Source organism: Gorilla gorilla, chromosome 13 (genome assembly GCF_029281585.2).
Source record: "Gorilla gorilla gorilla isolate KB3781 chromosome 13, NHGRI_mGorGor1-v2.1_pri, whole genome shotgun sequence".
NCBI lineage: Eukaryota > Metazoa > Chordata > Mammalia > Primates > Hominidae > Gorilla > Gorilla gorilla.
In genome coordinates this window covers 50,428,118-50,572,296 of record NC_073237.2, presented here as the reverse complement: position 1 = coordinate 50,572,296, position 144,179 = coordinate 50,428,118, and the positions used below count along the sequence as shown (strand labels likewise).

Here is a 144,179-nt window from a genome sequence, read left to right as displayed (position 1 = left end):
ATACAGGTTTGGTTCTGGCCCACTGCAATAAATGAAATGTCACAATAAAACGAGTCACATTAGATGTTTAGTTTCTCAGTACATATAAAAGTTATGTTGATCCTATCTTGTAGTCTATTAAGTGTGCGATAGCATTTTTTTAATGAAAAAACGCTACAAAATGCCAACAATCACCCGACCCATCAGTAAGTCATAATCAATTTGCTGGTCAACGTGTCTTGCCTCATTGTTGATAGCTATTGACTGATCAGGGTGGTGATTGCTGAAGATTGGGGTTGTTGTGGCAATTTATGAAAATAAGATACAAATTAAGTATGCTGCCTCAATTCACTCTTCTTTTCACAAAAGATTTCTCTTTAGCATGTGATGCTGTTTGATAACATTTTACCCATAGAACTGCCTTTAAAATTAAGATTGATCCTCTCAAATCCTGCCTCTGCTCTATCAGCTACGTTTATGTACTATTCTAAATTTGCTGTTGTCATTTCAACAGTGTTTACAGCATCTTCACCCATAGTAGATTCCATCTCAATAAACCATCATTTTGCTCATCCACAAGAAGTAACTTCTCATCCATTCAAGTCGTATCATATTGCAACAATTCAGTCACATCCTCATGCTCTACTTCTACTTCTCTTGCTATTTCTATAACATCTGTAACATCAAAGTTACATCAAAGATCACTAATCACATACTACCATAACAGATAAAATAATAGAAGTTTGAAATATTGTGAGAATTACCAAAATATAGACAAGACACACAAAGTGAGCACATGCTGTTGGAAAAATGTTATCAATAGACTTGTTCAATGCAGAGTTGCCATAAACTTTCAATTTGTAAAAAATGCATCATCTGTGAAGTACAATAAAATGAAGTATGCTTATACTTTTGTGTGATTTCATGATGGTAACTATCATCCTTTCACTTCCAGATGTAGAACTCCCTTAAGCATTCCTTGTAGGGCCAGTCTAATGGTGATGAATTTTCTCTGTTTTTGCCAGTCTGGAAAAGACTTTAGCTCTCCTTAATTTCTAAATGATAGTTTTCCTCGGTATAATATTCTTGGCTGACAGGCTTTTTGTTTGTTTGTGGTTTGTTTTTGAGACATGGTCTGGTCTGACTCTGTCACCCAGGCTGGAATGCAGTGGCACAATCTCAGCTCACTTCAACCTCCACCTCCTGGGCTCAAGTGATGCTCCCAGCTCAGCCCCCTGAGTAGCTAGAACTAAAGCACACACCACCATGCCCAACTAATTTTTGTGTTTTTTGTAGAGACGGGGTTTTGCCATGTTGCCCAGACTGGTCTCAACTCCTGAGCTCAAACAATCTGCCCGCCTCAGCCTCCCAAACTACTGGGATTGCAGGCATGAGCCACCATGCCCAGTCTTTTTCTTTCTTTCTTTCTTTCAGAACTGTGAATATATTATTCCAGTCTGTCCTATCCTATAAGGTTTCCACTCAGAAATCTTCTGTTAGTTTGATGTGAGTTCCCTCATATGAGATGATGTTTTTCTCTTGCTGTTTTTAGAAATTGCTCTGTCTTTGACTTTTAACAGGTTGACTATAATGTGCCCCAGAGAAGATTTGGGTTAAATTTATTTGGGGATATTTGAGCTTTCGGTATCTGGATATCTGTGTCTCTTCCCAAACTTGGGAAATTTTTAGTTATTTCACTAAATAGGTTTGCTATGTCTTCTTTGACCTTTGCTTCTGAAACTCCTGAAATACAAGTATTTGTTCACTTAATGGTATTCAGGATCCCAGGTACACATGGTCACCAGTGATGGCACATCTGGGGAGACCAGTCTTTGGGCCTCCAGGCAGCTTGTTTAGATGTTGGCACAGGTAGCAGTGAGCAAGGTAAACAGGCAGGTTTTCAGGGACCTAGGCATCATGCATGGCATCAGTGGGGGAAGTTGTAGCAGTGAGCCAATCCTTGGGCCGCTGGGTGATTTTTTTGGCTATAATCCGTGTTAGTAATATCTGCAAGTTTCTCAGTGACCTAGGCTATGGTTGTTTGTGGAGGCCACCAGTGGGCCATCGGTGTGTTAGGGGGGGCAGAGTCACTGTGGGTGACAATGGCCCCAAGCAGCCAGACTGGGAAATGTACATTTCAGCTCCTTATAACTGGGGACAGCTTTCCTGATGTGCTTGACTGCCTGTTACCCAGGGTGTAGGGCACTCCATGGGTTCAAGTGCCAGGGATGTAGCAGCACCACTGGGTCCAGCTGGTCTCATGACACTGCAGCCTTCTGGGTAGATGTGAGAGGATGCTGGCAGAACCCTGGGTATGTGGAAATGCAGTGGCTATGGGTCCCAGGGCATGGTGTAGTCTGGTTGTTCCTCTGATCTCAAAATAGCGCTGTGCTACAACAGCCTCTGACCTGGGCAGGTTAGATGGGCCCCACGACAAATTTCCTCTCTGGAATAATGCAATTGTGTAGACTCAAGGCACCTTCCTATCCCACTGCACATGTCTGGTAGAAATATAGACTTCTGTGGATCTCCTGCTTACCTTTCCCCCATAGTAGGGAGTCCTGCCTTGACTTGGAACCAATCCTGGCCAGCTGCTTCACTTCCCTTTATATGCTGCTCTCAAGTTTCTGTGCCTCAGAGGGTCTTTGTCATTTCTTTCCTGTATTCTAGTATTCTCTCTTAGATGCTCTAGGCATGTGGTTATTTATGTTTTGCTCCTTCTCTGTGAAGGAGGTAAGCACTGGGCACCTCTAGTCAGCCTCTTGATCTCCAATTTTTTAACAGCAACTTAACTGATAGGATATTCTCCTCATATTGTCTAGGACACTGAAAGTGATACAAAAATTATATTTGAGGCTGGGTGCAGTGGCTCATGCCTTTAATCCCAGCACTTTGGGAGGCTCAGGTGGGCAGATCATCTGAGGTCAGGAGTTTGAGACCAGGCTGGCCAACAAGGTGAAACCCTGCCTCTACTAAAAATACAAAAATTAACTGGGCGTGAAGCTGCATGCCTGTAATTCCAGCTACTTGGGAGGCTGAGGCAGGGGAATCCCTTGAACTGGGAGGCAGAGGTTGTAGTGAGCTGAGATTGTGCCACTGCACTCTAGCCAGGACAACACACAGAGAGACTCCATTTCAAAAATGTATGTATATTTGAGTCTTAAAATAACAAAGAAGAATGAGAAATTATAAGGCAAGGTCTCAAGACATTGCGTAGTTGAAAGAAAATATATTTGTCCATATACAAATTGGTTAAGTATAGCCCACCTCAGTGGAAGGTGGTATGTCTAGAATTACCAGAAAAAGTGTTTATTAGTAATTTACAGGAAGAAAAACAGCCTTTGTGTCTCTCAACATTAGGAAGAAAGAGTTCATCTTCAAACCTGTCCACCCCAAATCAGGACATCACTCTTCCCAAGAAAAAGAACCAAGTACAGAAGTACACATCCCTTTTCATTGCTGTAACATGGGACAGGACTCTCTTTTGGCCAGAACAAAAAGGCTGAACACAGAGGACTTGCATTAGAGGCAGAGAGATAATGTCAGGCTGTGCAGATAGTAAAAGAAGCCAGACATTCTGCAGAGTAATACAGCTGAATAACAACAGTGATATTAAAATAGAGAGCCTTCTATGGCCATGAACAGTACTAAGTGCTTGAAAGATAATAATCCATTAAATCCTTTTAACAACCCCAGGTATTAACGATCCTTTCTGTCCCCATTTTATAGATTAAGAAACTGAGATATGGGAAAGTTAAGTAAATTGCCTAAAATCAGAGAGCCAGGATTTGGTCTAGATAGTCTGTGCTCATAACCACAGCATTACGCTAAACAAAGAACAGAGATTTCTCCAGGAAAGAACAAAGCTATTATTTTACCTTGTATAAGGTTATTTTCTATTTAATCCAAATTCATGGGATGAGGCATAAAGAAGATGGAGGGGGAGATTAGAAATAAATATCAGGACCTTAGAGAACCATATCTGTAATGCATTCTGTAGGGTTACTTTTACGTACACAGTATTTTGTGTGATCCATGATATGGACCCTTCTCTCTGGCTGTGTTCTGTATTTCAGAAAGTGATTCAGAAAGACCTCTATGTCATAATGATTCCAAGCTTAATTCAAGGCAACCATCCAGTATGGTTTGCTTTTAAGTTCAGATGGGCAAACTGTTTTAAGATGATGGGGAGGAGAGGAGGGAAATTATTTTATTCATTGTCGTGATAGATATAATTAAGTTGTAAATAATTCAGAAGTACCAAGGGAGAACTGTTGCAATCATAAATAATGATTAAACCGAGCCTAAAAGAGACCAAAAAGAATCAGGCTTTCTGAACAGAACAGAAGGCTACACAGAAACTGTCTTTAAATGTGAGAGCAAACATATACATAAACTTGTGACATTCAACTTCAGGATGAATTCCTTACTCCAGATTTTGTAAAGCACGGAAATGCAGTGACTTCGTATTTTTAATTTTTTAAAGAAAAGAATACATAGCCCTGGAGTGATTTTAATGCATTCTTTCTCTGAGACTGGGACTTGATTAGATGGCAATTCAAGGTCCTGCAAATGCTGATCATGATGGAACCTAACTCCTCTACATATAGCCACAGCAAATGTTGGCAGGCACTCTGATGGTAGGCACTGCTGTTCCATTGCTCCACAGGCCATTATTACAACCCCAACAGTGCCAAGAGCAGATGTGTTTTTTTGTTGTTTTTTTTTTTCTGTTGTTGTCGGTGGCATGGAGTCCTATATCCCATAAACGTAAACTAGGTTTAATTTGGACTTTTAGTTAGAAAAGAAAAAGTTGGTTCTTAAGGGGAAAGATTTCTAAGGACCTCCCTTCAATACTGTATAGCAAAAACACAGAACATGCCATATGAACCTCACTTGGGAAATTTAAATAAGGAGCTTTAGAAACATAACGTGATTTGGCAAGAACGTAATTTGAATGTGGTTGTGAGGTCCCACTAGCAACATATGCTTTTACTAAGCTGTACTATTCCTTTCTTTCACAGTCTGAGCTTTTAAAATGTTACTTTATATTTTCTATGATTATCATTCAGAACCAAAACCAAAGTAGTTAACTCTGAAAAAAACTATCCTATTATAAAATTAGAGCTCATCCTGAGGAAGAGAGGTGGGGGGAATGTTTAAATGTGACCCCTTTCTCTTCTCTCCACCCCTTCCAAATACACTCATAAAAACTAAAACCGTGATGGGGGGGAATGGAGGAAAAGTCTGTTTATGATTATGAATTGAACTTTGAACCATTCCTATTGTTCCTGCCAAGGATTTTTGAATGCTAATGTAAAAAGATATATATAAAGTAAGATCTGCTAAGGTATTTTAAGAGTCTACAGTAATGCACCAAGCTTTTTTCCTTGCTTCATTGTTAAAGATAATATGCCTTTCTAACAAAAATGCTTTCAAGATGTAACCATATTTTGAAATGAATATCATAATACATCCTTTGCAAGCCTGGAATTTGGAAACAAAGAACTTGCTTTAATCTGTTTTTCTTCTTACCTGATAAGCAGGATGACAGTGCTGCTGGAGAAGGGTTAGACCTGTCCCCAGTCTCATTTGCTTTTCTTCCTCTTTCTTCATCGTGTGGGCCCTGACAACCTTTCTTTCTGAAGCTACATAAATTAAACAAGGCTAAGACTATCCATTTTTGTACCAGCTCCAAAACAAGCCAAGACAAGAAAGAATCCTCCAGTTGATCGACAGACTTCCAGTATTTCTGCTAAACTGGTAGAGCGGTGAAGTCTCCATGCTTTCCTCTCCACTGAAATAACATCAGAGGTTGGATCCTTGGCTGTCTTTAATTTTTTCCCTTTTACGTAGCTAAAAAGATATTTCAAGTGATGTAGAAAGAAAAAATAAGCCAAGTTTATATTCTCCTTTATTGTTCATTCCTTCTATTTCACAAATGCTTCTAGTCTTGGGGTATCAGCTCCCCTGAAAGTCAGATCTAAGAACCTCAGCACACAAGCCCTGAAGTGGCCTGAAGTTCACAGCAAACCAGTGAACTGTGCTGCTTGAAACAGTCTTCAAACACTGATGAGTTGATTTTTCCTTTATGAGGTCTGGATCAACAAAATAACTTGTGATTTTTCAGATAGGTACATAAAGGATGGTTTATAACAGGTAATCAAAGGAAAAGGGTGGTATGCTTCAATTTGCAAAGTAAATGATACATCAGTAGAGCCATCTGATTAGAAGATATAATTAGTGAAGGCAATAACATGAAGGATCTACTAGCTCCTAAGAAAAGACTCAGCAGATAGAAGGGTCCCAATATATTTTAGTTGAAACTGGATCTTAGATCTGACTTTAAAATCTAGTTTTCTGTGTGGACCTTAAGAAAAACTTCTATCAGCTTTCCTAAGAGAGGTTTTGGTAAAGATTTCCAGCCTTTAGAGGAAGGCTTAAGGATCCAATTTTTTCATGAAGAATATTAACCACCATAAAAAACTTTCTATTGTCAACACCCTTCAGCCTTCTAGAAAGAAGAACACTGCTATGAATTGTAAAGCCTACCAATCTTCTCCAACAGTGTACAACATCGCATTAGAGGAAATTTGATCTCAACAGAATAAATCTCTATTATTTCCAACAGACATAAGAATTTACATATGGTAAATTTCTAAGATTATGTGGGGGTTTTGGCATCTTTCTCCTACATTCTGCCTAATTAATGGTGGTATCTGGGTTCCAACGAAGACCTCCTCCATGGGAAGCCTATGGGCCCCTCTTCTTATTCCACTCAGAATCAAAACATTCGCAATATTATTTCAAGATTGTGGAATTTCACAAAACCACTGCATTACCAGACAGTCATGCATGCAATATTGTCTAATTGGCTAACTCCAGAAACAATAGATGGACAACTGTTATAGTTATATTCTGATGAATTCAGGCTAAATGTGGCTTGAATCAAGGAATATGGTGACCCTAAAATTACAATGTTAGAAACAAATATGCAAAACTAGTAGTTTTGTATCTTGTTCTTTCCTCTCATATCTGTGGACATTAAAAAAAAGACAAAGCCTATGCAGCTTTTCACTAGTCTGAAATGGTATAGGTTGGAGACGATTTTAGACATTTTGGACTTAATAGACAAAAACAATACAGTTAAAATGTATTAAGCAATTTACATATATTACCAAAACATTATCAAAACTACTCTATGAAATAAGTGCAAATGGTATCCCCCTTTATGAATGAGAACACCGAGGCTTTGAAAAGTTGAGTGAACCAATCACTTACAGCTAGTAAATGACAGAACTGTCTCTGAATCAAGGTTATTTTTATATGTGTTTAGACTCCTGAAAACAGTGACTTGGAAAGTGTGTTTGTACGAATGAATGTGTGTATGTGCACATGCTCGTCAAAGAGAGAGGGAGAGATTGAGAGACTCACTCTTGCCCCTCTTTGCTTTCTTATTAGTACCATCTATAAAATACCAAGTCTTTCGACCCAGCAATCCCATTACTGGGCATCTACCCAAAGGATTATAAATCATTCTACGATAAAGTCACATACACACATGTTTACTGCAGCACTACTCACAATAGCAAAGACTTGGAACCAACCCAAATGTCCATCAATGATAGACTGGGTTAAGAAAATGTGGCACATATACAGCATGGAATACTATGCAGCCATAAAAAAGGATGCATTCATGTCCTTTGTAGGGACATGGATGAAGCTGGAAACCATCATTCTGAGCAAACTATCACAAGGACAGAAAACCAAACACCACATGTTCTCACTCATAGGTGGGAATTGAACAATGAGAACACTTGGACACAGGAAGGGGAACATCATACACTGGGGCCTGTTGGGCTGCAGGGGGCTAGGAGAAGTATAACATTAACAGAAATACCTAATGTAGGTGACGGCTTGATGGGTGCAGCAAACCACCATGGCATGTGTTTACCTATGTAACAAAACTGCACGTTCTGCACATGTAACCCAGAACTTAAAGTATAATAAAAATAAATAAATAAAATAAAATAAAATACCAAGTCTTTGGCGAACTGGAACCCTGGGCTTATAAACTATGCCCAACATTGCTTAATTAATCCCTATTCCCCATGGGGTATTGTGTTATGACTTATGATAGCACTGTCCATAGCAGCTTCATGGCAGAATGAAACCCAAAGGAAGAAAAACCTCTAAGAGAATTTAAAGCAAACAAACAAACAACAACAAACACCACCACGGGCAAACAGCATAATCAAGAAAATGCTTCCTTGACGTTCCCTCCTTAGCATTCCTTAAGTACCCACTGTCCTCTGTGAATTTCACATTTCTCAGTGTGGGCAAGAACTGAGTATTCTGTCCTTCTACCACTTATTCCAGAGAAATCAGTATTTAGTAGATACATATTCACCATTCTTGCCAACCGTAATGAGAAATATGTCATAGCCAGTTGACTATGACAAAATAAAAATAGAATGTGTCAAAATTGAAGAAAGAGTCTGCTGTGACTTACATTTTTATCTTCACAGAACATGACGTGTTCAAAGTACATTGGAGTATCATGTTGAATGTCCAACAGGAATCATTTTTTGTACATCACTACACCTGAAAATGACAAGAGAAGCAGAAAGAAAAGGGTTAAGAAGAATTAAGATAGAAAATGAGATGAAACAATGATAAGGCATCACTCTCATAGGCAAGACACAGGGTAGTATAGAAGATAATAAGTGAATTTTGGAGCAAGAAGAACTAGGTGCAAATCCCCCCGTTAATACCTATTAGTTGTGTCTCATTGAACATATTAGTTCACTTCTCAATATCACTTCTAACCTCAAAAATAGGAAATGACAATACCTAATTTGAAGGATTGTTAGAATTGAACAAAATTTCCCTTATCCTCTGTGGGGAAAGTTGGAATTTTTCACCAACATTCATTATCCTTTTCTTCCATAGCAACTGAGTTGTAATTGGAGTGTAGCTATCCAGCTAAAAACTACATGTTCAATCCTCCTAACTCTTATAGTGTAGTGTGGCCATGTCATTGAGTTCTTGACAGTGGAACGTGAATGAAAATGGTATGCGCTTCTTCCCAGCTTGATCTATTGAATCTTGAACACACATTCTCTATATCATTTCATTCTTTCTGCTGGCTGGAATGGCCATCCCAAAAGCAACCCTGAGGATAATAAAACTGCATTAGCATATGCCCCAGGAAAATGGCATAGTGATGACAGCTGCTGCTGAACTGTAACATCTTCCCAAGGCCAAAAAAGCCTATGTTCTTTAAGGTATTAAATTACCATTGAGTTTGTTTTTACAGTAGTTTAGACTACCTTAACTAATATACCTGGGCAATTTAAGTATTGCAAGTAGTACCATATAAAGCATAACTTCTACCTTTAGGAGCTTGCAATCTAGTTGAAGATTTAAGGTGAACACACAGGAAATTGTACCCCAAGACAGTATGTGGACAAGGGTGAGCTAATGGCATTGGAAAAGATCATTATATGTGTTGAACAAATAATTTCATTTTCCTGTTGGTCACCAAAGAATTCTACACTTCCTATTTCTCTTTGTATCTGCATGGGACAGTATGTCTAATGATGGCCAATAGGATGTGGAAGAAAGTTGTATATGTCAGTTCTAAGCCTGGCTCTTCAAATGCCCAGTGAAATCCTCACATTGTCACTCCTTGTTCTACTGACTGCAGAATCTCCATCAGAGGCCTCTGAGTGGGCCTATGGGATGCCATGGTGGAAGGATCCAAGCTCATCATTGAGGAGGGCAGCCAACAGAGCCACCTGCCTTAGGTTTATACCTTAGACCCAAGAATATTTGTTCTGAAGCTTGCCTAAAAAAGAAGTCATCTTTATAATGCGATAAGCCACTGAGACTTGGGGTTGTTTGATATAGCCATCAGCCTAGCCCGTCTGATGTAATGATGGAGATAAGTGATCAGAAAAAGAAGCAAAGAAAATTCTTGTGTGTGGGAATGATTGGAGGTGGTTTCTCCAGGGGTTAGTATTTGAGCTCATTTAGTTAGTAGAAATGATGGAGGAGGACAGATGGTGAATGTCGTTAGTAGTTTCAGATTTTATTGTGGTCATTTTCCCATCTTCTCCAGACCAAACATTTACTCAATAAAGCATTTTCCATTTAACTTCTCAGATGTTATTAAGCCAAGAACCCCTTCTTTTCAAATGGAATCTCATATAAAATCCTGATATTTAAACAGATACTAGTTTAGATACTCTTACTGAAATAAAAACAGGGCTAGTTCTGACTTGTTGGCCACTTTCTTACTAATTACATGCCCCTAGATCACTCCCATGGAACCCTCAAATGCTGGAACAGAATTTGAGCACCAGTGTATCAGAATACACTCAGATGTAATATAATAGGTTTGCTCTAGCTCTTCATGGGGGAACCGCAGTGTGCAATGGATTACAGAGGATGCATCAGCAAACTGTGGAGTTGAGCAGAAAGCCAGTCTAATTACCCAGGAGAGACCACCCTTAAACAGCCTCATCAACAGAAGTAACATACCCAATCTGTCTGTTTCTCTACTACATACATTCACTTTTTAAAACTAAAGTTCCGCATGATTCTTTCCTATGAGAATGATAATTTAAAACTGAAGCTAACATCCTCTCAAAAGTAGCCCGTCTGGAGAGGATTCTGGGAAGAAGGAGCAGGAAACACCAGGAATCTGTCTCCCCACATAGACAACAATTACACTGGCAGAATCTGTCTAATGTAATTATTTTGGAACTCTGGAGTCTTGCAGCTTTTACGGGAAGACTTTGATAATAAGTTGCTTAGTGACAGATCAATTCAGCTTTTAGCACAGCACCTCCCCACTCTCACCACCAGCCCTGTAACAGGCAACTGTGCATGTGATCCTGGAGCAACTTGTATACACCTTAAGGAACCCAGGGTGGGCAAAAAACTCTGTCTTCCAACTAGTAAGGATTTGTGCTGTCATTGCGGCTACTGCTTTCGATCACAGAAGTGTAGATAAAGGGGAGGGAGGTCATTGTTGTTTCACCTCCCCACAATCCCTTATTGCAAGCCCCACTCTTTTTGGGGGAAGTGACTCCAAATAATTTAAAGGGCAAGTGCCCCGCTTTTGTTTCCCTGCTTCATTTTTCTTTTTCTCATTTGAAAGCCAGACACTGAATCCTAGGATATTCAAAAGCAACTGCATATACGGGGAAAATTAAGAAGTGATCATGCATGACTAGGGAAACGCACAGGGTCAGAAAAGAGCTGAGAAAACCTTAGGTTTATACCTTAGACTAATCTTTGGCACAGAGGCAGACTACGACAATAAAAATAAAACCAAAAAAAAAAATCATACTCTGGGTAAGGAGAATCTGATTTGCAGAATTACTTCATTATTAGATTCAAATATCCAGTTTTCAACAAAAACAATTAGAAGCACACAAGTAGACAAGTATAACCCATTCAAAGGGACAAAAACTAAAACAGAAACTGTCCATAAGAAAGACCTGCAGAAATTCTGCTAGATTAAAGATGCTCAAAGAACTATAGGAAAACATGGAGGATGTTAAGAAAATGATGTGTCAACAAAATGGAAATAGCAATAAAGATAAAACCTAAAAAGAAACCAAAAAGAAGTTCTGGAGCTGAAAAGCACCATAACTGAAATGAAAAACTTATTAGATGAATTCAAGGGCAGATTAGAGTAAGCAGAAGAAAGAATAAACAAATCAACAAGACAAGACAATTGAAATTATCAGGTGTGAGGAACAGAAAGAAAAAGATTGAAGTGACCAGAGCCTTAAGAGCTGTGGGACACAATGAAGTAGACTAACATATGCATTGTGGGAGTCCCACAAGAAAATGAGAGAGAGAAAGGAGAAGAGAGAATATTTGTAGAAATGATGACTGAAAATGTCTCAAATTTGATAAAAGACATCAATATAAACATCCAAGAAGCTCAACAATCTCCAAGTAAGATGAACTCAAAGATACTCACATTGAGACACAATATAATTAAACTTTCAAAATCCAAAGGCAAAGGGAGCATCTTGAAAGTGACAAGAAAGAAACAACTCTCCACGTACAAGGGATACTCAGTAAGATTATCATCAAATTTCTCATCTGAAATTTTGGAGACCAGAAGGCAGTGAGCCAATATATTTAAAGTCCTAAAGGCAAAACAAAACAAAACAAAATAAACTACAAAAATCAACCAAAAATTCTATACCAGCAAAACTCTTATTAAAAGTGAGGGGAAAATTAAGACATTCCTAGATAATCAAAGCTAAGAGAGTCCATTACCATTAAACCTGCACTGCAAGAAATACTCAAGGGAGTTCTGTAGGGTAAAATGAAAAGGATCAAGACAGTGATTCAAAGCCATATGAAGAAATAAGGTATCAGTAAAGGGAAATACATGGACAATTATAAAAGCTAGTATTATCTTAATGACTTATAATTTCACTTTTTTATATGATTTAAGAGGCTGATGAGCTAGTATTATTATAACCTTGGATTCTAACTGCAAATTTTGTTTTACACATGGTTGAAGAGAATAGTACATTTAAAAGCATTATTAGCTTATATTTTGGGGCACACAATGTATGCACATATAATTTTGTACATACATGTGTGCACATATAATTTTGTGCACACAACTGAAATGGATAAATGGAGCTATTAAAGGATCATCATATGTTATTGAGGTTAAGCTGGTATAGAATCAAATTAGAGTGCTGTAACTTTAGGATGTTAAATGTAATCTCCATGGTAACCACAAAGACAATACCAATAAAATATATACAAAAGGAATAAAAAAGGAATTTAAACATTTCACTATAAAAAAATAAATAAACATAAAAGAAGACATTAATGTGGGAAGTGATGGACAAAAAGGCTATAAGGCATCTAGAAAGCAAACAACAAAATGGCAGAGGTCCGTTTATACCAGATATTAACTGAAGTGTAAATGGATTAAACTATCCAATCAAAAGACAGATTGGAAGAATAAATAAAAGCATATTACCCAACTATACGCTACCTACAGGAAAATCACTTAGGATCCAAAGGCATACATAGATTAAAAGTGAAAGGGTGGAAAAATATATTGCATGGAGAAAGTAACCAAGAGATAGCAGTAGTGGCTATGCTCTCCTATCAGACAAAATAGACTCTAAATCAAAAAAGTTTATAAGAGACAAAAAAGATATTATATATTAACAAAAGTTTCAATACAGCACAAAGATACCATCAACATTTACACTTCTAGTAGCAGACCATCAAAATATATGAAGCAAAAACTGACAGAACTACAGGGAAAAATAGATGCTTCTACTATAATACTTGAAAATTTCAATATCCTTCTCTCAATAAGGGATAAACAATCAGAAGATAAGGAATAGAGGATTTAAAGAACACAATAAATCAGCTAGATCTAAAATTATGTGCAGAACACTCTACTCAACAACATTCTTCTCAAGTGCACATAGTATGTTTTCTTGTATAAATCACATCTTAGGCCAGAACTTGTCTCAATAAATTTAAAAAGATAAATATACAAAATATGTTCTCTGACCCCAACAGTATAAAGTTGGAAATCGATAATAGAAAGAAAATTGGAAATTTCAAAAACTTGTGGAAATTAAATGACACAGTCTTAAAGAACCAATGAATCAAATAAGAAATCATAAGGAAAGTTACAAAATGCTTAGAGATAAATGAAACTGAAAGCACACATACCAAAACTCATGAGATGCAATGAAGTTTACACTAAGGAGGAAATGTGTAGCTACAAATGCTTACATTAAAAAAACCAAGATTTCAAATCAATAGCATAATTTTATAACTTATGGAAGTAGAAAAAGAAAACACTAAACCTAAAGCTAGCAGAAGGAGATAGTAAGGATCACAGCAGAGATCAGTGAAATAGATAATAGAAAAATAATGTATAAAAGAATCAATAAAATCAAACGTTGGTTCTTTAAAAAGATCAACAAAATTGATAAACCTTTAGCTAGATAGACTAAGAAAAAAAGAGAAAAGGCTGTAACTACTAAGATCAGAGGCAAAGTGAAGACATTACTAGTGATTCTGTAGCAATAAAAAGGACCATTAAGACAGTATTATGAACAACTGTGTGCCTATAAATTGGATGACCCAGACAAAATGGACAATTTCCTAGAAACACAAAACCTACCAAGACTAAATCACAAAAAATAAAAAATCTGAATAGTCTTATAACTATAACTAGGAAGGAGATAGAATTAGTAACCAATAGTCTCCAATAAGTAAAGCCCTGGATCTAATGGCTTTACTGATGAATTCTACCAAATATTTAAAGAAGAACAAACACAAATTATTCTCACAATGTTCCCAAAAAAATGAAGAGAATGGAACACTTCTTGACTCATTCTACCCTGACCAAAGCAAAAAACACTACAAAAAAGAAAACTACTGATGAATATCCTTTATGAACATTGATGAAAAAATCTTTACCAAAAGACTGGTAAACCAAATTCAGCAGCATATTAAAAAGATTATACACCATGTCCAAGTGGGATTTATGCCTGAAATAAAAATGGTTCCATATATGAAAATAAATGTAACCTACTACATTAACAGAATTAGAGAGAAAAAACATATGATCATCTGAATAGATGCAGAAAAAGTATTTGACAAAGTTCAACCCCATTTCATGATTTAAAAAAAAAAACCACTCAAGCTAGAAATAGAAAGAACTACTTCAACATAATAAAAGCCATATATGGAGAATTCACAGGGAACATCATACTCAATGGTAAAAGACTAAGCACTTTTTCTCTAAGATCAGGAACAAGACAAAGATACCCACATTTGCCTTTTCTATTCAACATAGTACTGGAAATTTTAGCCACAGCAATTAGATAAGAAATAAAAAGCAAAAGAAATAGATGATATTCAAATTGGAAAGAAATGAGTAAACCTACCTCTATTTGCAGACGATATGATCTTATATAGAAACCCTCAACATTTCACACACAAAAGAACTGTCAGAACTATTAAATGAATTCAGCAAAGTAGCAGGATACAAAGTCAATACTCACAAATTAGTTGCTTTTCTATACATCAACAATGAACAATTTGAAAAGGAAATTTTTTTAAAATTCCATTTACAATAGCATCAAAAAATACTCAGGAAATTACTTAGCCAAGAAAATGAAAGACTTCTACAATGAAAACTACAAGATACTGTTGAAAGAAATTAAAGAACATATAAATAAATGGAAATATAGCCTATGTCTGTGAATTAGAAGACACAATAGGTTAAGATGTCCATACTACACAAAGCAATGTACAGATTCAATGCAATCCCCATTAAAATCCCAGTGATGAAATTTTTACAATCTACCCGTCTGACAAAGGGCTAATATCCAGAATCTATAAAGAACTTAAACGAATTTACAAGAAAAAAATCAAACAACCCCATGAAAAAGTGGGCAAAGGATATGAGCAGACACTTCTCAAAAGAAGACATTTATGCAGCCAACAGATACTGAAAAAATGCTCACCATCACTGGCCACCAAAGAAATGCAAATCAAAACCATGATGAGATACCATCTCACACCAGTTAGAATGGCAATCATTAAAAAGTCAGGAAACAACAGGTGCTGGAGAGGATGTGGAGAAATAGGAACACTTTTACACTGTTGGTGGGACTGTAAACTAGTTCAACTATTGTGGAAGACAGTGTAGCGATTCCTCAAGGATCTAGAACTAGAAATACCATTTGACCCAGCCATCCCATTACTGGGTATATACCCAAGGGATTATAAATCATGCTGCTATAAAGACACATGCACACATATGTTCATTGTGGCACTATTCACAATAGCAAAGACTTGGAACCAACCCAAATGTCCATCAATGATAGACTGGATTAAGACAATGTGGCACATATACACCATGGAATACTATGCAGCCATAAAAAAGGATGCATTCATGTCCTTTGTAGGGACATGGATGAAGCTGGAAACCAACATTCTGAGCAAACTGTCACAAGGACAGAAAACCAAACACCACATATTCTCACTCACAGATGGGAAGTGAACAATGAGAACACTTGGACACAGGGTGGGGAACATCACACATCGGGGACTGTTGTGGGGTAGGGGGCTAGGGGAGGGATAGCATTAGGAGATATACCTAATGTAAATGACGAGTTAACGGGCACAGCACACCAACATGGCACATGTATACATATGTAACAAACCTGCACATTGTGCCCATGTACCCTAGAACTTATAGTATAAAAAAAATTCCAATGATGTATTTTGCAGAAATAGAAAACCCCATCCTAAAATTCATATGGAATCTCAAAAAACCCCAAATAGTCATAATAATCTTGAAAAAACAGAACAAAGCTAGAAGACACGCACTTCCTGATTTCAAAACTTATTATAAAACTACAGTAATCAAAACAACGTGGCATTGGCATAAAGACAGACATATAAACCATTGAACTAGAATATATGGTCAAATGATTTTGACAAGAGTGTTAAGACCATTAAATGGAGAAAGGACAGTCTTTTCAACAAACAGTACTGGGAAAACTGGATATCCACGTGCAAAAGAATGAAGTTGGACCCTTACCTAACAGCATAAAAAAAATTAACTCAAAAAGGATTAAAAACCTAAATATAAGATATAAAACTATAAAACTTTTAGAAGGAAATATAGAGTCAAACCTTCACAACATTAGATTTGGCAATAATTTATTGGATATGACACCAACAGCACAGAAAACCAAAGAAAAAAATAGACAACTTGAACTTTATAAAAATTTTTAAAATTTATACATCAAAAAGCAACATCAAGAGTAAAAAGACAACCTGCAGAATCAGATAAAATATTTGGAAATGATATATCTCATAAAAGGAATTAATATTCAGAGTATATATAGAACTCCTAAAACAACACAGAAACAACTTGATTCAAAATAGACAAAGGATCTAAATAGATATTTCTCTAAAGAATAAATACAAATGGAAATAGCACATAAAATGATGCTTAACATCACTAATCATTAGGGAAATGAAAAAACAAAATTATACTGAGGCTGGGTGCAGTGGTTCATGCCTATAATTCCAGCACTCTGGGAGGCTGAGGCAGGAGAATTGCTTAAGCCCAGGAGTTTGAGACCAGCCTGGGCAACATGGCAAGACCTGTTTCTACAAAAAAATAAATAATAAATAATCAAATTTTTAAAAAACGACAATGAGATCCTACCTCACCTCTATTAGGCAGCTAAAAATTAAAAATTTAGCATTTCAAGAGGAAAGCTTCTATTCCTCAAAATTCACCTATATGAATCACTTTATTACCTAACATCATATAAATGAATTATATCAATTTTGTATTATTAATAATGGTTACCATTTATTAGTTGTCTACTATTCATGAAGTCAGGCATTAACCTCTAAGCCTTTCAGCAACCCCAGAATTAAACATTAATATCCCTAATTTACAGGTGGAGCAATTGAGGCTCAGTCAGAATTCCTCCTTACCAGCCTCACCCAGCTTCTAAGCAATAAAGTTGATATTCAAACCAAGCTTTCTCATTTCAAAGGTTATCCACCTTCTATTGAACCAGAGTTGCCATCTTTCTTTCCACTCAGGGAGAAATATATTTTGTAGGTGCTCACAAAGCTCATTTTCAAAACACATAGTAATATTTTCTGTAAGACAAGCCTGACATAGACCTGTGCTGTATCTGTGAAAATTGTCCGAATGAAGTACAAGTTCTGTCATTTGTCAATGTCAGAGTGATGACCACAGGCCCAAATATGAAAGCTGAAAAATATAAAGGTTATTTCCATTGTCATTTGCTGATGTGCTATTGCCCTAAGTCTCCCCACCCCATCCTAACAGCTTTTAATACCCTAAAGTTTCTTATTAGTGTATTACATTTTTAAAGGAAGAGTTCTTGGCTGTGTCTCCAGAAGAGACTGCACAGAGTCACTGACCCACAAATGTCCTTCTTAAATTAATACTGATTGTTTGTCTTATCAATCCATAAGACACGTTTGGTTTGTTCTAGTTCCAACATTTCCTTCTCACCAAAATTTAGTTTCCTTTCCCTAGAGACTTTAGTTGAAACTCTACCCCATGTTACATCTAATTCATAACAAACCCTCTCAGTGCAATCTGGGATTTAACAATTAGCTAAGATCCATATTTCAAAAATATATAAGTTGATGGAATAATTCAGTAGCCTCCCAGACTTGAAATTTAAATCTGAGCAGTTGAACTAGACTATCATTGACTGGGGTCTTTCAATGTCAATGGAATTAGGGGCCTCTATTTGTACATGCCCTCAAATGAGTGGTTTGGGGTTGGTTTGCTCTTGGTTCTCTAGTTCTTTATTTATGATGTTAGGTTGTTAATTTGAGATCTTTCTAACTTTTTATTATGGGTATTTACTGCTATAAGTTTTCCTCTTAACACTACCTCAGCTGTGTAGAGATTTTGTTATGTTGTATCTTTGTTCTCATTAGTTTCAAAGAATTTCTTGATTTCTGCCTTAATTTCATTATTTACCTAAAAGTCATTCAGGAGCAGGCTCTCTAATTTCTATTTAATTGTACGGTTTTGAGTGATTTTCTTAGTCTTGAGTTCTATTTTTATTGTGCTGTGGTGTCCAAGAGAGTGGTTGGTATGATTTCAGTTATTTTCCATTTTCTGAGGATTTCTTAATATCTGATTGTGTGGTTGATCTTAGTGTATGTGCCATGTACAGATGAAAAGAATGCACACTCTGTTGTTTTCAGGCGGAGAGTTATGTAGATATTTATTAGGTTCATTTGGTACAGTGTTGATTTCAGGTCCTGAATATCTTTGTTAATTTTCTGCCTCTCTTATCTGTCCAATACTGTCAGTTGAGTGTTGAAGCCTCCCACTATTATTGTGTGAGTTTACATCTCTTTGAAGGTCTCTAAGAACTTGCTTTATGAATCTGGAGATTTATAAATTCAAAGGTGACATTTTAAAGGTTGTTGGGTCCCTTAAGAATATGATAAAAACTGGCTGGGCACAGTGGCTCATGCCTGTAATCCTAGCACTTTGTGAGGCCAAGGTGGGCAGATCACCTGAGGTCAGGAGTTTGAGACAAGCCTGGCCAACATGGCGAAACCCCGTCTCTACTAAAAATACACAAATTAGCCCAGTGTGGTGGCACACGCCTGTAATCCCAGCTACTCAGGAGGCTGAGGTAAGAGAATCGCTTGAAACCAAGAGAGACAGGTTGCAACAAGACAAGATCGTGCCACTGCACTCCAGCCTGGGAGACACAGCAAGACTCCATCTCAAAAAAAAAAAAAAAAAGAAAAGAAAAAAAGAAAAAAAGGAATACGATAAAAACTATGATTTATTTCCCCAGAAAATTTGCATATGCACCCAAATTTTTGGCAATAATTTCATGGAACTCATAGAGCCACTGAAGTTTCTAATCCCAGGTTAAGATCCCTTGCTTTAAAAGAGAAACTCAGACAAAATAATTTGTTCGCATTCTTTTTCTTATGATGACATGGAGTCAGGAGATTCCAATTTTTAGTGACATATAAAATGAGAATTATATGAGAATGACTCTGCTATTAGCTGTCACAACAACCACGTTGAGGACCTGGGTATGTACTCTTCTACATTGGAAGCCTTACAGACCAATTCAGAGCACAATGGTCTCCACCCAGCAAGAAGTTACCTAGCACATTTGGTGGAATATTCATTCACTCATTCATTTCACAGATCAACTGATACTTACTGAGCACCTTAAGCACCATGTCTGTAACAATATATTGAGGATTCAAAAATGAATAAGACAACCCCTGAATAAACTCTGTTGTCAGCCCTTCCTCTCCTCCACATTTTTGCCCAGTCTTATTGCCCTCTCCTACCAATTTCAAAACAAGAAATTTGTCAAATTTATGTCAGATGAAACAAGGAAAATATTGAAGGTTAAAAAAAAATCTCAGGTGTGCATAAAGGCAAGGCAAAGTTCTTATTCATTTTCATATAGCCCCCTTGCATTTAGCAAAGTACTATGAAGAGAGCTGAAAAATTTGATTGAGCTGGACTTATGGAGTGAGAAGTGTATAAGGAACTCAGGAAGGATAATAGCTCCCATAAGCCTTGATGTCTCAATGTGCAAGAGGCAAATAATCTGACTTGTCACACCTTCATGAAGATCTGATTATATGAGGGTAGCTTATTCTTCTTCAATAACAGTGGAAACCAACTGTTCTATGTTTTATGGGACACTATTTGGATGACACTGTGCTAAGTAAATGCTTTATATGAATTATCTAATTCATTGTTTATAATGCTAAGGATTAGACATGACTTTTTTAAATTTTTTTCTGAAATTCCAGAAAACAAACTGAGGCTCAGAGAATTTAAACTGGTTTTGTCAAAGTAGTAGAGATATAGATATTAGAATAGGGGTCAAAGTAGGGAAATCCAAAGCATTCTAATCCAAAGTGAATGCTTTTAACTTCACCACTCCAATAGTTTCCTACCCTCAGTAGAGCCCAGAGAGAATACATCAAACATATAAATTTTTAAATTAGGAATTAAGCATGGAGGAAGAAAGTCTAGACATATAAGAGTTACCTATACAGTGCATGCATATATACGTTTGTCTGTGTGTGTACACACTGGCACGTGTGTAAGCAGGAAGGAGGGGAAGCTTATAGTGATCTGAAAACAAGTACTACCAACATCTAGTAACATCTGAAGTGAGTAGAGCCAGAAAGAAGTGAGAACAAAGAGCACAGTAATACTACGTACACAAACACACACTTCATCATTTTCACAATTGTGCTGAATGCTACCCCTTCAGGAGAATAAAAGCTGTAGCCAGACTAACATCCATGCGAAACATCATTTTGAGACTCTCCTGGAGCAAAAATAAACGATACCATTAGAAAGTAGACAAGGAGCATGAACAGACACTTTTCAAAAGAAGACATACATGCAGCCAACAGGCATATGAAAAAATGCTCAACATCAGTAATCACTAGAGAAATGCAAATCAAAACCACAATGAGATACCATCTCACACCAGTCAGAATAGCTATTATTAAAAAGTAAAAATAACAGATGCTGGTGAGGTTGTGGAGAAAAGGGAACACTTATACACTGCCAGTGGGACTGTAAATTAGATCACCCATTGCGGAAAGCGGTGTAATGATTCCTAAAAGAAATTATAATGAAATTACCATTTGACTCGGCAATCCCATTATTGCGTATATACCCAAAACAATGTAAATCATTCTACCATAAAGACACATGCATGCATATGTTTACGGCAGCACTATTCACAATAGTATAAATAAATGCCCATCAATGGTAGAGTGAATAAAGAAAACATGGTGCATATACACCATGTAATACTATGCAGCTATAAAAAAGAATGAGAGCATGTCCTTTATAGCAATATGGTTGGAGCTGGAGGTCATTATCCTAAGCCAGGTAACACAGAAACAGAAAACCAAATACTGCATGTTCTCACTTATAAGTAGGAGCTAAGTAACGAGAATACATGGACACGAAGAGGGGAACAACAGAACCCGGGGGCTACTTGAGGGTGGAGGGTGGGAGGAAGAGGGAATCAGAAAAAAATACCTATTGGGGACTATGCTTATTACCTGGATGATGAAATAATCTGTACACCAAACCCCCATGACACAGTTTACCTATATAACAAACCTGCACATTTACCCCTGAACCGAAAATAAAAGTTATAATAGTATTTAAAAAAACCTGTCTTCCGCATATTCTATCCTTCCTTGCTCCAATTCCCATCTCTCAGATCCCCTAAGCCCCTGGGAAAGGGCTTAATTCTATCCACACTATTCTAACTTCATAACATATTCCTTATTTCCATAGTCTAAAACTGAGGTCATAAATTACTGATTGTGCCTCTTTAAGCCTCACCCTCTTCTCAGTACCACGGAGCATATCACATTACTATGGAAACTAAGGAACCACAGAGAAGTTGGGGGAAAATATCCATTTTAATGCCAGAATCAAAACAAAGCTACTAATTCCCGTTAAACCCCCTTGGGGAGACAATGGTAATGAAATTGTTTCTTAGAGAATTCCTTAGGAAAGAGCAAGTCACAAAAATTCAAATGGTAGTCTTCAGTTCTCTCTGTGGAAACTGAGTGGCCACTGTTCAGTATGTAAGGATCCTCATTTGTCACAAAGTTGGCAGAAGGTGCCAATCGAAGACCTTGGTTTTTTCTTTCCATTTTCTAAAATAAAATACAATCGGTAACACTTAATTAACATTCTTTGTCAATGTCTTTCCTCAATCCTAAGGGTAAAGCTATAAGCTTCTCAACTCCCCTAAGCACTGTTAAGGCAACGTGTACCAAGTTGGAAAGTAACTCTTTGTTTGGATGTAATAAATTGCACATTAAATAATGATCAAAATGCTTATTAAAGTCTACATAAGAAATAACAAGTAATATCAATTGCATAGCTCTTAACCTCCAGTAATTATGTCATTTGTAATCAATTGCCTTCTTCATTAGTCATATTATATTCTGTAGCTGGTTTCTATTACCTTATTGTTTATCTTCAATAAATATGTTTTAATAAGCGGTTGTATTTATACTCCATGAAATAACAGTCTTAATTAATCTATGTTGAATACTCATTTGGGAACTTAAATTCAAAGACCTGCCAAACATTCTAAAAGCATGATTCATATCAAGATGAATAACAAAAGTTATACAATGTGCTAAAAAATACATATTTCAGTGACTCCATTTTACAGGAAGGCTGTGTAGAAGCTATTTTTTTTCTAATCTTGTGATATTTTAGAGAAGAAAGGTACATTTCCTAAGACTTTATGACAACATCCCTGAAGGTTTCCTATATGCTACTTACCAGGGCTGTATCACTAAAACAAGAGCCCTTTTGTTTATTATTTTTGGTTTTTCTACAACCAAATTAGACAAAGATACTTTACAATAGCACAAAAAGAAGATGGCTTTTACCATATGATAGTTTTGGACAGCAGCATTGTAATATAGTTAGAGGTAAAATATCAAATTTCATTTAACAGAGAAATATTAACCAACGGCAAAAGTACATGGTTCATTTTTCATTTCTCAAAACTATTGGACTGAATTGTCTGACTAGCAAAATAGATTAATCAGAAAACAGGTTTCTTAGTAACTGGACTGACTTTTCTCAGACCATCCTTAGATATTGAAAACTAACTCTAAAAGACTAAGAAACTTAAAAGGAACCAAAAATACGTATCTAGTCTTCATTTTTTTCATCAGATAATCAAATCTTTTTTGCTTCACTCTGAAGAAGCTGAGGACATTATAAGATTAGAAATGTTCTAGAATTACTGAACCAAAAAATAAATGTCAGCGATATTCCCATGGGGAACATACTTTAAGTTCATTTAATCATATCATACGTACATTGACCTAGACAAATTACATGCAGTTGATGACAAAATTAGCCTATAGAAGACCTTGAAAAAGTGGATGTAAATAACCAAGGAGCTTGACATGACTAGAGAAAAGCGTGTCCAGGTGTGAAAACAGGCTATGTCCTAAGTACACTAAGGTCTGGGCAGAGCAGAAGTCCTTGGGCAGATCTTTCAGCCTTTGGAATCTCATTCTTAAAACATGACATTTCTGAAATCCCTGAGTTCATGGAACCATTGCCTTTCAACACATATTTTTAAAATCTCTAGAACCATCAAATAACTTCCAGTGATTTCTGTGAGGTCATGTTAAGGTTAGCATAGAAAAAGGACCACCCACATAGCCAAACCGGCATGTCTCTTTTCAATTTTCATTGTCAAAAGGACAAAGGAACTGTTTTAATGAAGTGTTTTTCAGTTGTCTTTTGTTTCACATTTTACACAGGAAAAAGGAAAATGTTTCTTCAGTTCAGGGCATCTGAATCATATTTCCAAGGGGACAGGCATTTTCAGGACAGTAAGTACTAAATTATAAATAACTTTCAATAAATTAAACTGTAGTCTGGCTTTTTTTTTCTTCCTTGGAAACATTTAGCCTTCAGAAGACTTAATTGTTCTTCAAGATAAAATGACAGTTGCTTCTAAAGTATATAAGGCAATTGGGCATATGTCAGTTATAAAGCAGTGACGAGATAATGTGGCACAACATACTTCAGCAAGAAACTCCACTGAACCAATGAATGCAAATGTATTCTAGCTTTCTGCCTCGTGTCAACTGATCCAACTTGCAAAACTGGATAAGCTCTCTATTAGTGGTTTGAAGACCATAACAATCTTTGTTATAATTCAATGCCATCTTCTCACATGTACAGTGAAAGGAACAAATAAGGCAGTTATCCTGATGATCAGGGGCCAGAAAATAAACTGTATCTCAATTGTGTAGATATTTTCGGTGAACATGTTTAGGCTTCGTATTCATTAGTTAAATGTTTCTTTTTCTATTTACTTTTCATCACAGATATGGTCCAGAGTTCCACAGAAAGAAGTAAAATGAATGCAACAGTCTGTACTTTCATAGTTATACAGAGTCTAATGAATGGAGTTAGATGATATTTATAAAAAAACAAAACTCTGATTTGCCCATCTTTCTCAATTCTACAGGAAAGTGATTTTAAGAGACAGTTTTCTCAAGAGGTGATGATTTCCCATATAATCCTGCATTCGAAAAAAATAATAGGACCAAAGAGGGCAGTAATTGAGACAAAGAATTAAATCACTTATCTGAAGATTTCTGGAATCAAAGAGGGAAATATTTTTGGACTAGGGCCTTTCTCTTACTCTTAAAATCCTCTCAAATAGCGGCCCCTCCATAAAATTGGTCATGATTAGATACTTCTAGGAGTAGAGAAGAGAGGAGAAAAATGAATTTGTTCTTCCCTTCTACAACACAACCAAAATTTACCTCTGTGTTATTATTTCATAATATGCTCCCAATCAGTTTTTCCCAACTCTGTCATAATTCCCCTTTCATGCTTATAACTCAACTCATTATAATAAGAGAGGAATCTTTATATATATATATATATATACTCAAATTTAAAAATACTTTTAGATATAGGCTTAGCTGCTTACTTACAAAAAAGAGCAGGAAGCATGAAGTAGCAGCATACAAAATCAAAGAGGTGGTCAACTGGGAAACACACACCAAAATAGAAGAAATATAGAAAAGCCAGCCGCTCCAGCATTTCAGCAAGACCCCACTCCCTGTATCCTGGGTTATAACTCTTCCTGAGTATTGCTGGCCTTTCTTATAAGGGTGATTGGAACAAGGAACCTAGCTGTATTCATCTTCTTACCTCTACAGCGGCATTTAAGTTCCAAGACTAGAAACTTAATATTTGATGAATGAATGAACAAAGGAGTGAATAGAATGGCAAATAACATGAAAGAAGATAGCAGGAGAGTTAGAACAGGAGAGGACAAGAAGACGACAAAAGTTTCCACTGTTTCCACCAAGAGCAACACAACTTTGCCTGAGAGCCTGAGCAAGTTTTCTTCACACCTGGCCATCATACAGTGTTTTTACAGACAAAAGATCAGCACTGCTTCCCTCTGTTTTCTTCCCCTGCTTCCCTCCCTTTCTTTTCAAACTAGGGAAGTTTGTATAAGTATGTTACTGCACAGACCACTGGGCAAATGGCCAACTGTCCTCTGGGGAAAAGCCAAACCTGATTCTCATTTTAAAGGGATACTGATTTTTATGGCCCGAGGTTACTGTAATCAGAGAATATACATTGAGCTTGAACTCTCTCAGACATGTCCAAATCTTTACACTATAGAAGGTAGATCTTTCCAGTCTGAAATTTTTAAGTCAATATAATCATATGAACCCTGTTGTCAATATATTAAAAATAAAGAGATGTTCACCACGGGACCTTCATCTGCAAAGTCTTCTCTGACTTCCCTCAACTAGATTATAATCCCTCCTTCTTCTGAAGTCCAGTAACACTTTATCTACATTCTCTTATGGCTTGCCACTTTCTACTTGGTGTTGTTATGCGGATGCATGTCTAATCAACTCAACTAGAGTCATGCTACTTGAGGCAATAGCCCCTGCAAAAGCTTGAGAGGGCTTTATTCTTGTCTATAGAAGGCCCTCATAATTTTTGTTTGTTTATATATAAGTAAATCTATTCTGATTGTAGTTCAGTTAAACCATTGATCAAAAGAACCCCTACCAATATCTTATATCCTAACATGTTTTGAGTTAACCATAATAGTTAACTCTCCTCGAGGGCTCATTTTATGCCCAGTGATATACTAAGTGCTTCTTTATTTCCATTTTTCCATGTTAACCCTCACTGGAACTCTCTTAGGTAGTCTTATCCCCTTTACAATTGAGGCAGCTGAAGTGTAAAGAATGAATTAACTTGCCCAAGCTCACCCTACTAGGGAATTGGCAAAACTGGGATTGAACCCAGGACGTTTGTTTCCAAATTCCACATTCACGGCTATTGTATAATTCTACTTCCTTGTCAGCTGAGTAAGGCCTTCCGGTCCTTATTCCAAAAATCATTTCTTAGAAGAAAACTAGGCTCAACAGGCAGCCAGATGCAGCTGTCAGAAAAAGCAAGATACTTCCTCACAAAAAGAAACACATTCTTCCAGGGCTTTAAATGCTGCCTTGCACCAGAAGTCCCAGTACCCTTGAAGGGAGGGTGACAGTAAGTCAGGCTTAAACCCAGGGTGACCTGGAAGCCCAGATAAACTGCAAGCTCTTGTGATACCCGAAAGGCTATTGTGTTGGCAATTTATCATCTAGGAAGCCGAGTTTTTGTTTTTGCACAGGAAATGCACTTCAAAGCTCCTGCTCTAACTGAAATACATCTTTCATAACTTAATTTACCCAGATTTATTTTTCATGAGCAATGTACTTTTTTTCAGAGAGATTATTTTTTTTAACATTTCCTTATATGTAATTTTCTTAAATATTCAAGGCCTTGAGCTATTGTGTAGAAAAAAATTATGCTTAAGAGAGGTTAGAGTCTACATTTAGGCTCACAGTTAACATCGAAACACAACAGGTATGAATTATTACCCAATCTTTCATGCTCTAACGTGTCTTCTTGCTTAATTGGAGCAATAAGTCCTAGGATTCACTGGGGATTTTTTCCTGATTGACGTCACCCATCATTCTTGAAGCAAGATACTTACAAAGAGATCCTCAAAACAATGGAATATTTATTCATGTGCACTAACATATCCCCAGGTGTTAGGAAATCTGCAGCCCTGGGAATGAATCTTCTTTGTCCCAAAAAATGCCCTGTGGGCTGTGTTACTTTCTTGCTTTTTATTCAAAGCTTTGAATGAATGAAATGTTGGTGAAATTTTGAGGAGGTTCAGATTTGTTTTGGTACAGTGGGATGTGGCTTTTTTTTTTTTCTTTTTGCCTTTGCTCTCTCTTCCAGGGAATACCTGAGACTCTCTGGCCTTATCAGTGTCAAAAATTACTTTCTTAAAAAATCTTTTTTGGACTCAAGCCAGAGTTGCCTTTTAAGCATTTGAGGGGTGAGAGGTTTTGTTCCCTGTTAAAGGCCTTTTGAGCACTGCTGAGCACGTGGAATAAGACTTTGGGGTTTGGGACTCCTTGGTAGAATCTCCAAAAGAACATTACCCAGGAAGCCACACAGTCACCCTGGGTATGAGACAAGAACAGGAACAGCACAGACATCATCAAAAAAAAAAATTTTGCATAATAAATTGAATAATAAGATAATTTTGAATATTTACTATGTGTCAGTCACTGTTCCAGGGCCTTAGTTGTGTTACCATGTTCAATCCCAGTAATAATGCTCTGAGAGGAGGACTCTTCTTACTCTCATTTTACAGATGATTTAAGTAATCACCCAAGGTTACACAAGTAGCAACTGCTGGAGCCAGGATTACAAAACAAAAATAGAGGAGATGCCATGTTACAAGTATTATCTGTTTGATCCCTTTCACTCACTGTTAAATTGACTCACGGAAGGAGGAAGGAAAAACATGAAGTGTAACATGAAGCTTTCTCAGTTACTTATCCACCATTTTTTCTTCTCTTTAAAATTTAAAAATAGACTCTCTTGCCTGCCCCCTCACCAAGCCCCACTTAAGTCTAGAATGTCTGGGATAAGTTTTATTGAGGTGATTTACATTTTGTTTTTAGGAAGACCAGAAATTTTCCAACTGCCAAGACATAATGAGAGGTTGTATTTGCCTAGAATCTTCCTTGATGAGGTGCAAAGGTAATTGTCAGATAGCACTAATTGGCTCTTTGATATCAGTTTAAGAAGTGCAGCACAATGTTGTTGCATTCCTTTTGCTGTGGAGGATGATGAAAAGTTGAGGTCTAGAAGGGTACTTTTTGGAAGATTGGCCAACTACTTGCTCACTTTTTTCAAAAACAAATAATCCATTAGCAAGCACAGTAGTCCCCCTTATCCACAATTTCAACTACCTGTGTTCAACTGCAGTCCAAAAATAGGTGAGTACAGTGCAATATTTTCAGACAGACCATATTCATATAACCTTTGTTAAAGTATATTGTTATATTTATTATTATTGTTGTGAATCTCTTACTGTGCCTAATGTGTAAATTAAACTTCATCATAGGTATGTATATATAGAAAAAACACATAGTATATAGTTAGGTATTATGTACAATTTCAGACATCTACTGGGGGTCTTGGAACATATCCCCTGCTGATAAAGGGGTACTACTGTATACTTGGAATCCTTGTAAGTCCAAAGTCCAGTGCTAGGCTTTAGGAGGGAAAGAGGAAAAAAATCAAAAAAGACAGAAAGGAAGAAAGGAGGGCAGGGTGAGAGAAGGAGAGGAGAGGAGGAGAGAAAGAGAAAGAGAGAAAGAAAGAGTAAGAGAGAGAGAAAGACATGGAGAAAGAGAGAAAGAGGGAGAGAGAGAAAGAGAGAAGAGAGAAAGAGGAAAAAGAGAAAGAGTAAGAGAGAAAGAGAGAGAAGAGAAAAAGAGAAACAAAGTAAGAGAGAAAGACATAGAGAAAGAGAGAAAGGGAGAGAAAGAGAAGAGAGAGAAAAAGGAGAGAGAGAGAGAAAGAGAAAAAGAAAGAGAAATAGAAAGAGAGAGACAGAAAGAAAAGAAGGAAAGGAAAGGAAAGGAAAAAGAAAAAGGAAAAAGGGAAAAGGAAAAGGAAAAGGGCAGAGTGGAGAGAAGGGAGCAGAGAAAAGAAAAACTCTTTAGAAACATCCATAAGAATCTCAAATACCTTTTCAGCTCATTACTGCTCCCCCCTCGTTGAAAGTAATTCTAAAGAAATCCTTCATTAGGCCTAAAAATTCCCTTGTGATTGGATACATTTTGCATATTTGTTTGGCCTGTTATCAATGAATATAGATAGAAAACAGAAGACAACAGACGCAGTCAGCATTTAATCTTTAAAAATCACTTTATGTTCTCCAGAACCTTGTGCATTTGTTAAATAATCCCAGGCTGCCTTGAAAATCCTGTTTAGTAAACTTTTATAAAGTCTTTCAATATGTTTCTTAGTCGTCTTGTTAACATACAATGGCTCTTTCCTTTGGTGGGCATTTTCAGAATTGACCCAAATTGTATCTCAGGGAATTCATCTGAGGAGTAAAGGACAAGTTATCTCCTATACAAGGATAAAGAATGCAATTAGAAAATCAAAAATTATCTTGTGTTCTTTTGCCTTGTGTCAAAAAGTATCTTTAAATTTATATTCCCTTTCTGGAAAATTTTAAAGTTCAGTTTTTAAATAATATTTTTATCTGTCAAAGGAGGTCTAAAAAAATGAGACTAACTGAGAGACTTCCTATAGATCATCCAGTCGCATAAAACTTGGATTTTATCAAGAGGGATTTTACCAATATGTTCATATTTTCCCAAGACAGTCACAGTTTATGTCTATGGTCCTGGCATAATTATTTATGTCACCTCCTTTCGCTCCCTAAAATGTCCCAACTTGGACGATGAATTTCATGGTTACCTAAATTTTATATTGGAATATATGCATACAGCAAACATACTGTAGTAGAAAATATGAGTGCCTTGGACTATGGTACTAGTTAAGTGATCTTACACAAGTTATTACCACTTTTAGCCTCAGTGTCCACATTATAAACTGGGAAATATAATTATCCCTTAAAGGGTTGAATGAGCATCCAAAAAGACAAGGTCTATGAAAGTGCTTTATAGACTGTAAAGCTCTCACAACTGTTGGTAATCTTTATTATTCTAATTCAGTTTTCAATAAATTATGTGGAAGAAAGGACCAGGAAACTACAAAACCTGCACATCTGAGGAAGTAAGACTTTGTAAGAAAGAGCTGAATTTGTCTTCAGACTGGACAAGAAAAAAAACCTTTATGTTCAACTTCTAGGTCACCAATCTGGCCATTCAGAGATTAACAAACATTAATAAATGTATAAAAATTGTGTTGAATGTTGTACAGGCTATCAATTTACTATTTCATTGTTTATCAATAAACAATTTACAATATCTTTATTCTTAAGAGTGCGAAAGTACAGACTAGAAGTGAGTGATGAGTAGTCAAGAGACTTTTCCAAGATTACATCTCTAAAAGAAGTAGAGTTGTACCTTGATCCTCTGCTAAATAAATATCTGAAGTGAGCTCGTTTGTCCAAACCACGTTTCTATAATGTGCTAGCATTTAATTTCCTGACTTTTCCTGTATTTAGAGACCTAAATTACTGGCACATTTTGATTAATCTGAAAGAATAAAGTGAAGGAGATCTCATAACTACCCTTTTAGGTACCTGAACTAGGTCACATTTTGATAACAAATTTAATCAATGGTGCTGTTTGGGGTACTTTACAGAACCATATAATAACACATTTCTATCGCTTCTCAACTGCCTCAAAGATTTAACAGTATGTTATGTTTTTGCTACGGGCCATAAAAGCTGATTTCACTGTAGTTCATGATATAAGCCCATCGATTTAATTTAGCATTAGGAAAACAGTGTGTCAGTGTTTCTTCACCAGTTCAAACAGGTTAACAAATATGTGGCTTGTCAGTTTTCTGAGAAGGTTGCGTATTTTTTTTGCAATCCAGCACCACAGGTCATTGTGATTCTCTTTTTAACCAATCGGTGCTTTTAGAGAACCTCTCAGCAACAAGTAAACCAAAATAATAAGGGTTTAATTTGCATTATTTTGGTCAGCAGGCCAAACTTAAGCCAACTATCAAACTTGTTTTAAAAATAAAAAGCAAACAAAACAAACCAAAAAAAAAATAAGATCATGAAGAGTCTCCTTTCCAAACTTTTAAGATTATTTATTTTGAACCCTAAAGCGTTTTTGTTGTTATTTTATTTTGACTATAAATTCTTTCTGCTCAAGAACAGAGTAGTAAATTTGGCTCACTGTCCCAGAAAAGAGGAGAATTTCTGGCAGTGAATCATTATAACAACACAATTTTTCCAGCTCATGCCTACCCATTCTCTAGATTAGAGTGACATTTGTTTGTAAAGCAAATCTAGGTTCCTTTTAATGAGAGGTGGTAATGCTCCATGATAAATAATCAGCTTAAGGATTAACCCTCTAAGCAAGTGGCTTATGGTGAGTAAACTGCCAGCCTAGAAATAGATGAGAATCTTAAATTTATATTTAGTGATTTCTTCTGTCATTATTGTGTTGACAGGAGTTATAAAGTGGAAAAGACACACAAATATAGATTCTAGAGACCTAAACCATTAGTTCTAGTGGGAATAATCCTAGACTCCCTCTGAAAGGCCAGATCTTTCAAAATCTGACCCCATCCACATGTGAAACTCTACCGAACTCACCTCCACTGACACAAATTTGTCATTCTTCCTTGAGCACAACCTGCTTTTTCACATCTTGGCTCCTTTATACGTTTATTCTTCAATACCTTGAATTATTTGTCTGCCTAGAATATTCCTACAAAAATGGCTAAGTGTAAATATCATCCTCTCTACAAACCCTTCTCTGATTTCTCTACTTCCAGAGGTAATTAATCACTTCATCTGTAATATTAATTTATGGTAGCCCTTATCACTTTGCAAAAAACACAGAATCTATCTATAAGTTTATCTCTTTTTCTAGACTATGGGATTTTTGAATCCAAAGATATCATTTTAATAATCTGCATTTCCATAGCATAGCAAAAATTTTGGTACATAGCCGGAAAACAAATATTTGCCAAATTAGGAAAGTCATGATTTGTATCATGTGGTAGCACAGTACATAAAGCACTGGACATGAGATCAGAAGACTTGGGTTACTTTACTCTTTGCCACTTATAAGTTTTATGAACACAAGAAAACAACTTTATGCCAATAAATTTGACAACTTAGATAAAATTTAATTTTTTTTGTAAGAATTACAATACTCCAGAACTGATGCAAGAAGAAATAGGGGGAAATTACATATTTATATATTCATATATATGAAAAGACATCTCTAGTAAGAAAACTGAATGAGTGAATTTTTTAATCCCACGAAGGAAGTTTCAAGTCATGATTGTTTTGCCAGTGAATTGTATCAAACATTTGGGGAAAAAATACCAATCTTACACAAACTTTTTCAGATAATAAAGTTGTTTAGAACACTTCCTAACTCATTTTATTGCCCATAATATTACCCTGATACTAAAACCTAACTAATACATTATAAGAAGAAAATACTAAAGACCAAGGGGATATACACAAAATTCTTTAACAAAGTATTAGGACACCAAACACAACAATATATAAAAAGGATAACACATTATTCCCAAGTGGAGTTTGTCCCGGGAATGCAAGGTTAGTTTAACACTAAAAAAATCAACTGATATGATGCATGATATTAATAAACCAAAGGGGCAAAACTATATGAGCACTCAATAGATATACAAAAAGCATTAGACAGAATTCAACAGCCATTCGAGATTTTTTTTTAAAAACTCTCAGAAAACTAGAAATAGAAAACAGCTTTCTCAATCTGAAAAGAGCATTTAGAAAAATCTACAGCTAGTATAACTAATGATACAATATTTAAAAATGTTTTTCTAAGATTGAGAAAAAGGCAAAAAAGTCTCCTCTAACTGCTTCCATTCAACTCTGTACTTGGTGTGCTGGCAAGTCTAATGAGGCAAGGAAAAGAATTAAAAGACAAAGCTTGGAAAGAAGTAAAACTTTCTACTCCAGTGTGAGCCTTAGTTTCTACAATTGTAAATTAAGAGGTTGGGGTCTTAAATAATTTACGTTCCAATATACGTTATATTTCAGTAAAATTATAATCAGTTCAGTCGCTGAAATCAGGGAAAAATCAAACATGACATCTTAAAACAATCATTTTTCAGGTAATTTATAGATTCAATGCCATCCCCATCAAGCTACCAATGACTTTCTTCACAAAATTGGAAAAAACTACTTTAAAGTTCATATGGAAGCAAAAAAGAGCCCACATTGCCAAGACAATCCTAAGCCAAAAGAACAAAGCTGGAGGCATCATGCTACCTGACTTCAAACTATACTACAAAGCTACAGCAACTAAAACAGCATGGTACTGGTACCAAAACAGAGATATAGACCAATGGAACAGAACAGAGCCCTCAGAAATAATACCACACCTCTACAACCATCTGATCTTTGACAAACCTGACAAAAACAAGAAATAGGGGAAGGATTCCCTATTTAATAAATGGTGCTGGGAAAACTGGCTAACCATATGTAGAAAGCTGAAACTGGATCCCTTCCTTATACCTTATACAAAAATTAATGCAAGTTGGATTAAAGACTTAAATATTAGACCTAAAACCATAAAAACCCTAGAAGAAAACCTAGGCAATACCATTCAGGACATACGCATGGGCAAGGACTTCATGTCTAAAACACCAAAAGCAATGGCAACAAAAGCCAAAATTGACAAGTGGGATCTAATTAAACTAAAGAGCTTCTGCACAGCAAAAGAAACTACCATCAGAGTGAACAGGCAACCTACAGAATGGGAGAAAATTTTGGCAATCTACTCATCTGACAAAGGGCTAATATCCAGAATCTACAAAGAACTCAAACAAATTTACAAGAAAAAAACAACCCATCAAAAAGCGGGCGAAGGATATGAACAGACACTTCTCAAAAGAAGACATTTATGCAGCCAACAGATACATGAAAAAATGCTCATCATCACTGGCCATCAGAGAAATGCAAATCAAAACCACAATGAGATACTATCTCACACCAGTTAGAATGGTGATCATTAAAAAGTCAGGAAACAACAGGTGCTGGAGAGGATGTGGACAAATAGGAACACTTTTACACTGTTGGTGGGACTGTAAACTAGTTCAACCATTGTGGAAGACAGTGTGGCGACTCCTCAAGGATCTAGAACTAGAAATACCATTTGACCCAGCCATCCCATTACTGGGTATATACCCAAAGGATTATAAATCGTGCTGCTGTAAAGACACATGCACACATATGTTCACTGCGGCACTATTCACAATAGCAAAGACTTGGAACCAACCCAAATGTTCATCAATGATAGACTGGATTAAGAAAATATGGCACATATACACCATGGAATACTATGCAGCCATAAAGAAGGATGAGTTCATGTCCTTTGCAGGGACATGGATGAAGCTGGAAACCATCATTCTCAGCAAACTATGACAAGGACAGAAAACCCAACACCACATGTTCTCACTCATAGGTGGGAATTGAACAATGACAACACTTGGACACAGGAAGGCGAACATCACACACTGGGGCCTGTTGTGGGCTGGGGGCTGGGGAGGGATAGCATTAGGAGATATACCTAATGTAAATGACGAGTTAATGGGTGCAGCACACCAACATGGCACATGTATACATATGTAACAAACCTGCACGTTGTGCACATGTACCCTAAAACTTAAAGTATAATTTAAAAATTAAAATTAAAAATCATTTTTCAACAATCTCTCTGGAAAATTGTCTTCATTGAAAACCTACTACTTATTTCTGTTCTAAGCATTAAACAGGATAAAGAAGAAAATGAAGGACTCTCCTGCTTGAACTTATAGCCTAAGTATTGATGCAAAACTAACAACCAGTTTACAAGTATACGTAACTATATATTTGTGCATTTAAATATCCATGTTTCCATCTGCCTCTAACAATTACATTGGGTCAATAGCATATTGCACATTTCTTTGCATTAATCTAACCACTTTTTTTCATTCATATTTTTGTCTTGGCTCATACTAGGTTATTTTCCTCTCTTCCCTTATGCTTTATAAACATTTAGAATGATACAGAATATATTTTCTAATTGTTAGAATTTAAACGAGCAGGACAATGAGAGCTGGAGTAACTGATTTTTAGAGGAACTAACTAATATGTCTTGAGCAAATACCATGAGTGGGTAAGAAAACTAAAACTTGTTTGAGCTCTTACTATGTGCTGGAAATCTTTTTTTATATATATATATAATATATATATATAATTATATATATTATATATAAGATTATATACTATATAATATATTATATATTATATATAAGATTATATACTATATAATATATTATATATTATATATAAGATTATATACTATATAATATATTATATATTATATATAAGATTATATACTATATAATATATTATATATTATATATAAGATTATATACTATATAATATATTATATATTATATATAAGATTATATACTATATAATATATTATATATTATATATAAGATTATATATATAATTATATATATAATCTTATATATAATATATTATATATATAATATATTATATATAATATATATATAATATTATATTATATATATAATATATATTATATATATAATATATAATATATTATATATAATATATATATTATATATATTATATATATTATATATATAATATATATATATATAATATAATATAATATAATATATATATAATATATTATATATAATATATATATAATATATTATATATAATATATATATAATATTATATTATATATATAATATATATTATATATATATAATATATATAATATATATATTATATATAATATATTATATATAATATATATAATATATATTATATATATATAATATATATTATATATATAATATATATAATATATATAATATATAATATATTATATATATAATATATTATATATTATATTATATATATAATTATATATAATCTTATATATAATATGTAATATATTATATAGTATATAATCTTATATATAATATATAATATATTATATAGTATATAATCTTATATATAATATATAATATATTATATAGTATATAATCATATATATAATATATATAATTATATATATATATTATATATATATATAAAAAAAGATTTCCAGCACATAGTAAGAGCTCAAACAAGTTTTAGTTTTCTTACCCACTCATGGTATTTGCTCAAGACATATTAGTTAGTTCCTCTAAAAATCAGTTACTCCAGCTCTCATTGTCCTGCTCGTTTAAATTCTAACAATATATAATATAATATAATATAATATATATATAATATATTATATATAATATATATATAATATTATATTATATATATAATATATATATAATATATTATATATAATATATATATAATATTATATTATATATATAATATATATTATATATAATATATATAATATATATATATTATATATAATATATTATATATAATATATATAATATATATTATATATATAATATATATAATATATATAATATATAATATATAATATATATAATATATTATATATTATATTATATATATAATTATATATAATCTTATATATAATATGTAATATATTATATAGTATATAATCTTATATATAATATATAATATATTATATAGTATATAATCTTATATATAATATATAATATATTATATAGTATATAATCATATATATAATATATATAATTATATATATATATTATATATATATAATATATAATTATATATTATATATAATATATATTATATTATATATATAATTATATACTATATAATATAATATATAATGTATTATATATTATATATAATATAATTATATATATAATATATCTTATATATTATATATAATATATATAATATAATATATATAATATAATTATATATAATATATATAATCTCATTTATGCCTCATAGCAACAGTACAAGGAATGACTGTATGTCTGTATTATTAACATTATCATCATCAGCATTACCATTTTACAGAAGAGGAAATAAAGATTCAGAAAGATTTCTGAAAACTTCCCCACAGTCACACAGCTATTATAATAAATGACAAAGTCAGAATTTCAATGCAAAATTCTTTTTTAAGAATATAGAGGTGAAATAACATGATGTCTCAGTTTTCTTGTAAATGCTTCAGTGGAAGAGCAAGGGGAAGAGTGGTAGTAAAGACAAACAGATGAATCAATGTCTGAAAAATATTTATAAATGCTAAAGCTGGGTGACCATTGTTGAGACCACTCATTGTTATTCACTCTACTTTTATCTACAAATGAGATTATTCGTAATTGGAAAAAATGGGAAAAATCTACTTTTTTTTAAAGAAGACGAGTTTTCTCTGTTCTGCCCACTACTCTGCATGGCCTTCATAAAGCCTTGAGCTGAGTTTTGAATAATGCGGAAGTTGATTAGACAGAAAGAAAGGGAAGACAGAAAGGCCTAGGAACAGAATAAAAACGAGAACAGATTCTCTGTGAAGTAAAGGGAGATGACTTTTTCAAGAAGAAGATATGAGCTGTGGAAGAGAGGAGAAGATGTAAAGTAAGTTTGGGAATGTTGGCTTAAATTCAATTATTAAGAACCTTGAAAGCCAAGCAAAGAACAATAGAACTTTAAAAAAAATCTTTATTCTAAGCTCCATCTTAATCCATCACTGAAGTATATATTGAGAATATTCAAAGGCCTAAAAAACTTTTAGATCAAATACTATACTAGCAAATATCATTAGAACAAAAAAAAAAAAACCACACATATCTTTTCAAAAAGGGACTTCAGTGTGGCAAAACCAGATTAACACCCCATTTGTTACAAGTCATTCTTAATTCAACAATATTTCATCATAAATTGGCCTTCCCTTGGAGTTTACTGTTGACCTTCTCTTGGAGTTTACTGGGTTTTTTTTGTTGTTGTTTTGTTTTTATTTTTGTGTTTGTGTTTTTGAGATGGAGTCTCACTCTGTCGCCCAGGCTGGAGTGCAGTGGCGCGATCTCGGCTCACTGCAAGCTCCACCTCCCGAGTTCACGCCATTCTCCTGCCTCAGCCTCCTGAGTAGCTGGGACTACAGGCGCCCGCCGCCACGCCCAGCTAATTTTTTGTATTTTTGGTAGAGACGGGGGTTTCACCGTGTTAGCCAGGAGGCGTTTACTGTTTTTGTGACTAGTGAAAGGTCTAATAATGTCAACTCCTCGTAGGTTCTGAATTTACCAGGCTTCAGCGGGAGAAAAAGGTTGGTGTATCTGGAAGAAGTTTTGAGCCAGACAGACTAGAGACTGAATTCCATGACTTCCCTGCCATAAACGTGAACAGTTATTTAATAGCTCTTCATGTGTAAAATGGAAATGATAATGCCTCTCTCACATTTGGTACACTTAAATAAAGAAAAATAGCATATGGAAAGTTAACCTGTACGACTTAGTACAGTGCCTAGCATCTTGAACTGTATCCTTTCGCTTTGACCCAGTGTCAAACATTCTGATCCATTGTCACATTTGAGAATCTGTCCGCTGTGCAGCTGCCTTCTGTAAGGAATATTATCACAGTCTGATCACAAAGCATCCCATCAATCTGCTTTTTCTTCCTCTTTTGAAATGTCCCCACACTGCTCCCTTGCCCCCTTGTAGCCAGCTAAGGAGGGCCAAATACACCTGTAGACAAATTAGAACATCTGCTCCACTTCCCAAATCCCACCCTACTTGAATGCTTGCCAACCAGAGGCTGTCTCAGTATTTCCTCTTTTTAGTCTATAAAATGTACCCTCCTTTCTAAGACCTTTGTATACCTGCTGAAAGGAAAATGACCACACATGAGTTCTGGATGCACGTTTATAAGTAAATAGCTTTCATTAATTTTGCATTGGACTTTGTTTTATCTTTGACACATTGTATGGCAGACCCACTGACCAGGGTCTGAAAATGGACCTATCACACTGAGCACAGTATCATGACATGAGCAGTCCAGGGTATTATCTTTCTACCAAAAGAGGTTCTGAAGTCAAAAAAGTATCCAGTTTGTTTGGCTCTGTACACTAATATGTATCCATACCTTATGGAATTATAGCAATCATGAGTATACTGAAGGCATTTGGTGAAAAATCTTTCGTTTAAGCCAATATATTTCAAATTTATTCCACATCACAGAATGCCCACCCCTCCATAATGCTATAATAAACTAATCACCAACTTCTTCATTCTGAGGTCACCTTCACATGGCTTAGTAGTGCATCCAGATATTACAAAGTAGCTAATTAGAATAACAGGGGTGAAAACAAAGGCAAAATCAAGTTTATAAAGAAGGAGAGAAAGAATTATGAGAGAAAATAAAAGACAGTGGAATGACTCAAACAGCAAGGACATATATGGCATAAGTATATTGGAAGCAATTGCATCAGTCTCTTAATTCAAAATCCTTTTAGGGTTAGGGATACCGTGTTAGAACCACTGAAATGTCAGTTACTTTAGTCAAGCAGAATTTGAGCCCCTTTTCCTAATATTCCTCCTAAAATAGTTTTGGTCATCCTTTAGTCCTATGTGGGGGTAAGTTTCAAATTAGAGCTTTAAATGTTGTCTGGCTTTGAAGAGCACTTAAGCTTATAAAAGAAATAAACTGGTACATTGCAGTGTCAAGCTAAATAGATGATTTACTGACACTTTTTCGGAACTACTCTAGGTTATTTTTTGTGGCATATATCCAAATGGAACAGCACCAAGGTATTTATATAGGCTCCAATTTCTGCACTTCTCCAATATCTGGCATGAAGTGTTTTTATGTTATATAACCTTTTCCCCTGAACTAGCTTTTGCTCGTCCTTTAAGCTGAAAATTGATCAGTGTCTGAGTATTTGGGTAGGCATACTACCACTAAGCAACTTACATGCTGGAGACAAACAGCCTGAAAATTCCTTTGCATTGTACTACTTTGAGCAAATTTAGGAGACTGGAGAGCTGACCTGTATATAGGTGGGTGTAAAACAAGAATCTGGCTGTATTAGAGTTCTCCAGAACTCTATGTAAATAGGACACGTAAAGCTATATAGGGAGGTATTTATTGTAAAGCATTAGCTCACAATTATGGAGGCTGAGAAGTCTCATGACCTGCCGTCAGCAGGCTGGAGGCCCAGGAAAGCTGGTGGTGTAGTTCCAGTCCAAACCTGAAGATCTGAGAATAAGGTATGCTGATGTCCAAGGGTAGGAGAAGATGGATATTCCAGCTCAGGAAGAGAAAACTAATTTTCCCTTCCTCTGCCTTTTTGTTCTATTCAGGCTCTCAACAGATTGAATGTTGCCCACTCGCATTGGTGAGGGTGAACTTTATTCAGTCTACAGATTCAAATGTTAGTCTCTTCTGGAAACACCCTCTCAGACATATCCAGAAATAATGTTTTACTAGCTATCTGAGCATCCCTTAGCCCGTTCAAGTTGACACACAAAGCTAATCATGATACTTGCTTAGCTGTATGTGTGCTCAAGGTCCTTCCCAACAAAAATGCTCTTATCACTCCATCCAGGGATACTGCATCCTCAGTGCAGGTTCTTCCCTGTACAACGGTGCCAGACTAGATGGGAAGAGGACAGTGAAATCTACAGCACCTTCTTCTTGCTAAGACATGTGTCTGAGAGGCTGCATAATCTCAAATAAGGCAATTTCTCCAAATTTTCACAGAGATGTCACAAATGACCTGCAGCCCAGTTTCCATTCATTCATTCACTCAATCAATTAATATTGTCTCGGTACCCATTGGGTAAAAAACATTGTTCTAGCTATTGTAGGAGATTAAAAAAACAAAACAATGCAGCCTAGGGAGATTCAGCATGCACATGAATATAAAGTTTAAAGGGGTAAAAGAAGCAAAAATGAAATACTAGGAGTGGGCTTCAGATTGTGGGTCTCATCTCTCAATTCTTCGTGGTAGGCCCCTTTATTCTCATCGTGTCTTGATCTTGTTTCCTTTCCTGGATTGAACATAATACAAATCACTTCTCCTAACTTTGATCACCATCCCGTCTTCTCTTTCTCATAACTCTTATCAGGGATTAGGAACATGGTCTCCACTTGCCTTTTCTTGTCCCTGACCAGCACAATTACAGCTTATTTATCATACCTTTATCCCACAGTATAGGCTCTCCACTGTCTTGTGACCTAGACCAGTAATCTGCAACTTTTTCTGCAAAGGGCCAGATGGTAAATATCTGGGGCTTTGTGGGCCATACAGTCTCTGTTGCAACTGCTTACCTTTTTAGATATAGGCAGAAGCAAGCAAAAATTTGTATTTCATATAATTTTTAACATGTCATCAAAAATTCTTTTTTAATTTTTTCCAAACATTTTAAAATGTAGAAACCATTCTTTTTAAAAAATAAGAGTACAAGTGCAGTTTTGTTACATAGATATATTACATACAGGTAAAGTCTAGGCTTTTAGTTTAACTATCACTTGAATAGCGTCCATTGTACCCACTAAGTAATTTCTCATCCCTCACCCCCCTTCCACTCTTCCAAGTCTCCAATGTCTATTATTCAACATTCTCTGTGTGTACATGTTATTTAGCTCCCATTTATAGATAAGAACGTGGTATTTGACTCTGTGTCTGAGTTGTTTCACTTAAAAGATAATGGCTCCCAGCTTCATGCATGTTGCTGCAAAAGACATGATTTCATTCTTTTTTATGGCTGAACAGTATTCCATTGCGGGTGTATGATGTGTGTGTGTGTGTGTGTGTGTTTGTGTGCGTGTGTATTAGACACATTTTCCTTATCCAGTCATTCACTGATGGACACTTAGGTTGATTCCATGACATTACTATTGGGAATGATGCTGTCAAACATACAAGTGCAGGTATCTTTTTGATATAGTGATTTCCTTTGGGTAGATACCCAGTAGTGGCATTGCTGGCTTGCATGGTAGTTCTATTTTTTGTTCTTCGAGAAATCGCCATACTGTTTTCCATAGAGATTATACTAATTTACATTCCCTTATCAACAGTGTATAAAATAATGTAGGAACCATTCTTAGCTCCTGGGTCATGCAAAAAGGCCCACAGATTGCTGGCTCCTAGCCTAGAATGTATGTAAAGAGTATGTATGTATAGAGTGGCCCCAAGCCATAAGGATACAGGCAAGATGAGGAGAGGAAGAGAGAAAGGAAGAGCAATGGATAGGAAGGTATAATACTTAAATCTTCTAGGAAGTTAAATCTTATAACAAGTGCTCTGGCCCAGGGTTTGTGAAATTTTCATACAGGCATAACTACTATGGTTAACAGGCAAATGTTCTGTGAACACTGGTAATTGTTTTCATAAAGCCAGTTGTAAATGTGTGTAGAAGAAAGTGTTACCTGTTTACCAAAACTCTGTTTCTTTTTCTCCTGGTCAGGCAAGTAGGCTACTTTTCCCAACCTACCTTGCAGTTAGCTGTGGTCATGTAACTAGCTGTAACAATGAAATGGGAGCCCAAGTGAGATCAATCACTTTTAAGAAGAGGGGAGGCCTCCTCCAGCCTCTCTTTCCACCTTCTACCAACTGGATGTTATGGAAGATGGAGTTCCATTAGATGGTGGAGTCACACAAATGAGGGAGCCTTGGTCCCTCAAGAACCACATATAGAAGAGCTGCTCACTGACCGGGAGTTAACCTTATTTATGCTAAGGTATAAATTACTAAGAAATGTTGATTGTGTGACCATTACTTATAGAATAAAAAATACATATTCATAGTTTTAAAAAGTCATGACTTAATATGAAGAAAAAAACAGAACTTTTCACATCAATTGTGTTCAAAGAGCTATGTTTTGGGACACACAAAATAAATTACTGCCTCCCACCTAAATAGAATAGGAGCAATCACAGGAAGAAGGAAAGACCTATTTGCCTAACATATCCACAGAACTTAATATCAGGTTTTTACTGTTTTTAAGCCCTTAATGGGTCTGAAATTTCTACTCTAATCCTAACTCTTCCATTCTTCATTTTCAGAGACGTGAAATTTTAGATTTTGAAAGGACTTGAATGGCAACATGTCTAACCTCTCTCCTTTAGAGAAAAACATGTTGTCAATATCAATAATATAATCCTCAAATTATACTGAGAATTATATCCCTCAGTCTCCTCTTTACCAGGCTAACTATCCCCAATTCCTATGGGATTTTTTTTTGCAAATGTATTTTAATCCATTAATCTTTCTCATTCTTCCTTCAGTTGTTCACTCTTTCTCAGGTTACAAAGTTCAGAAAGGGACATGAGATTCTAAATAAAGACATAACCAACAAGGGCAGCCAGGCCTATGTATAGACAGAGTTGAAAGCTGCCAGCCTGGTTTGATTTGAGATGCAGAAAAGCTCCTGGTTCTCTTCTTCTCCAGCCCCAATCACCCAGACAAAAATAGTCCCCCTATCTTGCTTGCCAAGGACAATTTTCCCATCATTGGAGGGCCTTTGGGAAAAGGGGCAGAAGAAAGGCAACTATATTTCTTTTAAAAATGTGCTTGTCTGTATGCTAAATACATTATACACATTACTTCACTTAAACTCTACAAATATCTTAAGAAGTTACTAGTGCATATATCATAAAGAAAGCAATTAGTAAGAGATAAGAACATAAGCTCCACAATCAGGCAGACCTAAGTTTGAATTCCAGCTCCAACATTTACTGGCTGTGAGACCTTAGCTAATTTGTTTACCCTCTCAAAGCTTCAAGTTCCTGACCTAGACAGTTGGTTCAACCTACAGCGTAGGATGATGTCATGAACAAGCAAGATAATCTATGTGCCTGGTCCACTGCCTGCCTCCAGACAAATACTCAGTATGTGTAAGGCAGTACTATTATCCCCATTTTACAGATAATCAAGTTGAGTCAGAGAAGTGATTTGCCTCAGGGCACAGAGCTAAGAAGTAGCAGAAACATCTGAACCTAACTCTGCCTCCAAAGCTTGTTTGTTCCACTACCATTTCCAAAAGACTTCTCATGAATTCATATGAATGGCCCAGGAGAAGCAGCACAAAAGTTCCACCACCATAATTTTAGAGTATCCAACTTAGGAACGAAGTATGTAGCCCTGATATGTAAGTAAGTAGGTAAGTATTTAGAGTTGGAAAGAATGAGTCAGAAGACAAGTTTCCAAGAAAATGTGGCTCAATTTGAAGGAGGGAGCAAAAAGGCCTCAAGGGAGCTTTACTGTTCATGGCCACTGGTTATGGACACTGGGAACATTTGAGAATTGTGCACCAAAAGTAGGGTGGGGTAGTGTTGAGAGCCCGCTTCACCTAAGATGCAAGAGCTCTAACAGGAAATTAAAAGTTAACAGAGTTCACACTCTGATCTGAACTTGCTTTGGAAAAAAAAAATCCCAATTTTATAAATTGGTACAAAAGAAATATATCAAAGATAGCAAGTTATATAGTCAAAGAAAAAGAAGACAAAAGGAAGCCTGAAGGTAAGCCTGCTTTGTTCATTTTCATAGTTTCAGCAGTCAAGCTAGAGCCTGTCATATGCTAGATTTGCTATTTCCTTTATGCCTTGGAGTATACATTGTACAGTCACTCAAAATTTAGTGACAAAGTTCTTGTCTCTAAAGCAGGACATGCAGAATCCCAATCACGGTTCCTTCACTTGGTGGCAAGTTACCTCATTCTCTGTGCCTCAGTTTCCTCATCCTTACAAGGAGGATAATAAGAGTACCTACCTCATAGGGTTGAGTAGGGAGTCAGTGAGTTAAAACATATAGCAGAAGGTGCTCAACATATTTTTTTTGTTTGTTTTTGAGATGGAGTTTCACTCCTGTCGCCCAGGCTGGAGCACCGTGGCAAAATCATGGCTCACTGTAACCTCCACCTCCCGGGTTCAAGCGATTCTCCTGCCTCAGCCTCTCGAGTAGCTGGGATTACAGGCATGTGCCACCATTCCCAGCTAATTTTTGTACTTTTAGTAGAGACAGGGTTTCACCATGTTGCCCAGGCTGGTCTCGACCTCCTGACCTCAGGTGATCCACCCGCCTCGGCCTCCCAAAGTGCTGGGATTATAGGCATGAGCCACCATACCTGGCCTGCTCAACAGATATTAACTGTTGTTATTCTCTCATCTAATCCTCACAATCAGTCAAGAAACCGAGACTGAAGTTGCTCAGTGGCTTGCCTGAATCTTCCCCAGATAGCAATCAGAAAGATCAGATCCCAAAGGCAGGATTTATGTCTCCAAGCATCATCTTCCTCCTCCTTGCCATCTACTTCTGTGATGTATATTCTGTGATGTGTAAGAAAAAGCTCAATAACCTATCAAACAGTGCTTTCCAAATAATCTGAAATTTCCTTTATGGCTTTACAGTCATGACTGGGACTTGGAGATTTGTCTTTACTGAATAGCTGAAGGAGTATCCTCATGTGGCCAAATGTCGTTAGTGACAAAAGGTCAATACATCAACCTACTTGCTCATAGTACAGAAAAGAACAATTAAAATAAGCGGGGTGGGCAAATACACAGCACGTGCATTTTCTCCCTAAGATACCCTGGACAAATTACTTGTTGAGCAGCAACTGCTAACAGCAGTTACTCATACTGAATTAAAGAAGCCATCACTATACTCTTTTGTCATCCTCCCCACTAAAAAAAATACTGAAGTGGTAGATGAGCCCTGCCTAAAATAATGAAGGGTCTTCTTTAAATAATCAATTTCAAATCTTTGAATGGGTCATTGTTTAGTAAAGGGAATGGTTATTGAAAGCAGGGAGATGAATAAATGGAACTAGCCCAGCTCTCCATAAAAAGTTAGTTACTAGCTTATTTGTGAAAGAATCTGCCAATCAAATTATAGACAGTTAAAAAATGTTTCTCTTTCTCCCTATTGCCAACTGAATTAACATTTGCCCTCAAAATGTACATGTGTGCATGTTTGTATTTGTGTGTGAGCCTACAGCTGCTGGCTGGACATGAATAAACAAACAAGCAAGAATGTCTGCAAGCTATTTCCACTCATGCTGGTAGAAATACCTTGAAAAGATGCACGCTTGGGGAGACCACATCACCTCAACCCATTGGGAAGACTTGGAGTGCCAATCCTTTGTAAAAAATTGCAAAAAAAAAAAACAAATTTTCATCTCTGTTCTGTGTAAAATCTGGAGCACTAATCTGGACAAACTAGATCAGAGTTCAGGAAGTTTTTAACTATAAACACATAAAATTTCCATCTTCATAGGTCAAAACATGTTGAAGACCAGCCATTTATAGGGTTTTGTTGCATAACATTGCCAGGGTAATGGAGAGAAGTCCTGGGGTAGATCAATCCCGAATAGAAGGGAGGGTTTCTCAAATGATAGATGTTAGTAATTAGAAAAAAAAAAGTTATATTGTAGAGAAACATATACCTGTGCATATAAGATCTAGATTAGCAACTGGGTGTCCTTATGAAAGACCTTCCATGAAAGAGTTTCATAACCAGAAGCTCTCTTAGACCACAGAAAAACTCATGCTCAGTAAAATTTTTAATGTCTTCTGATATGTAGAAATTTTTTTTATTTTCCCCAGAACAATCATCAGCCTTCATATACCTTAAAGTGTATATTTTTTTAGTCAGCGTTGAAGGACGTGAATAGAATCAGTTCAATTTCAATACACGATCCCTGATTCTCCCAAACATTCCAGGGTTATAATTTCTAATGGTGAGAAGAAATGAAGTCAGATGAGTTAAAGCATATCTCTACTGAACAAAATAAATGGTCAAACATTTTCTTTACTTTTCTCTGGAACTTCAGTGTTTTCACAGGATCAGACTATTTATTGAAGATGCCATCCCTCATTCACCTTTATTTGGCACTGGATTTTATTAAAAAGGGAGAACAGATGACCTACTGGGCTTGAGGTATGGTCAGAGTTTTCTTAAGGGGTCTTCTTCACACAATTTAAAAATCAGATCCGACCTGATCATTCTTATCACTCAGCAAAGTAAAGTGAAAACATTTTGTCAAAATTCAACCTCTTAGATGAAGGAGCCAGCAAACCTGGTTTCTGCCTCCATGCAATTAGGTGGCTCAGTTTGGAAAAGCCCCACCATAATGGCTCAGAGGACTCCCCATTTTGGTTGATGCTGCTTTTCTCTGAAACACAAAAGGTTAACCCCACCCATAGGTTGGCACATCTCTAAAGTCTCAGTCACTTCTAGAGGTCTCTCAATGACAAGTTCTTGCTTAGAGTGAAAACCAGCTGTAGGCAGAACAAGGATGGCAGGTGGAGGGGGAAATGATCACCCTAAGTACATGGTGGCAAGAACATGAGAGCTACGGACTTCATGGTGAAGGAATGCAGGCATTTCCAGATACCGTAACAGCCTCTGCAATGGCAGATAATTATGTTTGTGATCATCTGAAACCCTGAAAATAAGGCTAACCAAGTCAGGGTTGCCTAAGGGCCACAGACACAGAACTCCGGCCAGTGTCAACATAAGGCTGGTAACTGTGATCACCACAGGCATGAGCAGGAATAAGAACATCCACTGTGTAACATGCACCCAATACCACAGACCTAATACCCAAACCCCCACATCTGCCTGGCTTTCACTAAGCCCTGAAATAACGGATTTAAAAGATCATAAATCATCTTTCTTAGACTGGAGGTTGCATAGGGAAATTCCTAGATGAACCTATTAGTTGAGAACAATCTGAAACCTTTCACCAAAATATGTAAACTGTAATATGTGACACCAAGAAAAGTTGTGTACCCTATTTTTGGTGCATTGTATTGCACTGTATTTATACATGCTTAACTTTCCCATTTGTCAAAGAGGTTCTTAAGAACAATAACAATGCCTTGTGTATCTTTCTATCACCACACCTGCATAGAGCCTGACACATAGTAGAAACCCAATATATATTTACTGACCGAATGGATGAAGAATAAACTTTATAGTAGTGCTAATAAGATGTTTTATGTTGACATTGAATACACATTACTTTATTTTTCCTTCAAAGATACAGAGAGCTCTGACTCCAAAGTAGGAGACATGATTTGTACTTATTACATTTTAGCCTAAGATCTACTATATGGTACCAAGTATATTGAGAGCTAGGAAAAAAACAAAAAGAAAAAGAATCACTACCTGTCAAGATATACCATCTATGGATAAAGAATATCATCCCATCTCACCACAGTAAACAGTTCAGCCTCTCCTATCTGTGCTCCTAGATGGCTTTCTACTCGCGGAAGAACAAAATAAATGATATGAAGTTAGGCAAGGTCCCTAAAGAATCTAAACTAGCTCTTAGCAATACAAGCCTCAATAAGGTCTTGAGGAGCTTTATAAGAGAGAAACAGTAGATTCTCTCCAAACAACTTTCCAAACAACTCAATTTTACAAAGTCAGTGCTTTCTGAATACAGTGAACACTGATACCAAAGGAAACAAAAAATGTGACAAGAACATTATGGAATAAGGCATAAGGGACACTAAGGTTATGAACCCAAAGAAAATTATACAATAGGAAGATTGTATTTCTTTCAGTTCAGAGCAGGTAAAATAAGTTCAGGGTAAAACAAGAAAACCAACATTAAATCAAAGAATTCAGTAAAATGAATAAGCACTTTGGAGATTCAGATTTTACAGTTAAGAAAGACCAAGAATATTAGCCAAGTAAAGATAAGAGACTGCCAAGGAAAAGTAATATCCAGTAAAAGTACAGAGGAAAAAAAAACAGTATTTTACTTTTCCTTCCCATACTGAAATTTTTATAGAACTTTAAAAAGCATGTTGGAGGAAATGTACTTTTCTTTCCTTAATTATATAATTCTGGAAAGACAAAGTCACTGTCAGCAATATCTGGAAGTATTACATTAGAAAAATCCATACTAGAAATTTTGAAAGAAAGTTTTAAAATGTCTGGAGAGTTTAGCTGTGGATATAGAAAGAAAAGATCATTTTAGCTCTAATGCTAAATTATTTTTCAACCTATCATGATACCAACTGTGTATATAAAAGATAATATGAACCAAACAAGTTAAATGACATGTTCACATTTCTGTGCTCATTGACCTTTCAAGTATTTTGTAAAAAATATTGTAAGGATAATTCTTGATTGCTCTAATCCTCCCACTAATATTTAATATCATCAACCAAATAGTTCATGGTCCTGTCTTCCGATGCATGTAATTGTCTATTTCTATGTGGACACGAATTAGTAGAGACTGATTGTTTTATTGTTCACATCAACAATGTTAACCAAACATGTTTGAAATGCTGGCCCTAAACTAAACACAAATTTCAACACAGCCACACTAATCAAGCCTGACTACATGAATTATGCAAAATATAAAACTGAAACATGCTTTTATATTAAATAACTAAAGTTCACACTCTGTCTATAACCAAAAGTCTCAACAAAGTAAACCTGAAAATAATCATAAATGTTTCATGTAGTTTTAATCTTGGGAGAAGCAAGAGAAGTTTCCACATGGCTATCATAAAATAAATGTCAACAACATATGGGCAAATGAGACCAGACCCAGTATATGTGTAATTCTCTTTATTGGCAAAAATTAACCTAGGTTAGATCTCTTAGGTTAAGTGGTAGTAAGAGCTGGTAAAAGCAGTAACAGAAAACAGGAATAGAAAAGTAGAAGAATAAAAATGGGAACAAATCAAGAAAAGTCCTGCAGAGAGTGTGATTTAGAAGGCTAATATTTTCTCAACAGCAAAATAGATTATAATCTTGACAAATTTTCTGTTGTGTTTTTTAGCATCTTTTATTAGAACATCAAAATTTTTAAAATATTTATTCACTAATATGTTATCTCATAAACAATATTGAATACTGTCATCTCTCTTTCATAATAGAAAAAAACTTACATGTGGAGATTTCTCTGAGCATCTACCCTAGACCTGAGTCTAAATAAAGGAGAACAAAACAAAAAAACAAAACAAAAAAATCTCGGTCTTGAGACAGTTATTTTTTATTAAGTGACCATATAAACACATCTGACTTACCTTTTTTATTGGTAGCATCAAGCAAATTCCCTGTACATCTTTTTCTTCAAAATACTCTTTGATCTAAGAACAAATTTAAATAGTATTGAAACTAGTATTATTACAGATACAAGGCATTCTTCCTTGGTTTCTGTGATTCTTTTTGGTATTGCTGAATAAACATTAGTAATGTCTATGTCTTGAGGAAGCTGAATTTGAATAGAAAATTACTAGCTTTATTATAATCACTTACAGACTTTTAAATTATGCTGTCAATATTTTCAGTAATACATTTCACTCGTTTTAAGTGTTTGGTTAGATAACCACCTCCTTTCTCCTCTTGCTCCAGCTACTCCTAATTCAATATAATCATTGAATAGGGTATCATGCTTCCTCCCAAGCAAGCAAGAATTAAAGTCACAATCCTTAGGCAAAGACTCACTATTAGTGGCTTGTTGGAATTAATCACATTTAAGGCAGCCATTTAACCTGATAACCTTCAACCTAATTGTCTCAATCATTCTATTCTCTTCATACCATAGCTACTTTCCCCAAAACTGCTACAAATCTGAACTGATGACCCAAGTTCTGTCTGTTGGCTGGCATCCACTGCTATTTCTATGCAAAGAAAACACCATGGGGTCATTTCACTACATTTATACTTAGGTGGTTCCAAGAGAAAAGTTTCCCCTCAATACAACTTCACCAGCAAAATATACCTGACATAGTTTAGTACTGATATAATTGTCAAGGAAATTAAATATCTTTACAAGTGTTAGTAAAACTACATTTTTTCCAGTTTGACTTCTCCATTTATACCTTAAAAAAGGAAAGACCCTGGAGTTTCCCTTGAACTGTACATTTTAGGTGTCTTGTATTAGATACTATTAAGGGAAGAATAACTGATATAAGAATTCTTAAGAATTAAACTTACATATTTTGGCAGAAAGGATCTGGACTTAGTGTCTAAAGCCTTAAGGTTGAGCTCTTTTCACTAACAGACCCATGCTGGGCCTCGATTTCTACACTTTTTGAGTAGTTTGAACCAGATGTCTCTGAAATTCCCTCCAACATCCTAAGCTCATTTAAGACTTTTGATGTGATGTAATGATTTATTTTTTTAAAGATAGATGATCATAAACTCCTCCCTTGAGCCCCACTTTTCAGAGAACTTTCTTTATATAGGTAACTCCTATCATTCATTAAGGGAACAAAGAGATACAGTGTGCATAGTACAATTGATATTCCAAAACTTTTTAATCTGATTTTGAAAGGCAATTGGAGACATAACTCTCTTGTAAAGATCCAGGTTGTAAAACAAAGTATCTTATAGTCTTTATAGAGCTCTTATAAACTGTTCTTCCTCTCTCTTGGACTGCACAATTGATGACAATCTGAGATCTAGCAAAGTGCTGGGGCATGTTACTGAAAAACCAGGGTTTCGGTCTAGGTCCTGCTGCTCACCGCACAGAAAGCCAATCACTAAGACGACAAGTATTACCAAGGAAGAAGACTTTAATCGGGTGCTGCAGCCAAGGAGATGGGAGTTTGGTCTCAAATCCATCTCCCTGACTGACTAAAACTAGGGGTTTATATAGCAGGGAAGACATGGTTCAAAAGCAGTCATAGACTCCTCCACATGCAATTCCATGAACTAACACAGATAGCACACACATTAAAGATGCAATAAAAACAGGCACCAGAACCAAGCAAATCCTCACAGTGGAATGGGTGCATTTATTTTTCACAGTTATTGTTAATTCCATATGAGTTTGTGTATTCAGAATACTTGTTAAATTCAAAAAGAAAGAGGCCCTCAGACCAGGATTAGCAGTCAATGGAGTATAATGGCAATGAGATAGTATGGAAGTTGAAATTTGAAATTCTGCTGCAAAATGGTCCTAGAAAGCATTCAAGCAATTATCCAGCTAAACCAAAAAGAAAAAGAATTTCTACCATACAATTAAAAATAAAGGCAATGTTGAGGTAAATGGTCCAGATTGCCTTTCATATTGATTAAATTGCCTTCATGAATATGAAACTCTACTTTGTCCACAGCCAAAGACTAATAAAATCATAGGATGTCAGAAGAGAAGGAAATGTATAGATCAACTTATTCCATCACACCATTCTGTAGACAAGAAACCTGAGAGTAGAGTGTTTAAATGATTTTAAGATGTAGAACAGAACCCAACTAGAACCTAAGTCTTAGAACCTTCTAGCTAGTTCATTCCAATTTACACAACATGAGTTAACTAATAGCTCATAAGGAAGAAAGATTAACATTAAGGGAAGAAAAGTTACGTTGAAAAACAGAAGGAAAATATGGTTGTTTCATTTATATAGTTTGTTATCACTTTGAAACCATTATGTTAAATACACTTAATACAAAGTTTTAGAAAGTTTTATAATGCCACAAAGAAGAAATGTCGTATGCTGAATATGTTCTAAAAATGCTAATCTCTAAATACAGACTTCTTGAGGATTTGTTTTTCTGTGTTGATTGATATTTTATATCCATTCTTTAAAAACCAACTGGCAAGAAACACAAAATCTTTAATGTCTGGAATTCTGATTTTTATATTTTAGTAACATTTATTATAAATATTCAATTAAAATAATTGTCTTTATTTAAAACTATATCTTTAGAACAGCTGTAAATAAGTAGACAAACCAAGACACTTTTTTTTCTTTTTTTTTTTGAGAGGGAGTCTCGCTCTGTCGCCCAGGCTGGAGTGCAGTGGCACAATCTCGGCTCACTGCAAGCTCCCCAGGCTTACGCCATTCTCCTGCCTCAGCCTCCTGAGTGGCTGGGACTACAGGCACCCGCCACCACGCCCGGCTTTTTTTTTTTTTTTTTGTATTTTTAGTAGAGACGGGGTTTCACCGTATTACCCAGAATGGTCTCAATCTCCTGACCTCATGATCTGCCTGCCTCGGCCTCCCAAAGTGCTGGGATTACAGGTGTGAGCCACAGCGTCCAGCCCAAGGCACCTATTTTTAACTCACCCTAATTAAATGTCCCAAACTCCCTAATGCATTTAAAGAGAGTATAGAGAAAGTGAGCAAATGAGTGTGATTGTGTATGTGACCTCTAAACTTTGAATAATGCATCCTCAGATGTTTGATAATGCCTATTATGGTCCTAAATGCACTTAAAAAGGAAAAATAAGACTGTCTGAAGAATAATTGTTATGCCCAAATACTGTTAAAAATTTTAAAGTTGATGTTGCCCAGGAGGATACCAAGGAGAGTCGAGCCCTCCACCCGGCTCACCCCAGTGTAGGTGTTCTTATCATACTTGTCTATGGATCTTCAACGAGGAAAGGAGGGGACATGGGATCTTCCACTACCAAATCTGGAAAGCTCTTCAACATTATAGTCATCACGCTTATTTTACAAGGAAGAGAACATTCACAATTTCGTATCTAATGACCAATAGCTCAATGGCTAAGATCGAAGCCTTCCACCTCCCAGGACACATTCAACCTTTTCTCAATATATCTCATTCTCATATTTTAAAAATATAAAGTCTTATAAGTTGGGCAATACTTTTCTGATAAAGGCAAATATTTAAATTTTTTTATTTCATAGAAAATCTGAGAAAATCAAACACAAAATGTTTTTTGTAAAATATATTTTCATGTCATAAGTTTAACATAAAAATCTAATCTGATTAATGATACCTCGCTACATTTGTCATACTGAGGCTAAAGCCTTGGACTTTACATAGAAAAGTTGTAAATGTGGATATTTAAAGGAAATGTGTCTTCACTCTTTAAAATATCTTATTTTAACTGGAATTCAACCAAGGACTCACTGGAGCAGTTAATGGAATATACTGTACTTTATTTCCATAATCGAAGCTTTTTTCTTACCGAGGTTTCCATCTCTGTTCCTCTCCTTTGGTTCTGTTCCTTAGTTTATTCCCTTCAATAACTCCCTCACTCAGTTATAAGATTTTTTTCTCTATCATCCAACTCCGTATCTTTCTACCTCCTTGTCTTCCCATTTTATTGTTGTAAACAAGCTTACGAAGAACATTTTCATCTTCCAAGGACCCTTCCAACAATCAAATCTTCCTCTTTTGTGGGAATGCTGCCAAACCACTATCAAATCTTAACATGTTGCTCATCCAAGTTCCTGCTTAGTGCCACCTGTGATCCCTTCACAATTTCTTCCCTGAACACAAGCTACTACTTCCCATGCAAACTGCCTTCAGCCTGGACAATCAACGACTGAACCAACAAACCAACCCAAACCTGTGTCTGTTTATAGAGCTACGACATCAGCCATGTCAGGAAATGGAGAGTCAGAAAACAATCTCGGTTATTGACTTACAGTAGGTGCTTGACAGGACTGTTTCTGAGTACCCAAAAGGTATCAAGCACACAGTCCTGACAACAACTCTGTAAATAGAAATTTTCTCCATGTCACAGTTGAGGAAACTGAGGCCCAGAGGTCCTTGGAGTGTAATTTTGGCCAGTCTATTATTTTTATTTATTTATTTATTTATTTGTTTGTTTATTGAGATGGAGTCTTGCTCTGTCACCCATGCTGGAGTGCAGTGGCATGATCTCAGCTCACTACAACCTGTGCCTCCTGGGTTCAAGCGATTCTCCTGCCTCAGCCTCCCAAGTAGCTGGGATTACAGGCACCTGCCACCATGCCCAGCTAATTTTTGTATTTTTAATAGAGATGGGGTTTTGCCATGTTGCCCAGGCTGCTCTCAAACTCCTGAACTCAATTGATCCACCCACCTCAGCCTCCCAAAGTGCTGGGATTACAGGTGTGAGCCACCACACCTGTCCTGGCCAGTCTCTTTTAATGGAGTTAGCCCACCACTGAAAATTATGAAAGAGTTGTATAGCATTTCACTTTAATGTCTCCACAAGCCATGTTAGTCAGGACCACCTCCTGCCATCCACAAGGACACTCTGCCCCTCCTCCTCCTGTCTCCTCTCTGATTCTCCGACCTCCACTCCACATATTCACCAAGGGCTCTCTTGTATATTAACCTTTTCTCACTAGACCACTTGAGACATTCTTTCATAGGAAAGTGATACCATTATTCATGCCCCACCTTTTAAAGATAGATTAGCTGAGACATCATGAAACTGGCCTTCCTGTCAACTAATCAGCATTGAAACTGGAATTAAAACCCATTGGGATGAATGGAACACACAATCTAACACTGCAACTTCGTATTCTTTCAACTACTCCATGCGACAGTTATTTGCATCAGTTCCTTTTTATATCACTACAGAAATTTCTTTTTGAGGTTTTCTTTAAAGAAATTAAGAGCCATAGCAATTACTATATTAAGAATTAGAGTAATAATAAATAGCTATCATTTTATGTAGTAAGTATCAAGCATGAGCTATGTGTCTTACAAATATCTCATTTAATCCTCACAAAAATTATTATGTAGGTACTTCTGATATATGTCACTTAACAATGGGATATGTTCTGAAAAATGTGTCCTTAGGTGTTTCATTGTGTGAACGTCATAGAGTGTATCTTCACAAACTAGATGGTATACCCTCCTACACACCTAGACTATATGGTATAGCCTATTGGTCCTAGGCTACAAACCTATACAGCCTGTTACTGTACTGAGTACTATAGGCAATTGTAACCATAAGTAAGTATGTGTATATCCAAACATAGAAAAAGTACAGAAAAAAATGCCATATTATAATCTTAAGAAACCACTGTCATATATTTGATCTGTCATTGACCAGAATGCCATTAATTGGTGTATGACTGTATTATTTCCATATTATGAATGACTATTTTTTGCCTTTATTTTCTTAAGTATATAAACTTCACTATTAAAGAAGTGTAACTCTGACAAGATCTCTTTGAAGGCAACATGCAGAATCTCAAAAGGCCATATGTAGAATATTCAAAAAGTGTTGAAGTTTCAAAAATCTTCTAACACTTTATATGCCTTATAGACATAAAACAAAAGGTAAGTGGAATTTAAAACATATTCATTCAATTTGGGGACAATTCTTTTGAACAATTATATATAATACTTTGATTTTTTCACTGTCATAAAAAATGACAACTATCTACCATAAATGTGCAGGTAAACTGGCTGAAGGAGAAGTTTGTATTCTGCATTTATTACCAGATGAGTTCAATTTCTGTCCTCCCTAAAATCATGGTTATCAACCTTAAGTTTTAAAAACAGAACAGGGACTTTATGAAAACAAAATATTTGAATGAGCATTAAAAACATTGTTCATATTTATACATCCACAACTCACATTGCCTTAAATATAGACTAGATTATACTAAGGGCTCACCTTACAGCTGTTTCAACACAGGCCTAGTGAAATGTGTTATTGTGAGTAAAGGGGATGGGTAGAGGTTTTAATACTGACAATCAAAATTGAGACTGACATAGTCACCAAGTAAAGAACATAATTTAAAATTAGTCAATGAATAATTTTTTTAATTATTGAAAATACAATGGGCTATGAAGATACATGCTTGATATATTTCCAGTCTAAATGCATAGCATGACGTCTTTGGCTGAACCACTTAAAACTGCCATGTTAAAGATCAAAACGATCACTTCTCCGCCTTTTGGCTAAGATCAAGTGAAGATTGAAACATATTAAATACTATATTTATAAAAATAAATTAATGAACAAATAAACACAGAGTGGAGAAGGAAAAACCTCTTCCTTACAGTACACTGCCAATCAACAAAAGTAAACAGAATGATGGAGTTAGAAAATCCCCAATGAATGGGTGAACGTTTGAGGAGTATTAGGATATTTACACGGTTTCAAAGTAACTCTCCACAAATTCCTTATTACTTATAAAGGATAACTTTATAATAGAATTTTAGAGTGGAGAAACTTGGCAGATACCACCTTAATCAGTGATGAAAGTTACCACCAACACTGGGACAAACTAATATATTTTACCTCCTGTTAGGATTATCTGAGAAGGGCAAAACAGCACCCATCACTTCTGTGATATTTTTTATAAAAAGCATAGCCTGACTCTAATCATAAGGAAACATCAGGCAAACCCAAACTGAGAGTCATTCTGCAAAACAACTGGCCTGAACTCTTGAATAACAAGGTCAAGAGAGACAAAGATAGGCCAAGAAACCGTTCTAAATCAACAGAGACTACAGAGACACAAATATAGAGCATGACCCCAGGTTGGATGCTGGGCCAGGAAAAAATTTTTATAAAGGATGTTGTTGAGACAATTGAGAACATATGAGTTTGGACTATGAATTAAATAAGAGCATTGTATTAATGTCAGATTTTCTTATTTTGTAATGGTTCTGTGGGTAGAAAAGAGAATACCTCTTCTTAGCAAATCTTTTCTAATTTCTTCTTATTGTCTTACGAAATACAAATTATAGCATTTAGAGGTAAGAGGGCACAATGTCCCCAAACTATATCAAATAGTTCATAAAATGTACAAATACATGTAAATACATAAAGAAATGATAAAGTACATGGGGCAAAATGTAAACATTTTATGATTTATCAAAATAAGTACAAAGAAGCTTACCTTAAATATCATATGGCTCAATCTAACATCTACATGTTTATTGACATATATAATCGACTAAAAACCACTTAGGGACTAGAAACACTTACTAATATGATCACAATTAAAAATAACTAAGAACAAGTATGTAAACCTGAATGAAATACAGATCAGTATATAAGTATGCTGAATACAGTTTCATAGTTGACATTCTCGCAGCAAACATTGCATTTTTGAAATTATATTCTTTCAATAGCTTTTTGGCCCAAGACATAACACAGGAAATTATTTGAATGCTTGAGTGGGACATCTCCAAATGACCAATCACATCATCACTGATATTGCATCTCACTTTTTACTTGAGTTTGTTGCATGGAAAAGTAATTCATCTCTTTGAATATGTTTCATAAGAAAAACAGAACTCTTCTAATTCTCTTCCAAGAAACCCTGGGGCAATAGTAAATTCTGCATCCAAAATTTGAAAGGAATTTTTTACAACTTGAAATCCCACTGTCAAAGTGTAGCCTGGAAAATATTTTTATAAAACTAAAGGTAGAACAAATAATGTAAAGAAAAAAAATCCGGATGCATTCGTAGGCTAGCTAAGCAACATCAGATTATTCAGCATTGTACCTATTGATCTTCTTAATAAGCCAGATCCTGACACACTGCACCACATGGCACTAAAGCTTCAGGATGGACACACTGCAACATCATTAAATATTTTCTAAAATGATCATTCATTTTGTGGATGGATTTAATGCTAAATCCATCCGAGCCCCCAAAATGGAATTTTAATCTAATCCTAGTAATAATGCATTTTTCTCTAAAATCTTCAAAAACTAAACAAAATCAAGCCAAAAATGAAAATTGTTTAAAATGAAAGTCACCCATAATCTTGGCATGTAAAGGTAACACCATCACTGTTAAAACTTTGGTATGTTTCATACCAGCATAAACCCATACATGACTCCATCCATCCATTTGTTTTTATATACAAAATAAGTGCTTTGTATACACAGTCTGTACGTTGTTGGTTTTCCAACTCCAAACATTTTCATATGTTTTTATGTATTTCTTTCATAACAATTCAAATGAAGATGCTATGGAAAGTGGGCCAATATCTTCAAGACACAGAAAAGCAGCCAACCAATGGTGGAGGTGTTTAAGGACAGTTCCCAAGGTTTGTTCACCTGTGGGAAAGTCCAAAGTTGAACCTCAGTGTTAAGACTGCATAGGAATGAGAAGGTTCTTCTTCCTTCTCCTTCTCCCAGTAAGACCACATGGTGTACTGATCCTTACTGTTAGAGAATGCACCGTAACTCTGTTTGTATTGGGACATTCACATTATCTGTGTGGTCTGTCTTGGCCCTAATCTCAATTACCTGGTGAGACTAGAATGACAGTTTCTAATTATTTTTTTCAGTGTAAAAAACTTATAGACCTATATGACTATTTCTCCTGTTCCATTAGTCCTATTTCCATTAGCAGTTGCTACTAAATAAACTGCCCATACCACAATCTGGTCTTAGCTCCTTTCCAATAACACCTCCCTCCCGTCTGCATCTCATACACCAGTCACTCTGTTCTAGCCACTGCTGCCTGAACATGCCATTTGTTCTCCCTTCCCTATATATCATTCCTTGCTCCAAAAATATCCTTTGATCACTTCTCTGTATATTGAAATTACACACACACATACACATATATACACACACATATGTATACACACACACGCACTTATGTGTATCATGATCTTCATTACCTTTCCTCATCCACCCAATGTGAACTATATTTCCTTCCTCTGTTCTCAAACATTTGTTGTATCTCAATGCATTTTTTTCTTTCAAGCTTGAGTCAGATTTTGTTTTTGCAATTTTTAATTGTATCATTCCCCATAGAGAAACTTTCCTGAGGGCACGGCTGTGCTTTAGTCTTTCCCATTTCATGCAATTTTAAAATAGTATCATGATCATATTAGAAGTTTATCTAATATATGAACTGAAGAACTAAAACAGGAGAATATCAAGAGGCTTTGGACAAGCTAAACAAAGTAAACTACAGAAAATCTGGTATATTGTGGGTCAGTTAATTATTCAAAGAACCAAAACATGGCTGAGATAATTGTACAACTTTGTGTTTTAAGTGGAAGACTGGCCTCAGCATATATTTGTTTTATTCTAAATTTTAACTACTTCCAGAAACAATATTGGCCCAGAAGACATTAACTTTTTCCAAGTTTGGTATTGGCTTCACCAACCATTAATATGTTTCACTTTCCAGTGCCCCTATACCAGAACGGCTACATAATGTACAAAATGAAAATGTGGGGCCATTTGTTTAAGGTTATTCAGGGCTTCAGGATGTTCACAGCAGAGCATTAAACCAAGTACAGGGCCCTTCTAAGCACAGGACTCTGCGCAACCGCACATGTCATGTGAAGCCAGTGCTGTCTGTATAAAATGTCTGTCTGCAGTTTTCCATTCTTTCAATTGAGGTAAAAACCAAAGATTCTCACACAAAGTGAATACAGATTTCCTAAAACAATCCAACAAGAAATGGAACAGAAAGAAGGGTCCAGAATTTTCAAAATATTCCTAGACCTATTATGCAAGTTTCTTTCTTGACCTGTGCACAGAATTCTCTGGGTTATATTTCCTTTATATATCTACTTTTAAATTATATTTTTGTAGGTTCCCAGTCATGCAACAAAATGCTTGCAAACCTTTTCCAAAAGGAGAGTGGGGGTGCGTTATTACATTCCAGCAACAATATTGGCCCAGAATATTTTACTTTTGATGATGAATATTTTACTTTTTCGGTTAATGACTCCGTTCATCTAAGTTTTAGCTAATTTTTTTTAAATGGGCCTTCTCCGACCATCTCAGTCTTCAACACAGGACAATTTCTTTTGCAAAAAAGTGAAATGTATAGAATTGACTCCAGTCTTTTAAGACCCATTACTTTCAAAAGCATTTTATCTCAGAGTGCAGCCTGCAACATGAGCCTTTCAGTGGGGTGGGGACTAAGGAGGGAAGTGGTGGAGAGGGAGGATGAGGGAGATCAAGGCCAACGGGAGAGCCCACCAGAGGTATGCTGGGTTATAATTAATGGCATGAGGTTACAACCTGCAGCTGACTTTGGTTACAGTAAAAGGTCAACCTTCTGCTGCAATTTGCATTTACTGATTTGGAGTCTGCTACAGTCTTCTCTTTCCCTCACTCCCTCAGGGTTGGCTGTCTAGCTGATCCCTGTTGCATGCCTTTCTTTATTCCAACAAAGATTCTTTTTTCACCCTTTACACAAACACGCACCCACACCCCTACCTCCACCCTCACCCACATTCCCACAGAGGCACACGGATTCAAAGACTGGACACTTCCACGGCTTTTATTGTATATCAGGGGATCCGAGGCTTTTGGATGCTTCTGCCAAAACCAACTGCATTCTTCTGCCAAGTCCTCTCCCTCATCCAGTGACATTTGGAAGGACAAAGGGGGCAAATTCAAATAGGCCTTATTTCCAAGTGGATAGTACATTCTCTGGTGAGCATAAAGCAATTTTGGTATCAAAATCATTTCATCTGAAATACTCAAGGGCTTGAGGAATCTATCTCTGGTGGAACTGAAAATGGGGAAATGATATTGGAATGTAGGAGAGGGTAGGGAAGTAGCCAGCTGGAAAAATCCTGAAGCTATATGCTGCCAGAGCTGGTGCAGACATTCCCCAGGGAGCTGGGTATTTAGGAGACTGGAGATCTCTCTCACCACACCAGGTTCCCTCACCATGCTTCACTCTGAAACCGCTGCTCCTCCACAAGACAGGGACTGCTTGCAGACATCAGCCTCCTGTCAACTCCCTTGCATGCTCTTATGCTGGCAGGTGTAGATATCCCTCTGCTTCTTTTCATTCCCACTCCACACCCTCCAATGAGTGTCCTGCCTTCTATAGCTCCCTGTAGCCTTTATTCAAATCACTGCATCTTCTATTCCAAAGATTCCCAAAGTCCAATCACTTGTGTAGCATCTTTCATGACTTGACATTTTCAGTTATCACTTACTGGTATTGTTATCAATATTCTTATTTTAATGACTCACTTTCCTTAATACACACATTTTTAATGGAAGGTTTTCATCACTGCTAAATGGAAACCGATATCACTTGCAAGCAATAGAATAGAATATTAAATGCTATATTAGAATAATAAAAAGGCATTCATTCAGGGACCTCTAAAAGCCATCTCGCCTATATCTATGGTACCCATACCCCTCTTTGAGAAGCACTGCTCTTACCAAGGCCTGCTTGAGACAACTAGCTAGTCTAATCAATTTATTTGAGGAGAGGTGTATCCATCAGTTGTATTTTTACCTAGTATCCTTCACAGATAAACAGACACATATGCCTGGATGCCTTCATGGTCAATCCAGAAAGAAAAAAAGTCAAAATTCTCAGAATTTAGCTCCTTTGACTGAAAACTCTCCACCTCCCTTCTCTAAGCTTCTCTCAGAAAGACTGAGGAATGAATGAATGAAGACATCTATGTTGCAATACTGACCAGAGCCAGTGGAAAGTACATTTTGGATCTTATAGCTATGCAAGCTACCCATAAATATTGGGCTTTTCATTTAATTTGCAAGTATTTACTGAATTCAAATGAGGACTTAGACCTGGTACCTAAGATCTCATTAGAGATTCAGAGTGAGAATTCACAGCTTAGCAAGAGAATTGGGCTTAGGAAATCCAAACCCCTTTAGTTTTCTCAAATTTGATTACATTCACAGGTGAATAAAAGGAAGACCATTTTAAAGTTCAATTCATGTGCAATCTTCAGATTTAAAATTCAAATCTCAAGTTCATCTCAAGGCTTCCTGCTACAATGGTAGTCAACATAGTGACACCAAGAACAGCCTGATCTTACTCTCAGCATCCAGACCTTTTCAGGGACAGGGATAGCTGGCTGATGGATGGTTTACGGTCGGAAAAGGTGGCTGCACACATAGATGGGATACACAAGGTGGCTTGTAAAACTTATGAGCCATGCTCTGTAGTGTGACCTGGGTGAAGGATGGTTCGGCTTCAGAGGAGGGATAATTAAAAGCAATTAAGTGCTGCTGGAGAGATGGCAGAATTCAGCTCAGACTTCACAGCTGTGCAAACCCAGTCTGGGTGAAGGCCAGAAGCCCAAAACCCTCACCTTATTTACTTAAGGAAAAAAACCAACAGATTATTAAGCCATGAGTGCCATCAATAGGACAACATTTAATAGGGTCTGAAAAATATTTTTGCACCCCCGTGCATCCCAAGGAGCTGCACTGTCTGCCTATCAGAGGCACACCCGGGGGTTCCTTCACTATGTTCTCATACAATGCCAATGCAAAAGAAAAGAGTCATTCACATTTCAATGCATTCTTTTCTCTAATTTCTTGGCCATCACCTTAAAGAGAAGAGCCTCGGGGAATGAGAGGACAGAAGAAAGTGGTCTGGAGAAGAAAGTGGGAAACACAATATTTGAAGACAGAGAGTTCTGTGTAGAAACGCAAGAGGTGGGATTCTGGGGTATAGGATAGGACAGAGTCAGAAGAATCCCGCAAAACCAACGGGTGGGTGCCGCTTTAGGATCAGGGCCAACATAAGCCTAATGGAGTGCCTCGGTTTCCTAGGCAACTGGGAATAATAATACTCAGAAGGTGGTTACAGGCACCTGGTTAAGTGCTAGCCTCTCTAATAGTCATCTATAATTACCATTTTATTACTGTTAATATTATAACCTACTTGATATGTTCTTAATTCCTCTTATAACTGTCTTCTTTTTCTTTGGGCAGAAATAACAATTGTTATCATGTCATCCCCTCCACAATGAAGTAAGGAAGCATAAGTCCTGGATTAAGATTAAATGTGCTCAAATGTATGCAGAAAGCAAAAACACTAGGAATTCTGAGTAACCGGGCTCTTCACTGCCTGTATCCCCCCAGGAAAACAAAAGCAAAGCTTTTACACACAGGATGTTAGTTATTACCCATCTCCACCTGCTTAATGTTGAAAGGGTGGGGGAAGAGGTGAGTTTTTCCCCCACCCTTTCAACATTAAGCACTTGGAGATAGATAATAACTAACATCCTGTTTGTATATCACAACCATGAGAATATATTGTTTGTTGTATTCCTTCTAAGAAAGGCAAAAATAAGATTTTATCTAGTCCTACCTACCCCAGGCACCTCAAAGAACTTCAAAAGCTTTCAAGAAGTGTCAACAGAGAACAGAGTTTATGTCTTATAAGCATAACTGAATTTCTTTCTGAAACGAACAGGAACAGTCTTACATGAGAAGGCTATTTTCAATATCAATTATATATGGATCTATGGGAAGATGTATATGAATATATACATATATGAAGCTAAGGGAAGCCTGTGAGAATAAGTGGGTCTGTATTTACAAATTGAAGGAAAAATAGAGAAATAAAGTCACTTTTGAATGTCTCTTGTTGTCTTCAAGAAATAAAAAGGAAAAGCACAATACAATTCAATCAGGACTCTATCAACCGCAAGTCCTCCTTACTTTACCTACTAAATGTTTCTCCAATTCATCCAGCTCTCTTTATCTTTCACTGTCAACATCCTACAAAATGGTACAATTGATTCTTTCATATTATACTCTAAATGCTTCCTAACTCATGTCTCCACAGTTACTCTGATTTTACTTATAATCAATTTTCCACATGCCTGTTGGAGAGATACATTAAAAATTCAAACCCGCTCATGTCATTCCCTTGATTAAAACCTTTTCTGTACACCTCAAATTTCTTAAAGGCCAAGACTCTCCAGAAAGCACAGCATGACCCAGGCCCTGTCTACCTCATCAGCTTCCCGTACACCCTTTGCTGATCACTTGCTGAGCTCCAGCCCCCTGGACCTGGCTTGCTCTATCTCCCATTCCCTATTCCCCTTCACCTAAAACTCACCTCCTCAGGGAAACCTTCTTGACATCCCATCTCTGGTCAGGTCTTCCTAAAAGCAGCTTATACTTCTCCATCCATAGCACATATTACAATTTAGAGTAATTATAAAATTAATTATTGAATATCTATTATTCCCTGATAAAAGACCTATGAGAGCTAAGATGGTATTTTTTGTATTCCCATTTCCACAAAACCTAGAGTAGTGCCAGGTACCTAGTAATAGTCACTACTTATTGAGTGCTTACTACATGCCAGGCACTGTTTTAAGAACTTACGTGCATTAATTAATATAACCCTCATCACAGGCCTATAGGTTAGGTGCTACTCTTATCTTCATTTTAGACACAGGGAGGAGAAGAAATTTGCCAAAGATCTTGTAGCTTTGCACAGTGGAGCTGGAACTGAAATCCAGACAGACTCATTTTAAGATATCTCTTAATTACAATTCCACATTATCACATAGTTGGCATTTAGTAAGTATTTGTTAAATCAATGTGTTTGTTTGACAAAAGATATTTTCCAAGTAGCCATGGTCAGACACTATACATGATATGGGAGAGCAAGCAGCAAGGAAAGAGAGAGTCCAAACCTCATTAGGTGTGTACTTTAATTCTTAGTTGTGTTAAATGCCCTCCTTTTATTTTTTCATCGTTGTCGATTCTTATTTTTCCAGCACGGTTCAATTGTTAATGCTGTGCAGTATTAACTATTTCACAGATCTGTCCCAGAAATTTTGTCTTTGGAGAGTTTTGTAACTGAATGCCATATTCATAATAGTTCTGAGCTTTTTTGAGCCTCGCACATTAAAAAAAAAGAACGGTGGGGAGGAGACAGGAAATTATAGAGTGCTCATTGACAAAAAGAAGCATAATAGTCCATCGGACACTTCTTTTTTTAGTGCCCTAAAATTGATAAGTGATATTGAACAACACTGTGGACAAACTTGTACACCTGTTTGCAGAAGATGCAAAAACAATTTAGTTTACACTCAGCAGAAGCTCAGAGAATTAAATTCCATTATAATTTTATGATAGCATTTTTATGTCCGGAGTTCTATCCCAGAGCACTACCCAGAGAAGTGCATGGCCACTATAAATAAGAAGACCTTTATTTGTATAGCTTGCAACATTTTTGAAAAGCTGAAAAATTATGAATCCTCTTTACCAAAAACAAGGATCTATGGGTTAAAACACAAACATACATAGCCACACCTCCACACAGATTCAATTTTGCATTTAATTGCAGTGAGTTGATAAACCTGAGGCCAATTTATGCACTCAAAAGACCCCAAATTAAGAATTTCTGATCTAGAAGAATACACGTTTACAACGTTAAAGTTTAATAGGCAAATGAGTCATTAAGTTGACTCAAAAACAGTGGAGTTTTTTAAATGTAGATTCTGATTTAGTAAGTCTGAGTTGGGGCCTGCGATTTGGCATTTCTGAGAAGCTCTCAGATTATGTCACTGCAGACAGTCCATAGATCATATATTGAGTAGCAAGGCCTGAGATAATCTCTCAAATGTCAGTGATCTCAGTTCAGCTTTTGATAAGACTGGGGAGTCAAGGATTTGAAGTTGAGTTTCCTGGTCAGTACCTATAATCCAAATTTTTAGAAGCATTCGTTAAGAAGTAATTCATTTGCTGTAGGCATTAAGCTTGCTAGAAACACTGAAAACATGACATGATTTCTCACTCTGTCCAAATGCCTCAGCACTTGTGCATAGAAGTGGCCTTCAGGAGAATCTGCGTACAAGGCTAACATTGTCTACATGAAGAATTTGGATTTGCTCAAATACTTGAGTACTTGGTAAAGGCACAAGTGTTTTCTGCCATAAGATAGGGTATTCTTTGGCAGCTGTAACCAAAGGTTTTGGTATTAATCCAAAAAAATTAATATATTAAATCATTGATAGACACCAAATCAATAAAGTAAATTGAAAACTAAAATTGCTTTAGTTGTAGGTGGTGGGACGTGGAAAGGGAAAGCCAGAGATTTCTGGAAACTCCCCAGCTATATTTGTACCTTGAGGGTGCCTCTTGAAAATCTTAAGCTCATTGGAAACATGTCTTGAACAACACTGCAGAATGACCTGAAACGAATGGTTTGGATCTATGTTACTAACAGGTCACCTCAAGAGTGTGGGTATCCATTTCTGAAGGTTTGCCCAATATATTCACTTCAGGGATTGAAGAGTTAAAGAAATCTGGATTTGAACCATCCTTTTCACACCCAGATCTGCTACTCTAAAAGTCTATGAGTCCATTCTTTTCTAACTTAATTAGGACATGGAATTTAAGTACAGTGTCAAGCATTTTGATATTTGTCCATCCTTCCATCTCCCAGGGTGAAGAGGCTTTTTTTTCATGGCCAGAAGTCACTGGTAATGAGTTAGATAATTATATTCTATTGTTGAGAACCTAGACCTGCTCATTCTTTTCCTCACTTTCAATTCGTGTGTGTGTGTGTGTGTGTGTGTGCGCACGACAATATTAACTTTTCACTTAACTGCTGGAAATTGCAGGGAGCAGACAACTGCAGCTGAAAGAGGTGAAACAAAGAAAAGAAGGAAAAAAAGAGGAGGGGAAAGCTTTGCTGCAGAGTTTTTTTCTTAAGGGAGGAAGAAAAAGATTTTGTATTTCATAACACAGAGCATTAAAATGATGTAGCCCCACACAATGAAAACCTTGTGTTTTATTAAAGTGAAAAGGCTTGCTCAAGGCCTCCATTACTCATTTCCTGATGGAATGGCAAAACTTCAAGTTTGAAAAGACTCAAGTAGCCACAATCAAACTTTCCCTGGTAGCAGCTGATAACACAGCACTTTCCAGAAATCCATTTTGTAGATTCTGCAGATCAGCTATTTTCAGGACTCTCAGAGGCTGAACTCTGCACAAAAGGGGTAACAGCACAGAAAGCCTGGAGATACTTAGTGCTGGAAGAATGTTTTCCACTACTTTAGGGTGGAAACTGATGGGAAATTCAATGGGTGGGTAAAAAGGTCACTACCATAATGCGAAGACCAATGTTTCAGTATCTCCATCCCACAACTCAAAAGGACCAAGGCAAAAGTACCCAAAACCCTGTTACCCCACTCACCTTCCCCTTCAACCAGAAGGACGGGGTTCAGAGACCCAGGGGTAGACGTCAGGTAGCAAACGGCAAATCTCCCGCCAGTTCCTCATTTATGCTGGAGAACAGGCACCTGGTCTTCATTAACATTGCTGCGGTAGTTAATGCGTTGCAGGTGTGAAAGTGTGTGGCTGAAATCTGACAAAACACCTGTCTTTTGTGGCACCATTAGATCTGCCTAGTGTGGGACACGACCCCCTCGGGTGTGCTTTCTCCTGCCTTGAAAGCCACAGTAAGCATTGTCCTGTAATTACAAAATCAGAGTCATCATTGCTGGGAAGAATTCCTTAACAAATTATACCTAATTAGTCTGAAATTACCTTTAATTCATGGTGAAACCATAGGCTTAACTGTGTTCTATAACACCTTCCTTTTTATCTTTATGCAAATATGATTATACACTATCAAACTGGCACCACCAGGCATAAAAAACAGCTGCAGCTAGTTCTTTGGTTACTAAATGGGAACTGGACGCATGCCATTGATTATGTTTTCTGAAATGCTGCATTAAAAAAATAATAATAATATCAGCCAGTTCCTTCTCTGTGAATTCTAGTTTTCTTCCCCACCCACAGAATCCTAATTGAAAGCTGTGAGATTGATCTCCCTTGCCCAACCCCCCACCTCCTCACCACATTTTCTGCAGAGACGTGTGTACATCTTGCTGCCGCCCAATCTTTTAGAATGTCATTAAGTGTCAAAACATACCTCATTTTATTTCTGATCACAGCTTCTTATGATATGGCTTATTTGGCTCTCATTCTCATCTCAAATCTTCACGAAACTTTTGATTCAATGCAATTTGATTCACGTACTGTGGATTAAAAAGTTACTCATGTAGCAGGCATTGATGTACAAGATTTACATATACTCCGTTATCTAATCCTGGCTGCAGTCCTATCCACTATGTACTACTATTATTATCCCCTTTTTGCAGATGAGGAAACCAAGGCGTAGAGATGTTATATATCTTACATGATGTCAGGAAGCTAGAAGAGACAAAGCCAACATTCTTGCCCAAGCCATCTGTTTCTAGCATGCTCTTATCCCTTCTAATAGGCATTCCCAATGATGTCCAAGGTCTTTCTAATTGACACTGATTACTTTCAATTCTCCTATCACACTTCTGAGCACAACATTGTAGGAAAATTTTTCCAGTTAGTTGGCATGTAAAGGTGAAAAGTTTCATTGTCATCAGAGAAAGAAATCATAGCTGACTCCTCCGTTGAATCCATACAATTTGGGTAGCAATTATATTTCCTCCTCTACTCCAATGAAGGCATTTTTAGAACCAAAGTCATATTTTCTGTTTCTTTAAAAACAAAAAACAAGCTGAGTGTATCATAGGTATTTTAAAATATGCATGTCTTTTAACTGGATCATACTTGGGTAACTTTTGCTCTGATACGAAAAATGTTTGAGATGCTTTCTCAAATTAAACCAGAGTTTAATTCTTCAGAAAGCAATTAAAAATATTAAATGCTTTTAGATTTTAAGGTCTGTTGCTTCTTTCTGCATCTTCTAGATAAGTTCCTTGAAAAATTAGCATCGGCTTTACAACAGTCATTCCCATCCTACAAAGAATGACAGACCATATTATTCCTAAGCACAATCCAATCCCAGGTTCTCTGAAGATTGTTCACTTTGAAAATGAACCCCGGACCACATCTAGGTTACTTTCCAGATAGGATTTTGCAAGTATACAAAAGATTAATTTTCTTGAACAATTTCAGGCTTGGTATGCAAAGTCAAACATGTAATCAGGTGCAGAGGTTGTACCAGACACCTCAGCAGGATGTCTTGAAGTTCCCCTGGAATGTAGTGGTGAACTGGTTAAAAAAATAATTATAAGACTAGCGGTAAGGTTTTGGCTGAATACTACTTTTGTTCAGTATCAATCAATTAAAATAAAAGCATTTTTTTGATGGTTGTTCAAACAAATATCCGGGTCCATCTGTGGCTATTTTATTTATGGCGTTGCTGTTTTTCACCAACAACAAGTTGGCTAAAAATCAGGTTTTAAAATCTTAATTAGAATCAAAACATGATCTTCTCATTTAACGCCTCCGTTCAAGTTCATGTTACTGCTGTGTAGAAAACGGAGTCTGCTTTCTGGAGGCAGATCCTGACTCCTGCACCATGATAATCTACACAGCCGGCCCACAGCTGAGGGATGAGCTGTATTTCTTTAAGTATTTTTATTAGGCTGATTCCCACAAGTTTAAGAACACTGTAATCGGAGACACTGCAAGGCCACATTAAAATAAGAGGAGGAAACTGAACTCTCATTCAACCCGTTTCCATGAAGTTTAGAATTTTCAACTCATTTCAAAGCAGAGGATGTTCCTTTTCACATCCTTCATGTTTTGTAAACACTGCAAGTGCTACTGGCTTCGTTTTCATCAGTAGGAGCCACCAGCTTATGTTTATTATTTTTAATTATTAGACCTTCTGCAAAGAGAACATTACTGCTGACAATTTATATTAGTGATGATGCATCCTGATTGGTCAGAGGTGTTATTCCCTCCTTCTTTCCTCACTAGTAATGTTTGTGATTATTTACAACCTCCACACTTTGGTGTGTCGTGTTTTTCCCCCAAACAATTTTCTGTGACACCAGTTAACAATGCGTAATTACTATAACCAAGGCTGGGTCTATTTGATGCCGAAGCATCCGGTTGGAAGGCGAAATTTAGTCAAACATCTGAATGTTTGAGCTGCATAGGGCCAAACATCTGGATGTTCCCAAATATTTTCTCAAATATTTGGAAACATCCACAGATTTCTCCTCGTGTAGACAAAACATCCAGATGATTAACTGAATGCTTCTCTTTTCATCTGGATATTTGGCCACTGAATTTTCTTTGGGTCCTCTATATAAGAATATCTATCCAGCTGTTTTACATAGCCATTGCTACACCAAAACAAGAAACAGGGAAAAAACACATCCTATTGCTCCAAGGCAAGTCTATCTAGTTTTCAGTAATTGTGACAAACACCACACTGAAGCATAAATTACCTCCAGAAGGAGAAATCTTTCTGTAGTCTCCTCTTATCCACGGTTTTGATTTCTGTGGTTTCTGTTACCTGTGGTCAACCATGGTCCAAAAATATCAAATGGAAAATTCCAGAAATAAAGAACTCATAAGTTTTACATTGCTCACCATTCTGAGTAGTGTGATGAAATCTCACACCATCCCACTCCATCCCGCCTAGGATGTGAATCATCCTTGGTTCAGTGTATCTGTGCTGTCTACACTACCCACTTGTGAGTCACTCAGTAGCAGTCTCAGTTATCAGATCCACGGTTGAGTTATCACAGCACTAGTGCTCAAGTTACCCTTGTTTTACTTCATAGTGGCTCCAAAGTGCAAGAGTAGTGATGCTGGCATATTGTTATAATTGTTCTATTTTGCTATTATTTATTGTTGTTGATCTCTTTCTGTGCCTAATTTATACATTAAACTTTATCATAGGTATGTATGTATAGGAAAAAACATAGTATAGATAGGGTTCAGTATTATCCATGGTTTCAGGTATCCACTCGGAGCCTTAGAATGTATCCCCTATGGATAAGGCGGAACCACTGTATATCCTAAAAGCTAGGAAGAAAAGAGTTCAAGTGTCGAGTCTCAGAAAAGGTAATTACTTATCCAGTGTTAACACCTTGCAGTAACTATTTTTGTTGGCACTAATAGTAATTTCTGAAGCTCCAGTCTCTGTGTTCCTTCCCCAGCCATGTTCTTTGGGCTCCCTTGAATTGTCCTCCATCTAGAGATTGACAAAGTTAGACTAGAAGCTATTAAAACATTCAAAACTCTGGTTAGATGATACTAACTCAAAACTGTAAAGATACATAACCTAAAAAAATTGCAATTTTTGTAAGCAATAGCCTCTCATCCAGAAGCTGGTAGCCACACTACAACATGTGAACTCTTCCTGAAATAGTATATAAATATTTATACAAATAGGCATTTTGTGCAAAGGAGGGAGAGTACCTAGAGATTTCTCTAGTCTTTCAAGGGCTGTTTTTCAATGAGTACTTTCTCCTTAGTGGGCATATTTTTAATACTTTCTAAAACTATTTGTGAGTTGGGAGAATTGATGCCTCCTATTGTATGTGGTTGTTTGTGATGAATTCTAGCAACATTTTGTTTCCTCCGTTGGGCTGGTTTCAAAGATAACATGAAAATAATTTAAAGATATCAAAGACACTTTATATGTAGTCACCCCTAGCATATACTCCCTCTTAGCCAAGGATTGTTCAATTGCAAGAAACTGTTAGCCACTCAAGCTTGTGAAGAACAAGGAGTTTAGCTTAAGGAGTCAGAGTAATCTCTTGGAAACAGATGGCAGGAAATACAAACAGGCCTCACAAGGGACTAGAACTAGGACCTGCGATGCCCAGAGGCACAGGGGAGCCACTCTTCTGGTCTCTGCCTCTCTGAGACCACATGGTCCCTCATCTCTCGGCCCTCTGCACTATTCTGTAATTCATCTAATCTCTCTGTGTCTTGGTTCCTCACATGTACAATGAGGATAATGATAGTATCTACCTTAAAAGTTAGATGTGCCTATCAATGAGTTAGTCCATACAGCGTGCTTAGAAGACTGCCTGTCACATAATGAGCACACAATGAATGGCATCCATTGTTATTGTTACTATTGATTATTCTCTTTGCAGACCAAACTCTCCTGCCTGCTCAGCAGTACATATGGCTTTTGAATATCCACACTCAAATGACAGCCCCTGTTCCCCAGGTTTGTTTGTATGATTCTCGTTCTCATAGTTAACTAACTGCTGATTCTGAATCCTAATTTGAAATTCTCAAGAGAGAGGATCTAATGAGCCCAGCTTTGGGCAGGTGTGTACCTCTGGCCCCATCAGTTGCTGCCCTGCCCAGGGATGCCACAGAGCTCACTCACCCCTTCATGACCTGGTGGGCAAACTCTTAGGGAAAGAAGAGTGGGTCAGGGACAAAACAGAAGGCATTCTTATGCAGATAGCAACATTTTAAACTTGCATTATATGGCATTAAAGTTAGAACACATAGCTGAGCATAAAGGAAATAATCTATGATCTCTCTACTTAGGGAAAATTTTATTTTTAATATTTTAGTACATATTTATCATGCATTTTATACATATTTTTACCTATTTTATAAATGTAAAATGATACTCTGCATTTTGTTTGCAGTTTTTTTCTCACTAACAAACTGAAATTTTCCATTAACTATTTAGTATTATTCTACAATATGTTTCTTAATGACAGGATGGCATTTGTTTAAATACATATAAAATAGAATATATTATAATAGCCCATCTTTGAACATTTAGATTATTTTCAATTATATAACTTATAACTGGTGCCCTCACATAGCATCTTTTGCATAAATTGTTATTCATATGGTTTTTTCTTCACTTTTAATTAAACAAGAAATAAACTCATGTATGGCACTTTATTTTCTATTTTTACTTCTATTGCATTATCTAGGAGTTTGTCCATTTTTATTTGTTTTTATCAAAGAGCCACTTTTTGGATTTATTTATCAGTCTATCAATCATTTGGGCAGGCTTCAATGGTGAGCTGTTAATTAAGTTAAAAATAAAAGTCAAAGACACAATAAGATTCAGGACATGATGAGGATATCTATGGAATATATAACTCCTTTTAAAAATGAACTTAATGATCTATTTTGTTTAGTTCAAACTTTCTGAGACTGCAAGCCTACTTTGCAAGAGGAAAATCTCCACAGCTATGTCATCTACCTGCTTATAGGGTGTAAAATTCAATCTACGACTAACAAATCAATATTGTCAATTATATTTCTTGGATATTCATTTGTCTTACATTTATTTATTTAGCCTGCTCTGTGGGTCAAATAAGAGGAGAATCTTAATAAAGAGTCTTACTACTATTGAACCTGACCATTTCTCCTTGTTTCTCTGACATTTTCCACATAATTTCTTTCACTGATATATTCAGATTCTATTTCAGTATAAATTAATTATAGATTGAAACTTTAAATACTTACACTGCCTTTATTTGTCCAATTTATTATTACTTGATGTAAATTCTATTCAGTCATATACTAATATTGCTAATCCTTGCTTTTATGTCTGAACGTGACCAAGATATTTTTGCCTAAACTTTTATTTTTGTAACTTTTGAGTTCCTTTAATATGGCAAATATATATATATATGCAGTTTTAATTCTGTCAGATATATATATATATGCTGTTTTAATTCTGTCTGATATCTTTTTTGTTGTGCTCAGAATTTAATTCATTTATAACTAATCAGAACTGATCAGTTTTGCTAAAAGTTTAGTCGTGACTCTCTTAGAAATGAACACATATTAAGATTTTATTTAACACCCAAGCAAACCAGACAGATGTCCTAATCAGTTCAAAAGAGAATCTGAAGAACAGATACATTTGATCAGGAATAGACATTAATGTACAAATGGGAGCAAACTGGTTTCTTGAGGGGAAGCTGGAGGTAGGTCAATTGACAAGGTCAGGGCAGAATTTGTGTGTTTACAGACAAGAAATATTTAGCATTGCTATCAGTTACCAACAACTAACAGTTGTGAACTAACTCAAAGACAACTAGTGGCTAGAACTAGATAACTTACAAGGGTGTCCTGTACGGAGCCAAGCACAGTTTTTCATTAAAGCTCATATTTCCCTGAAGTTTTTTTTCGGTCATTCTGAATGCTTTCTGCTTTTTCAATTCTTTCCTATTTTATTTGTTTTCTATTTTATTCAAGTTATGTTTCTCCCTCTCTTCCATCTAGTTATTTATAGGAAATTAACCTCTCACTGTGGTTGAACTGTTCGACTGTGCATTCTAATTTATTTTCCTCTAATTATTAACTTTAGATTACAACTTTTACTTCTTCCTTCCAGTTTTTGTGATATAGTCCAGAACTTGAGGTCTAGTTTCTTGCCTTCAAATAATCACTGTCACTTTAAAATATGCATATTTTCAAGTACTAACATTTTATTGTTTCCTTAATTTATAATTATTAAGATTTATGTTTTACAATGATAGCCCTCATCTTTCTATATTTCATTACTTCCCTGTTCTTGAGTGTGCGTGTGTGGGTATACTCATTTCTTAGTCAGAAAAGTTTTGCATATATTTATAAAAGAAACACATGTGTAATTCATGCATTGGCAGTCATTGTATATCCAATAAAGTGTTTCTGGTACCTTTGTATGTGAACAAAACCTATATATATTATAGAAATCTTTGGTGATAGTCTTTTTTTTCCCATTTAAAACTCTGAGGAAATCACTTCATAGTCTTCTAGCTTCTCATTACAAAGGGAAAATTGAAATGTGAAACTGGATGTTTTTTATTCATTCATGGATGAGCAGTCTTGACTGCTTAGATGCATGTCAGATGGGTTTTTCCCCTTGAACTTTAAGACTTTCATCAGCATATATCTATTTGTTGTTAATTTCATTAATATTTTTTGGGACTTTTTGAGCTCATTCAGTTTACAAAACCAGACCTTATTCACTAGCCCAGCCAAATGTCATTTAATTTTTCTGACTATTGCTTTCTTTCTGTTTATGCTGACATCCCCTTCAGTAACAGTCACTCTCATGATGTCAGTAATATATCCTCCAAATGACTTACCTCAGCTTTGATTGTCTTTTATTTTTTTGTCATTTACCTCTGCATTCTGAAATATTTTTTACCAAGCATATATTCAATACCCTTCATTTGACTTACTATGATGTTATTTCTACTCCTATTGCATTTTTAAACTCTGTTCTTAAATGTTTACTTTAAAAACATTTTTCCCTTGGAACTCATTTTAAATTTCTGCCTCTCTGCAACCAGTTCCAATTTCAAATCTGTTTATTGTATTATCATCTCATCTTACAGGTTTTATTTTATGGAACTCATGTTTTTCTAATATTCATAAGACCACAAAATGGTGTATAAACCGTATTTCTGTTTCTTTCGATAATTTTTTAAAATATGCTTCTGTCTGTGAATAGTATGATCCTGGTTGTGTATGTGCCTGTGTGTGCCTATATGTGTATCCAAAAATCTGAACCCTAAGACTAGAGGAAGAAGACAAAGTCAGACAGCAAGATCATTTGTGTCACACAAGTCTAGAAAGTCATAAATTCATTAACACATGTACTTCTTAAAAAAAAAAAAAGGAGAAAGAGAGAGAGTCCCAAGGGAAGACTAAAAACAAAAGAAATGGTTGAAAATCTTTTCAAGGGTGTTCACCTCATATATCCAGCCAAGAACCCACCTTACCCTAAAGGACTCTCCTCAGGTAGATTTACTCCCTGGAGAGACAAAACTAGTGCGATTCCAGAGTCAGGGTCCTTGGGCATAGTTGAGGGTGAAGCTGAGGTATCGTTCTGAAAATGGGGCTGAGGATCCAGGCTAGGAATGCATATTGAGCTATGAGACTCACGTTACCCATGCAAGAGACTGGAAGTTTCCTCTCTGAAAAATGGCTCCTTACAAAGACTCAGATCATGACACTCAGAGGCCACCAGCTGACAGGCCCTGCCCCTGCACACAGAAATTCTGATCTTCATTATAAATATGAACATACAGCCAAGGCTCACCACACGTTTGAGAGAAGTCTCTAACAGGAAAGACTGGCCAAAATAAACAAATAAGACACGCTTGCAGGAAATAAAGACAATACAGTGAGCAAAGAAAGGTTTAAAATATTTTTTAAATATAGTATTAATAGTCTCAAAGTAACCAGAAAAGATTTTTTGCATCATGAGATAATAACACATTGCTATTTTTTAAAAGACTTTTCACAGAACTTTTCACAGAACAATTAAATAAAAATGCTATAAAGAAGGGATGGTAACCGAGGAAATCTTCAGAAAGTAAAGCAAACCCACAAGAAAGGATAAAAAATAGGAGAGAAGGGAAAAAGTTAATAAAATCTGAGGAAGCGTCCGGGAGACCTAACATCTAAATAAGAATTTTAGAAGGAAGAAAATCTAAAAGTTGAAAACTAAGAAATTATCAAAGCAATAATACATAAAATTTGCCACATCTAAAAGAAATGGCTTTCTGGATTATGAAGACCCAAGTGCACATCGTGATGAATAGACCCACAACAAAGAATGTCTTTGTGAAATTTCACAATACTATGGGTAAAGAGAAGAGCCCAAATGCCTCCAAGGAGATATAGCAGATCCCCAAGGAAGGATGAAGAATGAGAAGAGCATTTGACATAGCAACATTGGAAGCTAAATGATAAAGGAGCAAGGCCTACACTCTGTCAGCAATGATTTTCGAGCCAGAACCCTGACTCCAGCCAAATTTTAAACCAAATGTAAAAGTAGAATAAGGATAGTTTCAAGCAGTCCAAGTATCAAAAAATTGTCCTGTCATGTTCCTTTTTGAAGAAAGCCACATAGAAACATACTCCATTACAACAAAGGAGTAAATCACAAATGAGAAAGATGTGGAAATCAGGAAACTGGAGGTTCCACACAGTTAAAGACTAAGGGAATTCTAGAAACAAAAAAAAAAAAGTGGTAAAAGAAGACCCCAGGATGACAACTGTGCAGAAAGCCCAGAGGAAACTCAGTCCAGATGTGGGGCATGGAGGGCTCCAGGAGCTACATGCCAGCACCGCTTGGTTGTAATGAGGAGATTTGCATTTCATTTGGAGAGTTTAGCAATAGTACACAGAAACTAAGCAAACCCACAGAAAGGAGGCAAGTCTTAGTTCTAGCCAAAACAAAAAGTTGTACAAGAAAGGTTATGATACAATGTAGCTCAACTGTGAGCATTCTTTATATGATCATAATTATATAAATACTGACGACTGATAAGATTAACTATTGATATGATTATACTGAGGGACGTGGGGTGTATTAATTAGTTCAGGCCACTTTAAAAAATTACCCTAGACTGGTTGGCTTAAACAACACACATTTATTTATCATAGTTCTGAAGGCTGGTAAGTCCAAGATCAAGGTGCCAGCAGATTTGGTGTCTGGTGAGGGCCCTCTTCCTGGTTTGTAGGCAGCCAGGTTCTTGCATCCTCACATGGGAAAGAGCAGAGAGAGCTCTCATGTCTCTCCTTATAAGGCCACTGCTCCCATTCGTGAGGGCACCACCCTCACGACCTAATTATCTCCCAAAGCCTTCACCTTCTAACTTCATCACATTGGGAGTTAAGTTTGCAACATACAAATTTTAGGAGGATGCAAACATTCAGTCCATAACACAAGGGAAGGAACCTAATTCCTATAATAGGAAATAATATCTAAACTAAAAAATTAGCAGTAGAATGTGTTAGTTAAATATGGAGACAGCAATAAGAGTTATGTGATTGCCTTAGAAGGATGAGGATGGGGATAAGGAAAAGTAGACAAGCATTATAAGTTGTTCAGTTGCTTTTTAAAACTAGAACTAAATATATTACTTTGATTAAAATAAAACTTTAAATTTAAATTTATAATAAAGGAACACAATCAAAATATATTTTCCTTCAGATTATTCAAACTATATGCTCATTTCTTTATGATTCAGAATTATTCACAAGATCTCTTTTCCCCCTAGTTTCTCATACTGAAATAGTAAAATGTCTATTCAGGGCTGGTATTTCCCTCAGAAACAGGGTGGGAGAGTCTTCTCAGCTTGCAGGTAGAGGATATCTTTCATATTTCAAGTGATGGGCTTTGGGCAATATCAATGACCCAGTAGCTTGAAGGACATAGGAACAGAGATGGGGGTCTGGAAATCCTGGAAGGCGGGGAGTAGGAGGTTTTAACATCAAGGATTTCTTCTTCATTTCTAGGAAAGCTCCTATTTCAGGGTTAAACCAATTGTGGGGCAGCTTCCTTCCAGGAGTGGAAATGATCTCCGTGATTGTTCGAGAAAAGGTTTCTTTACCGTCTTTGTTGGTCCTGTGCTTCCAATGCCCTGAAGTCTCTAGGCCCATTCCTCAAGAGCAACTCCACGCCTCATCAGTAAATGAGCCCTCTTAGGAAGCTGCCTCTCTGTAACTACTGCCACTGCAAAAGCTGGCTTTTTGGTATTACTGCCCACATTCATGGATTTGTGGGTCAGATTTCTCTAGGCAGCTCCCTGCTGCATCAATTAAGACATCTCAGCCTCAGGAAATGACTTTTCCAGAGCCACTGCCACAGCGCCTCTGGAGGCTTCAGCTCAGTTCCTCCAACCACCCAGAACTCTGACCTCAATTCTGCTCACAGTCAGTGGGAAAGAGGATCCAAATTCTGCTTTCTCTGTCATCCTAAACTCTTGTCTACAATATGGGTCTCTCTGAGTCCTAAAGTTGTCCATAAGCCCCAAGATTTCTTCCACTTGCTTGTCACAAAATCACAAAACGTCCTTATAGCGTGCCACCTGGGGGTCCTTGCTTTTGACCACCATTGAATCCAGTAGGAGTTCCTCAGGTTTTCTGACATTTGAATAGCTCTATTTCCCAGCTGCCGGTGCTAATGAACAGGTTTTTTCACGAATTTTTAAATTTTCTAGATCTTTTCCACTGCGGAATAGCTAAATATTGTCAGCCTAAATCAGCATACAGCAAGTATCAGTTAAAATTAGGTTCACTCACCAAGGTCGCGCCTTTGCGCTCCAGCCTGGGCAACAAAGCAAGACTCCGTCTCAAAAAAAAAAAAAAAAAAAAATTAGGCTAAGCAGTTGCATGTTGCAGAAACTCAAAACAAGGGTACTTAAATGAGATTAAGGTTTACTCCCCCCTCACATAGAGAAGTAAGGAGTTCAGCAACCAGAGTCGATGTAGTGACACCTTTTATATCATTGCTCTGCCATCCCTAGGAAATGGTGCTTGTACTCATGATCCAAAATGGCTGCCAGGACTCCATCCAACAAAATCTGTTTTCCGGGCAGAAGAATGGAGGAAGGAGCAATAAACTGTGCTCACATTTCCTTTAGAGGACACCTTCTAGGGCCACATCCAATTCTACTTATTTCTCATTGGTCAGAGCTTAGTAATGTGGCTTCATTGAGCTTCAGAAGAAGTTGAAAACCAATATTGGAGTCATTAAAAATCCTTGGATATGAAATGAAAAACAGTGATTCTAAGGAAGCTAAATGTATTTGATAAAAAGTTTTTTTAAGGACAAAATAAAAGAAAAAATAGAAATTATAAAAAGTATACGACTTCTGGGATTTACAGGCTTCGATCTCTCTATCACGAGATTAAACTACAGAATAAAATCAGACAATATAAAGAAAAGCAGAAAGAAAAGGGATGGAAAAAGTATTGCTTTCACAAGAAATCTAACCTTCTATTCTTAGTGTCTCTTCATTCTATCTATTTACATACATATTACATAATTTCTGTTAAACCCAATTCTCAATATTAGAATAATTTTTTACAACTTAGTGTCTCCCAGGCTTGAGCAAAAATCCTAGCACAAGGGAGAAACCTAGTAAGTTTATATTAAATGGACAGTTGGATAAGGGGATATATGACTGTCAACAGCATGAGTTTAGCAAAACACATTGCCATGCACTAGTTATCAAGTATTAACAAAGCTTCTATTGTATGCATATTATAGTAATGATTATGACAAAGAAAATAGAATCCATGGATTATGCTATCCTGGATCTTAAAGTAGAATCTGTGGAGTACTTTTAAACCAACATCAGGAAGCAAGTATAATCACCAATCTAACTTTCTACCACCAAATGTCTGAGATGAGCCAACAGCCAGCCATGAATCCATATTACATATAGGTTACAATGAATACATTATAGAATTCAATGGAAATAGAGAAGATGCCAGAAAATGTAAAGTCTGTTTACTAACCTCTGGTTATTTTTTACAAGACTGATAGATTCTGATAAACTTCAACCTCATAGCATGAGACATCTGTAATGACTTTCTTATGCTGCACCCAGTTGTGGGGCGATTGCTGTGAGCTTTGAGTACGCACTTAGATCCTAAGATGTTTACAATAGTTCTCAAAGATAAAGTTTCACAGCATAGGTTAATTTTATCCTTAAAAATTATTATCCTTCCTTTGATTTATCCTTCCTTGTACTCTCATTAAATTACCTAGCTCTTCACTGGCCCCAACAACATCTTAGCAGACTCAGGGCTCAAGCTTCACAGGTGACAACCATCACCCTAACTATGTGATGCACCTTATGAACTCACAAATCTCCTTTCTGCCAACTTATAGGAGCTAGGTGACAAAACTAGGAATTGAGACTTCTGAACAAACTAGAAATGGGGCCCGAGTCATCAGCATTTTCACCTGTGGCCCTGATAAGTGGCACCCTCATCTGACCCACACAGCAACCCAAGTGCAGCATATGGGTCAACCACACTCTAGAAATGGTTTCTGCCTCTCCTGCAGCCTGATACTTTGATTGCATTGTGGTTGCTCTAAAAGCCCTAATACAGAGGTCTGTGGATTCTTCTCTTTACTATGTGGTTTGAAACTGGGCAGAGGGGAGGAGACTTCGGAAAGAAAAATTGCCCAGTGCGCCGTGACAGCTGTATAATTAGGCAAGGCAGGCCAGTGCTTACAGCATTTGTCATTCAGCAATTGTTCACACTCCAGGTTCCATAGCCAGGTGCTTCGAAGAATGAGGTGATGATAATGTCTTTATGTGACTTGAGCCCAAAGGACATTCAAGCTCACATAGGCCAAGCAGGAACCCCAGCAGAATAAAATGAGCACTGCTTTACTTTCTTAGTGTTCACCAGTCTATTTGTCATAAAAAGTAAATGCACTTTGGTAGGAACTTTTAAACATTACTAAAAACATTCAACCAAAGGAGGGCTGTAGGAAAGATTTGTAAACATTTGTTCCCAATTTTTTCCCCAAAATTTGAGATTTGTGATTTGTGACTCCCTTTGTGAAAAGAGGGATTCAATGCCAATGAATAGAAAGTGGACTGGAGGGATGGAATCTGCATAAGAGTTATTGAAGCAGCCTGCACTTCTTTGGTCTTCTATTTATCCAGAAAAAGAAGAATCTCTCCCATTTTTAAAAAGCTTAAATGTCATAACTCGACTGTTTCGTTAAACTGTACAATTCTCCCATGAATCGTGAACTCCTAGTACCCTGTGTACACAGAAGAAGACCTCGGTTTCTCACAGTTAAAATTCAAATAATCATGTCTGCAACACAGGTCGTTTTTACCCTAAACCATGTTATCTCTTGGACTTATTTTCAATTTGTTTTTTTAATGATGCTCAACCTTTTTATGGTCTACTAGTAACCAAGATTACCTTTCCTCCATCTTGCCTTCTTTTACTCTCAGTTCAACTGTACATCATGCAGTCATCCACTGAACTTTACTAGACTCCTTGTAGTAATGCCAGACTGTGCCTGAGGATCTGTGGATCACACTGCAATTGTTTTGGATTTTAATCTGCGATTGACTCCTATTTTGAGAAGGAACCCAGCTCAGCCTCATCTCTTAAAACTGTCCTTCTCCACCTTCAATGGTAGGCTCACAACAGCCTCTGTTTTTACTATGTGAACTCTGACTCTCATGACTGATGGGCATCAAATCCAAGGGTATGAATCAGGTTCTCTGGAAGGGAACTGAGGATGCTTGAGCATCTGAAATGAGACTGGAACTGGCTTATATAAATTTGGGAGCTGTAAGGCAGCCATGCATGTAAAGATGCCGGAATAGCCGGTGTACTGAGAGAAATGATGAAGTGCAAATACAGAAGGCAATACAAGAGACATGCGGCCACAGAAAAGCAAGAAAAGACCAAGAGGACGCTGACTAGGCTCTGGACTGCATTCCAGTTGCTTGTTCCAGTCCTTCAGGGCCAACCACTCTTCCTATTCATGAATTCTGAGAGATTCCTCTCTGATCTAGTAACAATGTCTAAGGTTTTATTAATTCTACTTCAGTTAATTAGAGTAGGATACTGTTGCTTCTTGTGACAGGGAGGTGAAAGTTTTATTATTTGAAAATTTCCAGAGAGGAAATTTTCTTTGTTTTGAAAAATATCTTGATGAACTGCTTGGACTAGAAGGTTAGATCTGAGGACACAGCAGGTGTTAAAGCAACAAAGGAGAACACTTAACTCGTCTGCATAAACAGGATTTTTTTTTCCTTCTGAAAGAGAGGGAATAAAGAGAAGAAGCAAGCAGAGGAAATAACAAAAATAACTAATAAATGGTTTGAGGCCGAATGACTTTTCAGAGTACGGACAATGAAAATTCCCTGGTGGTGGAGTTGTTAGACCATTTTAAGGATGGTGACATGTAATGTTCAATTTGAAATTCTTTGTTGCTGCCATGAAAACATTCCATTTGTCTACATCCCACCCGCCTATCCTCTGTGCCGATGTCTGCTTTGTTTGCATATGAATTTTTGTAGAAATTGAGCAATGGGCTGTTTCATAAATGTTTATTTTGGTACAGAATGTGTATAGCAAATGAGAGAGCAGGGGCCCAGATGTATAGGTAAGCATGATCTCTTGTTCTGATCTTCTATTTTCTACATAGTGTGAAATAAAGATTAAAGATCATTTTATTAGAGTGCAAGGGACTGATGGGGTTCGGGGCATGCCACCCCAAAGTATGGCACCTTGGCATTGGAGAAAACCACAGAAGCAGGAAGGTCTCTCTGACCTTCTCCTGCCCTCTCACCATAAAACTTAGAAAGAATTCTCTGACCTTCACCAGAAGTAGGTCGTAAGACCCTCATGTAAGAGATGCCCACCCAGAAAAGAGGAATGTCCTCATCTCTGAAGACATGGAAACACAGAGTAGAATCTGAACAAACAGGCCTTGCTAAGTCCCCACTGAAACCCCAGTTTATTATCGTTAGATCATACCCCTTTTATCCAACCATACTTTTCCACAGCTCTCCACTTCATCAAACTTAGCATAAAAACATACTGGCTTTCCCATTTCTGTGGGGTCTCATTTTCTTATGGCTCCCACATCACATAAAATTTATATTAAATAAATTTGTATATTTTTCTTTTGTGAATCTGTTTTTTGTTATAGAGGGCTTGACCATGAACTTCAGATGGGAAGAAAAGATACTTGTCTCTTAGAGGACTGTAAGTCCCGCGTAACCCTGCGTTACATGTGCAACCCCAAGAATCTTGATTCAAATGTAGCCCCTCCTCTGCTCATAAGTTCATTTTGGATACGTAAATCTGAGTTAAATCTAAAAGCAACAATCCAAACACATTACTTGCAATGGCTTTTGAGGTCTTCAGGTGTATAGGGTGTAATCTGCTAGAGAGATAAACAAGATGAGTACCACAGTTAAAATACATTTACTCAATGGTTCCATGAACTTGGAGCAAAGATATGTTAGATTTGTGATTTCATTTCTTAAAAAAGTTTTATTTTTGCTTTTCAGAAAGATTCAGACTAGCATTCCTTTAAATAGCAAACTCATCTAATGCATTTAAAATATGATTTAGTTTTGCAAAACGAATTTACAAGTAACTTTTCAGGAATCCATCTATTTACTAAAGAGAGGTATGTCTGTTATGAAAAGCACTGTACTTAAGTACCTTAAGGAATAATCCCAGTCCATTATTTCTTAGCCTATCTAGTGGGTGTTTGTATTTGTTTTATAGCTTTTTCCCCTCTTTGATTTACATTTACGAGACAACTGGAGACAGATGATGTGAGATGGTTTTTATTTTTATGAGCAAAAGGAACCACATCAACCACAAGTAGCAGAACACTGCCACGACTGAATTATGAAGTTCTCCCCAGCAGAAGGAAAATTAAAAGGGCATTTTGTCCCTACTTTCGCTTCTTATGGTGAAATCATGCCCTACAGATGTCTACCAAGCAATTCAATTGTAAGTATGCAGCTGTGGTTGCATCTTCATTCACTTGCTTATGTTACCAACACAACTTGAAACTAATTTAAATGTATTAAACTTCCATTCAGCTTTTGGGTGTTCATTTGTGATTATCTGCTGGCAACTGATATGGCTCTAATTAATTGGAAAAAATAATGAATAATGGCCTAATTCATCTTTTTTCATGACTCCATGAGCATATACCATCATGAGACTATTGAGTTAAAACTTAGATATGCCCACCCTTCCTAAAATTAAAGTGGGCTTCGAAACCATGTCATATTTACTACCAGTTACACAAAGCTAGGTACAAATATATTTAATTGACCAGAAAATATAACCCCATAACTATTACTGCCCTATCTTGCCTACACACACACACACACACACCCCTCCATTTCTCAGAGGGTGCTAATTGGCAGCACATGAGCCAAACCTAGCCCACAGATGAGCTTTATTTGGTTTGCATGTTAGAAATCACATTGTTATAAAAGCCTATGCATTAACATTTGAAAATTAGGAGATTTCACATAGAAATTCACATTTCTAACTTCTCTTGAAAAAAAAAAAAAGAAAATCTGGCAAGACTGGATTGGAATTCCACAGGGCAATTATCAGCTGGAGCTGAGACATAAATTCCCTTGGTTGGGACTTTAGGCTCTCTCAGCTTTGCCGCAGTCCCCCCATACTCCATTACCTTTCTTTCACCCAGTCCACAGCACACATTTACCCTCCTAGCAGATGTTTGAGTTTGTAATTCCTGTGCTACATTGTTCTCCTTCTCTGTGTTTTTGGAAAGCACCTTCTCTTTAGGTGCACTAAATGCTAAACTGCTTCCCCCAGAGAACCTCAGGAAATCTGAGCCTCCATTTTCACTTTCTGTGCTTTTACATATTTAAAAAGGTATCCCTATATATAACTTAGCCTTAAAATTTAGGTGTGTGGGACTTTAACACACAGACTCTAATCATAAACATATTTAGGCATTTTTCTCCCTGCAACACAAGTTTTCATCTAATTTATGTTAATCGAATGAATTTTAAAAGTAGCATAATTGTTTAAAATTGGTCTGTTTGGGGAACTAACATTGAGGTAGAAAAAAAATCACTTCACATATAGCTGAATATCTCATTTGAAGGGTGTTGTTTCTGTATGTAACAAAAAGTAAACATGTTTATTAAAAATATGTAAGAGGCCAGGAGCCGTGGCTGATGCTTATGATCCTAGATCTTTGGGAGGCCGAGGTGAAAGGATCACTTAAGCTCAGGAGTTATGCCCAGCCTGGGCCAACATAATGAGACTTCATTTCTACAAAGAATTTTTTAAAATTATCTGAGCATGCTGGCACGTGCCTGTAGTCCCAGCTACTTGGGAGGCTGGGGTAGGAGGATCGTTTAATCCCAGCACTTCAAGGCTGCAATGAGCCATGATTGTACCGCTACACTCCAGCTTGGGCAAGACTCCATCTCAAAAAAATATATATTTTTTAATATATATATAATATATATACGTATATATAATATATACTTATATATTATATATATATGTATATATAATATATACTTATTATATTATGTATTATATAATATAATATATATAATATAATATATAATATAATATATTATATATTATATAATATATAATATAATATATATTATATATTATACAGAATGTCAATAGGAGAGGTGTTTCACAGCTATAATTGTATAGCTTCAAAACCCTAACATCACTGACTGTATCCAACACTTGAATACACTGAGTTTTTTCTAAAAATAACAACCTTCATTTTCCAAACATAGTCAGCACTATTATTAATACAGACCTCCTCTTATAGATATATGAGTCATATACATTTCTCTATATATTCCTTATATTTCTGTCTCACTCACTATATATAATATATATATTATTATATATTTATATATATAATAATATTATATAAATAAGTATATATAATATAGTAAATAAGTATATATAATATATACGTATATATATTATATATAGTGAGTGAGACAGGAATATAAGGAATATATAGAGAAACATATATGACTCATATATATATATAAGAGGAGGTCTGTATTAATAATAGTGCTGACTATGTTTGGAAAATGAAGGTTGTTATTTTTAGAAAAAACTCAGTGTATTCAAATGTTGGATACAGTCAGTGATGTTAGGGTTTTGAAGCTATACAATTATAGCTATGAAACACCTCTCCTATTGACATTCTCTGACAAAAATAATAATAACCTTGTCGTGGTGCATCTGAAATATATAATCTCCATTTCTTTCTTTTCCCATTGAAAGAATTGTCCTATGATATATGCTTTCCAGAGAGTTCTCTTATTGTTTCTTGGCAAAACAAACTGTATCAGAGGACATAGTTTGTATCACAAAAATGTTATTTTTACTCCAATTAACGGTTGTAGTATTTTATGTCAAGATTGCCCTGGTATATTCAAAGTATGCCTCATTGAGAAAATTTTCTCTTTGCATTACTCTTCAGGTTGTTATGTACTTAGTAAAGTACAAGTGAATGACACAGCAGTATGTGAGGAACTCCAAATTCCCTAGAAACCATCTCCTTACTTTTTTGTCACCAGAAAAATGGTGAAATACACTATTACCCTCCTTTTTCAAATAAGACTAAGATTCTGAGTAATTTGCTGAGGTCATATGGCAAATTGATGGAGGAGACTGGTTCTCTGGCTTTAAGGCTTAGTGTGTGTCTAGATCTGGATCTTGCTTACCTCCTGATCTAAAACTCTTCATAAACCAGTCTTAAGTAAACTTGTCTGCTCAGAAGGGTTACAACTGTTGGTCCCATAGACTAATGCAGAAAAAATGGACTGTGTTAATGTCATCTCTTTAAGCTTCAATACTCTCAGCTGTAAAATGGGTGTGATGATTCTTCCTTACTGTGGCAAGACTTAAATTTAAGACAATATACTTGTTAAGTCTCTTTGTTATAGTAGCCTAACCTTGCCCTAAGACAACAGTTAGAGTAGTTATTACCTACTACTAACTCACTCGTTCTCAAACTTGAGCATGTGTCAGAGTCACCTGGAGGGCTCATGAAAATGCAGATTATTAGGTTCCATCTCCAGAATTTCTAACTCAGTAGCTCTGGAATGAGACCTGAGAATTTTGGTTTCTAACAATTTCCCAGGTGACACTGATACATCCTAAGCACACACTTTGAGAATTCTGCCCTAACTAACATTGTCAGTAAATCGCTAAGTATAGCCTGGCAGTGTAGACCCTCACAAAAGTCATCATCATTTCATTATTTATTGGCCATCCTATGCGCAAATACAAAATGACTTACAGGTCTTCCAAAGGAATCCTAATAAAAGTAAGGCTAAAATAGCAATATAAAAATGTACTTTAATCTCTGCTTTATTCAGTAAAGCATACATTTGGTGGAGTAATAAGTTATTAACTTTTCACAGCAATATATTGATTTCACCGCTGTTTTCTTTTTATCTATAGATAATTCTGTGAGTTCCCAATTCTAGTGATTCAATGAAACCCATAAAAATAGGTTCACCTATTTACTAAATATAGTTCTTTGATATAGATGATACTTGATTGATTTTTATATTATATGAGAGCATAAGTAACTCTGGCATTCAGAAATGACAATATTCTCCTATCTTTGATCAAATTAGAAAGCCATGTGCATTAAAATGGGTTAAAAGGAAAAACTTGCATGTCTAAAGTTAAAGCATGACTAATGTGTTGAAGAAATTGTTCAACACAGTTCATCCTGGTAAAAATATTACTTTTGTAGCCAAGCCAAGGTTAGTGTCGGGTTAGGTTATCTGCAATTCAAGTGCCAGATGTGTGTGTGTGTGTGCGTGCGCATGTGCGTGCTTGAGCACGTGTACGTGAACTTCCCACTAGAGGGTTATAGACACTCACAGGAATGACTTTACAGAAAGTTTTCCTTACATAGAACTAAGTTTAATATTCTTTAGGTAACTTTGTCCCCACTTCATTTTTTCCCTATCTTCTCTTGACACTCGTCGTTGAGCCAGCTACTGTTTTTCTCCAACCTGCTAGGTTTTCAATAAATTTCCTGTTGTGCATTGGGATAGCAGTGTTCCTGGAAAATTGCTTTTCGTAGGTGATCTGCACCAGTATCTCCCATATACACTTTTTAAAATAATTTGGAGACAAGTAACAAAGTGCTTACAGTGCAAGAATTTACTCCGGAAGACTCCAAACCATTCACTGACATTTTACAGTTTAATCCCAGCTTCAATTTCATAACTGGTGCTCAAAACAGAAGAGGTGCACTGAGGTGTGCACTTGAAAAGACATTTATAGCCTTTCATTTGGAGATTTCAAAAACATTAACCAACATACTCAAATGCCCTTAAAATTCATATGGAGAACTAATACACTATGCTCTTAAAAAAAAAATAAAAACAACCTTGTGGAATTAGAGCTGAGAACCCTTCAATAACCAGTTGTGAAAGCAAAAAACATTAGAATCAGAATTGTCATGGGAGCCTGTGATTTGTAAGAAAACCTTGAGAGTTCAAGTAGTTCATTTTCTAGCCTTCAAACAGTACTCTATTAAAAAAGTGCCAATTTTAAAAAATATATTTTTTGGCCTCTGTATCAGATTGTCTGATGGATGGTGTGTAAGCAAAATGACAATAACCATAGTTAGCACATAGACACCATTTTAACACTTTTACATGTGTTTAATTCATTGAGGCTTCATGATACACCTGTAATTTAAGTGTATCCCCATTTTCCAGTTGAGGAAGCTGAGGCTCAGAGAAGTTAAGTAACTTGCCCAAGGTCACAAAGCATGTGTGTGGCAGAGCCAGGATATGAACACAAGCATTATAGGTCAAGAGACTCTTGCCATGGAAGCCTCTTGGGGAGTGGGGAGAAGAATCACAAAAACTCCTCCCGAAATTGCATCATGGAAAAAATAATCCGATACATTTAAAGTAACCCTAAAGCTCTAATTACTTCTTCTTTTACTTGATTGGTGATCAAATTCCCTTCTAGCCTTCTGGGGAGGTTACTAAGAAGCTATGACACAAACACCACCAGCTACCCACAATCTGTGTTTCCTTTGGTGACCAGTCAGCTTCTTTATATTGTCTTCTTAAGGCCCAAATAAGGGCAAGGATTAGAGGCCTCCTGGCCTCCCAGCTGCTGCTCTCATACTCCCTGTCCTCTGGATCTCACAGCTCTGGTGGTCCAGGGGCAAAGAGAGAAAAGTCACAAAGATGAAATTCTTCCCTGAGTTGAGAATAATGAGGAAGGTGTTGTGTCAACAACACAAACAAGGAAAAGTTGCCTGAATCCCATCATTTATGCCCCCTGAGATCATCTGTGTAGCTCACAGCATACAAAAAGACCTGATGTTGGGCTCAGTTCCTGCCTTTGATGACACACAAACAGAAGTCAGTTTTACACATTCACTGATTCTCCATATATTTATTGACAGTCTAGGGTAGGCTGGGTACTAAGATGGTTAAGATCCAATACTCATGCTTGAGTTCTGAGTTTAGACTGCTCCATGCCTTGGTTTCTTCCAGCCGGAAACAATAACTCTATACCCCACTTCTCCCGAAGGTGCCACTCAGATTTCTGAGATATGAAAAATGTGGGAAGGAAAGTTCCTGCAAAGCCCCAATCCTTAGAAAAGCAAACTTCGCCGCCACAGTACATAGCACACACTCCAGAGTCGCCCACTGCCAACAGGCCAGCCAAGACACAGACTCCACCGGAGCGCTGGTGTCTCCAACTAATGGCCCGCTTTCATTCCTCTCTTCCCTGAACACTTTTAAACTTTTTTCTGGAGTCAACCCAAACTCAGCAGAGTTTCCAGATCTGTGGAAGTACAGCATGCAAGCAGCCCATTTCCTGACAATGCTGCAAAGCTTCAGGGAACACATTTTGTTATTTCCACATTTATGAGTCAAGCTGAAGCCCTGAGCCTGACTCCTGACCAGGCTGTCCCCCACCTGGGAATGCTGCAAAGCTGAGGGGGGAAGGAAAATGGCACTGAACATGCACGGAGAAGTTAATAAAAATAAATGTTCCAATGGCTGCCTAGACAAAAACATTGGCATCCAAGGGGTCTCTAAAAGGGACTGAGGTGTGAAGATCATTTTCTGAGCCCTATTCAGGTTCTTCCCATGATAACTTGTTCTGGTGTGATTGCAAAGAAAGCAAAGTTTCAGGAAATGTGGCTCAAACTAAATGACACATTCTCTAAATGAACCTTTTCTTTCTTAAAGCAACCTGAAAAATGAAGCAAAGGGACTATACATTATTTCATCAATAATAAAAATGTTTAAGCACTTAATATGCACACAGCATCATGCTAGGCACTGTGAATGGTACAAAGAGAAATGTAACCATTGAACAAATTATTTTCAAATACCTACAAGGTGTCAGACATTGTATTAGCTATCGGAAATGAAAACACAGGTAACGCATGGCTCTAGCCCATTCTGCAATTTTTAATCAGTTTTAAAGCAACAATGGGAAAAAGAAAACTGGTCATGCTGACTGCTGGTATTTAGGAATAAGGAGAAGTTCTTAGATCTACTATACTTTTTCCATTTTCTTGAGAAATAATGTTGATTGGTTGAGGTGGTTTGTCAAGAAAAGAAAGTCGTCTTTTAGTTGATAAGGTAATTAGGAAGGAAGGAGTCCACTCCACTTCCAAGCTGTAACTAAAATTTTCAATGGAGGAAAACAAATTTATAAAGATGAGTCAAAACCAAAACTGAACACTGATAGAGTGCTGGTTCCTACTGAACTTCACTGCAACAATACAGCTGATGCTGTCAATAAGGATGGTGCTGCCACACATTGCAAGTTGGTGTTTGTTATCAGTATGTAATGCAATGTCAAGTAGGACTTTTCTTGTTGCACTGACATTTACCTAAGACCCAATCTGAGCACCTGACAGTAAATTTATCACATTCTAATTTCAAGGAAATTCCCTAAGAGTTATTGAGAGGCACCAGAGCAGAGCCAGCCCTGCCAACAGCCACCTCTCTCTCCTCCCACTCTGGTTCCTATGAAAAGACGACTGAGAAGTGAGAAGTGTGGGACTTCCCACTCAGAAGTGGGAGTGCAGCATTACTCTATGCAGTTAGTTCCTCCCTTCTTCATTGCAAAAGGGTTGTGCAGTGCTACATTTTAGTGGGAAAGAAACCCCTTGCAGGAAGCTGTAAGACAGTGAATGGCTGAAGGGCAAGAGCTATTATGGTATATAGGAAAATAAGCTGGAATCAGAGTTCCCCAGTCAGGAAACTGTGGAGTGAGAAGCTTCTACAGAGACTCTTGAAGAACCACATAGGCAACCCACAACAGAAGGAACACTTAAGATATCTGCAACGCAGCCGGGTGCAGTGGCTCACGCCTGTAATCCTAACACTTTGGGAGGCCGAGGCGGGCGGACCACCTGAGGTCGGGAATTCAAGACCATCCTGACCAACATGGGGAAACCCTATCTCTACTAAAAATACAAAATTAGCCGGGCGTAGTGGCGCATGCTACTCGGGAGGCTGAGGCAGGAGAATTGCTTGAACCCAGGAGGCTGAGGTTGCGGTGAGCCGATATCGCGCCATTACACTGCAGCCTGGGCGACAGAGCGAGACTCTGTCTCAGAAAAAAAAAAAAAAAAAAAAAGATAACTGCAACGCAGAGAGGCCATCAATGGATGCCATAATCACCCAGCGCCTTCCCACCTCCCACTTGGACAAGAGGGGAAGAACACAGAAGAGAAAGAGGTAAGATGATCTTATAATTTGTTGTGAATACCAAGACAAATGGTGAGAGTCGCTATTAATAACTACACCAGGACAACAGGCATAAACTGGAACTATCCCTGGAAAACTGGCTGGGCGCAGTGGCTCATGCCTGTAATCCTAGCACTTTGGGAGGCCGAGGTGGGTGGATCACCTGAGGTCAGGAGATAGAGACCAGCCTGGCCGACATGGTGAAAACCCATCTCTACTAAAAATACAAAAGTTAGCTGGGCATGGCGGCGGGCGCCTGTAATCCCAGCTACTCGGGAGGCTGAGGCAGGAGAATCCCTTGAACCAGGGAGGCGGAGGTTGCAGTGGGCCGAGATCGTGCCACTGCACTCCAGCCCAGGTGACAAGAGCAGAACTCTGTCTCAAGAAAAAAAAAAAAGAAAGAAAGAAATACACAAAATACACAGTAAAAACACACAAACAGTAAATGAAGTTCAAAATCCAGCCTTCTCTACTTCTCAATGGGGGATCTGGAGTGAGCGACTTAACCTCTCCGAGCATCAGTTTCCATGTCTGTAAAACAAGACTCATATAATTGCCTTAGAGAGTTGTGAAGTGATATAAAAGCATCTAGAGAGATGCTTGACAACAAGGGCTAATTGTGTTGTGGTCAACAAAGGCTAGTCTTCAGTTTCCCTCTCCTCTACTCTGCCATCATAACACTCCAGAGTTCTCTGGAGAAAGAATGAGATGTGCTTAACAGACAAGACATAGCACAACGAACATTAATTTCTTTCCTACTGATCCAGATGCTGAGCTGCTGTGCAGCTGGACTCTTGACAGTGCCCAAACTCTGTGCCATTTCATGTCCATTTTTTGCTTTCCTACATGGTCTAAGACCTTTGAACCAGACTCATTGTGAATGTGTTTGTGTGTATGTGCACACGTGCACATGCACACACATTAGGGGCAGAAGAAGGAGAAAAAAATTATACCCCTCAATGCTCACACCCCTGCCCAACTCAGAAAAGAAAACAGGTGAGAAGGATTTAATCTCAGGAATGGTAAGAATTAGTTCTTGTGGGGTTCAAGCAAAAGGAAATTCATATATGCTTTCTTTCTCCAACAAAATCTCAGGCACAGGCAGAATGGATTTAAAATAAAATCAGGTTGAGTATACAAAGAAAAAAAAAGGTAAGCAAACAAACAAGGCACAACATTCAATCAGAGAACTATGTAGGGAAGAAGTAAATCCACCTTCCTTGTGTTGGAGGTAGGAGTGGGTATTTATGACCACATAGTAATGAATGAGTCTAAACTCCTCTCTTGCATCCATGTGATTTCTTTAGACATTTCCCAGTAGAATATATTTGATATTGTGCAGTGGCCATTCACCTTCTCACCCAATAACACATGTTGAGCAACCTCCATGTGCCAGACCCTATACCAGGTGTTTTACATATTTCGGCACATTACAGTACCTATATGGCATTGTAGGGCACAAGAGAGAAAATGGTTGACTGTATCAAGGTAGGATTTGAAGCAGAAGCAAATCCTAAAAGAAAGACCATTATAGTATTAAAAGGTGAGAAAACTTGGATTAATGTCTCTAAATTTTATGAGAAAAATGACACTGCCCAATTCATGCTCCTTCTTATTTTAAGGGTGTCACGGGTATTAGCAGGTTAAGGTATATTACTGTAGCAAATATTTGATGACCAAAATGGGACAATATTATCTGCCTCTGCATGTGCTTGTTTCTCTATAGCAGAAATGGGGCATAATAATAGGTGATTATAAGATGCTCTGCAGAACCCCACTTGGGCCTTGAGTAATGCCCATTCAGATAAGAAAGTTGAGACCCAAAGAGGTTAAGTAATGCTAGCACAAAGCACTCTGAGATGAGATACAAAACCAGCCTCTTCTATTAATTCCCAAAACCTACTCCACTGGGAAGGTTGGTAAAAGTGTGGGGACATTTTGGTCATCAAAACTGAAGCTGGGGCTTACTATTGGCTTTTAGTGAACCAGGGCCAAGAAGGTCAAAACTCACGTTATGCACAAACATGCCCCACATATCAAAGAAGAGAGATTCAAGGGAGAAGAAGTGTATGTGTTGCTCAAATGGCAACAATATACCAGATGAAGCAATAGGGGCATCATATATAATTAACTTAATATTTAAAACAACATGTGAACTCTTTCATTAAAAATGTCAAGAGCTCCCTGCTGAAATATTTTTCTGAGTTTTAATCAGTGTCCATGATCAGACTCTTTCCAATGGACTAGGCATGTCTGTCTCTCAAATTGATTTCACAGGCCATTTTAATTTTTTAAAAAGTATTTAAGGGGAATCGTCTACTTTCACCATCATTTCATAAAACAACAAATGCTGAAACATCAAACAAACAAGAAGAACATAATCTCAGGACAAAAGACAGTCAGTATGGAATGCATTTAGTGTTATGAAAAGCTCACTCAGTTGTTCCAGTTCTTCTCATTCTACCACAGGGCACCAACAACCTCACCATGGGCTGCATCCAACCTGTGGATCAGCTTTGGTGACCACTGACCTAAACATCTTGGGCAATTTGCTCTTGGCAAAACCACTTATTAAAGAGTGGGGCCAAAAAGTCAAAGACTAAGCTATGGCTCAGGCAAAACAGGAAGATCCAAAACCAGTGACCCAGAGCAAAAGAAAGGGAGTTGAGAAGGAATGACAAAAGGCAAAAAGAAAGTAGCCATCTTTGAGAAAAGGGTATCTGAGGTTTCCTAGAGCTTTCCTCTGCTTTTTAATAGGATTATTAGAATCAGAAACCCTTCTTTTGGAAAATCCATGCCTCAGGAGTACCATTTTCTTTTTTCTACACTTTGTCAGAAGCCTAAAGTCCTTCTTCTCACAGTCTTTCATGATTTCCATTGTTTGGTTTTTTTCTTCCTTTTCTATTAGCCCTTTTGTTCCTCCCTCTTTCCCCAACATAATGGCAATGTTTTCCTGGCCATTTTGTGGTAATCTTCTGGCTCAGCAGTAGCTTCTTACAAGTCTGCAGTTTAGTGAGAGGTAGAACAGAGGTTACTAGCCACAGAATGGAAAGTTCACAGGCTTGGGAGTAAGTGGAGGAGGCTGGTTTTTCCTCCCAGCTGAGAATGCTTCATGGTAGCATTACTTAACCTCTTTGATCCTGAGCTTTCTTATCTGCAAGATGTGTTTAGCATTACCTCATCCGTTGCAATGAATACTAAATAAGACTATAGATATTCAGCATAACTTGCATTCAATAAATGTTAGCTGCTTCTTCACCTCCCTTTTCCCTCTCTTCTACATTGTTTGCAATCGTTCTGTCATTTGCCTGTGTGACAGGTCTTTCCCAGTCTTTCAATTGATTCTTCTGTCATTATATACTCACTGTGACTAAAGACAAGCAGGCTACAATCCAAAGACTCACCCAAGACCCTCCATCTGTATGATTTTCAAGCACAGCTAACAACTCACAGTCTGCTTCTTCTTGCCTCTCAGATATTTTCCCACATGAAAGGTTCTCAGCTTCATCTCAACATACTAAATGATCGTTGTCAATGGTACACTCAACCACAAGCCTCAGCTGACGTTGTCTCAATATGATTTTGTCTGGATTGACTTGTTGGGATTATTTTTGTTTGGTTTGGTTTTTTTTGGTTTTGCTTTCTTTTGGATATTGGATAAAACCTCATTTAAAAGAAATATCTATTAATCCAACAGAAGGGAACTAACTCTTCTTTCTGCCTGTATTTCTTCTAATAAGAAGAAGTAAATGTATACACAGTTCTTATGGAGGGGAAGTAAATCTTGGCAGTTAGCCAGACTATATGAGTTTCAATTCCAGCTCCACCTATGTTACTATGGGAATTACTCAATTTCTCTCTGCCTCAGTTTTTCTGTCCATATTATAGTGATAATAATAGTATTTGACTTATAGAGTCACTATAAGGAATCAAAAGCTAATACAAGTGAAATGTTTAAGACATCACCTGACACGTGGCAGTGCTCCAAAATTATCACTATTATTAATCAGTAGCTTTTCAACAAACAATTAGTGAGTACCCACTAAGTCTTAGGCATAGTCCTAGAGACTACAAAAGATTAAAAATGGATCACCTCCTCTTCTTAGCTTTCAGAGATCTTATAATTGGGAAATAAGAGAACTTATTGAAGTTGAAGGCTATTTATTAGCTTACAAAGCACTTCTCACAGCCATTTGGTATAATTACTATCCTCACTTTTTGCAAAGAGCAAATTAGATGCCCTGACCTGTGGCACTTAGCAAAAATGCATCACGCCAACACTGTTTCCAGGATATTTTACTCCAGAGACCCATGCTATTTAACTTCTAGAACATCAAGGCTCACAAGATGTATCAGAGAGTATCTCACATTCTTTTTTTTAAAGAATTTACTTAGCTCCTAATAATTCAAGTAAAGCCATAGGACTTATGCAGATAGTATCTCTATCTCCAATTAAGAGGGTCTAAGTAGGCCAGCGCATTCTCCCACTTCAGGAAGGAGTACCTGGAAACATGAACATTGCTCTGTCTGGAGCCACTGGAAAAAGCCCTCGTTGCCCACTCTCAGTGTGAAACTGCAATCAGCTTTCTAAGGGAGCTTTAAAAGTTTCAGATCAATATTAATATTGAATAATTGAGCCTTTACATGATTTCTGTCTATGGGAACACATACATTTATCTATGATGACAAAAGAAAACACCACTGATAAAACACACAAGATTCATGGGCTGCTTCTTTTGGTGTCTCCAACAAATGTTTTTACCACCCTAGTAACCCTTGCATCTAGCACAATGCCTGGAGCATAGGAAATGTTCAATACATAGTTGCTGAATTAATTAATGAATGACTGTGTTCTATACAAACTATTTTAAAAGGCTTTCAAAGTCAGTTTTTGACATTTATTAAAATGAGAGACATGGTGAAATTTTAAGAATCTTCGTGGAATTGCAATGGTTAATTTTAAACTTTCTTTTCTTTTTGTAACTGTGAACAGAGAAGAAGCATGGTACAACTGAGAGAACACTGGAATAGGTGTTGGAAAACCTAGTCTTCAAGCCCTAAAACTGGGTTATTTTGTGACATGGAGCACATTAAGTTATCCTCTCAGGGTCTTGGTTTTCAGTTTTGTAAAGTGCGAAGAGCTGCAGTAGGTTACTTCAGCAATCCTTGCCCGTGCATTTCAAAATACCATAACTTTTATATTGTATAACCTGAAAAATTGGGATGAAAAGTGTTTGATGAAAGTGAGCAATAGGCAAATGATGTCCCATGTGCACCTCCACCCTTTTAAGGGCTCCTTCCCTTATGGAGTTGCCCTTCCTACCTGAGGTCCTTGCCCATCAAAACCTGCACTCATAAGGGGTTTGGTTTTACGTTAGCTATCAATTGCTGCATAACAAATTACCCTAAAACTTAGCAGCTTTAAACAACAAGCCCTTATACTCTCACTGTTTCTGTGGGCCAAGAATTTGGCACATCTTAACTGGGTGTCTTTGGCTCAGGGTCTCTCATGAGGTTGTCAATCAAGCTGTCAGCCAGGGCTGCAGTCATGTCAAGGTTTAACTGCAGCTGACAAATCTGATTCCAAGATCACTCATGTGCCCATTGCCAGGGCTCAGGTTCTGGCTATGTGGACCTCTCCATAGACTGCCTGAATGTCCTCATGACATGAGAATTGGTGTTCTGAGCGAGGAGAGTTTGAACATGCCCAAGATGAAAGCCACAGTTGTTACAGAAATAATCTTGGAAAAGACACTCCATCACTTCTGCCCTATTCTATTTCTCAGAATTGGGTCAACAAGCCCAGCATACACTCAAGGTAAGGGCATTAAACAAGGCAATACCAGCAGGCAAGGACCGGTGGGCCATCTTAGAGACTGCCTACCATAGCTCTCACTTACACACTACTATGAACCCTAGACATGTGGTTCATCAGGAGGTATTCATTTTAATTGGGAGATATTAGTCTCCCAATTAAAGAAGACATTAAACAAGGCAATACCAGGAGGCAAGGACTGCTGGGTCATCTTAGAGATTGCCTGCCACAGCTATCTCTTACACACTCGTACGAACTCTAGATATGTGGTTAGTCAGGAAGTATTTGTTTTAATTGGGACATATCAGTCTCTGTCCACTCAATGAGAAAATTCAAGCCTATTTGATGAAAGGCAGAAGTTAGCTAGTAAGGTAGAAATGAAGGTGGAATGGGAAGAGAAAGGATAGGGCTCACATTAGAAGGGAAACTGCGGCCATATATATTGAGTCCCATCACATGTTAATCATGGTGATGGGCACCCTGATGGCTTTGGCTGACCCAGCTCTCCCCATTTCTCACATATAACCTTGAGAATCACTGTAGAACGTGCTAAGAGTGCAACATGCTGAGCTAAGGAGAAACTGCCTGGAACAGCTTTGTTCCCATCCCTCCTAGAACATGATGTCCTACAACACTTTGGCCCAGTGATCCTAGTGTCCCCCCAGAGTATAAAAACTCAACACAGAATGCTTTGGAGATATCTCAGCTGCAGCATGATGTGGATCACATACAGATGAGACCCCATCTGCCCTGGGCAGCTTTTCTCAGCCTTGGGAAATGAGCATGTGGTGAATCTGAGGCTTCTGTTGTTCCTTGCTGTTTAATCCGTGAGTAAGAAAGTTGCTTTGCTTAGCTTGTATGAGAGTTCTGTCTCACCAGACTCATGTAAGTGCTAGAGTAACCCGTACATGGTGAACCTGTTTCATAACAGGGTCAGATAAAATTTAGTATTCCCTGAGATACAATATATTTGTTGTTGGCTAGTTCCTGCAAACTTCCATCACCCTACAAGGAGAATTAACTGAAAAAATTGTCTCAACCTATTGGAAGACCAGAGGCAGGATATCATAGTGAATGGAGCATGGGCCCCTTGTCACCTTGCAATTGTAGATGTGTCATTTAAACTCTCTAAATCTTAGTTTCCCCACCTGAAAAAAAAAGAACTGTGTCACTCAAACTATCTATCTCACAGATGTATGATGGAAATGAATAGTTATTTCTGAGAAAGTTCTTTACAAAATTTAGCACCATCCAAGGGAAGAAGATACTATGATTATGCAATTTTTCTCAGGCACAGTGAGAGAACTAACTCTTGACCTCTCTATATTTTACAACAAATATGTGCAAATGCTTAGACATTTACAGAAACCATGTTATTGCTAAAAATCATGAGCCTATCAAGGATGCTTTACTCATGAGGATTAACTAAATTATGCTATCAAAACAATCCCAAAATTGGAGCCACTTAAAATGACAAAACATTATTTCTTTCTCGTATTATATGTCCATCCCACATTGACTGAAGCTCTGCTCTGTGACATCATAATTTGATGGTGGGTCCTGAACTAGTGAAGCAGCCATTGGCCCAGCCAGCCTGGAGAGGTGAAAATAGAAACATACACACTGGCTTTTAGGCAGCCCAGAAGCCGCATAACCCATTCCCTCTTTCACTTCATTGTCCGAAGCAAGTCATACAGCCAAGACTAATTTCAGAGAGAGAAAGAAGTACAATCTTCCCACGTACCCATGAAGAGAGGGGCTCTGTGAGCATCAGGAGACAGCAATAATGTCTTCCACAGTGCCTTCTGAGAAAATAGAAGGTTTGTGTTTCCAAGCCACAGGAGACAATTAACCTGTAACAGAGTTCTAATCTGTGGGCAGGGCTTCTAATTTATGAATCATTTAAGATTATTTTTTTCTGCAATGAGCGATTACACCAAAATTATTTTTTATTAAAGAAAACACAGGGCCTATTAGGAAATGTTATCATCAACACTTCCTGCAGTGTGTCTCTAACTCATATTTCTGCAGAGAGAAGTCTGAAGTGGTGCTGCGGCGCCTGTGTGCATTCATCTGTGAATGTGTTCTTGGGACACTGGGAAGTGGAAACACGTGATTGGCTTAAGGTCAAGTTTAGTCAATGCTTATAAATTTCTCTTTGCAAGGTTAATGACTTAGCCCCTTCTAATTTAGCTGCACTGAAACTTGTTATAAATTTGTTAGTTCAGTTGCGTCTGTTTTAGGTCGGCCTTCAAATTGCAGGCTGCTCTCACTCCTTCCCCAAGCTTCCTCCTGTAAGGTTTCTTTGCACTACGTCAATCCAAATGAACACTGAATTTAGGCTTCATTAGTTCTGGCTTCTACTCCCAGCTCTTCCATTAGCTAACTGTATTGCTTTGGAAAAGTTGCTTTACCTCTCCAGGCCTTATCTGTAAAACAAGGGAGTTGGCAGGGAAAAGATCTTCTAGCTATAACTACGTGTGATTCTAAGTCATGCTGTGAAGGCAGATAGAGAATATGTTTGTTTCTTCCTCTTTTCTGAGTTTATCAACAACTCGAGGAGCTATCTCAGTGCGAGCTTGGCCTCCTAACATACAGCAAAATGCCTTTGAAGATCAGTCACATTTCAGCACCTCCCGATGCATTATTTCCTCGGTTCCCTCCTTGAGAGCATTGAAGTACAGACCTCAGCCATAAGGTGCAATTTGTATGCAGTGTACTTTTTAATACCCTTTTCCTTACTTAAAACAAAAAAAGTATACACACAGGTTGCAAAATATTCCTCTACTTATACTATCTTATGCTTTTAAGGGTTTTTGCTAGGATGATGATGTTGTGGATTTTAACCACAGGTTAAGTAACTGCTCTAGCTTTTAATTGCTCATCGTTCTTAACATTTTTATAGTCACATATGTAACATTCAATGGATTCAAACATTCTGGAGCACCAGCTAGGAAAACGGGGTCATATTCCTTTATATGGTTTTGTTGGTATGAGGCCATTGAAGAAATGATTTCAGTAGGAGAAAAGTGTTTCTCAGGTGCCCAACTATAAATAGCTTCCTAAAAAATGTATTTAAGGACAAGTTAATGTTTCGCTTGGAAATGCCTTCAGCATCTTAAAAATGTTAATCTCAGATTCACAGTCTTTTCTGGATTTTCTCAGCTCCAATGAGTAACTTGGAAATCCTAAAGATTTTGAAGTCGTGTACATTTTGATTAAAACCCTAGTTAGTCACCGAGTAACCTTGAGCAAGTTATGTAAATTCTCTGAGCCTCGGTTTCTTCATCAACAAAAATGGAAAGGTACCTATCTAATGAATCATTGTGATGGTAACTAAAAAGTAATCTGAGTATACATTATCCATGACAGATGACCAACATCTTCATTCCCACAAAACTGTTGGGATGAGGTTTGCGTTATGTATGTCAGTACCAAGCTTACATCAAAAGATTAGGTCAGACATTTAAAAAGCATGAAAAACAGGTATAAATTGGTTTAGGCAAATCTATCTCATAAGTAAAGAAAAAGATTATTTGAATTTTGTCAAAATTCAGCTGGAGTGTTGTAAGCTTCCTGGTGATCACTAAGTTAGTAATCTTCTCCTACGTTCTGCTTCATTCTTTGACTTTATTGTTTCAATGGGCTACACAGATCCAAAAGTGAGGATAGGAGACTTCTATTAGGCTGGCCAGCATGAAAAAATACTGCATATGCAACTCTTTTTATTTTATTTTATTTGAGACAGAGTCTCGCTGTGTCACCCAGGCTGGAGTACAGGGGCACAATCTCGGCTCACTGCAACATCCACCTCCCAAGTTCAAGCGATTCTCCTGCCTCAGCCTCCCAAGTTGCTGGGATTATAGGTGTGTGCCACCACACCCGGGTAATTTTTGTATTTTTAGTAGAGATGGGGTTTCACCATGTTGGCCAGGCTGGTCTCAATCTCCTGACCTCAAGTAATCCACCCACCTCAGGCTCCCAAAGTGCTGGGATTACAGGTGTGAGCCACCGCACTCGGTGTCTTTTTATAAATTTTATAAACAACTTTAGCAATCAAACATTTCTTCATCATTCAAATGACAACTCCAAGATATGTCCATCACCTGTTTATACCTATTATATCTGAATTAAGCCATACATCTTTTTATACTTTCAGTATTTTTAAGTAGAAATCTTGAGAAAATACTCAACAAAAGGAAATTATGCTGTACTGGAGTTCTATCTGTACTTCAACTTAGCATCTATAAAATGTTCTTTCTTGTTATCCACTGATCAGTTTATAATTCAATTTTGTTTTTATTCTATGCCTATGGTTCTTTCCTAATTTTTTTTTTAACTTTAACAATTTTCTGAGGAAAAGAACCAAGCTCACTTTTCCGAAGTTTCAGGTCTTTATAAAAAGCTCAATTTAGGTACTATTTCTGAGTTTCTCTTCATTCCCATGCATTAAGATTTCTTGATTTCTTCCTTCAAAAACAGTTGTCCCTCTTTCTTTTTTTTTCTTTTTTTTTTTTTTGGCTCCTCTTCCCAAATTCAGTTTTATTTTCTCAGGCCCCAAAGAACACAGAACCTTAGAGCTAGAAGAGATCTCACATACTATCTAGTCTTCCTGCTACAGATAAAGAAAGCAAGGCCCTGAGAAATTACATGAACTATCTTCTAGCTCCCAATCCTTTTCAGTATGAACCCCTCTTGACCCCCCTTCTTCCTGTCAAAATAGAAGAAAGAAGAAAGAAAAAATTGGTTGTTTTAACTTGGGCAAGTAATTTTGATTCTTCGAATTATTTTCTTATCTACGAAATGTGGGTGTTTGGGTTGATGGGCAACATGAAGAGGAGTCTGGGGAAATTAGATACATGGCCTATGAATCCTTTTCCAAGTTATAAAACCTACGATTAAGGTATAATGGAGTCATTTAATCTATCTACCAGGAAGTGGAGGGATCTGACAGGCTTATTTCCTTTCTTCCCAATGCCACCTTACAGCTGTGGTCTTGTGGTAATATGGCTGCTACAGTTAGAAACCAAAATTAGAAACCAAGCAACCACAAGAGGAAAGGCTCTGGAACAATTCTAGGCCCTGACCCAGCATTTCCAACCAAAGACACTGCAGGCGTCCACGCTTTGCTGCACATATGGTCTCTAGTCTGCAGCTCTATGAACAGTGGGCAATCTCCACATACCTCACATGCATACCTAGAAACCTTCATGCTCACTTAACTGAGACTTTTCAACAAATCTTAGAGAAAAAGAAAACTAGATAACCAGTTACTTAACTACGGACTATAACTCAACTCATAGCAGAGTATCATCAACAGTTCTGCTGCCATGATCCACCATCAGAGAAATACTCGTTTTTCATCAGAACCGCTGATACGAGCTTCTCTGACATTGAGCTATGGATTTTATTGTTATTTTAAAGAGAAATTATTGTCAAGCACATGAATTTTATAACATCTGTTTTCATTCTGAAATCCTTTTTCCCAAAGAAGTTTCCTTTTTTTCTCAAAGAAGTAAGAATTACCATAGAAGACCCAAGAATTCTAAAAACTTCACAAACTTATACATAAAAATTAAACAAGTTGTCAAAGTCATGGATTTGGGGGTGAAAGGGAGGAGGTTGCAAACTACTCATACTGATGACCTAGCCTTAGGAACACCAAAAGAGAAAAGTACCCACTGGATTCTTCTCTTCCTATCCAATTGTATAATAACATAGAGATAAATTCCAAGATTCACTTCCGTTTAGAATTCTTTCATGATGATTCCCAGGTTGTCTGAGGTATAAACCATTATGTTCATCCCCCAGAGAGCCACAAGGAATTAGAAAAATACATCAGATCCCTGGAGTCAAGAACTCTTAGCCTTTTACCCACAAATGACACTCAGCTGGGTCAATAATACTTGCTTTCTAAAAAAATACAGGGATGTGATATTACTCCTTTATTAAAACAACCTTTTGAGCTGGCCTGTTTATGTGATTTTTTTTTAAAAAACAGTGTGTTGGTGAATTATGTTACAATTAGTGAAATTTCAGGAAGGAAACCACTCAGGACTCATATTTTATGACTGTGTCACTTGAAATATTATGGCTAGAGTCTGATTTATCAACAATCTGCTAGAGGGATGATATTCTTCTTCTGTATTTTTAAGAGTGCAAAAGGAAGACTTGAGTAGTTATTATGTGGCCAGCAACTGATTTATATTGCTTCCCATTGCAGTCAAATAATCTTGAGCAAAAAGGGGGGAAAGGGTAATTGTAACAGTACAACCTCACTGTAAAACATAGAGTGTTCTCTTTATACGGAGTTTCTCAATGTGAAGTTTTGTGTGACATTTAATATTGTGGCTGGACTTTCATGTCAGCTGAAATCAAAATTCTCACGTAATTACAAAAGGTACATCCTGTGGTTCTCAAGCCACAAAATGATGGCCTAGAACAGAAGGGAAAATATACCTGGGGGATGGGAATGTGTGAAATCCTTGCTTTTTTTTTTTTTTTTATCATAGCTAACAAGCAAAAGAAACACCCCAGCGCCCATGGTTTTGACTCAAACATGTAATGTGTGGGTTCAGAGGATGCTACCGAAATCCCACTTATGCCTGTTGCCGATCATGTTTCTCTAATGGTATGTTTTAGACATAGAGCTCTATGACTAGGGACAAGCTTAACTCAAACTACACTGAGGTTTGGAAGAACATGCCTGCCAGGAGCCTAATGTACTTAATACAACAGGGCTGGGTCAAGAAAGTGTCATTTGGTATTGCTACAACGATAGGAGGCACAGGCTATTTTAAGAACAATATGGTTTGGGGTGATCTCTGTGAAGTTTATGAGTAGTCAGAGAAGAGAACATAAAACTTGCTCTACACATGTAATTAAAATACAGGGTAACTAAATTCATGTGCAAGTAATAGGAGAGCAGAGTGGAGCCAGGGGATCATAATCAGCATCCTGGTTGAAGTGAAAAGCAATTTGTGGTGGCGCTTTCAAATTCCTACTTTAGTGGACAGATTTGGAAAGCTCACGTATAGTCTTCCTGGCTGGGTGGGTTTACTATCATAGCCCTTTCATTTTAAAAATGTCTCTAAAAATAGCAGTTGGGTTTGGTTTTGTTTTTTTTCTCCAGGAGAAATCACACCATTTTATAAACAAATCACTGTTTCATAGAAGCAAACATCTAACAGCTAAGCTGCACAGTAATTGGTGTTTCTATTCTCCTTCCATGTGGGGTGGGGAAGGTTACTGGGCCTGAAACTCCAGCATTCAGAGATGGCCTCCCACACTTCCATGGGGCCTATCAAATTCCAAAGCGTATTCTACATGTGGATTTGTGAAATAGAGACAATAGAGTTGGGGAGGAGACTTTACGAAATAACAGATATTACTAACTACCCTGCAGTTGGCTATTCTGTGGTCCAAACATCTGTATGATGGGCTGAATTATTCACTTTGTCCTGGAATATCAGGAGCCACCCATCCCTCCTGGCCAGATGGGGCAGTTGGGATGGCTTAGACTGTTAACCATGCACCATGCTACTACAAATTGGCCGGCTGCCTACGTGACCAAGACTTGGCTCCACACAGAAACGTTCAACTGTTATTCCTAATAAGCCCTATAAAACAGACCCCAAACAGCCACAGACCAGATTTATAAGGTGGTTGGGGCCGGGGAGATAGTAGGATTTGAAGAGATCGTGAAAGAACAAAAGATCTTCCACATGGGTTTGGATTATAAGTGATCTGTAAAAAGAACAATCATGCACAAAATACTATCTGTGGACCATGGCCTCCAGAATGTCAACATCTAAACCATACATGCATATTTTGGGGAAAACTATCTCTCTTGTTTTTAAGTGAATTGTTAGCTTGTACCATGAACTATATCAACTTGCAGAACATTAAAGTGAAAAGGGTATTAGACCCCATCTTAATTAATGTCATCATTTTCCCTTAAGGGGAAAAATGTCCAAAGACACAGCACAGTCAACTTTTAATACTGTGGACCAATCCTGTGTTCTGGAGATAGAGCATAAATGTGAAGAGACAAGCATGGGCTCTGGATCAGACAGATTCGGCATGGTGTCCCATCTCTGCCACATTCTAGACACTACTTCCCCTCTTAGAGTCTCTGCGTCTATGCCTCCTAGGTCAGAATAAGATCAGATCGAGGTCAGCAATGGCTGCCTCTCTCTAAATGTGGCACTAGCCCCTGCTCAGGCAGCATTCATAACAAGAAGAGTGTTTGCAATAGGTAAGATGAGAAGATTCCAAGAAAAAAAAATAACTTTTAATGGATTGGCAGAAAAAGAAAAAAAAAAATCCATCAAATATTCTGGTGCTTAAGTTTTCCCTAGATCCCTGGGGCTTCTAGAGCCTACCTTCCAGGACCCATTGGGGCAAAGAGAGACTGAGGTGGTGGGATTCCAGGACACTCCTACCCACCTCTACTCCCACCTTCAACTAGAGCAGCTTTGCGTCTTTCTCTTTCACATATTGGGCTCCTCAGCTGTACCCCATTAAGAAATACGTACGTTTATGTACATGTCAATTATCCTCCCACCTTCACTCAAAATGCTCGTGGTGAGAACAGCACAGAACTGAATATAAAATAGCTGGGCAGTCTCAGGCAAGTCATTTGCCATCTCTGGACCTTGTACATCTTATCCCTAAAATGGGAGGTTTGGATCAACGACTCCTCAGGTCTCCTTCTGGTGCTAACAGCCTCCCCTCCACCTGTCCTCCCCGTAATGTGCAGCCACCAGCATAGTGAGAGGAGGCATTTTCCTTTCCCTTTCCTGGTGCAGAGAAGCCATTCTCCTTCCCAGCGAACACATTAGACTTGGGCACGAGCCACTCCCCTTCTTCTTTTTCTTCATTTGAAGTTCCAACTTCTCCTAGGATAACAAGCCTCTCCAATCTGACTGACTTAAAAAACCTTTTCTGTCACTCACTTCTTCATGCTAGGGTGAAGTTTTTCTGCGCACCTCTTTCCCTCCCCTCAAGGGTTGTGAAGAAAGGGATGAGAGGAGTTCTTGTTTCTCGCTCTTTCTTTTTGTTTTGGTTTTTTGTTTGTTTTTGTTTTCTGTTTGTTTGTTTGTTTGTTTGAGACAGTCTCACTGTCACCCAAGCTGGAGTGCAGTGGCATGATCTCAGTTCACTGCAACCTCCGCCTCCTGGATTCAAGTGATTCTCCTGCCTCAGCCTTCTGAGTAGCTGGGATTATAGGCGCCCACCACCACACCTGGCTGATTTTTGTAGTTTTAGTAGAGACAGGGTTTCACCATGTTGGCCAGGCTGGTCTCGAACTCCTGACCTCAGGTGATACGGCCGCCTAGGCCTCCCAAAGTGCTGGGATTACAGGCATGAGTCACCACGCCCAGCATTTCTCACTCTTTTTGACTTGCCCTAGTCTGTCTAATATTGTCCTAGCAAAGAGAAAAGGAAGCGGGGCTAACTCAGTGTGTTGGGGAGACAAGCGGTTTTAAGCAATCCTGACTACACTTGCCATAAAATGCCAGCTGTCCATGTTTGTTGAACTCTGAGACTTGAATAATATTGTGCACTTTATCTTTATGGCCTCTTTTATGCTAACAGGCCTAGGGGTAGCAAAAAAGGGCAATGTACTGTAGTCTGCTAAAAGCTTTGCCGTTTGATTGCTTCATAATTTCACCATTCATCTAATTTGGAGTGCACATTCATGCAACAAACCTGTCTGACACCCTTAACAAGCTCTTTGGTACAGACCGGAACAATCTCCCATAATGTAAACAACCTTCTCCTTCGGCAGAGAAAGAAAACACACAACAGGTTTTTAACACTTGCAGAAGTAATTGCCTTGGACTTTCCCACCCCTGGTATTGGATTTCTCAAGTCCCAGGACTCTTCATCAAGGCATATCTTTTAAAACATTTTCCCCCTATTCTTTCTTCAAAGCAATTCCATACACATTTTCTTAACACCTTCTATGCATAAGCCCCCACACTAGGAAATGCAAGCTATGGGACCCTCTGTAAGATCTGGGCTTTGCTTCCTGGAGAAAGGCCCTTCTGTAGTAAAGAGAGTACATGCTTTAGAGTATGACAAATGTTGTTTTGACTTTGAGTCTTCCACTTGGTAGCTGTGTGACCCGGGCAAGTTAATCATTTTCTTCCAGCCACATTTTCTCATTTCCAAAATGAGGCCTAGATATTAGCTGCTATAGATTGGGGGACACCAAAAAGGATGTTAAATGTATGTGTATACACATAATTAATAATATAAAGTGAATTAAATACATTTAAGTGTCATCTACTCTCTGCTCACCCAGCCTACAATTTCCTATCTCAATTCCTTGAATCAGCCACCTTTTATTTATTCACATACAAATACACACAAACACCAAAGGAAAGAGAGAGTAAGGGAGAGGAAAAGAGTTGTGGATTTCATTTCGCATCTTCAGCTGCTTCCCTTAGGATAAAGACCTTTCCTCAATTAATGAAATTTTCTAATTTGCACAATGTAATAGCTGACACAATTGAATTGAAGAAAGGATAGAGAGTAGACCATGCCACATTTCCCTCAATCTGTAGAAACATTTAAAGGTCTATAAGAATTGAAATGATTTAAATTGAAGAAAATTCTCAAAAGGGATCTAACAAGTCACAAGAAGGAAATCTGGGGGCTGCCATATCAAAAATGACAATGAACATTGTGATTTAAAGTTGAAAATAAGCTTGATTTTTTTTTTTTTTTTACTGCTTTGACAAGATTGACTATTGGCTTTGATGTCATATTAAAAAAATTCTACAATAAAAATTCCATAAGAGTTATGGGACCATTTCTTAATTATAACCATCAAAAGTAGGTAAACAAGGCAAGCACCTTCTTTCTAAATGAGTGAGTAGAAAAGCTAATGACAGATAACATTTAAAACATAAGGACCTGAAGAACTTATTTACCTTCTCTTTTATGAAAGAGTTCAAGAGTGATGAGATAACGAGTGAGATAATGAGATGTGAAATGGATAAATTATAGGAAGGTAAAAAATGGCTAAAGCATTGTAGAGAAAAAAACAATATATTCTAATTAGCTGAGCCTGGAAGTTGGCATTTAAGGGAAGCTAAGGAGCTTATACGGTTATTTATTTGGGTTTTTCATTTTGTTTTGTTTTAGATATGCTGAAGACTGCAATTTATAAAATTATGTGTCTGTCACTCCTACCAAACCATGAGGTCCTGGGGAGAAATGAGACACTATAATGAACCAGGGTCTTCAACTAGGCCCAGCCTACAGGATGCATTTAGTGATGATGATGACAAAGACAACAATGATAGCAATAAAAAAAAAAAAAAAAAGGATAGCTAGTGCAACTGGAATAACAGTTAACATGTATTCAGCTCCTACTGTGGCCCCAGACACATTTCTAAGAATTGTATATGATGTATATACATATGTATATACATACATCCTAATTAAATACTTAGGTGATCCTCAGTAGAGACAATATTAGTTTTCCAACACATTTGCAGAATATCTTCTTTTTTTTTTTTTTTTTAGAGACAGAGTCTTTCTCTGTCCCCCACGCTGAAGTGCAGTGGTGCAATCACAGCTCACTGCAGCCTGGAACTCCTGGACCAAGAGATCCTCCCACTTCAGCCTCCTAAGTAGCTGAGACTACAGGCATGCACCACCATGCCTGGCTAATTTATTATTTTTTGGTTTGTTTGGTTTGAGACAGGGTCTCGCTCTGTGGCCCAGGCTAAAGTGCAGTGGTATGATCTTGGCTCACTGCAACCTCCACCTCCCGGGCTCAAGTGATCATCCCATCTCAGCCTCCTGAGCAGCTGGAGCTACAGCGCACCACCATGCCCTGCTAATGTTTCTATTTCCAGTAGAGACAGGGTTTCGCCATGTTGCCCAGGCTGGTCTGGAACTCCTGGGTTCCAGCAATCTGCCCCGCTCAGCCTCCCAAAGTGTTGCAAAGTGCTGGGATTACAGGTGTGAGCCACCACGGCCAGCCTCTTTTTGTTCTTAATAATTCATGATTCCTCGTCAGTCCACCCTTCAAAGAGCCATGGCTGTCTAACTCAGATTACAGAAAGTCTTACGGGACAGAAGACCATGGCTCAAAGAGGATATCCCTGCCAGAGGAGAAGAAAAAGCTAGTCTGTTCAGCCCTGAAGACTGTGAAGCCAAAACTTCAATGGGGGCTATCTGTGAATAGAGGGATTGTGTGCAATTTTACTTCTCTCTTGTGTACTTACTTATATATGCCTATATGAAACAAGGAACATGTATTACTTCTAAAATAAGTAAAGAAAGACATTATGGAGCCATTTTTTAAAGAGAATGATATGCTACAGTCCATGAAATGAATTTCAATCAACAATAAAATAGTTAATGCTAAGACACATTACAATCAGTATTACAAAAGAAAAACAAGAAGCAATGTCATTATGAACACTGAGTGTCACTTGAGATTTCTGTCTAGTTTGAGGCCTGAATGCTCTGAGCCCTGAAAATAATAATAAAAATGATTTTGAGAAAGTAAAACAGGACCTCTCTTGAAAGGTTAAGAAAGCTGGGATGAAAGAAGAATTGAGGGACAATTTATCGACAAATTCAAATTGTCATAAAAATGATATTGACCAGCTGTTCACCACCTCCATTTAGGACAAAACAAGACAAACATAAATCAAATTGCCATGAGTTTGTTGTTCAACAGTAAAACAACCTTCTCAAACATAAATGTGATAGATACTGAAATTCATAGCTCTTTATCCCTGGAAATACTTCAAACGAATATACATGGGCAACTCTTGAGGGTCTGCATATACAGTTTTGCACAGAAGCTAGACAAGTTACATTCTTGCAAGTCTAACATCACTCTAATCCAATGGATTTAAACTATTTGAACCATGATGAGAGGCCTTCATGTAGTGCTGTATATAAAACAAAGTTTCTCCTGTTGTATTTAAGTTAACTCAACTGTAACCACACTAACACCCAACTTATGAAACAGTTGACCAAAATTTAGGCTTCTCCAGAATATTTTCTCTAAAAGAAACTTTGCAGCAGAAAGATTTTAGAATAATATTTGACCTCCACTTAGGTTTTCTCTCTTGCTAGACTATAATGAGAACTGGAATTATAATTGGACATGATGGAGTCATTCAACTTGAACCCATTAAATTGATGATGCCAAAACTGTGGTATTCTGGTTCCTTGGGGAGGAAAGGGGGTGTAAATTAAAAGAACATCTACGTTCCTGTGCCAATAAACTCAATAAACCTAGTTTCCTGTGTTTTATATTTATTATATTTAATATTTATGCAATGATTTTTCATTAAACATACCACAACAGGCCAAATATATATATGTGATACTTTACAGCACTCAAACTTTTCTATCTGTGCCCTTACCTGATCCTTGCAACAACATTAAGCAGGCTCCAAATTTTATCATTTTAATGATTCTGGAACGAAAGTTCAGAAAAGTTAAGTGATTGGCTCACGTTTATTCAGCTAGTAAGCATTAAAGATTAAACTGGGGTCATATGACTAATCCTTCAAGTCTCTTTCTGTTTCACCATTCTTCTTTACGTTCTCCATTCTTTAGAAGTTCACAGTATAGTTGGTGACACACAGTTAAAATGGTAAAGAGTATTAATATGAAAATAACCCCATGAGGCAATGCAAAAGTCACAGGAACCCATATAATCAAAGAGCGAGATTGTGGCATAAGTTACAAGGCCTGCTAGAATCTAGACAACAAAGAAATCATGGTGACCAGAGGAGGCAAAGATTGATTAAGAAATGACGTCATATGCTAAAGTACGAATAAAGTTTTTTAGACTAAGAAGGGAAGGAAAAACATTTCAGTTAAAGAGAATGGCAGAAGCACTAAGTGGGAACCTCAGTGGTAGCTTCAGAGGACTATGAAGAGATTAGCTGTAGTGCAGGGTCCACACAGAGTCAGGATGATGTATGGCAGGATCTGGGAGAACCTTGAATAGGGTAGAATTAATATTGACTAAATATCATTTTACTCTAGGCACTTTATAAGCCTGACATCATCTATTTCTGAAATACTCTCAGGGTAATTACCATCCCTATTTTCCAGATGAGAAAATTGATATTTCAGCCATGTTAAGTGGTTTGTCCAAAATCCTGTAGCTACCAGTGTGAATTACCAAAAAATGGTCACAATTTCCTGTCCTAGAAAGCATTCCCCTTTTCAACATGCTTTGCCTCTTATCCCAAACAGAAATGTAGACTATGTCTCCAACCCTTGACTCAGGACTGGACTTGTGATAGAAATGTGTCAGGAGTAGCATGGTTGCCAAGGCTAGGACCTAAGACACCTTGCAACATAGGTTTTTGTCAACTGGGAATGCAGCAGCCCTGTGAGCACAAAGCAGCTGGCCTAGACTCCTGGAGGATGAGAGGCCACATGAAGGAGAACCTCAGTGCTACAGCCAAGAGCCAGCAGATACTGCCAGAAATGAGTGGCACTTACATCCATCTGGAATTTTCCAATTGACCATCCCTCCAGCTAACTGCAGCTGCATCAGTAAGACTGAGTGAGACTGGCAGAGGAAACACCCAGCCAACATCCAGGATCATGAGAAGTCATCATTCTTATTTTCAGGTATTTCTTTTTTTTTTTTATAGCAGCATGATTTATAATCCTTTGGGTATATCCCCAGTAATGGGATGGCTGGGTCAAATGGTATTTCTAGTTCTAGATACCTGAGGAATCACCACACTGTCTTCCACAATGGTTGAACTAGTTTACAGTCCCACCAACAGTGTAAAAGTGTTCCTATTTCTCCACATCCTCTCCGGCACCTGTTGTTTCCTGACTTTTTTTTTATTATTATACTTTAAAGTTTAGGGTACATGTGCACAATGTGCAGGTTTGTTACATATGTATGCATGTGCCATGTTGGTATGCTGCACCCATTAACTCATCATTTAGCATTAGGTATGTCTCCTAATGCTATCCCTCCCCCCTCCTCCCACCCCACAACATTCCCCGGTGTGTGATGTTCCCCTTCCTGTATCCATGTGTTCTCATTGTTCAATTCCCACCTATGAGTGAGAACATGCGGTGTTTGGTTTTTGTCCTTGCAATAGTTTGCTGAGAATGATGGTTTCCAGCTTCATCCATGTCCCTACAAAGGACATGAACTCTTCATTTTTTATGGCTGCATAGTATTCCATGGTGTATATGTGCCACATTTTCTTCATCCAGTCTATCCTTGTTGGACATTTGGGTTGGTTCCAAGTCTTTGCTATTGTGAATAGTGCTGCAATAAACATATGTGTGCATGTGTCTTTATAGCAGCATGATTTATAATCCTTTGGGTATACACCTAGTAATGGGATGGCTGGGTCAAATGGTATTTCTAGTTCTAGATCCCTGAGGAATCTCCACACCGACTTCCACAATGGTTGAACTAGTTTACAGTCCCACCAACAGTGTAAAAGTGTTCCTATTTCTCCACATCCTCTCCAGCACCTGTTGTTTCCTGACTTTTTAATGATTGCCATTCTAACTGGTGTGAGATGCTATCTCATTGTGGTTTTGATTTGCATTTCTCTGATGGCCAGTGATGATGAGCATTTTTTCATGTGTTTTTTAGCTGCATAAATGTCTTCTTTTGAGAAGTGCCTGTTCACATCCTTTGCCCACTTTTTGATGGGGTTGTTTTTTTCTTGTAAATTTGTTTGAGTTCATTGTAGATTCTGGATATTAGCCCTTTGTCAGATGACTAGGTTGCGAAAATTTTCTCACATTCTGTAGTTTGCCTGTTCACTCTGATGGTAGTTTCTTTCTAAGCTTGATTCTTTCTATCATATGACACCACTAGTGAAATTGAAAAATTTCCAGTTATTAATTGGGAGCTATTTAAAGTATTTGAGCTAGAGAAAGAAATGAAGAGAATACTATTCTAAACAATGAAGTTGGCATTCTAAACTTGCAGAGAAGAAAGTTGAGGTATTTAGTAATTATAACAACTTGGGTTTTAGTTACTGAGTATCATAAAGGTGGTTTGAATTGAGAAGGCAACTTTCCCACCTACTAATTTCTCTCTCTCTTTGTTAGTAATAAAAACCTCGTCAGGAAGAAGTGGCGCTGTCTGTCCGTGCAGCTCTAGTCATCTCCTCAACGTGGAGCCATGGGAGGCCTTGGGAAGAAGAACTATGAAAGAGGCTCAGCCACCAACTACATCACCCAGAATAAAGCCCAGAAGAAGCTCCAGCTAAGCCTGGCTGACTTTAGGCAGTTGTGCATTCTGAAGGGCATTTATCCCCATGAACTCAAACACAAGAAGAAGGTTAACAAACGTTCTACAGCAGCCCAAACTTTTTACCTTATCAAAGACATCAGGTTTCTACTCCATGAACCCATCGTCAACAAGTTCTGGGAATACAAGGTGTTAGTCCGGAAGCTCCTGAAGGTCTATGGGAAGAGCAAGTGTAAACACTGTAGAGCATCTAAAGGACAATAAGCCCAACTACAAACTTGACTACATCATCAAGGAATGGTACCCTACATTCATTGATGCCCTGCAAGACCTTGACAACGCCCTTTCCATGTGCTTCCTCTTTTCCACCTTCCCACAGACTGGCAAGGGTCATGTGCAGACCATTCACCACGGAGTTCATGCACTACATCATCGCTGCTAGTGCCCTGCCACAAGGTCTTCCTGTCCATCAAAGGCATTTACTACCAGGTCAAGGTCCTGGGACAGCCCATCATGTCAATCACCACTTATGCCTTCTCCCATGACCACCCAACAGACATGGACTACAGGGTCATGGCCACCTTCACCGAGTTCTACAGCACCCTGCTGGGCTTCATCAACTTCCACCTCTACCAGTAGCTCAACCTCCACTACCCACTGAAGCTCGAGGGTCAGGCCCAAGAAGAGGAAAGGCCAGTGAGCGCACCCATGCGTTGGACTCTGAGATCTCCATGGAGAAAATGGCTGCCCTCACTGCCAGCCTGGCCCGCGTGGTGGTGCATGCCACAGAGGAGGAGCCTGAGGTGGATGAGTTTCCTGCCAATGGGGAGAATGTCAGCACAGGAGGAAGACCGCAGGAAGGAGCTGGAGGGGCAGGAGAAGCACAAGAAGCTTTCTGAGGGCCTAAAGTTCTTCCTGAACCGAGGGGTGCCCTGTGAAGCCCTGGCCTTCGTCATCAGTTTTTGGGGGGAAGTGTCCTGGGACAAGTCTTTGTGCATCGGGGCCACCTATGACATCACGGACTCCTGCATCACCCACCAGATTGTCGACTGGCCTGGGCACCAGACCTCCATCATTGGCAGGTGCTACATGCAGCCCCAGTGGGTGACTGACTCGGTGAACGCTAGGCTTCTCCTCCTCATGGCAGAGTACTTCCCTGGGGTGCAGCTGCCCCCACACCTTTCACCTTTTGTGACCAAGGAAGGAGATTACATCCCACCTGAAAAACTGAGGCTGCTGGCTCTGCAGCAGGGAGAGGACCCAGGAATCCTGAATGCATCAGAAGAAGAAGAGAAAGAGGACAATAACAATGAAAATGATGGTGATGAAGGGGGAGAAAATGAAGAGGAGGAGGAGGAGAAAGATGCAGAGGCTGGTTCAAAAAAGGAGGAAGAGGCCCAGCTGGCAGCCCTGGAGGAGCAGAGAATGAAGGGGAAGACAGGCACCTTGAAGGTGGAGGATGAGCAGTGGCTAGCCCAGGAGGAGGAGAGCGAGGCCAAGCACCTGGCCATTATGATGATGAGGAAGTGGGAGAAGTACCTGTACCAGAAGATCATGTTTGGCAAGAGGCGAAAAATCCGAGAGGCCAACAAGCTGGTGGAGAAGCGGAAAGCCCACGATGAGGTGGTGAGATCTGAGAAGAAGGCCAAGAAGGCAAGGCTGGAGTGAGTGCCGGTGGCCCCTCACAGGGCTGAGGCCAGCTCCTGGCAGCTGGACGTGGCAGAAGCAGGCCAGAGGACCTAAGTGTGATGGACATAGTCGCTTCTCTCCTCCTCCTTTCTCCAGCCAGCCCTGACCCCTCATGCTCTCTGACTGGGCCGGTGGGCAGCCCTGGCCTCTCTTGGATGGAGCTGCCCTGCTGGTGCCTAGGCAAAGAAGAGGCCTCTGTGCCCAGCCTGATTCTGTGCTCCCAGGAGCCAGTGACAGGAGGTGCAGGGGCCCACCCAACCCCTTACCTGTTGCCCCCATTCACCCTGGCTTTCCACAGCCCCCTCCCACACAGTTGGACCCATGATTCTCAGGGTTCTGTGATGGGGTGAGGGTGGGGGGAGCATTTGTTATTAGATGACTGGATTTTGTGCCAAAAAAGAAAAAGAAAAAAAACCTCAACATTTTCTGATGACATGGGCCATAGGAATAAAAGCTACATTTCCAGACCTCCCTTGTAGATAGCAATAGCCATCAGACTAAGTTCTGGCAATTAAATCATAGCAACAGTGTTAGACAGGAACATTTTTGCCTCATTTCCTTGTACTTTAATAGCACTTCCAGCCTGAAATACAGATATAAAGGCACATCCTCTGCCACCATCCTGGATCAGGAAGATAAGAACCACACATTAGATACAGTAGTGTTGAAAGATGCCTGCATCCCTGATGACCCCATGGTGCCACCATGCCGATCCTTCTACCTTTGCATTATTTTTGTGAAAAAGTGAACTATAATATTATCTTGATGAGACTACCATAATTTTGGAGTTTTTGTCACATTCAACTCAGCAGATAAATTGGTAATTGGTGCAGGAAAATTCTAGGAAGGAAGCATCAGAGGATTTGGTTCTCCCCAGGTACAGGAGACAAAGATGATGTCCAAAAATGAGAGAACTTTTTAGCCTGGATAATTCAAAACACTATAGTATTTTCCCTTTTATGTATTCAGTTCCCACTCCTCCCCTTAGCCAACCAACACATCAGGGAGTCTTTGAATCATGGGAATTTATGCAGTCTTCTCATTCTGTAGTTTGAACCCCAGGAGTACCAAGTCACACTAGTTGCCCATTCCAAAATGCAGCCAAGTAGGAAGAAATTCATAGTATGAGTAGAATGGCCATAAAAAAAAAGATTGGCCAAGATCAACACTCCAATCCTTCTCTTACTTGGAGTAAAGTTGCTCTTATCCCAGAAACACTATAAACCTGTACAACTGAAATCTGTACAATGAAAAAGTGTCATTTGGGATAGAAAGAAATGGTGCTCAAGATGCCTGGTATACATCAGTCAACAAACAAAAGACACAAAACTTCTGCCTTCATGGAACTTAGATTCTGCCAGGGAGAGGCCAATAATAGAAGAATAAATATAATCAGTAAAGTAAATGATATGGTATGTTAGACAATGATACATTCACTGTAAAAAGAGGAAAAGAGCAACTTGGGCAAAGCAGAAGTGTCCTCAGCAGGAGTTTGGAGGGAGCAATGTTCATTTCTAAGGATACATATTTCATTAGAAGGTAGGCTAACTGGAGTATATAGAACTTTCAGGAAAAGAGGTTTGTAAACATCCACAAAAGAGATGAACTTACCGCAGATAATGTGTTCAGTCCCTTTAGGTCAGTGAGATAGCCTGAGTGGTTTAATCAAATATGGGTGAGATCCACAGATAATGGTTCCCAGTTTAGAAAACTAAGGAGCCCAGTAGAATTAACATTGTCAACATTACTCTTTAATAATTAAAGTCACATAATAACTATAATCAGTTGAACATAGCTCACATTTATTGAGCTTTAACTACATGCTAAGCACTGTGCAAATTGATTAAGAGAGATGAGCTCTCAGAGGAGATGGTACTTGAGGTAGAGGGAACCCTATTGAAATACTTTTTTTTTTTTTTTTTTTTTTTTTTTATTAGACGGAGTCTCACTCTGTCGCCCAGGCTGGAGTGCAGTGGCACAATCTCGGCTCACTGCAACCTCTGCCTCCTGGGTTCACGCCATTCTCCTGCCTCAACCTCCTGAGCAGCTGGGACTACAGGTGCCCGCCACCGCGCCCAGCTAATTTTTTTGTATTTTTAGTGGAGACAGGGTTTCACCATGTTAGCGAGGATGATCTCAATCTCCTGACCTTGTGATCTGCCCACCTTGGCCTCCCAAAGTGCTGGGATTGCAGACGTGAGCCACTGCGCCTGGCCTTGAAATACTTTTTAAAGAAAATAATCAGAAACATATTCCTAATTACCACAAAGAAAGTATGACTTGCTGTGTGTGTGTGGGTGTGTGTGTGTGTGTGTGTGTGTGTGTGTGTGTGTGTGTATACTTGCACAGCCTTGTAAATACTGGGGTACTCTACATGCCCTGAGCACCTGAAAAATTTAGTAAATATTTAGACGTCAACTGGTTAAAATGACATTAACTAAAACCTTTTTGAACATGCTATTGGGATAGGGGATGGGTTATGGTATAAATTTACTGGCTGCTATTTAAATGAAAAGAATTACAATGCACTTAATGTTCATTCTAATCAAGTGATGCTAGAAGATCGAATTTCAGACTGTAAATGTGGTGTGCACATTTGTCTCTGAGTGAGACTTTGCATCCCAGCTGTTGAAACATTTGTGGGAAGGTGAAAGTTTTGTGGACTAATAGATTCCTGCAGTGGGGCACAAGCTTAATGCAGCAAAAGATATTTTCACTGAAAAGACAAGTCATCTCATCCTTCATAGAGAGACAGTCATTCTGGGTACACTTAAGCAAAACTTATTCTCCCAGGAAGAGTCTGTGACAGTAGAGAATATATATCAGTAAGAAAAATCAGTTCATCCTTCTGAAACACAGAGGGTAACTTAGGAAAGTAAAATTTTGTACAACTCTCAAGATACTACCTGATGCTGACAGCTAGTATCTTGAGAGTTGTATAAGAGTTAATGTTTAAAACATCAATTGTTTATAAGCAAGGGTTTAATTATCATGAAATGTTATTTTTATGTATGGCAGGAGTAGGCAAGAATAAACAAATGAGATTATTAATAAATTGCTTGTTTCTTTAGATATTATGCTGAGTTAACCCTACCTTAAATCTTTATAGCATAAATATAAATCAATCCAAAATTTTAAGGAACTTATAAAAAATTCAAAAAGTTAGTAACTTCAAGAATTAGGATATGATCCCAGGATATCTGACCCTGAAGGCAGTGTGTTTAATCAGTGTCCTTGCCAATACACACACACACACGCACATACACACACACACACACGCACATACACACACACACACACACACACAGAAAGAGAGAGAGAGACTTTATGGAACGGACCAGGTTACTTTGTTTCTTTTGAGCTTATAAGACTCTGGCAGTGGATAATTTTTGGACTGTTCTTTGGATGGCCAGCCTCTGCTCCCTCTTCCTTTTAATAACAGCACCCAGACTTTTCTCTTAGAAACAACCTTCTCCCAAACGTTAACCCATGAACTTCAGACTGACTTCTACCCCAGTTTTAGGAATAGGATGCCTTTAGTCCTGGACAGAGTATTTCATTCCCCTGGCCACAGGGATTGACTCATTGTTGTGCATGTAAATCAATCTAAGCCAGACCCACTAAGACATTTTCTTGAGCTACTAGGAGAAAGACACGTTCTCTTTCCACCAGGACATGAAATTGGAGGGGATTAATTCAGCCATCATGCCACCATATGGAGCCTGAGAATGAAGCCAGACTTAGAAGAGCAGAGAAAATTTGGAGTCACTGAATTCAGCCATGTCCAAAGTCAGCTCCACCCCTACCCCACACATTTATGTGAACTCATAAAACACATTTTATGGAAGCCAATTGGACTATGTTTTCTATTGCCCCCAATACCAAGAGTCCCAACAGAATCAGTGTTCCTTTACAGGCAAGAGAGAGACAGGCTTGCTTGTATCAGCAGAGCAGGGTGTGGAGCCTTAAAGATGGACATGTGGCAGAAAATGCGATTTCAGGAGCTGACAAAAACATTGTACTAAGTAATTCCTGAACATTAGGCTCTCCACTGTATGGTGAGACCAGGCCTCAGCCCTGTCCCCATCATCTCCAGTTTTAGGTTCCCGGAGTTTCAGAAAACAGAACAGAGAACTCAGATATCCTTAGTGAGAACATAAAGGACATCATCAAGAGGCAAGAGCTTTGTTTGGTGGCCCAAGACTTTTAATCTTTTCCTACTTCTCTCACTATCTCTTTCACTCTATCTCTCTGTCACTGTCTCTCTGTCTCTCTCTCTCTCTCTCTCTCTCTCACACACACACACACACACACACACACACACAAAACCATGCAACCCCTAGCCCCAGAGTCCATGATAAAGGAACTTTGTGAGGAGACGCCACGTCTTTCCTGTTTCTCTCTTTTATCTCCCAATTGTACATAGAAAAATATCCCAGCATGCGTTGGCTGTAACATAATCCAGGCTAAATGCGGAAATTGCAAAACTGAGGCTTAGATAGACACCACATCCTTAGCTCAATCTCACTGAATCTCCTTAAAACAAAATAAAAAGGAAAAGACAAAGACAAATCATACCAGGGAGAGTGATTGCCTAAGTAAACTCTTGAGTTTGGTTGGTCTGTCTTTTGTCATTTTAGGCCCAGACTGCCTGCACTGTCAATGTACTTTTGTTGGGAATTATCAATAGCTACATAAACAGAGCATATCTTTTCACAGCAGCAATAACACACACACACACAGGCATGCGTGCATGCGCACGCGCGCGCACGCACGCGCACACACACACACACACACACACACACACATACACACATACACCTCCCCCACATTAATGCTTTCTGGTTTTTCTATTGCTCTGTCCGAGATAGAGACAAAAGATTTTTGAGGACTGGATGACTTAAAGGAGAAATGCTGCATTTCCTAAAATGAGGGCATTGTACTGCCTTTTCTGTCCCACTATTAGCATCTGAGCCTTCAAACAAAAACCCAGGCAAACAAAAGCCAAGGGAACCAGGGCAACCATCTCCCAAGGGTTAAAACTAGATCAAAATCAAATGGCACACTTCACCATGTCTTCTGCATGACTGATACTGCAATCGATCTGCAGCGGTTCATTTTCTCTCTGGAATCTCTGCCTACTGAGAACAAATACAGACACATGTGGAACCAATAGGAAGCAGACTAAGGGCTTTAAGAGTTCTGCGCCAACCTGTGTCAGAGAGCTCTCACTTAGCAGATGGGGCAATTAATAAAAGAGTCAAACGGTACAACTGTGTCAAGGTGCCTTAAGTGCTAACAATCCCCTTTTGTCTTCCCACTGTAGAGTACAGATGGATTCCAATTCAGAATAAGAACTGTATTGTACCGTAGTTTACTCTTGTACGGTGTCCCTGTATTAACAGAGGCCAGGTGTCCTATGTCTCCCATTTTAAAGACAAACATGATACTGATTTATCCCCCTGCCAGCATTTTAAGTGCTGACATGACCACTAATCTGGGGGAAATTAAAATTTATAAGTAAATTAGCCTTTCAAAAATATCTGAAAAGGAAGGATTTGCCATCAAAGTATTGCCAGTTTGTGTACAAGCCTTGCTGCTCATTGATTCTAATCACAAATATATGATTCTTGCCCTTCAGCCGACAGCTTGGGTTTATTAAAGTCACTCAAGACTGAGCATCCCGCAGGTGCTACTTTATTTTTTTAAGATCTAGAAAATGAAAGGTCAGGGTCAGAAGTGGTTGCAGGAGTCAGAAGTGGTTGCACGTGGTTCTTTTTTTTTCGAATATGAGCCTTAGTGTTCTGGTGAATTTTCAGCTCACTGAATTGCATTCTGCCTCAGCCCCTCACCCCGTCTTCATTGGCTCCCTAAGCTACTGCAGTCACAGACAGTAACCAGTGATCTTCCTCTCTGAACCAGGCCCAGAATAGTGGAAATGTGTCTGCCACTCCCAAGCCAGCTGCATGAAACTGAGAATGTGCTTCACTGCCCAAACTGAATGCCAACCCCGAGAGACCTGGTGTGCACTAGTTTAAATGGGCAATCCCTCATAATTCTTTTCCCATAGACATCAAAATACCACGAGGAAAAGAGCACATTAGATGTTCCATTGTGTCCTCTTTAACTCTCCACCTTTGTGATATATGAGATAGACTCCAGGAGGCCATGGGCTGTGCAGGGGCCTTCTCTTGGAATTTCCCCTTCAATCATCATTCAGCGAAATCTGCATCTGGAACAGGCAGATAAAAAGCAAGCTCATCTACTCACTTACATAAGTCATCAGAGGCTGTAGAAAGCTCACGTAGATGTTTGTTGTTGTTACTGCTGTTGTAATGTTAGGGGTGGTTTTCCCATGTGGGCTGAGGGTCAAGCAATGATTTACTTTGCTAAAATAAAAATCAGAAATTTAATTAAATTCAACAAACATTTCTTGGGCTCTAACTCTAGCTGGTTCCAAACTTCAGTTTCAAGACCTATTCAGAGTAAGTTAAGCTTTTAAGCTGAAGGGAAACTTCTAGATTATTTTGTCAAATGTCCTAATTTAGAAGTAAATTCCAGAGAAGCCAAGCAATTTGAGAAAAGTCATAAATCTAGAGGTAGAGCCAAGGCTGAGCCGAGCACAGTCTGTTGACTGGACCCATATGACTCCAACACTCTTTCTTCTACACACCCGCATATGTTAGGTTGATGCAAAAATAATTGCGGTTTCAGGCCTTGAATTTTAAATCATTATAACTAGGCTCAAATACAACTTTGAATTGAAATAGGAACAATTACAGTCAACACATTTTTGCCAACAAGAAATAGGTTTATTTCTGCAGCATAAAAATCCATGCTTTGGGATTGGATGAACTCTTAGAAAGCATTTTTTGCATCCTGCTGGTTGCAAAAGTGTTTTCTCTGCAAAAAGTTGTCGAGATGCTTGAAGAAGTGGTAGATGGTTGGGGAGAGGTCGGGTGAATTTGGCCCCTTCAATTTGGTTGAAGCAAAACTTCATAGCCCAATTCATTACACTTCTGAAGCCTTGGTTGTACGACGTGTGGACGGGCATTGTTGTGGAGAAGAATTGGGCCTTTTCTGTTGACCAATGCCAGGTGCAGGCATTGCAGTTTTTGGTGTATCTCATCAATTTGCTGAGCATACGTCTCAGATGTAATGGTTTTGTCAAGATTCAGAAAGCTGTAGTGGATGAGACCAACAGCAGACCACCAAACAGTGACCATGACCTTTTTTTTTTGGTGCAAGTTTGGCTGTGACAAGTGCTTTGGAGCTTCTTCTCAGTCCAACTGCTGAGCTAGTCATCATTTGTTGTTGTATAAAATCCACTTTTTGTCTCATGTCACAATCCAATCGAGAAATGGTTCATTGTTTTTCCACAGAATAGGAGAAGATGACAGTTCAAAATGATGAATATTTTTTAATCTTCATTCAGCTCACAAGGCACCATTTGTCAAGTTTTTTCACCTTTCCAACTTGCTTCAAATGCTGAATGACTGTAGAATGGCTGACGTTGAGTTCTTCAGCAACTTCTCATGTAGTTGTAAGAAGACAAGCTTCGACAGCTTTGAAGAGAATAGTGGTTCTCCCAGCACACAGCTTGAGATCTGAGAACGGGCAGACTGCCTCCTCAAGTGGGTTCCTGACCCCCGAGTAGCCTAACTGGGAGGCACCCCCCCCCACTAAGGGCAGACTGACACCTCACACGGCCGGGTACTCCTCTGAGACAAAACTTCCAGAGGAACGATCAGGCAGCAGCATTTGCGGTTCACCAATATTCGCTGTTCTGCAGCCACTGTTGCTGATATCCAGGCAAACAGGGTCTGGAGTGGACCTCCAGTAAACTCCAACAGACCTGCAGCTGAGGGTCCTGACTGTTAGAAGGAAAACTAACAAACAGAAAGGACATCCACACCAAAAACCCATCTGTACGTCACCATCATCAAAGACCAAAGGTAGATTAAATCACAAAGATGGGGAATACACAGAGCAGAAAAACTGGAAAATGTAAAAATCACAGGGCCTCTCCTCCTCCAAAGGAAAGCAGCTCCTCACCAGCAACAGAACAAAGCTGGATGGAGAATGACTTTGATAAGTTGAGAGAGGAAGGCCTCAGAAGATCAAACTACTCCAAGCTAAAGGAGGAAGTTTGAACCAATGGCAAAGAAGTTAAAAACTTGGAAAAAAAAAATTAGACGAATGGCTAACTAGAATAACCAATGCAGAGAAGCCCTTAAACAACCTGATGGAGCTGAAAACCACGGCACAAGAACTACGTGACGAATGCACAAGCCTCAGTAGCTGATGCGATCAACTGGAAGAAAGGGTATCAGCGATGGAAGATGAAATGAATGAAATGAAGCAAGAAGAGAAGTTTAGAGAAAAAAAAATAAAAAGAAATGAACAAAGCCTCCAAGAAATATGGGACTAAGTGAAAAGACCAAATCTACGTCTGATTGGGGTACCTGAAAGTGACGGGGGGAATGGAACCAAGTTGGAAAACACTCTGCAGGATATTATCCAGGAGAACTTCCCCAATCTAGCAAGGCAGGCCAACATTCAAATTCAGGAAATACAGAGAATGCCACAAAGATACTCCTCAAGAAGAGCAACTCCAAGACACATAATTGTCAGATTCACCAAAGTTGAAACGAAGGAAAAAATGTTAAGGGCAGCCAGAGAGAAAAGTCAGGTTACCCACAAAGGGAAGCCCATTAGACTAACAGCTGATCTCTCTGCAGAAACTCTGCAAGCCAGAAGAGAGTGGGGGCCAATATTCAACATTCTTAAAAGAATTTTCAACCCAGAATTTCATATCCAGCCAAACTAAGCTTCATAAGTGAAGGAGAAATAAAATCCTTTACAGACAAGCAAATGCTGAGAGATTATGTCACCATCAGGCCTGCCCTAAAAGAGCTCCTGAAGGAAGCACTAAACATGGAAAGGAACAACCGCTACCAGCCACTGCAAATACATGCCATATTGTAAAGACCATCAAGGCTAGGAAGAAACTGCATCAACTAACGAGCAAAATAACCAGCTAACATCATAATGACAGGATCAAATTCACACATAACAATACTAACCTTAAATGTAAATGGGCTAAATGCTCCAACTAAAAGGCACAGACCGGCAAATTGGATAAAGAGTCAAGACTCATCAGTGTGCTGTATTCAGGAAACCCATCTCACATGCAGAGACACACATAGGCTCAAAATAAAGAGATGAATGAAGATATACCAAGCAAATGGAGAACAAAAAAAGGCAGCAGTTGCAATCCTAGTCTCTGATAAAACAGACTTTAAACCAACAAAGATCAAAAGAGACAAAGAAGGCCATTACATAATGGTAAAGGGATCAATTCAACAAGAAGAACTAACTGTCCTAAATATATATGCACCAAATACAGGAGCAGCCAGATTCATAAAGCAAGTCCTTAGTGACCTACAAAGAGACTTAGACTCCCACACAATAAGAATGGGAGATTTAACACCCCACTATCAACATTAAACAGATCAATGAGACAGAAAGTTAACAAGGATATCCAGGAATTGAACTCAGCTCTGCACCAAGCGGACCTAATAGACATCTACAGAACTCTCCACCCCAAGTCAACAGAATATACATTCTTTTCAGCACCAAACCACACCTATTCCAAAATTGACCACATACTTGGAAGTAAAGCACTCCTCAGCAAAAGTAAAAGAACAGAAATTATAACAAACTGTCTCTCAGACCACAGTGCAATCAAACTAGAAGTCAGGATTAAGAAACTCACTCAAAACCGCTCAACTACATGGAAGATGAACAACCTGCTACTGAATGACTACTGGGTACATAACGAAATGAAGGCAGAAATAAAGATGTTCTTTGAAACCAACAAGAACAAAGACACAACATACCAGAATCTCTGGGATATATTCAAAGCAGTGTGTAGAGGGAAATTTATAGCACTAAATGCCCACAAGAGAAAGCAGGAAAGATCTAAAATTCACATTCTAACATCACAATTAAAAGAACTAGAGAAGCAAGAGCAAACACATTCAAAAGCTAGCAGAAGGCAAGAAATAACTAAGATCAGAGAAGAACTGAAGGAAATAGAGACACAAAAAAACCCTTCAAAAAATCAATGAATCCAGGAGTTGGTTTTTTGAAAAGATCAACAAAATTGACAGACTGCTAGCAAGATTAATAAAGAAAAAAAGAGAGAAGAATCAAATAGACACAATAAAAAATGACAAAGGGGATATCACCACCGATCCCACAGAAATACAAACTACCATCAGAGAATACTACAAACACCTCTACGCAAATAAAATAGAAAATCTAGAAGAAATGGATAAATTCCTCAACACATACACTCTCCCAAGACTAAACCAGGAAGAAGTTGAATCTCTGAATAGACCAATAACAGGCTCTGAAATTGAGGCAATAATTAATAGCTTACCAACCAAAAAAAGTCCAGGACTAGATGGATTCACAGCCGAATTCTACCAGAGGTACAAGGAGGAGCTGGTACCATTCCTTCTGAAACTATTCCAATCAATAGAAAAAGAGGGAATCCACCCTAACTCATTTTATGAGGCCAGCATCATCCTAATAACAAAGCCTGGCAGAGACACAACAAAAAAAGAGAATTTTAGACCAATATCCTTGATGAACATTGATGCAAAAATCCTCAATAAAATACTAGCAAATCGAATCCAGCAACACATCAAAAAGCTTATCCACCATGATCAAGTGGGCTTCATCCCTGGGATGCAAGGCTGGTTCAACATACACAAATCAATAAATGTAATCCAGCATATAAACAGAACCAAAGACAAAAACCACATGATTATCTCAATAGATGCAGAGAAGGCCTTTGACAAAATTCAACAACCCTTGTGCTAAAAACTCTCAATAAGTTAGGTATTGATGGGACATATCTCAAAATAATAAGAGCTATCTATGACAAACCCACAGCCAATATCATGCTGAATGAACAAAAACTGGAAGCATTCCCTTTGAAAACTGGCACAAGACAGGGATGCCCTCTCTCACCACTCCTATTCAACACAGTGTTGGAAGTTCTGGCCAGGGCAATCAGGCAGGAGAAGGAAATAAAGGGCATTCAATTAGGAAAAGAGGAAGTCAAATTGTCCCTGTTTGCAGATGACATGATTGTATATCTAGAAAACCCCATCGTCTCAGCCCAAAATCTCCTTAAGCTGATAAGCAACTTCAGCAAAGTCTCAGGATACAAAATCAATGTGCAAAAATCACAGGCATTCTTATACACAAATAATAGACAAACAGAGAGCCAAATCATGAGTGAACTCCCATTCACAATTGCTTCAAAGAGAATAAAATACCTAGGAATCCAACTTACAAGGGATGTGAAGGACCTCTTCAAGGAGAACTACAAACCACTGCTCAATGAAATAAAAGAGTATACAAACAAATGGAAGAACATTCCATGCTCACAGATGGGAAGAATCAATATCGTGAAAATGGCCATACTTCCCAAGGTAATTTATAGATTCAATGCCATCCCCATCAAGCTACCAATGACCCAATGACTTTCTTCACAGAATTGGAAAAAACTACTTTAAAGTTCATATGGAACCAAAAAAGAGCCCACATTGCCAAGTCGATCCTAAGCAAAAAGAACAAAGCTGGAGGCATCATGCTACCTGACTTCAAACTATACTACAAGGCTACAGTAACCAAAACAGCATGGTACTGGTACCAAAACAGAGATATAGATCAATGGAACAGAACAGAGCCCTCAGAAATAATGCCACATATCTACAACTATCTGATCTTTGACAAACCTGACAAAAACAAGCAATGAGGAAAGGATTCCCTATTTAATAAATGGTGCTGGGAAAACTGGCTAGCCATATGTAGAAAGCTGAAACTGGATCCCTTCCTTACACCTTATACAAAAATTAATTCAAGATGGATTAAAGACTTAAATGTTAGACCTAAAACCATAAAAACCCTAGAAGAAAACCTAGGCAATACCATTCAGGACATACGCATGGGCAAGGACTTCATGTCTAAAACACCAAAAGCAATGGCAACAAAAGCCAAAATTGACAAATGAGATCTAATTAAACTAAAGAGCTTCTGCACAGCAAAAGAAACCAGCATCAGAGTGAACAGGCAACCTACAGAATGGGAGAAAATTTTCGCAACCTACTCATCTGACAAAGGGCTAATATCCAGAATCTACAATGAACTCAAACAAATTTACAAGAAAAAAAAAAACCCCATCAAAAAGTGGGCAAAGGATATGAACAGGCACTTCTCAAAAGAAGACATTTATGCAGCCAAGAAACACATGAAAAGATGCTCATCATCACTGGCCATCAGAGAAATGCAAATCAAAACCACAATGAGATACCATCTCACACCAGTTAGAAAGGAGATCATTAAAAAGTCAGGAAACAACAGGTGCTGGAGAGGATGTGGAGAAATAGGAACACTTTTACACTGTTGGTGGGGCTGTAAACTAGTTCAACCATTGTGGAAGTCGGTGTGGCAATTCCTCAGGGATCTAGAACTAGAAATACCATTTGACCCAGGCATCCCATTACTGGGTATATACCCAAAGGATTATAAATCATGCTGCCATAAAGACACATGCACACATATGCTTATTGCGGCACTATTCACAATAGCAAAGACTTGGAACCAACCGAAATGTCCAACAATTATAGACTGGATGAAGAAAATGTGGCACATATACACCATGGAATACTATGCAGCCATAAAAAATGATGAGTTCATGTCCTTTGTAGGGACATGGATGAAGTTGGAAACCATCATTCTCAGCAAACTATTGCAAGGACAAAAAAACCAAACACCGCATGTTCTCACTCATAGGTGGGAATTAAACAATGAGAACACATGGACACAGGAAAGGGAACATCACACACCGGGGACTGTTGTGGGGTGGGGGGAGGGGGGAGGGATAGCATTAGGAGATATACCTAATGCTAAATGACGAGTTAATGGGTGCAGCACACCAACATGGCACATGTATACCTATGTAACAAACCTGCACGTTGTACACATGTACCCTGAAACTTAAAGTGTAATAATAATAAAAAAACAAAAAGAAGATCAGCTTCGATGATTGCTCTCAAATGGTCGTTGTCAACTTCGGATGGCCAGCCACCATGCTACTCATCTTCAAGGCTCTTGTCTCCTTTGCAAAACTTTTCTTTGTTTGTTTGTTTTTGAGACAGAGTCTTGCTCTGTCACCCAGGCCTGAGTGCAGTGGCCTGATCTTGGCTCACTGCAACCTCCGCCTCCTGGGTTCAAATGATTCTCTTGCCTCAGACTCCCAAGAAGCTGGGATTGCAGGTGTGCACAATCATGCCCAGCTAATTTTTGCATTTTTATTAAAGATGGGTTTTTGCCATGTTGGCCAGGCTGGTCTTGAACTTCTGGCCCCAAGTGATCCACCTGCCTCAGCCTCCCAAAGTGCTGGGATTACAGGTGTGAGACACCATGCCCAACCTCCTTTACAAAACTTCTTGAACCACCACTGCATTGTACATTCGTTAGCAGCTCCTGGGCTAAAGGCATTGTTGATGTTGTGAGTTGTCTTCACTGATTTACTACCCATTTTGAACTCAAATAAGAAAATTTCTCAAATTTGCTTTCTGTCTAACATCATTGCCATAGTCTAAAATAAACATAAAATAAACAGCAAGTAATAAGTAATTAGCAAGAAAAATATAGCAAAAAATGCCCATTAAAATGATGTATAACATAACCACATTTATTTAAGTATGTATTCCAATGTCAAATGGAAACTTCCAACAATGCAAAAAACACAATTACTATTGCAGTCAATATTACTAGATGGTGTTCTACTTTTTGTAACACACAAAGTCTCATCCTGAGGCCCTGTCCCTGCATTTTGGGGAGTGGGAAGGCAGAGACTACTCTGATAATTCTTCTTTCAAGGAAAGGTTGAGAACAACTCACCCATAGTTTTTTTGGAAGGAACAGCATTCATTTTTTCCCTGAGATCTTTTCCCTTTGTGAGGAGAAAACAGGGATCAGAAACATTGCCCATTTTCAAACTAGGGATCACATCTTTTATGGAAGATACTGTGACAAAACAGCATTTCCACACAAAAAGTCATATCGTTGCTTGGCTGGCCTCACAATAATATTCTGTCTTATAAATGATTCACTATTTAATTCCTGCCCTACTCAATGGCTCCCCACAATTTTCAGAAGAATATTTCAACATCCTAGCTTAGCACTGTTTATACATGAAGTGAGTCCTGCTTTCTACCTTAGCCTCCTCTGCTTGGCTGGAAGTGTTGCCCATCAAAATCTGTTCTCCTTCTTCTATAATAACAGAGTTGAGGCTAGGTGCGTAAGTTAGAGACTGTATTTTCTAATATCCTCTATACCTAGGACTAAGTTATCCCAATGTGAGCCAAAAGGGTGAGCTTTAGAGCAATGGACATTTTCTCCTCCTATGATCTTTTCCTTTTCCCATAGGTGGGAACATAATGGGAAAACTTCAATCAATCAAATGAGGTAACACTCAAGGAAGAAGTGGACCAATGAGGAAAAAGGAGCCTGGGTTCTTGAATAACCTCATGGAGCAGAGTTGCCTGTGAGCCTAAACCATCTGGACTGTTGCATCAGAGAGAAATGGCATTCTCTCTTATGAAAGCTGTTTAATGCTTAGGTCTCTTTGATACACTAGCTTAGGCTTTGCCCCAACTCACACATACCCTTTTGTCATAGGTGGGGTTCCCTAGCAATCAGTCTCTGAGACTTTGATACATATGCATGCAGGTGGTTTAGTAGTGAGTGCCCTCCTTAGTATCATAGATAAGGACAGTAGGATTTGGCAGAGGGAGAATGTAAACCACATGAAGTGGTAACAGAGGCCACAGATGACCCTAGAGGAAGTTTTAGATTTGAAATGGCCCTTCAGATTTGTTGAGGCAAGAAGGCCAGATAGTCATACCTCCGTAGTGACCAGTCATTATATACAGATGGCCTTGGGGAGGAGAGGAAATATGAGTGAGGACACTGTCTTTGACTAAGAGAAATACCTAACTAGGGGCTCAGTTGAGAGCCTAGAGCCATCAATATATCCAGTAGTTAGGGATGAGTTCCTCAGCCCAAAAGGGGATCTTGGTGACACACCACAGCACCACAGCCACTTCAGTTTACATCTTGAACTCCTCAGCTCCACTTGATTCATATAATAATACATTCTTGAAACAGCAAATTGTGGATTCTGGTTGGCCTCTTTCCTCAAGGAAACACAAACTTCAGCCCCCACACTGCTGCTGGTGTCAGTGGTTGAAACTGATTCACATCATTCCCTCCTCTATCACCTTTTCCAAATTCCTCTCACTCTCTGCAAACACCTCTGTTGATCTCCATCGCTTACATAGTGGGATGACTCAGAACTTCAATCCTAAAAGATCCAAGCCCTGGTCTCCAGGCTGTTGTTAGGCTTTTGCTGTAGTACTTGTCCCTTGGCAGGGGAGTACCAAGAAATGCTCCATGGATTACGCAGGTGCAAAACATACAGTTTTCTTCACCCCTAAAGTAACAGCAGCCCTACCTCCACCTGATGATCAGGGTCAAGTATCCATGGCAGAATGGTGACTCCTTTTTTTGCCTACTGGTTTATTGGCATAATCAAGCCTAAGTGACCAGATGGCAATTCTTGCCTAATAATGGAACTTTTGTTATATCCTCCAGTGAAAGTGCTGGTTCTTGAAAACCAGAAATTGTAAACACACTGATCACAGAGTTGTGCAGGGAGAAAATGCAAATTTCCCAAGTGGGTCACTAAGAGTGACAGTAAGAGAATTCCCTTCTGCTTCTACTCTTCTGTTCCTGGACCAATGTATTCTTTCTATTGTGAACAAAACATTAAATCATCATTGATGTAGAGTAGATACCACATCGTATAGGATGGGGCCACATTCTCATGGGGTATCATCTCCAAATTGGTGCCAACTTGGACTAAGCCAATCAATAAGTTGATTAGGTTGTCAGCTTCTGGGGTTGGTGGCAGGATCAATGGATTCCATGGCCATATGCCCACTACAACACTTCCTTTGCCAAAAAAACAGCCCTTGGTATTATATAGGATTCTTTGTTGGTGTACCATATACCCTAATGATGACAAAGACCTTGCATAAGTCAAATTCATACACAAATATACAAAAATATGTGATGATTCCAATCAACATGAATAGTTGCTTCTCCCAGGGTGGAAGATTTCTAATGTAATCAACTTGCCACCACTCAGTAACTGATCTACATAAGGGAAGGAACTATGTCAGCAGCTGAGCATTGATTGGGGTTGCTGACACATTAGAGATTAGCCAACAAAAGTAGCTAGGTCAGCCTTGGTGAGTAAGAGTCCATGATATTGGATCCATGAAAAGCCTCTTCCTTCCCATCATAACTACTCCATTATGCCAGCACTGGGTGGCTGAAGAGAGAGCTAGCTAATGTCAACTGCTGAAATCCTTCTGTCTATTTAGTTATTTATTGCTTCTTCGTTGATGGATGCTTTATGGAGGCTTTCACATGTGAAATAAGGATATTTACTCTTTTTACTCACTTCTGTAAGTTTTTACATATGCCTCTTCTCCAGATCATTTTGTTCCACATCTTCTAATATTTCTTCTTCTTGGCCCCTGATCAACCAATGAAGCTATTCACCACTACCCATGAGTTTTTCTCTATTTTTATGTTGGACCACTTTTATTTTCATACAAAGTGCTTGTCTAGGTGTGCTATTAGAATCTCCACTCATTGACAGAGTCCCCTCTTACTACTATCCCCATAAAGGTTATCCCTGAATGGGACTGTAATGCAGCTATTATCCATTTTTGACTTGCACCCACATGTTGAGCTGATTCATACATTAACCAAAATTGATCTTTTCCTCTGCTTTCAGCTTCTGTTGGAGATCTGGCATCTCTTTCAGGATTTCAGGTTCAGAAACTATCTGAGGTCTAGAGACTGGGCAAGGGGATTGGCTGCTGTGTTCAGCCTTTTGATCATCCATCTTTGATTTCTTTTGATTGTGTAAACTGAGTAAGCTCTTGTTGGCCCTCACCCCATTTATTTTGCCCCCAGGGCCACTGTAGTCTATTAACCATCTCTCAATTCCATTTTTGTCTCCATTATGCCAGCACTGTGTTGGAAAAAAGAGCTCGGAGTCGCAGGGAAAACGAGCACTCAAACAAAAGATTTATCATGTCAACTACTAAAGTCCTTCTGCCTATTTAGTTATTTGTTGCTTCTTCCTTGATGGATGCTTTATGGAGGCTTTTACATGTGAAATAAAGATATTTACTCTTCTTGTAAAATGTTACTCCCATTCTATTAACTTAGCTCCCAACCAAGCTAACACTTCAACCTTGCCCCTCATTATAAAAAATATCCTTGCCTCTGATAGTCAAGGGTCACCACCTGACCTCTATTTCTTGGAATTCTATTACTCTCATTGTTATCAGTCTACTCAGTTTTCTAACAGCATCCCCTACCATCAGTCACTGCTGAGTTTCTCTGCCATGCTGGGACCTGTCTCACCAACGTATTCCTGATCACTTAAGTAAAATGAGTATCCACCAGGTCATCCTGATGAAGATATTAGCCAGCAGGTTTCCCAGCCTTACAGAGTATTTCCGTTTGAGCATGCCTGCCTCTCTGAGCCTTATGTTCCCTTCTTGCACCATCTGCCAGGGCGCAACAACAGTCAAAGGTGTAACCAAGAATCTCAGAAGGAGAAGTTGAGCTATGGTCCAGTTGCGTCAGAGGCTTCAGAAGACCTTACTGACATCTCTTGAAATGGGATGAATATTCAGAATTTTCTGCCTTAAATTAAGGGGAAGAGGTCTTTGTACCTTTATATTTTGGATGTATACTGTCCCAGGGGAAGGTGTGTAAACTTAGACAAGGCAGCTCCCTTTGGTTGAGGGCAATTTCCAAAAGAAGGTAAGCGGAGATTTCACAGCCGTCATCACTCCCAGCAGCTGGAAGATTGCGTGTTACAATCTCCAAGTGGCAGAGTGGATCATACACTAGAGCACCCATCTCAGCAGTATTCACTACACTTCACACAGAGATGATCCTCAACAGCAATTGCCAGAATCATCCCCTCCTATCTTGGCACCTACAGCTTTCCCATCTCAGCTCTTCTCCATATAGCTAACTCCTACTTACTCTTCAAAACAGCTCAAATATTGCTTTTCTGTCTTCCCTGACCCCTCTTAGCCTACTCTGCTTTACTGTCTCTCCTGTTTTGCTCCCACAGTAACTTTTATCATCATTTTATCACATTATATTGGAATAATTATTGAAACCCACTTTAAATAGTAAACTCCTTGAGGGAAGGGACAACTTCTTGCCCTCCTTTACACCCCTCAGGTTGACATGTTGCCTGGCATATAGCAGGCACACATCCAATGTGATTTATTAAATGTGTGAGTGGGTAAATGAATGACTGAATACATTAATGAATGTTCACATACGCTCTCATTTTATTTCCAAAAAGAATTTGAGGCAGCCAAGTTCCAAAAAACCCAACATACTGCAGCTTATGGAGTAGTAGCTCAAAATATGCAAAACCTGGCAGAAATGCACGTCTCACTCTATAGAATGGCACACTATTGGGGTATAAATATGAATCTTGGAAAAACCCTGATTTCAAGCTACAGATGCCCAGATTGGTGACAGCAGGGTATCTTCTCACAAGGACCAGAGATCCCAGCCAATAGCACTTTCAAGAATGTGCAAGCAAAGAGTTAACAGTCTCACAGCTGCCTTTCATTGGAGGTGTTAATGAGGTGACAGGGGGGAAGGATTTTAAAAAGAAATTGCCTTCAGTCATTCCAGTTAAATTCCAGTACAATGGAAAGGCATGAAGCTCTCTCCACTCCTCCTCTCTCTCGACCCCTCCCCTCATCTTAATGGGGTCTGACCTTAGCTCTGTGGTTGCATGCCTCAGTCCACAAAAGACTTGGAACGGCCCCCTTGGTTTCCAAACCTCAGGTTGCCTTGGGGAAGTTACTAAAATTTGGTTGCCGGAGATACTTAGGTTAGAGAAAATGATTCAAAAAATAATGTGTGGTGAGACAGTCGTAGGATGTCATCTGCGAGAACAATCAGGAACCCAGGCATGAAGTCATTCCAATGTACTTTTTTACTTGTCTGTTTGGAAATTCTGTTTCTCTGGCATGAATCAGGAATAGACGACAATGTTTTAGAAGGAACGGATACTTTTCTGAGTCTTTGAAAAAGATCTCAAGCATGGCCAAAAGACAAAATGGCCACTCCAGCCAAAAGTTTTCAACGTCCCACAGTAGCCACCTCACAGTGAAGTTAGAGATAAAAGGATGCTGCAGTGGGTAGGTATTGATATGGAAAGGAAGTGCTGGGAAGGGCAGGGTGTGGTCCCTTTAAATGATACGGCGGGTCCCTTTAAATGATAAGCCAGGGAAGTCCCGGGTAGAGGAGGGCCTGGTCCCTGGCTAGGGCTCCAACCCGGGGGCCTATGCCCACGGACCTAGGTGAAGACAGGCATTTTTATTTTCCTGCCCAAACGTTGCATTTCCCAAGGCTACCCTGGCCTGCCACGCCCCCATCCTGGGCGTATAAAAGCTCGGAGACCCTAGCCGGCAGACACACAGGTGGCTGGACGTATAGAGGAGCACATCAGTGGAGGAACACGTGGGTGGCTGAATGTCAAGAGGAACGCCCAGACAGACACCTGCACGCGGGCAAGCCATCCACCTGGGGAATGAAGCAGAGTTGGGCGGGGCAGTCAGAAGAGAGCTCGGGCCACTGAGCAGCCCGATTCCAGGGGAAAACCTTCCCACTCCATCCCCTTCCACCTTCCCCCATCTGCTGAGAGCTACCTCCACTCAATAAAACCTTGCACTCATTCTCCAAACCCAGGTGTGATCCAATTCTTCCAGTACACCAAAGCAAGAACTCTGGGATAAACAGAGCCCTCTGTCCTTGTGACAAGGTAGAGGGTCTAATTGAGCTGGTTAACACAAGTCGCCTATAGACAGCTAAACTAAAAGAGCACACGGTAGCACACGCCCACTGGGGCTTGAGGAGCTGTGAACATTCATCCCTAGACACTGCCCTGGGATCGGAGCCCCACAGCCTGCCCATCTGTACACTCCCCTAGAGGTTTCACCAGCAGGGCACTGAAGAAGCCAACCACTACCCCATCACACGTCCTGCAAGGGAGGACAAGGGAAACTTTCCCGTTTCGGTATTGCTTATGGCACCAATGATTTCAATTTCTGAGGAGACTACTCCCTTGAGGAAAACATCTATTGTTGACGTCTGTATTATATATAAAGAAGGACGCAGGCTAGAGAGTCAAGGAGATACATGTGTGTATAAATTTGGGCAAGCAAAAACTGTCTCATTTCTCACCTGTAAAATGGGGCTTATGATCCTACCTTTAGGATTACTGCAAGGCTGAAATGTGATAAAATGTGAAAAATATTTAGCACAAGACTTAATTAAGGACATAATCAAAATTATTATCAATGAGGAGGATTTGCCAAGGAATTCTCGGCTCATGGTAGAAGATTTATGCTATTTATGTGTACAATACTGAAATACCTTATGTACCATGAGTACAGGAAGAGGCTCCTTCATTTTCTTAGGACCTGTTAAGAGAAAAAATGAGAAGAAATCCTAGTTGTTCAACCAGGATGTATCACTGCGTTCAGAAATTACTTAATCTCTTTGAGCCTTGATTTCCTTCTCGATAAAATGGGGCTCTTATGACCTACTTCGTAGGGTGTCTATGACATTTAAATGAGTTAGCAAATTTAAGCAAATAGTACGGTGCCTGGCTCAAAAAAACCTCCAGTCGCTTACTAATGATTTGTTCCAGTGACAAATGGCCTTCAATCTGACTCTTATTTTCTAGTAAACAGATTCATAATTATTAAACAATATCTATTCCAGCTCCTCATCAACATCAACATGTGTGAAGTAAAACTTGTTCATGGTCATCAAAAAATTTGTAGAGCTTAGGCATAGGCCAGAGCAACGGCTATGCAAGCAACATTTTAGCACATTTTACAGAGCGGATCTGGATTCTAGAATGCTGAGAGGGGAGAGCAAGAAGCCTCTAGACCAGCTATTTACTTTTCCATTTACTAAAAACAAACAGCATCAAGAACAATCCATAAACGTTTAGACCAGCAAAGGAAAAATATTACCTTTTTTTTAAATGGTGGATAAATCAGGAAATCCTTTTGTCGTATGTTAGTTTAAAATTAAAAATAGAAGAATTTCTGTAACTTCCATCCAATGTGCTGTGAACCTAAAACTGGTGTAAAAAAATAAAGTCTATTTTTATTAACAGAAGAGAACTGGATCAGTTCAGGCATATTTTCGAAACAAAAATAGAACTTTAATGTACCTTATTTTTAAATTTTTGTATCAGATGAAAGTGTATTGAAATCCATTTAACAATAAATAGATACCTTTGAAAATAATAACATTTGAAAAGTACTTGCATAGTTAATATTTTATTTTGTCCTCATTACAATCCTGTGAAACAGCTATGGTGAGTTTATTATTCCCCATCTTTTTACAAATGGGACCTGGAAAGATTAATAATAGGACCAAGATAACAGCAAGTTGTCACAGTAGTCAAAATTGCCATTCACATCTCCTTACTTCTTCCCCCAGCAAATCACAGTGCATTTCACACACAAGGAATATAATGTAAGGAATTGGCTACAAAGATACTGGAAGGGCTGGAGAGGAAAAATAGGAAAAGACACACAAGTAGAAAACGATGCGTATTCTTGTGGTTAAAATTATTGGAAGGAGAAAAGAAGAATGAGACTGAAAGAGAGAACGAGATGTTCTTAAAGTCTGGTGAGAGGTCTTGGTGCCAATTCACCATCCAAATATATGGTTTCTCAGGGAAACTTAATACCCACATCTTGTGACACTGAACCTAGCCTCATTATTGATTTTTGCCTTATAATAAAAATACAGAAAATTTAAAAATTACTTTTAAAAAAACAACATAGCAACAGAGAGCATACACAATTTAAAAGGCATTCCTGAGAACTAAAATCATTCATGGCCTCCTTTTTCGGTCTGGTGCTGCAATCCCATTAGCTCCCCTGAGCAAGCTGTGGTGGGCCCAAGCTAGGAAAGAGGACTAGGACCCACTGAGGTACATTGGGAAAGTGGGGCTCTCTGGATGTACCTTGTTTCAGGAGCTCCTTGATCTAGGAATAATGCAGTGTTGAAGGCCTGAGTGCTCTTAGTGAACCCATAAAACTGAAGTACAAATATTCTGGGTGTTAACCATATACTCAAGCACAGACTGAAATAAAAATTGTAGTCGTGATGTCGTCAGATGACTGGGATTTTCCACAATTATAATTGATATTTATTGACTTTACTATTTGCCAAATATTTTGCTGAATGTTTTTGTGTATAATCTCATTCTGTCCTCATCAAAACCATGTGGGGTAGTTATTTTTACTATTCCCATTTTAAAGATGGGAAATTGAAGTTAAGAGGTTAAGTGCCTTTCCCAAAGTCACACAACTAGTGGAAAGAGGAACTGTGATATGAGCCCAGGCAGTTTAATAGTAGGGACACATTCATAACCAGTGCCATTTTCTTTCTTCCTTCCTTCCTTCCTCCCTTCCTTCCTCCCTTCCTTCTTTCTTTCCTTCTTTCTTTCTTTCTCTTTCTTTCTTTCTTTCTCTTTCTTTCTTTCTTTCTTCCTTCCTTTATTTATTTATTCATTTATTTATTTATTTATTTCTTCAGGGCCTTGCTCTGTCATCCAGTCTGGAGTGCACTGGTGCCATCAAGGCTCACTGCAGCTTCAACCTTCCAGGCTCAAGCAATCATTTTCCCGCCTCAACACACACCACCCCCACAACCCAACCAGTAGCTGGGACTACAGGTACATGCCCCCAGGACTGGCTGATTTTTGTATTTTTTGTAGAGACAGGATTTCACCATGTTTCCCAGGCTGCTCCTGAATCCCTGGGCTCAAGTTATCCACCTGTCTCGGCCTCCCAAAGTGTTAAGAGTTACAGGTGTGAGCCACCACATCCCGCCCAGTGCCATTTTTTTCCTTCATTGGAAGGGTGACTTTTCCTTCCTAATTCCTGTTCTAAACCCCTCAGTCCTTCTTGGCATGAAATACCTACTGTTGTTTGGCCAAGGAAAGTCATAAAAGAGTATAAACAACAATTTGCTTTCCGAATACATTATACTCATAGATATCCCATCAATTACAGTTCTTTATACCAAGCAATGGGTCACTTTCTTTTCTGCACATAGTGCACTGTTCTTTCCCAAAAGGGACATGGCACGTAACTGGCACAATTGACTCATGACCTTTTTAAATATTTTGTTTTGTTGCTGTTTTCCTCCTGGAGGAACTCAGCCCTAAAGCAACATTATAGCTCTGACTTAGAAGTTTGAATTAGGGAATTTAAAATGTCATTTTATAAATGCACCTAGGGTCAATTCAGTCTTAAAAAAAATAGACACTAACATAAGACTAAATAAAGGGTAAGATGGGATGGCAAGCTGACATCTCAGGGTGTGAACGCTTTCAACCAGCTTCACGGAGTCTTGTTTTGTTTTGTTTTTTATTTTGCTATCTCCATCTATGTTCATTTGTGTGGAATATTTAAACAATAATACATTTCCTAAACTTTTGTTAATACAAAGGAATTTCTAACTCCTATCCAAGACCATTACAACAGTAACTAACATTGTTTTATGTCAATGAATGTGTTAGCTACAAATTATTAATTTTTTCTAGGCATAAATAATGGACATAAATTTGGAGAAATCCTATCAGAAAAGAAAAGAGAAATTTAATAAAGGGAATATGCCACCTTCCATTTAATGTAGGACATTTGCCAAAACAAGATAAGCATGCTAACCAGAATTTCAACACTTTCTAGGTGTTAGAAATGTTCACCTTTATTGCTAATATGTAAGTCCTCCTCTTTCACCTCCTAAGCTCATGCCAAGGCTGAGAGCTACACTGCAGTGATTGGGGAGCTACTATCCTGGCCTTGAAAGATAATCACCCTCTGCACAGCTAAGCATTTGGCAAAGCCATGGATTCAGGAGCACCGAAGAGCTCTGAAATAGTAATATTTTAATTATTGCTTTTTTAAACATATGCTTAAATTGCATTTTCCAGCTAAGAAGCAGTTTCAACTATCATTCGTATCTCACTCACAAAAGAAGGTTCTCAGGCCAACTTGGCAGCTTTGAGCAATTCGGCTGATCTGGAAATCTTTCAGCTCCCCAGTTAGAATCCTTCATGTTCAAATCCAGGTGTCAAAACTTTTACTGAGTGACAGAACTACTGCTTAATGGCCACTCTCACCTGCTACTGTCACTGAGATATAACTACCACTATGTTTAGAGCTACCTCAGGAAGAGGATTGTCAAGCCATATGTTGCAAAGTCACTGCTACATGTCTCCTAGCTGTTTCAGTCAGTACAACTGTGAGATTTCTCACCCAGCAGCAGCTTTGAGTCCATTAGATAGATCAGTTAAACCAGGATTTAGCTCAGGACTAACAGCACATTAGGCCAATCCATATACCTAGAGTGACCGCACACTCACTCTGCTGGCATAGCCCTGGTCTATGCGTATTGTCAAAATACAATTATCAATACTGCCCACTTCCACTGTCAAAGTTGTACCAGTTTGGATAACTATAATATGTGGTCACTTGGACAATACCTATTAAAGACCAAGAGACCAGGTTGAGATATATCTTAATGCAAACACCCACACTAATAGGCTTCATAGCTCACCTCACCTCCCTCCTGGCTGTTGCCAGAAATTCCACTGTTAAATCTTCAAGCCATAGCCTATTGTACTTTAGTAATTATCAAAGTATCTGACACAAAGTATTTATCCATTTTGTGAAACGGAAAATGTCAAATCACAAGGCATATTGCTCATTCATACAATCAAAAGAGTATTTATTTTATCTCTACTGTTTGCAGGCATTGCGCTAGGAGCTGGGGATCTACAATGAAGCAGGTATAATTACTGTCCTGAAGGAGGTAACAGGCTCACGGGATAGACTGATTTAAAATACAGTTTTAGTGAGATCAGTGGTATAAATCTCATGTACTGTAGGAGTATACAGAAGGGCCAACTAACTCATCCAGCCTTGAGAAATCTAGGGAGACTTCTTGGAAAACGGGGACATACAACTAAAGGAGAGGAAATAAGATAGATCCAGGTTCTTTTCTACATTTTCTGTGCAAAGGCACATCAAGAGACCTGAAAGTCTTCAGCATGGCTGGAGTGAGGACAGAAGGAGTGAGTGATGAGGCTGGCAGCAGGAGGCAGAGGAGCACAGGGAAGGCCATATATATGCCACATTAAGAAGATAGACTTTATCCTGGGGTCATAGAGAGCCGGAACAAGGTTTTACATAGAAAAGCGACTTGATCAGATTCGATCTTACAGTGGTATCTCTTGCTGCCATCTTATGACTATAGGTAGTACGTTTGCTCTTAGGCAAAGAAGAGGACATCACTTTTGTGTTTTATTTGAATGCTCTGAATCACTATGAAGAACATTCTCCTTCATCAAGTCAACCATAACTCAATAGTAAGACATTCTGGAGTTCCAGGGGTTATTTTTCTGGTGCCTTTGGCCAAACCACACTAGGCTGACTTGTACCTCAATTTCCTGGTCTGTAAAATATGGACTGTTGTATTCATCTTTCACATGGGGTGATGTGAGGAAACGCTAATGAGAAGCAGCCAACTTAGAAAACAAGTATTACAGAAATGCTTAATAAGTCCAAATAGCCAAGAAAGATGAAATGTGTGTGCTCAAGTGTTCAAGTGTGCAATAGAAGTGTTTCAACTATAGATTTAATGATGTGGAGGCTCATTTTCACTAGGGCTGTCTGTACCAGCTTAAATCTGAGCCTGGGGTGGCAGCCCTGCTCACCAATTAAGAGCAGATGACAATCTGAAACCATCCTGCTTAAGATATTTCAAGAGACCAAACATTTAGTTTTAAAAGAGTTACCAGTAATAATAGCCATCATTTATTGAGAGCTGGCTATGTGCAACATGCTGCTCTAAGTATTTTGCAAGCATTCACTTATTAGTTCTTTACAACAGAAAGTTATAATTCTTCCCCATTATATTTTTTGTCTGAATACTTGAGTTTGCAGAAATTAAGTCTGCCCATCCAGAAAGCAACAGAGCTTGAATTATAACCCAGGCTTGTAAAAGTCTAGGTTTATTCTCATAACCTCTGCAATGCTCTGCTAAAAACTATTAAAAGGCCTCTGGCACTGCCATCTTCTTGCTGGTGTGTTCCCACTCCTACCCATCCCCATGGCTCATATCATCACTGGCATGTGAAGTTGCTGTTTCTAGAATGTGAGTCAGTCAAGATAGAAAAGTTAATTTATTTTAGTGGATATGTGTCAGTGACACTATTTTTAAAAAGTACATCATGACAACTTGCACATAACACAAAATCTCTTCACTGGGCTGAACCAATATGACCCTGAAAGGGAGTGAGTGATCTGTCCCACTGTACATGTTCCCTCAAGAGTGCCCCTCAGCAGTTGGTGGTTCACATCTGCATATTCAACAATGTAAGAAAAAATTTAGCTACTTTTCTGAGAAATGGATCAAACAGTGGAGAACAGAAATATTACTTAGATAAGTCCCTTTGGGGCATAGATGGGTAAATCCTATCATTTCTTCTTGCCATATCACATACCAAAGAAAATTGATTGTGATGATTGTATTACCAAACAGTACTTTTTACATCAAGAGCACACCAACATTTAAAACTGAGCTCCATGCAAGTTCTACAACTATACTTCAGGAATTTCACAGATATGATTTAAATTCATTTTTAAGTAGATTTCTTAAAGTATTTTAAGGCTTATTCTAATTAATTTTATCTAATTTATATATTTAATTATAAATAAATTAATAATTATTAATGTATTTAATTAAGACTTATTTTTAAGACAATTCTAAAACATTCAAAACTAAATCAACTCAAAATTTAAATGACATTCATTAAATCTAAATTTAAATTAAATTAATTCAAAATTAAAAGCATATTCAAATTTATACACCCCCCACCACATACACACACCCATCCTAAACTCCAGGCTTATGTATCCAGCTGCCTACTTCATATCCATCTTAACCACAATATGTCCAATATCAACGTCTTGATCTTCCTCACCCCTGCCTCCTGAACTTGTCTTTTCTGCAATCTTCTACAACTCCTTAAGGGAAACATCAGTGTCTTAGAGTCCTTCTTGACCGATCTCTTCCCGCACATCTCAGATCCAAATCTAGCATCAAATGACCACTTCTGATGACCTCTACTGCCTTCACCCTATGCGGGTCACCATCATCTGTCATTCGGAGTGCTGCAATAGCTTCTTAATTAATCTTCCTTCATCTGACCTTTTTCCATGATAGTCCATTCTCAACTCAGCAGTCAAAATGATTCTTTTAAAACTAAGTCAGATCTTGCTTCTCAGATCGTATCTCTCAAAATCTTCCAATAGTGGGTCGTCTTCTGAGAAGGCTAAAGCCCTTTCTGTGACCTACAAGAGCTGGCCCACCCCTATCCCATTTGCCTTGCTGAATTCATCTTTCAGGGCTAGTCCATTTAGCTAGCTCCACCCCAGCCACACAGATCTCCTGGCTGTTGCTCAGACACCCAAGGCATGCTGCTGCCTTGGGGATTTTGCACTTGGGATATTTTCTGCCTGCTCTTCCCCAGAGAGGGGGTTTCTCTCACCTGTTTTGGGTCTTTGCTCAGTGAGGCCTACCCAAAACACACTATTTAAAATTGCAATCTCCCACCTCACACTCAGGAGGTAAGAGATTCTAAATCTATTCCCTGCACTATTTTTTCTCCACAATACCACTAACTAACGGACTATATATTTAGTATGCATTTGTTCATTGTCCGTCTTCTCAACTAGAATTTAAGCTCCA

The 144,179-nt window shown here is 38.0% G+C and overlaps 1 long non-coding RNA gene and 1 pseudogene across 1 annotated transcript; both read left to right on the top strand.

Moving 5' to 3' along the window:
* Positions 1–56,039: 56,039 nt before the first annotated feature.
* LOC101141053 (uncharacterized) lies at positions 56,040–73,689 on the top strand. The gene is made up of 3 exons (XR_175397.5): positions 56,040–56,130; positions 72,454–72,530; positions 73,474–73,689. It is a non-coding gene; the product is annotated as an uncharacterized lncRNA (long non-coding RNA).
* Positions 73,690–114,362: 40,673 nt separating this feature from the next.
* On the top strand, positions 114,363–116,099 carry LOC101145107 (pescadillo homolog; annotated as a pseudogene).
* Positions 116,100–144,179: the final 28,080 nt, after the last annotated feature.